At 54.3% G+C, this 142,172-nt stretch overlaps 1 protein-coding gene and 1 long non-coding RNA gene across 8 annotated transcripts; both read right to left on the bottom strand.

Moving 5' to 3' along the window:
- Positions 1-15,553: 15,553 nt before the first annotated feature.
- On the bottom strand, positions 15,554-16,520 carry LOC114110643 (uncharacterized). The gene is made up of 2 exons (XR_003586903.2): positions 16,242-16,520; positions 15,554-15,777 (listed from the first exon to the last, which is right to left on the bottom strand). It is a non-coding gene; the product is annotated as an uncharacterized LOC114110643 (long non-coding RNA).
- Positions 16,521-27,080: 10,560 nt separating this feature from the next.
- CARD11 (caspase recruitment domain family member 11) lies at positions 27,081-131,623 on the bottom strand. 7 transcript variants are annotated; one of them, XM_042240529.1, is made up of 26 exons: positions 130,904-131,083; positions 81,299-81,414; positions 66,169-66,303; positions 57,383-57,595; positions 54,770-54,907; positions 53,361-53,686; positions 50,378-50,557; positions 49,347-49,499; positions 48,768-48,893; positions 47,993-48,190; positions 45,781-45,957; positions 44,884-44,935; positions 43,293-43,375; positions 42,058-42,158; positions 41,049-41,101; positions 38,850-38,982; positions 38,057-38,258; positions 37,509-37,635; positions 34,901-35,141; positions 33,994-34,090; positions 33,539-33,634; positions 31,936-32,071; positions 30,647-30,826; positions 30,013-30,137; positions 28,720-28,835; positions 27,081-27,750 (listed from the first exon to the last, which is right to left on the bottom strand). In XM_042240529.1, the coding sequence occupies exons 3-26, from the start codon at positions 66,173-66,175 to the stop codon at positions 27,546-27,548; spliced, it is 3,465 nt and encodes a 1,154-aa protein (XP_042096463.1). In that variant the 5' UTR covers positions 66,176-66,303; positions 81,299-81,414; positions 130,904-131,083; the 3' UTR covers positions 27,081-27,545. The 7 variants fall into 7 exon arrangements, with proteins under 7 accessions (XP_042096463.1, XP_060262060.1, XP_027817880.2 ...); XM_060406077.1 differs by lacking the exon at positions 81,299-81,414 and having other exon boundaries at positions 57,383-57,673; XM_027962079.2 differs by lacking the exon at positions 81,299-81,414.
- Positions 131,624-142,172: the final 10,549 nt, after the last annotated feature.

The raw sequence follows: 142,172 nt of genomic DNA, 5'->3' as shown, positions 1-142,172 counted from the left end.
AGGAAGCAACAGTTAGAACTGGACATGGAACAACAGACTGGTTCCAAATAGGAAAAGGAGTACGTCAAGGCAGTATATTGTCACTCTGCTTATTTCACTTATATGCAGAGTACATCATGAGAAACGCTGGGCTGGATGAAGCACAAAATTGGAATCAAGATTGCCGGGAGAAATATCAATAACCTCAGATATGCAGATGACACCACCCTTATGGCAGAAAGTGAAGAGGAACTCAAAAGCCTCTTGATGAAAGTGAAAGAGGAGAGTGAAAAAGCTGGCTTAAAGCTCAACATTCAGAAAACGAAGATCATGGCATCAGGTCCCATCACTTCATGGGAAATAGATGGGGAGACAGTGGAAACAGTGTCAGACTTTATTTTGGGGGGCTCCAAAATCACTGCAGATGCTGACTGCAGCCATGAAATTAAAAGACGCTCACTCCTTGGAAGGAAAGTTATGACCAACCTAGATAGCATATTCAAAAGCAGAGACATTACTTTGCCAACAAAGGTCCGTCTAGTCAAGGCTATGGTTTTCCCTGTGGTCATGTATGGATGTGAGAGTTGGACTGTGAAGAAAGCTGAGCGCCAAAGAATTGATGCTTTTGAACTGTGGTGTTGGAGAAGACTCTTGAGAGTCCCTTGGACTGCAAGGAGATCCAATGAGTCCATTCTGAAGGAGATCAGCCCTGGGATTTCTTTGGGGGAATGATGCTGAAGCTGAAGCTCCAATACTTTGGCCACCTCATGCGAAGAGTTGACTCATTGGAAAAGACTCTGATGCTGGGAGGGATTGAGGGCCGGAGGAGAAGGGGATGACAGAGGATGAGATGGCTGGATGGCATCACCGACTCGATGGACGTGAGTCTGAGTGAACTCTGGGAATTGGTGATGGACAGGGAGGCCTGGCGTGCTGCGATTCATGGGGTCCCAAAAGTCGGACACGACTGAGCGACTGAACTGAAGTGAACTAAATAGGCCTCTTTTAGTAATTAGTGGTTGATACAGTTGAAGAATACAGTTGTGGTAATCTGTTGTGTTGTGTGTGTGTGTGTGTGTGTGTGTGTGTGTGTGTGTGTGTGTGTGTGTGTGTGTGTTAGTCGCTCAGTCGTATCCAGCTCTTTGTGACCCATGGACTAGCTTCCCAGGCTCCTCTGTCCATGGGATTCTCTAGGCAAGAATACTAGAGTGGGCTGCCGTTCCTTTCTCCAGGGGATCTTCCCCACCCAGGGATCAGATTCGAGTTCCCTGCATTGCAGGCAGGCCCTTTGCTGTCTGAGCCACCAGGGGAGCCCGGTCTGCCGCATTAGTAGCCCCTAAATGAAGTACTTCTCTTGGTTCTTCTTCTGCTTGAATCTCGTTTGGCAGAGGTGATATTCCGCCAGTTCCAGGTTTAAGTTTCAAGAAAGCCTTCTGCCTTTGTGCTTCTGGAGTCCTGGGCTGCCACTTAAGAAGCCCACCTGCTTTTCCGGTGGCTGCAGAGCCCACTGAAAAAGATAAAGGCCTTGCGACTTGGAAAGAGCCCCTGCCACCCCAGCTGAGCCAAGCCCTCAGTAGCGTGTGGCTGAACCCAGCCACTGGAAGGACAAGGAGGACTGCCCGGCTGAGACCCGCCCAGGCTGCAGAATCACAACCAAATAAAATGCGATAATCCTCTAAGTTTTGAAGTGGCTTGTTATACTCATTAGATCACTGAAGCAACAAGGAACAAGTCTGACCTAAAAAAATTATATGTACACAGATCCACATATGGGCTTCCTAGTGGTGAAGACCCACTTGCCAATGCAGGATACATAAGAGAAGTAGGTTCAATCCCCGGGAGAGAAGATCCCCTGGAGGCGGGCAAGGCAACCCACTCCAGTATTCTTGCCTGGAAAATCCCTTGGACAGAGACACCTGGCAGGCTGCAGTCCATGAGGTCGCAAAGAGTTGGACACGACTGAAGCGACCTAGCATGTATACCTATATCTATGCTGCTGCTGCTGAGTCACTTCAGTCGTGTCTGACTCTTTGCAACCCCATAGACGGCAGCCCACCAGGCTCCCGCGTCCCTGGGATTCCCCAGGCAAGAACACTGGCGTGGGTTGCCATTTCCTTCTCCAATGCATGAAAGTGACAAGTGAAAGTGAAGTGACTCAGTTGTGCCCGACTCCTAGAGACCCCATGGACTGCAGCCCACCAGGCTCCTCTGTCCGTGGGATTTGCCAGGCAAGAGTGCTGGAGCGGGCGCCATTGCCTTCTCTGATCTATATCTATAGATCTATATATAAGTCATCTACCAATAATTAGAGACTATTGTGCTCAAATTCAAGAAACATTTTCACAAACTGATCACATAGTGTGCCACAAAATAAGTTTCAGCGTGTTTCAAAGGCTTGGTGCCACATAGACTATGTGCTCGGATGATAGTGCAGTGAAGACTGGTATCACTAACATAAATACATCTTCTGAAAACTCCAGACTCACGGGCAGGGACCTTCCAGATAAACTCAGCCCAGCGTGTTCAATGTGTTTGCTACTGCATCACAGTAAGAAAGATTCTGGGGTTGCTTGTTACTGCCTCAGGGACCCCCCGAAGGTGCTGTGGGGAGCGGCGGGCAGGGGGCCCCTGGGGCGTGAGGGGTGGGTTCATTCACCGGCTGTGACCTTGGAGGGCGGAGCCGACTCCGGAGGGCTGCCCAGTGTGCAGGGTCCAGTGCAACAGGACAATGCTGGGCCCTTGTTTGCAAAGGCCTCAGAGTCTCCGGAAGGGGACAGTCGAGGTTCAAACCAAGCACTTCCGTGCAGGGGCTCGGGGCGGGGGTGGGGGGGGGTGGGGGAGGCGTCCACGGCCAAGAGCTTCAGGGGATGCCCAGGCCGCGGTGGGGGCGGGGGCGGGGCGGGGCGTGAGCCGGCCTCCGCTGAGACGGGTCGGGCACCAGCTTGCTCCGAGCCCTTCTCCGCCTCGGAAAGGCACAGGAAATGGTTCCGTCTTTCCCGCTGTGATTCACCCTGTCCAGCCCACTCTTTCCAGCCTCTCTTCCTGTCCATTCCTAGGGCAGCCTCCGTCATTCCCCGGTACTTCTGAGCAATGGAAAGGCCCGTTTGGTTGAATCCAGAACGTCAGCCTCAAATCCAGTCGCACACTCATCCTGACCATGCAAAGCAGCCAGTCCTTGCCTTGTGCTTGTGGGGGGGGCTTCTCCTCCTCCCTCTCTGTGGACCAAGGAGGGGGTGGGGTGGAGGGGTGGGGGTGTGGTGGAGGAGTGGAGGGATGGGGGTGGGAGGGGGGGGGGGTGGCGGGAGGGGCCAGATGGAGGGGTGGGGGGTGGCGGGAGGGGCCAGATGGAGGGGTGGGGGGGGTGGCGGGAGGGGGTGGGGGGTGGAGGGAGGGGGTGGGGGGTGGAGGGAGGGGCCAGATGGAGGGGTGGGGGGTGGAGGGAGGGGCCAGATGGAGGGGTGGGGGGGTGGCGGGAGGGGGTGGGGGGGGTGGCGGGAGGGGGTGGGGGGTGGCGGGAGGGGGTGGGGGGTGGCGGGAGGGGGTGGGGGGTGGCGGGAGGGGCCAGATGGAGGGGTGGGGGGCAGGACAGCATTTTGGCCACCTCTTCAGCCCTGAGAAGACTTCTCACCCCCTTTGCTGCTGCTGCTCGGGGGTATCTGCCTCCAGCCTGGAGGTCCAGGCCACAACTAGGGGGTAACAGGTAAAGGCCCCCCTCCAACATAAGATTCAGAGCCTCACAGGGAAGCCAGACAATAAACAGAGGCTTGTCTGGCCTCGGGACGCAATGCCAGTATCAATACCAATACCAACAGCAACAGCAAGATCGATTCCCACTGCAGCTTACATGGTTTTGGGGTGTTAAGCACTTTACTGACATGAAAGAATTAAACGTTTGCGTCCAGGAGATGCGTGCTACTACAAGCCCCGTTTTTCACGGGCGAGGAAACTGAGGGTAGGAAAGTTGCTCAAGGAGGCAGAGTCAGGAAGCAGCAGTCGGGGCCGGACACGAGGCCTCACAAGCTCCAGGTCCAGTGCTCATGCGCACCCGACGCGCTTTCCTTCTGGAAGAGTCCATACAAGGTGCATGAGTAACATGGGGAGGGGCAAGAGGGCCGATTCTGCCCGTGGAGTATCCGGGTAGGCTTCATGGAAGCGGTGACGCTTGAGTTTGGCTGTAAAGGGTCCCTGGGATTTGTCAGGGGGGTGAGGTGGGAAAGACACTGCAGCTGAGGGAACAGCATGTGAAAAGCCCTGACTTCATGCTTCGCTACCTCCCCCAAGGTGGTGTGAGCTCCGTGAAGCCAAGCACACCTCTACCCCAAATGCCCTCCATGGAGAGGACACTGAATATGGGTTTGGGGGTGGTGGTGGATGAATGCCACCTGAGTGGGAGCTGTACCTTGCTGCCTCTGTGCGAAGTCCTCAGGCAGGTGCTCAGGGGTGGTCTCACCGTGGCCCATAGAGGATAGAGTGCGGGCTGCGGGGGTGGTCCCTGGTACCCTGGAGAACAAGACTTGCAGTTCCCACTTGCAACCACCAGGTGTCGCTCACACCACACCAGGAACCCCAGCGCGGGGCTCCAGAACTGCAGTCGCAGAGGGCGGGGGCAATGTCATCGGCGAGCCGGAGACGGGATCTCCAGGCGACCATTCCTGCTCATCAGCGCCCGGAGTCCCTCCTGCAGGACCAGACAGCTGTGCCCAGCGTCGAGGGCTGGGCTGAGAGGCCTCCTCCTCTAGTAGGTGAGGAAGCGGGATGGCCTTGGGGAGTGGGTGCTGGAGCCAGACCGGGGAGGTCTGTGGCCGTCACTTCCAGACACCCAGCAGCCCTGCCACTGCCCGCTGCCCCTGCCACAGCCTTAGCCTTGGCCGTTCAGGGAAGGCTGCTTGTGCAAGGGCTCTCATCAGCCGCCCAACGCCCCCCACCCGGGCCGCCCTCCCTGGACACTCAGCTGGCCCTGAGGAGTGATATCAGCCTTCCTGCACACCTCCGAGGCAGCTGGCCCTGTTCCCTTTGTGAGGGCTTACTTAGCCCGGGGTTCTAAGCCCCAGGGGTCCAGCCGCTCCTGCCTTCAGCCACATGGCTGAGATCTGGAAGCTTCCTGGCCTTGTGGGGAGGAAGTGGTCGCGTGGGCAGCGGGCATGCATTTCCCACTGCTCAGCCTCAGGTGAGGAAAAGCAGGCCTGTGTGTTTCTGTAGCTCAGCCCCGTGGCCACGGAGCCATCATTCTCACTGCCAGCAGATAACGACATCTTGGCCAATTCCAGGTAAACACGGCCATTTGAACTCATACAGTTCGGGGGTGTCCCTTTGCCCTTCCTTCCACCTGAAGTGGCAGCTACATTCCAGGGGTTTGTGGGGACTTGCAGGCTTCCCTGGTGGCTCAGTGGCCAGTGCAGGAGACGGGGGTTGGTCCCTGTGTCAGGAAGATGCCCTGGAGAAGCAAATGCAGCCCGCTCCAGTGCTCTTGCCTGGGAAATCCCATGGACAGAGGAGCTTGTGGGCTGCAGTCCACGGGGTCGCAAAGAGTTGGACAGGGCTTAGTGATTGAACAGCAACGGCGGGGCCTTACTGCACTGGGGGGGCAGCTGGCGCACGTTGCCCCACGCCCACTCCGGTGCCCCTGCAGGGAACTGTGTCACTCCTGATCCGTCTGCTCTCGGTGCCTGGCCCGAGGTGCCCGTCCTCTGGGGGGAGTGTTTCCTTCGCGCTGGTCGGCTCGCGGCATGGTCTAACCTCTGCCCTGCTGCCGGCTTCCTCCCTGTTGGCACCGTGAGCCTCCACATACCAGCTCCCTGGGTTCCATCTCTCCTCAGGTGTCCAGTCTCTCGGGGCTCCTTGTGCCCGTATTGCCCGAGGAGGGTGGGCTGCAGGACTCCTCTCAGAGCCCTGGGCACATCCTCCGCTGGGCCTTGCCTCATCCCCTGCAGAAGGAGCTCCGTCTCATTTGGGAGCGGGGAGAATCAGGGTGTTCTCAGGATCTGATTTTCTTCCCACATCTTTCTAGAACCACATTTTTAAAAAATGGTCAAGATTTTGCCTTCTCTGCCTTGAGGGGACAGCTGCCTGCCCAACAGGGCGGGTCTGAAGGAGGTGTGTGTACATGTGTGTACATATGTGTGCACATGTGTGTACATGTGTGTGTACGTGTGTGTGTACGTGTGTGTATGCGCACCGCGGGTGTTGATGCTCCCAGTCTTTCCACCCGGCCCTCCTGAATGGCTCCTGTTCCACGTGACTGGGCGTGGCCTCCTTCCTGACCTCTGGACGCCCGGGCTGGGGCAGGTGTGTGCCAGGCCGTGAGCACACGCTGTCAGCACTCTGGGCTTCTGACCTTAGACCCAGAGTACCCTAGCGTGAACCGCGTGCGTGCGTGCCCAATTGCTTCAGTCGTGTCTGACTCTTTGCATCTCCATGCGCTGCGGCCCGCCAGGCTCCTCTGTCCATGAGATTCTCCAGGCAAGAATACTGAGGTAGGTTGCCATGCCCTCCTCCAGGGGATCTTCCTGACCCAGGAATTGAACCTGGGTCTCCCACGTTGTGGGCAGATTCTTTACCGTCTGAGCCACCAGGGAAGCCTGTGAACCACGTAGCTAACCCAAAACTGTCTCCTTGCCTCATTAAAACACAGGGGGTAGGAATTTTAAAAATGCATTTCTTTTAACCCAATAGATGCAAAATATCATCATTTCAACATGGAATCCGTCTAAAGTCATGGGTGATATAGCTTAAGTTCTTCCTGTGAAGTCTCTGAAATATGGCGTGTGTTTTTCAATTGCAGCACATCTCAGCCTGAACATTACCCTTTAACCAGCAATATCTGACTTGTGTTTAGACTTCACAAAACAGTTTGAAAAGTAGGTTCGCATGCAAAAGTTGACTAAATACACTTAAGAGGCGCCCAGTAATTGAATCCTGTATCAGTGTTGAAATTAAAATGGAATGAAATAAAGAGCATGGTTCTTCTGCCTCACACGCCACAGGCCGCATGCTCACTGGCCGCCTGGGGCCAGCGACTGCTGCCGTGGACAGAGTGGGCCCGCCGTGGCCTCTCCTCCCGGCACTTTCGTTTCTTTTTCTTCTTAAACTGGATTCATCGGCGCCTCTCAGATGCCCAAGATTCCGCCCTACTGACTCTTCCAGTTTCCCCAGACCTGGCCTCAGTGCTCTGACCACACCACTGAGTGGTCGCCAGTGCAGATTTGTTTTAAAATAAATGACTGTGACTTTGAGGTACCCAGAGACAAACCCTTGGGTCCTGGGCCTTCGTCTGAAAATGTTGCTCAGTTGCTAAGTTGTGTCTGACTCTTTGCGACCCCGTGGATTGCAGCATGCCAGGCTTCCCTGTCCTTCACCATCTCTCGGAGTTTGCTCAAACTCATGTCCATTGAGTCGGTGATGCCATCCAACCATCTCATCCTCTGTCACCCTCTTCTTTTGCCCTCACTCTTTCCCAGCATCAGGGTCTTTTCCAGTGAGTCGGCTCTTTGCATCCGGTGGCCAAAGTATTGGAGCTTCAGCTTTAGCATCAGTCCTTCCAATGAGTATTCAGGATTGATCACCTTTAGGATTGACTGGTTTGATCTTTTTGCAGTCCAGTGGACTCTCAGGAATCTTCTCTAGCACCACAATTCAAAAGCATCAATTTTTTGGCATTCAGCCTTCTTTATGGTCCAACTCACATCCATACATGACTACTAGAAAAACCATCCTCTGGAAATGAGGTTGCAGCCAAACATTTAACTGACAAAGAACTTGTATCCAGAATATACAAAAAGCTCTCAACACTCATGAACAAGAAAACAACCAACCTCATAAAAAGTGGGCAGAAGATTTGAACAGACACTTTCCTAAAAATGACACTTGGAAGTCATGTCAGGACATGAAAAGGCACTCATCGTTATTAGTGAAAGGCAGATGGAGATGCCAGGAGAGACATTCCTGTTAGGATGGTAATGGTGAAACAGTGTGAATGATGCCAGGAGGCAGAGCTACGGGGCTCCCCTACTGCTGGCAGGGGTGCATGGTGGCACAGCTGCTGATGACATCTAAGAACCTTCTCTTCCAGGTGGGGTTTGGAGAGCATCCAGGCAGGAACGGGGGATAACATTGGAGTCCTAAGCTACTCAAAATGCCATCTGTGGTGTAACAGAACCAGCATCACCTGGGCACTGAGGAGAAATGCATAATCTTGGGTCCCATGGTGGAATCAGAATCCTGGAGACAGAGTCCAGGGATCGACATTGTCGGGCTTTCCTGGTGACTGTTACGCCCAGTCAAGCCCGAGAAACATCCCTGACCCAGGGCGTCTGCATCTCACAGGTGTGGGGACTCATGACCACAGGCTTGGTCTGGGTTCACCTTTGGAGGGTGGCTGAGTGGCACCAGAAAGCACATTGGGCCTTTGGGCTGTGGACAGTGCAGTTCAACACCTCTAGGGAGAAACAACTTGTCTGGGGGACCCTACTTACGACTTGTCAAAAACCACCTGGGTGGTTGTCATCACGAAATAGAGCTCAGAGGCTCATTCTTCCAGAAAAGAAGCCCATCCATCTGTTTGCAGTCAGACGAGGGTGTTCAGCACCAGATGCTTCTCTGGGTGCTATGGGAACAGCACGCGTTGGTCAAGACCGTCCTGCCCCGCGTACAATTTCTGAAACAAGCTGAACACTTGCTGTGGAAGTTACTGGCCCTCCCGGGCTTGTCCCCGCTCTCCTGGAAACGTACCCTGCCATCCCCCCTCTCCTGTCCGTCAGGATCCTATTTACCCTTTCATACCCAGCCCAAATGTCCCCTTCTTCCCACTTGAGCCAATGACCGGGTCTTTCCGTGGCTTGCCCTTCTCTGTGTGCCCCGGTTTCTCTCTTGTAAAGATGCCGCTCATGGGACTGGATGAGCCTGTGAATGTGTCTTTACGTGGTGTTGTCCCCTCTGTGTGCCCCGTTTCCCTCCTATGAAGATGCTGGTCATTGGATTCAAGCCCTCCCTATGCCCAAGTGACCTCATCTTAGCTAATTACCATCTGCAAACACCTTATTTCCAAATAAGGTCACAAGCATAGGCTCCAAATATTAGGATGTCAGCCTATCTTTTGGGGGGGACACGATTCAACTCACAGCCGAGCAGCTCACAGCTGTGGGCTCTGGGGGTTCAGTCATGCTGGTGGACCTTCATGAGCCTTTTGGAACATTCCTCAGGATTGTACCCCACCCCCCTCCCACCCAGCGGAGCTAGCTTGGACCAGTCTCTGAGACTCAGTGGGTGTCTCTTCTCAACGTTGCACTCACCAGCAGCATGGTGCAAGCTTGGCCAAGCTTGGAGAGGAGTACTGACCTTACGGAAATTGGGGAACCTTTCAAATCAGGATTCTTATTTTTTTCCCTTCTCTTCCCAACTCACCACACTGCTCACGCTGCTCCTTGTTTGAGGGTCCAAGCCACCTCTGGCCTCTGGCCAGCCCTGGAGTTGGGCGGCTGGTGCTCCTAGGCAGAGGGCTCCGGAAGGTATGTGCCTTCTGGTGATCTGGGCATGGCTGTGGGGGCCAGACTGGGGAGAACACCTGGCTTCCCAGGGGATTAGCCGCCAGGGCCTCCCCACGGACGCAAGGACCCAGCTGTTGCTTTCAGAGTCCTGCTGACAGGTGTGCCGAAGGGCAGAGAGTGCTATTAGAAAAGAGAGACTGTGATTTACACCAGCGGCAGCCTGGGACGGCCGGGCTTGTGGACAGTGGGAAGGTGGAAGCGAGCTGGCAGGATGCTAACGGGATGAGGGATCTGCATTTCATGGAGACGGTGTGTCGGAGTCCGCGCTGGCTGAGATTAAATGACCCGTCCCCTGCATACAGAAAGGCTGGAATAAATCAGGCTTTCCTGCAAGCGGAGTGGCAGGGAGTTAATTAGGAACGAGAAAAATACATTTCAACTCACAAAGAAGCCCTGTGAGCAAGCGAGGAGCATTCCGGACCTCTACCGGGGGTTTTGCTCTCAGGGAGAGGACGAGGTTCGCCCCTCCTTCTGAAGGACACATAGGACCCCGGAGATGTCAGAGAGGAGAGCGGGGGTGGAGGGAGCTGGTGTGGGCAGGAGACCCCTGCTGTGTCCAGCCAGAAGTGATGGTGGCCTGGACTCAGGCGGGTGGAGGCCACGATGGACAGAGAGGGACGGTGCGTGGCACCCCCATTGCAAGACCCTCCTCGAAGCACTCCTGCCCCGAGACACTGATGACTGGGCCTCTGCCCAGGCTGGCATGGGCTTGCCCTGGCATGACCTTCCACCTGCTTGGTTCTGCTTCTCTTCTGAGCCCTGAGTCCCCAGAGGCAGGGATCCTGTCTGGAAATTGAGGTGCTCAGGGATGCACAAGAGGCTTTTGTTAAATACAGGTTCTCCAAACAGAAAAACGGGAAATGGGAAAGGAACCACCTGCTATGGACCCCCAAAGTTGGGCATGCAATGCTCTGAGAACTCCCTGATGTGGTGGGAGCCATCAGCCCACTTTTCAGAGGCTGTAGGTGGAAGCGGAGGCCTGGCGGGGCAGCCGGAGCGGAAATGGTGACGAAGGGCTCCCAGCATCTCTGAAAGAGGTTGGCAGATGCTCCCTCAGGGCCGCACTTGCCTCCTCCCTGCATGGGGCTTCCACCTCTGGACGATCCCCACGTCCTCCTGAGACTCTGCAGTCCCCGAATTGGCGTCCCCTCCCCTCACGAAGCCAGCCGGGGTGGTCAGAGGACAGGGAAGCCGGCTGGGCGCTCCAGTCCTTGTGGGAGGTGCCCAGCGGTTCCAGTGGGGTGTTGTAGGGGCGTGAATTGCTGAGCCCTCCTCCCGTGGATCCGCATGACCACCTGAGGCCCAGATGGGGGTGTGCAAACTTCCAGATGCAGCCAGACGTTCTGTGGGCAAGAATGCAGATCTTGAGGAAAGCTTTATGGTGTTTACCTTACAGAAGTGTTATGTGCTCACGGCGGCACTCAGATTTGTGCCTGGCAGGAGGTGAGCCCCGCCCTGCTCCCTCCGACCCTAGACCCAGAGATGAGCCCTGCTGACGAGTGGCATCCCCAGCCCCGGGTGTGCTGTGTGCACGCAAGCCCGCACATGTGGACGTCTGCGTGCTTTGCCCACGCGTCACACACAGCGTCTTCCACGTGACACTTCATCTTGGCCACCTGCGCACCTCGGACACACAGGGCTACCTTGCTCACTTTACGAGCCTGGCGTTCCGTGGGTTCTCTTAGCGCTCTGTGGCCTGCTGAATTCTTCTTTTGGGGGGCATTTACGAGCAAGGCTGCAGTGGGCACCCATGGACACTGTGCACTGCGGTGGGTGTTTCGGTGGCTGAGGAGTAAGGCCCAGATCTCCTGGGCAGGTGACGTAACTCTGTGCCTCGGTTTGCTGATCTGACAAATGGGATTCCCCGCTCTCCTTCACAGGACGCCACGGGTGAGTGTTCAGCAGCTGTTTGCTCCCACGTGGGTTGGGCTCTCTGATTTCAGGTGTCTACCTGGGCGTGGGTGGCTCGGACCTGGGCCCAGCATCCAGGCCGCCCCCAGCTCTGGGCCGGCCGCAGAACAGTGCCCAGTGCTGGGGGCGCAGCAGGCCGCTCCCCGGCTGTCAGCGCGTGAGGATTAGATGCAGAACGATGCAGTCCCCGGTCAAACCTGCAGCTGTAACTCAGGCCCAGACGCTGCCAGCGCCATAAATTTGGGCAGAAAGTGCAGCTCTAGCAGTTTGCGAACAAGAGCGGGGGAGGCCGGGTGAATTACGGCCACCGAGGAAGCGAGGCCCCCTGCCCGGCATTGTTAGCCGGAGCCAGGGATTGATTACTCACTGGCTTAATGAAATTGAATTTTAATTTATATCCCAGCCCTCGGTGGGGGTGGGGGGGCATGCCTGGCTGAAGTGGGCTCAGCCCCAGAGTGGGGGGGCTCCTTTACAAGGGGTGGTGGGCTGCAGCCAAATCCTCCAGGAGGGGATGATGGGCATCTGTGGTGGCATCTGACCTGCCACCTGGGGCGCTTTGGAAAGTTGTGGGACCTCCCTGAGCTTCCTCCCATCTGGGCATACCTGCCTGGCTCAGGTGCCCACCTCCAGCAAGCTCAGTGATGGAGGGTCCTTCCCGGCCCTCCGTGGGTGCTGGAAGCCGCATGAGGTGCTCAGACCAGGTGGGGATGAGATTTGGGGGGAGAGGAGAGTTCAAGATTCAGGGAGCTCCGTAGGGGTTTCCGACTCACCTGTCCCACATGTCCAAAGATGACACTTTCCAGCCGCTGCTGCTGGTTGCCACGTTGATGCAGTATTTCGGAAGGCCTGCCGAGCGTGGGGCGCCCGCCCCGTGGACACCTGAGTTCTGAGGGTGTTGGCCTCTTTGTGGGGTGCACAGGTCACAGGCGTGCAGTGAGGCTGGCCTGCCTGCACACCCTGTCCTGGGTCATCACGGCCTGTTGAGCGCCTGCCGGCCGCCAGCCCCCATCCTCAGCCTGAAGCGATGAGAACTCCTTCCCCCCCAGGGGCCTCGGGGGCTCCACAGGTCGTGTTCCTAAGTGTCTGGCTCACCGTGGAGGCTGCATCCTCATGGAGACTCCCTAGATGCTGCTCAGGTCTCACTGGGGTGGGGGGCTGGGGCTGGAGGGTGAGTGACCCCAGCACCCACCCCTGTGGCCGAGATGATAAGAGGGTCTTTTTTGGACCCAGTGAAAAGCAGGGCTTCACACAGCAGTGAGGGCCCATGGACATCCTGGGAGCAGGGCTTATCCCCGCCCGGGGCGGGGTCCTTGAGAGCACACAGCAAGGGAGCAGGAGGGTTGGCACCAGCCCGGGCCACCTGGGCATGGACTGAGTGTGGCGTCCTCAGGCCTGTGGACCCCATGGAATGGAGGGGAGGGAAAAAGGTGGGTGGTTCCTGAGTCATCAGGCAGAAAGGAGGCTGAGTGTCCGCTACCCCTTTCTCTTCCAGAGGTCAACTTCCATCCTCACAGCTTTTGGTGCCTGGACGGTTCCTTCAGAGACAGGAAAAGATGCCCATCCTCTGGGTGACCCCGGCCAGTGTGGCCTGGTAAGTGGGCACAGGAATGTCAGCCCCACGTGGACTGGCGGGGGGCAAAGGGTCTTGATCAGCAGAGACACATCATCCCCACCCCAGCTGCATCTTTCTTTCTTTAAAACAAAAATTATTTATTTATTTACTTATTTGGTTGCATCAGCTCTCAGTCGCTGCACGTGGGATCCTTTTGTTTTGTAGGATCTTTCGCTGGGCTCCAGAGCATGTAGGCTCAGGAGTGCTGTGCAGGCTTACTTGCCCCAAGGCATGTGGGATCTTACTTCTCCCACCAGGGATCAAACCTGTGTCCCCTGCATTCCAAGGCAGATTCTTAACCGCTGGACCACCAAGGAAGTCCTTGCATCTTTCTTTAAATCATCTTTTTTTTTTCCAATATACACAAATTGATGAGAAAAGGAAGTCTTGCATTGTCCTGACTTACGGGAAGCCAGCACTGTTTGCTCAAATAGACAATAACACGAAAATAAGTGTCTCCAACACATCTTGTCGTATTATCATGTAGCTCACATATAATGTATACATAAGTGTATATAGATGCTATTTCTATATGCCACATATATGATGTTATAGTATATTTTGTATTATTTTAAAAAAGCCCCATACCTCTCAGATCACATATGTTGCATGTTGAAAACACCCCATTGTCTGAGTGGGTGGCTGAGTTCTTTCAGGCGAGGGTCCGGTCGTTGTGTGTGTTGCTAAAATGTTCACAGCTGGAGAGCAAGCAAAGCCATTCACGAGGATTTGCCGCCCACGCTGGCTCTGCTGGGGCTGGGGAGGAGAGCCCGGCCTGGGTTAGGGCTGGCCAGTGGGGAGGTGTCGGCTGTAAGGGGTGGGGATGGTGTTGGCTGGGCATTGAGTGAGACCCCGGCCCTGGGCTGGGGGCTTCATCCATCCCTCAGCAGCTCTTGGAGGGGTTTTAATACCCCACTTCACTGTACTGTCTTCTCGCGAAGAATTCCAGCATACAGGCCACTGGGAGATGCCACGTGAGCCGGGTGCCCATGAGCCGGGTACCCTGCCCAGCTCCGTGGAGGTCTCCGTTTCCTGTGCAGGCCCTTCCCTGGGGTCTTATGAAAGAGATGGACCCTGATGTGTGTGGCCCCCCAGCCCCATGATCCCTGCCCTAATCCTTTCCCGTCCCCCTCCCAAGAAAGAGCCACGTTCCCCACTGACCGTTTACCTCTCTGCTGCACAAATGTACGTTGTTACTGTGTATGTTGGTGACCGTGTGTGAGACATGCGGTGTGTTTCACACAGATCCGTACCCAGGGCATGGCTGGGAACACGGAGACAGCGCTCAAGCCACACACACACACAACCACACACACACAACCACACCCACACCACACCCACACAGCCACACACACACACAGCCACACACACCACACAACCACGCCCACAGACAACCACACACACACCACACACAATCACACACACATATGAGACAACCACACACTCAACCACACACACACCACACACAACCACACACACACAACCACACCCACACCACACCCACACAGCCACACACACACACAGCCACACACACCACACAACCACACACACAACTACCCACACACAACCACACACACATATGAGACAAGCACACACTCAACCACACACACACCACACACAATCACACACACACAACCACACCCACAACACACCCACACAGCCACACACCCACACAGCCACACACACACCACACAACCACGCCCACAGACAACCACACACACACCACACACAATCACACACACATATGAGACAACCACACACTCAACCACACACACACCACACACAATCACACACACACAACCACACCCACACCACACCCACACAGCCACACACACACAGCCACACACACACCACACAACCACACACACAACTACCCACATACAACCACACACACATATGAGACAAGCACACACTCAACCACACACACACCACACACACAACCACACCCACACCACACCCACACAGCCACACACACAACCACACCCACAACCACACCCACACACAAAACTACACACACAACCACACACACATAACCACACAACCACAAACAACACAACCACACACACACTCAACCATACACACCACACACAGCCATACACACAGAGCCACACACACACAGCCACACACACACAACAACATCCAAACCACACCCAGACCACACCCACACAGCTATACACACACAACCACATACACAGCCACACACGCACACAACCACACGTAAACCACACACATACCACACAATCACACACACCACACAGACAACCACACTCATACAACCATATAGACACACTTGCACGCACATTCTCACCACTAGAGGGTGCTAGAGATCCTCCCCGCCCAGAAACTCATTTGCTGAAACTGATGAATGTGCGAGCGTACACACGCACACACGCACACGCACACACGCACACACGCACACACATGCACACGCACACACGCACACACACGCACACACGCACACACGCACACAGTCAAAAAAAAAGGATAGAAAGAAAAAGAAAAGAAAACGTCTGGAAAAATATAGCAGTTGATGGTAATTCCAGCCGACGATGGCTGTGCATCCTGAGGCTGATAACAGCAAAGCGTGAGCGAGGGCTGGGCCAGATTAGCAGACACGGCCGATGCTTTCCTCCCAGGTCAGTGGCTTCCCTGGGGGCTCAGCAGTAAAGAATCCGCCTGCCACCCCAGGAGACGAAAGAGGTGCGGGTTCAATCCCTGGGTCGGGAAGATCCCCTGGAGAAAGAAGTGCAACCCACTCCAGTGTTCTTGCCTGGGAACCCCGTGGACATAGAAGCCTGACGGGCTACACTCCACGGGGTCGCGAAAGAATCGGGCACGACTGAGCGACTAAAGAACAACCACCCAGGTCAGTAGACCGCACCGAGATGTCTCCCGACGTGCACACCGGCTTCCTCGGCCCCTGCTCCGGGCTTGGGGCATCTGGGCACCTCCTTCCCACGCCCTCCTCAGTTCTCTCTGCACCACTAAGAGCTGTGTGGGGGTGGGCATCAGAAATCGCCTTTCAGACGGCAATACCCCTGGGTTGAGCTGGCCACCCCGCTTCCCGCTCACGACCTGGAAGTGGTTCCTGCAGGTGTGGCCGCGTGGGACTCCCCTGTCCGGGTGAGATGGGCCCGCCCCAGCCCCTCGCCCTCGCTCCGGGAGAACCAGGGGCAGATCGAGCTGCTCTTACTCACCATGCTGGCGGCCTGTCTTTCCCCCTCCCTCTCCTCTGGAGCTTGGGGCCACCGGGGACGTCTGGGGAGTTGTTTGCTTTAAGCGTCAGGGTCTCGGGGCCGGGGGGAGGTGCACTTCCTTGGGGTGAGTTCTGGGCCCAGCCTCCCTGGCTCAGCCTCTGTCCGAAGGTCTGCCTTCCTTCCTGCTTTGGGGCCCAGCTATGCCCAAGGTCAGACACACCCTCAAGGTCAGACGCAGCCTCAGGGCCATCGTAAGGAGGCTGCGGGGCCTCCGCTGCGAGTCTGGCCTACCCCTGCCGGGGCTTGGGGCGCAGGGCCCTGCTCTGTCCTCAGCCCCTCACAGCACAGCAGCCCTGTCTCTCTCTCCTGCACCCTGGGGGCAGGGCTGGCTCCCTGGTCCCTCTCGCCAGCACTCGCTGCATGATCCAGGTCTGGGGACAGAAGGACGACAGAGACCCAGGAAAGGGTCCCGGGGTGTGGAGAGCGTCCGAGCCCCCCGCCGCCCCGACTGCAGACCCAGCAGGGAGGTAGCCGGAGTCCAGGTGGCGGTAGGCGTGAGGCCTGGGGGCCTGCGCCGCCACGGACAAAAGTGCCGCCCCCACCTGGACAGAGGCTGACATCTCCGGGGACGCAGTCAGCCTTTCCGAACACTGAGCGCCAACTGCGTGCCCCATGTGTGACCAGGTGACCGAGAAAGCATCCTGGCTCTGCTGGAGTTTACATCCTGGGTCTGTTTCTTGTGGCTTCTGTAACAAGTGACTTTGAACCGCATGACTTAAAGCAACAGAAACGTCCTCTCTCCTGGTTCTGGAGATCAGAGGTCCGCAATCAAGGTGGCCGCAGGGCTGGTCTCCCTCCAGGACTCCGGGGGAGGGTCCTTCCCGCTTCTTCCGGCTCTGGTGGCCCCCCGGGTTTTCCTTGGCTTGTGGCCACGTCACCCCATCCCCTACCCCTGTCCTCACAGGGCCATGCTCTTTCTGAGTTTCTGTAGCCAACTCTCCTCATTGCTTCTCCTTTGAGGACTCCAGTCACTGGATTAGAGACACCCCTGGTCCACTATGACCTCATCGAGTCTTCGTTGTGTTCAGAGAAGTTCTTTGACATATAAAATTCATAAACATCCAAGTTGTGCCGCTTGGTGTTTTGATGTATGCATTCATAGTGAAAAGATTGCCACCATCAAGCTAACTAACCCACCCCCTCGCGTGGTTGCCAGTGTGTGTGTGCGCGTGTGTGTGGTGAGCGAAAGTGGAAGTGGCTCAGTCGTGTCTGACTCTGCGGCCATGCGGACGACACAGTCCATGGAATTCTCCAGGCCAGCATACTGGAGGGAGTAGCTTTCCTCTTCTCCAGGGGATCCTCCCAACCCAGGGATCGAACCCAGGTCTCCCACATCGCAGGCAGATTCTTTACCAGCTGAGCCACCAGGGAAGCCCAAGAATACTGGAGTGGGTAGCCTGTCCCTTCTCCAGTGGCTCTTCCCGACCCAGGAATCAAACCCGGGTCTCCTGCATTGCAGGTGGATTCTTTACCAACTGAGCTATCAGGGAAGCCCGTGTGTGGTGAGAAGTCTTTTTGTTTTAAAGGCTTCTGTGATGTGGACCATTTTTTAAGTCTGCACTGAATTTGTTACAGTTATCGCTTCTGTTTTATGCTTAGGTGACTCCAACGCGGGGTCGATGGAATCTGCACCCCCTGTACTGGAAGGGTGGCGTTCTAACCGCCGGAGCACGAGGAAGCCCCAGAGCTCTTTATTTAAGGTGTGTCCTCACAGCAAGCTCGCGCGTATGATGCGGTGCTGCTGCCCGGTCTCACTGTGCTTTCGGTTCCCAGGACTCCTGCGCCTCGCGTCCCTGGAGCTTTGTAGCTCATCTTAACCGGATCACATCTGCAGGGCCCATGTTTCCAATCAGGTCACCTGCGTGTGCCTGGGGGTCGGGTCTTCATTGTCTCTGGGCGGGACGAGGAGGGTTAGAGGGCTGAGGGGACCTGCCCCCAGCAGAGGAACAGTAGCCCTGCAGCCCTCAGATGGGAAGAGTTTGGAGGAGGTGCCCCCGAGGGACATGTCCGGCCTGGCTGGATGTGGAGAGCGGGCGGGAGAAGGTTCTGGAAGGGGCCAGACGGCGCTGGCTGCTAAGCCAGGGTTGGTCATTCTCATCTACCTCCTGCGTCTCCAAATGGGAAGGCCTGCAGCAGGGGAGTGAGGTGACCCAGTCGTGTTCCGGGAAGACCTCCCTGCTCCGGGGTTTCTGCCCTTGGGTCCGTGCACAGCATCTGGGGGGCGGGTGGGGCCTGTGAGTTTTGACTGGAAAAATTACACCTTCATGTTCCTGAACCCTGGACTGAAAGTGAGTCTCTCCTTCCGCTGTGAATGGACATGGCGGCCTCAGGGCTGGGGCACAGCCTTTGGGACTTGCTGATGGACAGAAGCCCAGCATCCCCGTGTCCCCTGTGGCTGTCACAGGAGACTTGAGATCCCCTGGGCTCATCCCGACTCTGGGATAATGACAGTGGTCACCCCATCGCTGGGTCTTCTTGTTGAATATTGTTATTTAACACCTTCGCAGCAAAGCACATAAGTTATCAGATTATGGGTTTGCTCTTTAAATATTTTGATAACTGTATTTCAACAAAGACAGCTTCCTTTGCAAACCTATGAGTTTTATTTTATGCATCTAAAAATGTTATTTTGATGTTGGAGAGGGTGTGGAGAAAAGGGAGCCCTCCTACACTGTTGGCGGCAATGTGAGCTGGTGAAGCTACTATGGAAAACAGTATTGGGGCTCCTTGAAAACTAAAAACAGAGTTACCATATGATCCAGCCAGATTACTCCTGGGCGTATATCCAGACAAAACTATAATTCAAAAATATTCGTGCAGTCCTATGTTCATAGAAGCACCGTTCACAATAGCCAAGGTGTGGGAACAACCCGAATGCCCGTTGACAGAGGAATGGATAAGAAGATGTGATTCACATACCACGGAATACTAGTCAGCCGTAAGGAAGGACCAAACACTGCCGCTTGCAGCAACGTGATAGTCTGACCTGCAGATCAGCACACGACGGGGAGCAGGTGAGGCAAAGACAAATATCATGGCATCGCGTATGTGCAGGATCTGGAAGATCACATAACGGAATTATTCACAAAACAGACACAGACTCACAGATGTAGAAAATAAACTTATGGTTATCAAGGATGAAAGGAGGAGAATAAACTAGGAGTTTACCAGATACTGCTACGTATAAACAGAGAAACAATAAGCATTTGCTGTAAGCCCAGGGAGCTATATTCAGTCTCTCACACTAACATTATCTGAGACAGTCGTGAAAGGTAGGAAGCACATCATAAATGTCTCTTAAAACATATCATTGGAGAAGGCAATGGCAACGCACTGCAGGATTCTTGCCCGGAGAATCCCATGGACAGAGGAGCCTGGCGGGCTACGGTCCACGGTGTCCCGAGAGTTGGACACGACTGAGCGACTAAACCGCCAAAACATATCACAAAAGGCACGAAACACAGAAAGATCTGGGATGTCGCGGAGTCGCTCGGCTGCTCAGGAGGCTGACAGCGCGGTAAGTCAGCCGCTTCACCGCGGACGCCGCGGCTCTGAGGACGAGCCTCTGGGTTTCTGGGCATCCAGGGGGTTCGTGGCACAAACAGAGATGAGTCGCTGCAGGTCGGGTCTACCCGCCTGGGACGATCCGATCGATGGGGCTGGCCCTGGGCTGGGCTGGAGAGAGACTGAGGACTGGAAGTTATGAAGCAGGGCTGAAGCTTAGGCTTCCGGCTTGAGTGACTGGTGGGGGGTGATGGCATGTATGGAGAGGGGAAAGGGAAGAGGATCTGGGGGGAAATGGCATGTTTTTGGTTTGAGTATCTAATGTGGGCAAATCCCACTGGAGGAGCCAAGGGGCCCCGGTCTCACTAGACCTGCGATTAACACCAGCTGGGCTGGGGTCGCCAGTCCGGCGGGGCCCCTGTGCGCGCTCGCTGGGGCCTCACGGTGACCCTGTGAGCTTGCCACCCAGGGTTTATAGCTTCATTTCACAGACGACCTTTCCCAGGGAGGTGGGTTACAGAAAGGCACCTTTTTAAAAAATGATTTTGCTTGTTTCTTGTTGACTTTTGGCTGTTCGGGGTCCTTGTTGCTGGCTGGCCTTCTCTCTAGTTGCTGGTTGGGGGGAGGCTCCTCTTCCTGTGGAGCACCGGCTCCGGCTGCAGGCTTCAGGGGCTGCTCTAGAGCAGGCTCGGGGTTGTGGTGCACATGGCTTAGCCGCTCTGAGGCATGGGGGATCTCCCCGGACCAGGGACCGAACCCGTGTCTCCTGCGTAGGCAGGTGCAGTGCCATCCACCCTACCCCCAGGACGCCCCAGAAGGTTATCTTAGCACTCAGGTGTCCCCATGGCGCCCCTGGGAGGCTGCCTGTCCAGCCCACAAGTGCACAAGGACCCCCTTCCTGTGCGGCCCACCCGAGCACACCTGCCCCCGAGATGCCTGGTGCCCGCCCGGCGCTGGACCTCGGCCGGGGGCACCAAGGGGAGGAGCGGCTCTCGTTCTGGAGGAGCTGACGGCCTTCCGGCCTCGGGCTCTGTATCTCCGCCCGTCTCTCTCTCTGCTTCCCACCTCCCCCCGGCGGCCCCCACCCCAGCCCACCCCCACTCTGAGGCACACATGGTTTCGAAGCTTCACACCTACACTCACGTCCAGAGGCACAAAGGCTGGGGGAGACATGCCGCGTCGGTCAAAACAAGCTCAGAACCGAGCACAACATGTGATAGGAAAGAAAGAAATTCCTGTATTACAGATTCATTTCCAGTCACCCCAACCAGCTCGGAAACTTTCAATACAATTTTTAGCCAAGCACCTGGGGTTTCGCAGCAGCCTGGGCTGAGAGCCGGTGTGAGCCCTCAGCCCCCTCACTCGCCAGAGGCTAATTTTAGAATCCAAACAAACCAGAAAGCCCAAACCCTCCTCTCCTCTTTCTCCTGCCTCCCCCCACCCCTACTCACCCCCTTCCTGGGCAGCAGCTGCGCAGTGGTTCCCCCTATGCCTGAGAGACCCAGACTTCCTGCCCGCACAGCAGGCAAGCCAGGACCGGGGAGGGCAAGGCCAGGACCCAGGGACCCAGGCCCCTGGGCGCTCCTGGGGGCGGGGGGCTTTGTTGGCACCAGGGCTAGTGCAGGGGGTGAGGGGCGTGGGGTCAGCATGGGTGGGTGACCGGTGAGGGGACAGGACGGATGGAGGTAAACCCACCTGCATCTTGGCGACCCCGGTAACCTGTGCAGGGGGGAGGGGAGCCCTTTCCCTCTTCGGTGCTCCCCCATGAGCACTCCAGTCTCCCTGACTTTTTCTGACCTTGACCCCGCCCCTAAATTGGAGCCTGATGTCAGCTCCTGGTGAGTCCACAGCTGGAAGCACCCCCCCCCCCCCCCCACCCCCTGCAGCTGAGACTGGCGTCCTGAGGTTTCCCTTTCAAGTCTCAGCTCCGCCCCTTCCCGAGTTGGGGGGATGGCGGCAAGGCCCTTCCCAGCCTCAGGTTCCCCATCTGTTAAACGGGGTGATATTTCCTGTGGGCACAGGTGGGTGCCAGGTTTGGAAATGACGTAGGGGACGGTGCCCAGTACACAGTAGGCGTGCTGGTCCGCGAGAGGCGCTCACTGGCTAGTTTGGAGGGTCTTTTTTTGAGATCGGAGGTCTAGGGCCCCCCAAAGCGGCTATCCCCATGAGGCTCGGAGGTGGGTGCGAGCAGATACCGAAAGGGAGCTGATGGTGAACCGGTGTGAGCGCAGGCAGGCTGGCCGGCATGGCTGCGGCTTCCCAGCCCTGCCGCCGCCACTTCATCCATCAACAGAGCTCTGCTAACAAGAGGCCGGGGAGCTGCTGGGCCGGCCAACCACACCCCCGCCCCAGCCTGCGGGGGTGGGACTTGGCCCTTTAGGAGAAGCCCACTGGGGGGCCCAGCTCCCCGGAGACCCCCATGAGCCTCGAGAGCAAAAGTGACCTCTGCCTTCAGTTTACATTAAAAGAAAAAGATGCATAAAAATTCAACAACACGATTGGATCCAGAGAGGTCAGCCATGAGCCGTGGGAGGGCCACGGAGGGGATCAGCCGTGCGCCGCTTCCTGTCGCCTCTGAGCTGCGTCTGTGAGCTGCCCACGTGGTAAATGATCTCTGGTGTCTTTCTTGGATTTTTGTTTTCTCCTCCAAAGCCTAAGGCCATGAGTAAAGCTGGAATTACAGAGTGGAGATGGTCTTTGAGAGACCCCCACTTACGACCCCTTCTCTCCAAATGGCAAGTCCCCCAACCCTGGCCTGCCAGTACCCATGGCTGGTCAAAGCAGGGGCAGATGCCTGACTCAGGCTGGTCCAGACTCTGCAGGAACTTGGGAGTCACCCCGGTTGAATGATCAGAGGATCTGTCAAGACAGAGCTTGCTTCCTAAGTGGAACCAAGCAATTGGGGCTGAGTTCCAGCGGCCGCTCAGCTGGATTGTGTGTTTCCCAGGTTGCCGTGGTCCCCACCTGTTGCCTGGCTCTGGCCCACATCACTCTTGTACATCCTTGCTTGCGTGCATGCCAAGTCACTTCAGTCGTGTCCGACTCTTTGTGACCCTATGGACTGTAGCCCGCCAGGCTCCTCTGTCCACGGGATTCTCCAGGCCAGAATACTGGAGGGGGTTGCCATTTCCTTCTCCAGGGGCTCTTCCTGACCCAGGGGTTGAACCCAGCTCTCCTACATTGCAGGCAGATTCTTTACTGCTGGCACCACCTGAGAAACCCATCACATCCTTGCTGGACCCTGGAAAACCCTGATGGAATGCAGGGAATTGCTTTCTCGTGTGTCCAATCCTGGCAGGCAGCCAGCACCTGGGCGTTGGAGGCAGGAGTGAATGGGACGTGCGTGCTCCCTACCCTTGAGCAGCTCACAGTCGAGAGGTCAAGACAGACGACAGAGTCATTCCAAAGGCGGGACGAAGAGGCTGACGGGGTGTGGGAGGGAGGTGCCTCTCCCCCAGGTGGTTCGGTGACACCTGATGGATGAGTGGGAGCTGGTCAGGCAGAGGGCAAGGAAGTGCTTCAGAGAAGAGGAGCGGTGTGTGAGGCCCCAGCATCCAGAGGAAACGCCTGAGGGCTGACGCGGCTCGGCGGGGTACGTGCTGCGTCGTCCCAGGAGAGACGAGGTCCACCTGGACAGGGTGGTGGCTGTGGGACATGGGAGAGGCCAACAGATTTGGCAGGGAGTAGAGAGTTTAATCAACAAGATGAAGTGGCTGAGAGCGTGGTGATGTGTGTGTGAGATAGAACGGGAGCCAGGTGTCTGGCTGAGTGACCGAGTCAGGGGGAGGGTGGGGTGAAGGGGTGGATTCAGTTTGGGGCCTGTGTGGACGACTGTCTTGAGAGGATGGGGCGGGGTCAGTGCGTGTCTCGCGGAGGTGGACCTGGGTCCCAGTGCCAAAGGCCGCCCCTGAGCCCCTGGGAGTGGTCACAGCTCACCAAGCACGCGCACCCACCCTTCTGCAGGCAAGAGCAGCGCCAGACGTCAGGGTGTCGGGACTGCGGAGTGTGGCCCCAGCCTGAGGGTGGTGTTGAGAGGGTCCCCCAGATGCCAGCAGCCCCTGCGGGTCGGGGGGCTGGAGTGGAGGGGGTCTGGGAGCAGAGAGCAGGGCTGTCAGCAGCGGAAGCCCCCCTCGGGGAGGCCAGTGCGGCCCCGGGGGAGGGAAGCCGCCCCTGCAAACCCCTCTCTGGGGAGCACGTCTTGCGGGGACTCTGGGTAGCAGGGTGCACAGCTGTTCCTGGGGTCGTCGATGAGGGCAGCCAAGGAAACGACAGGCCCAGACAGGGACACTGGACGGCTGTGAGTGTCCCCAGACACATGCTCCAGTAAAAAGGGGGAAAAAAAAGCGAGCAGAGAACAGTGCGGATAATGTGTTCTGGGTCGTGCAACGGAGCCGGGCTAAGAACAGGTCCTGCCCGTCTGCGCGTGAGGACCGGGGAGGCTCAGACCCAAGAAAGGCGGTTTCCTGTGTGTAGGGGGTGAGGACCGGCAGAGCTGAGAATTTTACAGGATGGCCTCTTACAGCGTGCGGCTTCTGACCTCTGAATGCTTTATTAAAAACAGGTACAAAAATTCCAGACTAGGAATGAGGATGAACTGCACATCTTTCTCGAAGCCTCTCCCTTCTGAGGCTCCCGGTCCCTTCCAGGTGACGGTCCCCGAGACCCACGGCCGCTTTGGGCTGGGCTGGGAGGTGTTCTGCACTTGCGGCCTCCATGAAGCTGCTCACGGCCCCTTGAGGATGATGGGGTTTTTCCTGGGCTCTCTCTCCCCAGGAACACACAGCCTGGCGACTCCAGAAGGGTTGGGCCTAGGTGAGGGATTGGGAGCCGAAATGGTGGGGGCGGGGCTGGGGGGCACTTCCCGTTGCTTTCGGTTTGGGTTCCTGGCATTTGAAATTGAAACGAAAAGCTGGGGTTCAGTCTCAGCTGGAGTGGGGAACTCTGGTTTCTCTGGGGCCAGGCTTTCTGGAAGTTGCTGGAACCTCTGCAGAAGATTCTGGGTGAAAGAGGGGGCAGGGGCAGGGTGCCGGGAGCTGGGCCATCCCATCAGTCAAGCAGCCACAGCATCCTGGTTGACTTGGCGGGGCTGCTGGAGACAGACCCCGGGCAGGGAGGGAACCGGGGACACATGTCCTGGAGGAGTGAGGCCCTCGGCGTTCAGCGCGACGACATCGGAGCCAGACACTCCCCTCCCGCGCTCCCCACTCTTGTCCCCAGATGGGGCCAGCCCAGGTGGCACCGCTGGGCAGAAGGCTGCCTCGGTCCATGAGAGGAAGCCCAAGTCTTCTTGATCCGACTGCTGGGCAGCCTGGCCCCAGGCCAGACACTGCCCTGGATGCCCACCACTTCCCCAGTCACTGGAGGAACAGAGCAGAAGCTCACCGAGGCCACCAGGGCCCCAGACGGGACCTCTGAACTGGGAGGTCCAGCCAGTAGGGCCTGCAGGTGGCCAATTAGCCAGGCTTGGGCAGGGTTCCGGCTGTCAGCCGTGTGACCTTGGTCAAGGGACTTCACCTCTCTGAACCTCAATATTCTTCTGTATAACAGGGAGAAGAGTTTGGGGACAGTGAGCAACAGAACGTTTATAAAGTGCAGGAGCTCATTTGCCCAACTCAAGAGCGATGGTTCTTAATTTGGCGAGGGGGTGGGGGGGAAGGGATTACAGGAGCCCTTAGGAATCTGAAGAAGCCTGGAATTCTCCCTAGAAAAGCGTGGGTGTACACAGGATACACGCTTTCCGGGGCTCTGAGCTGCACGGCTGGTGCCCTTGGAGGTGGACCGAGCACTCGCACTGGTGTCACCTGCCTAGCACAGGGCCCCTCCCAGAGCCCAGGGCGCGGGCTCGCCGTCAGGCAGCAAGCCCCTGTGTGCGGTTCTGTGCGGTTCAGGGCAGCCTTCCTGAGTCCTGGGATGGCTCCAAAGGGAACACTGTTTGCGGGCCCCGCCCTGACGATTTGAGCTGCAGCCAGGCTTCACAGAGAGCTCAGGGCAGCACCCCCACTGCCCAGACCCCCAGACCCCTCTCTCCTTCCCAGGCAGTTAGCGGGGCTGCCCACTGCTGAGCTGTTGGCAGCTGACAAATGGGAGCCCGGAGCTTGAGCAGATGATGTCAGGGGTCTCCTTGGAAATCCTCACGGGGCCCATTTCCCCAGGGGACCAAACCTCGGCTTCGTCCGCTTTCACCCGGGGAGTGACCACAGAGCTCACCCTTCTCTCCTCTCCTCCTAGCTCATTAACATACACACAACCCTGCAGCCGGCACCCCGTGAAGATCACTTGGGAGAAAAACCCACTACAGATTCTCTCAAGGTATTTCACGCATGACCTGTCTTCACCCACTTTGTCCACGCGCCCACACTATCCCCAATTATATGCAAGCTGCCGCTTTGATTATTCTGCACAAACCTGAGAATTCTGTAGTTAAATAATATAAATAAAGCCGCAGGCCTTTTACTCCGGGACTCTTTTCCAGTCACGTCTGTCCCCGTTGGCTCTAAGTACTTAAGAGGAGGCAATGGTTTCCAAGTGGAAACACGACTGCCCGGGCTTGGGGAAAGTTTACTGTTTCGCGTAGAGCTCTAACAAGATAGAAAGGGAAAACCCTCCAGCTCTCCGTCTCCTTGTGCGGCAGCTTATCTGGCCCTAGATAAGCTTGGCGGGACCACTGGAATCATGGCCTTTCCAGACCCGGCACATCCAACTTGGTTCTGGGGCTTGTTCTGGAGGAAGCATTGCCTGCTGGCTCTTGCCGTGTGTGTGTGTCTGTGTGTGTGTGCGTGCCTGCTCAGTCATGTCCGACTTAGGGGTGTAGACAGTGAGACCTTCTAGGCAGCCCTCGAAAGAGGGGCCCATCCCAGGTATAATGCATCGGCCAAATCAGGACACGTCTTAGTCAGAGGGTGCTATTAGTTATTAACCCCAAACCCAGGTGTAGATCAGGTGTCCTGGGAAAACTGGAGTGCACCGTCACCCCACCTGCAGGGTGCACATGACCCGGAGCCTGAACTGAGCTTGCTGGGTGGTTTGCAGCTAGGAAGGCTGCAAGAGCTGAAAGTCCCTCGAAGTGGACGTGAAAGTCACTCAGTTGTGTCCGACTCTTTGCGACCCCACACACTATACAGTCCATGGAATTCTCCAGGCCAGAACACTGGAGTGGGTAGACGGTCCCTTCTCCAGGGGCTCTTCCCAACCCAGGGATGGAACCCAGGCCCCCCACATTGCGGATGGATTTCTTACCAGCAGAGCCGCCAGGGAAGCAAACTATCAAACAAATGGTTGAAAATACGGAAATGGAGACATTTTAATGCAAGAAAAATAACAGCATGGCACACTCCCCTTCTGCCTGGGATTGCGCCTCTCCTGTGTCCCGAGGGCTGGGGGACGCCTGGCATTCGGGCCCCTGCCCAACTGGCAGCCAGCCCTCCGGTTCCACGCGTTACATTCAATTGCTGTCCTGGCTTCCAGGGGCTGCCAGCCTCCCGCCTTGTCCTTCCTAGGGGTCCTGTCTCCCTGCTCAGGCCAGCACAGGCTGGCCGACTCAGCAGGTCAGCGCCAGGTGGAGGAGATGGCTCTCTGCTCCCTTCAGAGACACGCCTGCCCCGGGGCTCCCTGGAGGGGCTCCCTAACCTGGAGGACGGAGCACCTACCGCCCCAGGCCGTCAAGGCGGCAGGGTGCCCCTCGCCCCTGGGGATCCGGACACCCCGCCCCGAGTCCCGCTCAGACTCGGCGGTGGCCCTGCCTCACAGCTGGTCCTCGTCCACCCAGACGGTCTTGCGCTGCTCCTCGGCGATCTTGTCTTTGATGACGCGCAGCAGCTCCTCCACGCTGCCCCACATGTCGGCCTCCACTGTGGCGTACAGGCAGGGCAGCGCCTCCAGCTCCCTCTCCTTCAGCCGGCACAGGCGCAGGAACTCGTCCTCCGTCTCAGGCCGGGGCAGCATCTTCCTGCAGACGGGAGGGCAGGGCGGGGAGAGATGCTCGTGGCATGGGCCGGGCCGGGGGCGTGGCTTGGCCGCGCCCGCCCCCTGTGCCATTTCTGTTCCGTGTCCTGGGCCCTTTATTCTCTTCATTAGGGAATTCTAAGAGGGGAGGACTTGTTTCTTAAAAAAAATAGGTCCAATTTTGGTGGTTCAGATGGTAAAAGCATCTGCTTACAATGCGGGAAACCTGGGTTCGATCCCTGGGTTGGGAAGATCCACTGGAGAAGGAAATGGCAACCCACTCCAGTACTCTTGCCTGGAGAAGCCCATGGGCAGAGGAGCCTGGTGGGCTACAGTACCACAGGGTCGCAAAGAGTCGGACACGACTAAGCGACTTCACTTCACTTCTTCACTTCATTTTAATTTTTAATTGTGATCAAGTTCATTGAAAACAAAATCTCTCATCTTGACTATTTTTAAGGGTACGGTTCAGCAGTGGTTAAGCGATTCATATGGATGTGCCTCCATCTCTGTAACTTTTTCATGTAAAGCTGAAACTCTGTGCATTAAGCCATCACTCCCCACCCTCCCTCTCAGGCCCTGGCACCCACCCTTCTATTTTGTCTGCGTCTGACCTCCTGAGGGCCTTTGGACAAGTGAAATCATGCAGCAGTTGCCTTTCTGTGGCTTATTTCACCGAACACCATGTCCCACACGGCCTGTGTGGTCCGGGCCTGGCCTGGATGTGGCGCACCTGCTCCGGAGGTGCTGGCTTCCCAGACCACCTGGGGCCCCTGGAGCTCCCCGTCCCGGGAATGCGTGTGTGTGTTACTGTCTTCATTGCTGGGGCGAGGGCCACGTCCCCCGGACTGGGGACAGACACTAAAGGGACGTTTGGGGGGTGACGGTGTGCTGGACACAGCCAGCTGCTCTTCCTGGACACACCAGGGCTTGGGGAGTGGGGGACCAGGGGTGGGGGGTCCCAGGGCCCTACCGGAACTTCTTGATGTTCTTCTCCGACACGCGGACGAAGAGCACGATGGGGTAGATCCGGGCCTTGATCAGGTCTCTGGTGCAGCTGATCCCGGCCTCCAGCAGACAATGCTTGTTCTGCAGGTACAGCGGCCGGCGGTCACCGGGGGCCCTCCGTGCTGCCAGCCCCCCCGGGCCCTGGCGCAGGGCCAGGCTCCATGGGGCAGAGCTGGGGCGAGCTCAGAGGACTGCCACAAACAGCGTGCTGGTGGAACCAGCCCCCAGGTCCAGCGGCAGAGATGGCCATCCCCCGGCCCCCACGCCCTTCCGGTCATCGCTCCCCTGTCCCGCTCCTGGGCCCCTAACAGCACAGACTCTTGAACGCAATCTCCTTTGCAGCTGAACCGACCTCAGTCCCAACCCTGCCCACTGTTTCCCATCCACTCCGGAACTTTAATACCCAACAAACTGTCCAAGGCTGCCTGACAGCTCTGCTTGAGCTCTCATCAGTGTGACAAGGCGGCAGGGCCTGGGAGTGACCGTCGGCTGGACGGCATGATTCAGACTTCCCAGCTGGATGCCTGCTCCTGCCGCCCCCAGTCACTGCCCCAGAAGGCCGAGAGCCCCGCCTTTGTTCAGACCCAGATGGAGGAAGAACTCTGTGCTCAGGGCCTGCCAGGGTCATGAAGCCCAGGTCCAGAAGATTCCAAACTGCCTGTAGACAGCTTTCCTGCACCCCTGCCAACAGCACTCCTGATGGTCCATCTCCCCGGTTTGGAGAACAGGGTCCCTGTTGCCCGCTCGCTCGCTACCTCTGGCCCCTGTTATCAGAGCCAGGCGCACACACATCCCAGAACAACGTGGACCAGAGGACCAGCACCAGGAAGCCACCAGAAGAAAGGGGAGGGTCAGTGCAGAAGAAGGGGTTCGATCCCGGATCCGGGAGGATGCCGCCTGAGCCTGCGCTCTAGAGCCTGGGAGCCGGAACCACGGAAGCCAGGTGCCCTGGGGCCCGCGCTCTGAGAGAAGAGAGGCCGTCGCAGCGACAAGTCGGAGCACTGCAGCTAGAGAGGAGCCCGCACAGGCAGGAAGGCCCAGCACAGCCAACAAGTGGTCGAAAATACAGACAGAGAATCACGGAGAAAAGAGAGAAAGAGAAGGGGTCCCAAACGGAAGTGCCTCTCAGAGCCGGGAGCAGGGCTTGGAGAAGCTGGCACGCGGCAGAGGCAGCGAGGACGAGGTTCGCCCGCTGGGGCGGGCGGGAGGGGAGCAGGTCTGCGCACCCCCAGCCCCGCCGGCCTCCAGCCCGACTCACCTTGGCCGCCACGGCCTCGATGTGGGCAGGGACCACGCACTCAAAGGTGTTGGGGTTCTTCTCCCGCGAGTGGATGATGGTTTCCGTCCTCTGCTTCCTGAGGAACTCGTCTCTCGTAACGACATCTGCGGGAGCAGGGGCCAGTCCTGAGGGCAGCTCGGGGGTGTCGGGCCCACTGTCCCCTCCGGGCTCTGCCCTGCTTCCTGGCTCCACGGAGCTGCCTGTTGGGTCCCTTCCTGCCACATTGAGACCCTGAAGCTTCTCAACTGAGGGCAGGGTCAGGAATGTACTTTACACTCTCCACGGCAACTTACTGTCCGCACCCTTCCAGCTGCTCTGGAGCCCTTGATGGAGGAGGAGGGGGAGAGGGGAGGAGGGGAGGAGGGACGAGGGTGGGCAGGAGGGGAGGAGGGACGAGGGTGGGGAGGAGGGACAGGAGGGACGAGGGCGGGCAGGAGGGGAGAAGGGACGAGGGTGGGGAGGAGGGGCAGGAGGGATGAGGGTGGGGAGGAGGGACAGGAGGGACGAGGGTGGGCAGGAGGGGAGGAGGGACGAGGGTGGGGAGGAGGGATGAGGGTGGGGAGGAGGGACGAGGGCGGGCAGGAGGCGGGGCGGGGCTGCCTGCGGGGCTCACCCGGCTTGCACATGGTGAACTCCATCGCGCCCCCAGAGTTGAGCAGCTTCTGGACCAGCGCCTTGGCCAGCATGGTGGGCGTGAAGAGAACCGGCCGGCGGCACTCGCAGCGGAAGGCGCGTACCAGGCTGTAGGGGATCAGGCTGAGGTTCTTGCCCAGCTCGCTCTCTGGGTCCAGCTCTGGGAGGGAGCAGGCAAGGGCTGGTTATGGCTGGGCCGGGGCACCTGGGGGCCCTCCTGGCCCCACAGAGCCTTGAAAACCATTTGGGGGATGGCCCTCCACCACCAGGAGAGTTTAGGCCTGACCTGGGGGCCGGGCCCTGTTTTGGGAGCTGGGGTGATAGCACGGGGCCAGGCAGACAAATGGCCCAGCCCATGGACCAGGAAGGGTGGTGGTGGCAGGAGGCAGACAGCAAGCCTGGAACCCACTGCTGCTGCTCAGCTCTCCAGGGAGGGCCTTGGACTGAGGCTGCACTGCAGAGGTGCCCTGGCCGTTGGGAGCACCAGTGCCACGGCCAGCCTGGCCCCAGGAGGCGGGTGGGGGGCCTGGGCCCCACCAGCAGGGCCTGTCCTGGGGGACTGTGCACCGAGCGGCCTCTCGCCAGCTTTAGGATAAATGGCAGGAGGCGCTCAGACAGGAATCAGTCAGTAAAGCAAACAGCTCCAGTCAACATGGGTGTCTGGGCTATGGTTTTTCAGTAGTCATAACATGTACAGATGCTGGACCATAAAGACGGCAGAGCGCCAAAGAATTGATGCTTTCGAACTGTGGTTCTGGAGAAGACTCTTGAGAGTCCCTTGCACTGCAAGGAGATCAAACCAGTCAATTCTAAAGGAGATCAGTCCTGAATATTCATTGGAAGCTGAAACTGAAACTCCAATACTTGGGCCACCTGATTCGAAGAACTGACTCACTGGAAAAGACCCTGATGCTGGGAAAGATTGAGGGCAGGAGGAGAAGGGGACGACAGAGGACGAGATGGTTGGATGGCATCACCGACTCAACGGACATGAGTTTGAGCAAAGTCTGGGAGGCGGTGAAGAACAGGGAAGGCTGGCGTGCTGCAGTCCCTGGGGTCACAAAGAGTCAGGACTCCGTGACTCAACAACAACGACTGGGCTCCAGCCAACTGCAGGGGCATAGTGGTGGGGGAGCTCGGCAGGACGCCGCCCAGGAGGCTGTTGGTCCTCCCGGCCACGTCAGGGCGGCTCCTCCCCGGGCGGCACAGCCCCGCTCTCGGGGACCCACTTGACCCACCCAGACCCCGAGGCTGCCGGGCGCGCAGCACCTTCCTGCTTCTCGGCCAGCAGCTTCGTGGCATCCAGCGAGGACCGGGCCAGGCTGCCCCGAGGGCTCCCCGAGACGATCCGCACCCGCTCGTGGCTGTTCATCCGCTTGTACTTGTTCTCGGACCTGCTAACGAACTGGGGACAGAAGGGAGGGCGTGGGGGCGGCCTGACCCGGCTCGGGAGGCCTCCGCTGGGATCCCAGCTCTGCCCCGGGGCCTGGGCCCCACCCCCTCCGAAGACAGGGGACGCCTAGCAGGCGGCACAAGTTCTTCAGCGGTCTGGGACGCTGTGAGCGGGCAAGTAAGTGGACACACGCCCACGCCTCTTTCCTGGCTGGACGAGACCTGCCGGGGCGCTGGTCCCAGGCAGGGTCTCGCTGGAGCCCCCCACAATCCCAACCACACCTGGGGGGTCTGCAGGCACTGCGGGGCCTGGCGTGCTCTGGCTGCCCAAGGCCCGTGTCCGGGAGCCCCCCCGGCAGGACCGCCCACAGATGGCCCACCTGGAGGGCAGGTGCAGGTCACATCACCTTCCTCCCCGGGGTCCCCGAGTCTTCTCGGGGGTGCCTGTGCCTGGCTACAACTCAGAATGGAGTCCCGGAGGGCGGGAAGGGACGCCCCGCGGCGGGCACTGCTCTGAATCCCTTCATGCCCTCCTTCTGGAGGGAGGAAGGGCTAGGGTGCTGGGCTGTCAGCCCCGCTTGGTTGTTAACCAGCCTTTGAGCAAGTCACCCCAAAGCTCAGGGTTGTGGACTCGTGTGACGTGCGGGCACAATAACGCGTGGTCTCACGTGGTCCTGCCTCCCGGGGTGACTCTGACCTCACCTCCATAAGCGTCTTTCTGCTACCTGTCCGCCTCTACCTGGGCTTCGGGGTCACACTGCCAACCATTTCTCTGAGTTTCCTACGTTCTAACACGAGGACGGAGCGGTGCAGGGACACGCTGGCTCCACTGGGGCCTAACTAGCACAGCGCCCACTCAGGAACGTCCTTGCGGGACGACGTCTTAACAGAACTCTTGGCTTCTGCCGACTGGCAGTAGAGAAAAAGGCTGCACAGATGCTTACGTTCGTGTGACATCATTTCTGAATATGCCACCCGTAGGCTGTTCACTGTTCCTCGTATAATGATCCATGCTCCTCCCCCCAAGAAAAAGACCTTTTGGAATCAAGTATGAGGGAAAAATTCTTTCCGGTCACAAACAGCTAAAATGCTTTGGCGTCAGATAAGAGTTAAAGAATCTGCTGGAAATCCCCTTTCTCCTGGGCTACTGGGATGCTCAGAGATCAGTTTAATGCTGAACCTGATGGAGTAAACTGACCGGGACCTCTGGAAGGTCTCTCTCCTGCTGACTTTTCTATGAATATCTGAACAGCTAAGACGTTCAAGCTTCTTTTAGCCCTAGGTGCACTCCATCTTTTATGGACGCGGGGTCTGCTTCCTACAGGCACAGAGCAGTCCCCCGACCCCGTCACGGTGAGGATGAAGTGGGGCAGGAGACGTGAGGCGCGGTGGACACGCAGCCTCCGCTTCTCCGCAGGAGAGGGCAGGGCCGCGGCAAGCGGTGCAGGTGCCGAGAGGCCTGCAAGTGTGAGCGCTTTACCTGAAGGAGCTGGCCGAACAGGAAGCTTGCTCGGGAGAGGCGGGGACTGACCCGGGGGTCCGTGGTGGGGAGTGGTTCTTCGGGCTGCAGGGTGTTCTGAAACCAGGTGATCAACCGGTCAGAGCTGCTCGCGGGCTGGTGAGGGCAGGAGACGGTCCCTCCTCCCGCCCAGCCCCACCCTGGGCAGACGTGGGAAGGCGCTTGGCGTGGATCAAAGTGTCCTGGACGCGGGAGCGAGCTCCGGGGGTGAGAGGGGCCTGAGGACTTGTTCCAGCAGAGACTGCGGCTGGGCGAGGGCACAGACGTGGGGCTCCTTCTGGGGGGGGGCCCCTTTTCCTGAGGAGCCCGGTCCCCTGTGGTCCATTATCCCAGCCAGACTGGTGGCTCCTGCCTGGGATCCCTTCCAGAAAGGCCCCGGGAGGCGGGGTGATGCTGGCAGGGCACAGGTGACCTACCCGGAGGGCCCGCAGTGTGTGGTGGGCCGTGTCGGCCTCCTCCCGGCTGCCCCGGTGCATCAGGCGCTGCAGCTTGACCAGGAGGAGCTGCTGGGCCCTGGGGAGGTGAGGGGAGGGCAGAGCCTCAGGGGCTGGACCCGGGGAAGCCAGTGGGGGCCTGGCCAGGGCAGGGGGCTCTCTGCAGGCTCTGAGCTCTGAGCCCCATGGATGATTGGGCACTGAACATCTGGGTCTGAACCCTCTCAGGCACTGACTCATGCTGGTGCCAGGGTAAAGGCGCTTAACTTCTCTGAGCCTCAGTTTCCTCATCTGTAAACTGGGTCTACTCTTGCTGGCCTTGCCGGGCTAGCCTGGGCAACAGAGCTGGAGTCTCTTGATAATTCACAGGTGCCTGGGACGTCTGACCAGGGGGAAGGTGATGCTCAGCCCTTTGCGGCTACTGCTGTATAATCACAGAATGAAGTGGGGGAGGTGGGAGATGGAGGAGCATAGACTCAGGCTCTAAGTGTCCAGCAAGGATGGAAAGAGAGTGTTCTGGGAACTGGTGAAGCAGCAGGATTAAGAAAACAGCATCCAGGGAGGCAGCTGCTGTTTAGTTGCTAAGTCGTGCCTGACTCTGTGGCTCTATAGACTGCAGCCCGCCAGGCTCCTCTGTCCATGGGATTCTCCAGCCAAGAATACTGGAGTGGGTTGCCATTGCCTTCTCCAGGGGATCTTCCCGAGCCAGGGATTGAACCCACGTCTCCTCCACTGGCAGGAGGATTCTGGGTCACTGGGCCACTAGGGAAGCCCTTCCAGAGACACCGAGGGCTCCACAGAGGAAGGGGCATCGCGGCGGCGGGGGGTCGCCGTCAGCAGGCAAAGGCGCCCCTGCAAGCCCCCTCGGCCCAGCCGGTTCTGGCCTCACCGGCTGTAGCTGGGGATGGTCCCCATGTCCAGGTCGTGGTCCGTGAAGGGGTCGACCCGCGCACACAGCCACTCGTGCTTGTCCTGGTACATGGTGTCGCAGACGTGCACGACGTCGTCGCACTTGAGGGACATGGAGCAGGCGTCCAGCTGGCTGGAGATGTTCAGGTTCAGCCGGATGTAGAAGGAGTCCCCTGAGGTGATCAGGCCCTCCTCCATTTCCTTAAGCAGCTTCCGGTACCCTGTGCGAGGAGGAGGGGGTTCAAGCTGTTGGCGGAGGGCCTCCTGCTGCGAGGCCACCCCCCCCGTCCAGAAGACACCCCCGGCGCAGGCCTCCTAGGGTTCACGGTCAGGGAAACGTCTGTCCTCCCCGAGGCGTGAGCAGCTGAGTCACTGGAGGCTTCCCTCTTTGCCTCGGCTGCCAAGAAGCTCAGAGCGAAATTTTGTGCCCAAGTTGTAACAAACCTAGGAAGATGGTGGGGCGCTGGCTGGCCTACCCGGAGGGCCCTCAGATGTGCTATGATCTCTATGTCCCTCACCAGCCATACACCGGGTTTGCGTGTTATCATATTTTCTTTAATTGAAGTGTAACTTATATGCAGAAAACCCCATCGTCCTTAAGTACTGGGCATGACGGATTTTCACAGATGTCTACGCCTGGGTAGCCACCACTCAGACGCCTGTGGGGGGTAACCACCACGCCGCCTGCCAGCACACGGACCAGCTCCGCCTCACGCCACAGAAGCAGAAGCAGGCGCGCTCCTCCGTGTCTGGCGTTCTCTGTGCGTGTCACGCCTGCGGGATGCTCTTTTTCGCCGCTGTAGAGCATTCCGTGGGCTGCTGCCTCCTCCCTTTTCTGGCGTGCACGGCTGTGCTGTTCCCAGCGTTTGGCTATCATGGACAACTCTGTGATGAGTGCTCTGATACCTCTGTGGGTGGATGTCCTCATTTCCCTTGACCGTATACACAGAAGCGGAATCACTAGCTTGCTGACTGTACATCCAGCCTCAGTGCACGTGTGCGGCTCAGTTACGGGCTCAGTTACGTCCGACTCTTTGCGACCCCATGGACTGCAGCCCACCAGGCTCCTCTGTCCATGGGATTTTCCAGGCAAGGATACTGGAGTGGGTTGTCATGCCCTCCTCCAGGGGAATCTTCTCAGCCCAGGGACTGAACCTACATCTCTTCCATCTCCTGCACTGCAGGTGGATTTTTTTATCGCTAGGCCGCTGGGGAAGCCCACGTTTAGCCTGAGTAGATACTGCCAAATGGTCTTCCAAAGTGGTAAGACCACGGCACGTGTTTTAAACCTTAGTTAACACCTTTGTCCTTGAGTGTAAAATTTTATGAATGCTTTGGAAGGAAGCAGGGCATGACGCCATGAATACAATAAATGCAGCAAGCCTCCAGCGAATGTCCAAGGCATAAATCCACAATATAAATCCTGAAGTCGGCCCCACACACAGAGAGCTGGGACACAGCAGAAGCTAAACCAGTCCTAACAGCCAGGCCCCAGAGGAGCTCGCCAAATGCCCGCACCTCACCTGCCAGGGAGACTCAGGCCAGGAGGCCTTATCTGATCGCGTCTCTCGGGGAGCTGGGGGTCCCCACTCGGGCCATTCGCACCGCCCTGGTAAGAGGTTACCCCAGCTCCACCTGGGAGGACAGGCTCTCTGAACGGGATCCTGCCAGAGGGAATGCTTTCACTGCAGGGCTCTGCTGCTGCACAAAGCCGGGGCGCGCCTCACCCGGCATCCTGTGACCCTGGGGCTGGCAGGCAGGGCCGTGCCCGGAGACTTGCTGTTGGGCCGGGATGCCAGGCCTGGCAGAGCAGAGGAGCCCGCCCGCCTGCCCGCGGGAGCAGGAGGCTGGCACCGTGTTTGGGGACAGAGCATCATCACCATCTTCCGAATGGACCCAGCGCTGCCGGGAAGCAGCGCGGGCAGGCAGGCGGCAGTGGGGAGCGGCTAGAGCGCCTATTTATGCTCTGTTGAAACATTCATGAGCCCTGGCGGTTAAAAATAAGATCCAGCTGCAGAGATAATCACGCAGGATAAAAAACCCAGAGGTGAGAACGGGAACTCAGAGTTTGGGAGAGAGAAGGCACTGCCCAGGAGGGCCGCGGGCCGCACGACAGGCGGGGTGGCCACCCCAGAGTCAGCGTCCACGTCAAGGCCCGGGAGAAGCAAACCTCAGCCTGAGAGGGAAGGGGGGCCGGCCAGGCAGCGACGCGGTCGTCAGCCAGCAGTCTGCTTGGGGCTGGGCATGCTGTCTTCCACTGAGAGCGGGTCAGCGGCCCAGGGAGGTCAGGGCAGGTGTTCGCACGCGGGTCTCCACGTCCGCCCTTCCCCGCCTCCTGCCCCGCAGCTGCCCTGCTCAGTCCTCCCGAGCTCTCGCAGAACTCCCACAGAGCAGACAGCCCCGGCTCCGCCCGGCCCGGCCCCCAGTCCCACCCCGCCAGGCCCCCAGTCCCGCCCCATCCGACTCCAGCCCCAAGTCCCGCCCCGTCTGACCCCGGCCCTGCCCCACCCGGCCCCCGGCCCAGTGCCGCCCCGCACCCCCCAGTCTCGCCCCGTCCGACCCTGGCCCCGCCCCGTCCAGGACCTCACCTTCCTGGTTGACCTTGTAGTGCAGTGTGACGGGACCGCTGCACCGCTGGATGGTCCAGTGCGCCTCCTCCTTCGTGCACGCCTCTAGGGGGACGCTCTGCCTCTCGCCTCTGATGCAGCCTTCTAGCTGGATGTCAGAGACACACCGTCTGGCTGGGGCTCTGCGGCGAGGCGGGCAGAGCTGCGAGCGCAAGGCTGCCCCACCCACCCGAGAGCTGAAGCCCCCTCCCCAGCGAAGACCAGCTCAGTGCTGCCGAGGGCAGGAAGCCCCCCACTGAAAGGGGGTTCACGTGCCTCCCGTCCACCGCCTGGAGCGTGCGTGTGTGTGCACACAGGCTATAGAAACATTCGAGCCAAGAGTGGAGGAGAGACGGGCCCAGAGAGGGGCCTTCCGGCGGGGAGCTGACGGGCCTGCCCCATCCCCACCCCCTGCTCCAGGCCAGGCATTCTCGGCTCAGTGCAGATGTGGGCTGGGGTCCCTGCGCCGTCAGCAACAGGCGTGCAGAGGAAACAGAGCTGCCGCCTCCCCAGGACCCCAGCCCCCTCACCAGCAGCAGCTGGTGGCCCTCGCGGAGGCCGGCCTTCTCAGCCAGGGAGCCCGGCTTGACGGAGTGGACAAAGCTCCCGCTGGCGTTGCCCCCAAGCAGACTGAGCTGGGAGATGAGGCTGTCGCCGCTGAGCGTGGTGTGCTGAACCGACAGCCCAGGACCCCGCACGTGCCCCACGGACGTGACCGATGGCCGGAAGGGTCTGGGGCAGGAGAGAAGACAGCGGGGAGAGGTTGGGGGTGCTGGCGGCGGGAGGCAGCTGTGGTCAGAACCCCTGCCGGGACACTCAGTGGGGGCCCAGGTTGGAGGAGCAGACACCTTAGCAGAAACTGGAGAGCGGCTCCCACCGGGACGGCACAGACCAGAAGCAAGGGCCCTGGGGACACTGCCGCCGTGAGCCTGGCGCCACACGCGCCCTGCTGCGTGCACATCGGGTGTGACGGCTGGCCGCCCCTCCTCGCACCCCGGCAGGCCCAAGGCACAGCTCACCGGGTTTCAGGGAGTCACCCCAGGGCCTGGGCCCAGTGGGACATCGGAGTCCTGTTCCTGGTCTCTACCAGGCTGTGTGACCCCCGGCAAGCCCCTTCCTCTCTGGGTCTGAGGAGGGGTCAGGGGAAGTGATTTCCAACCCTGGGACCCTGTGATCCCTGGACCAATTCTAGAGTCCAGTCTAGGAACGCGCACGATCCCCTTTGCAGGGATCCAGGGGCAAGTGGCCTTCACCTCCTCCCTGCCCCTCCTCAGCCCCCAAGCCCCGCCCCTTGCAGCCTCCCCTGTTCCACGACCCCAGTACCTTTCTAGAGAGAACTTCCTAAACATGAAGTTGACCTGTTCCAGGTCATAGGTGTCCAGGCCCTCGGACTGGTGAGAGGAGGAGGAGGAGTGGATGGAGGGGGGTCCGAAGGAGCACCGCTCGTGACTGTCGTCTGCGAAGGACAGATGGACCCTCAGGCCCCAAGTGGACCCCGGGGCGGGGGGATGGCCCCTGGGCTTGCTGGGATGGCCGCGGGGGTCAGGCCGGGCACTCCTGCCCCTGCTCCCCACTGCCTGCCTGCCTCCTGGGAAATCTCCCCACCCCCCACACCGATGAGGGAGCTTGGGGAGGGGGCAGCCTCAGTCAGCTGGTGCCTGAGGCTCTGGGGCATCGAGGGTCCAGTCCTGGTAGCCCCTCCGGCACAGCCATTCTCCTGCCTCTAGGCGGAGACTCTGGAAGGGGTCTCTATCAGCAGGCGCTTGTTTGACTTTTGTTATCGGTGTGCGTGCGTACGTGCTAACTCGCTTCAGTCGTGCCCGACTCTTTTGAGACTCCATGGACCATAACTCGCCAGGCTCCTCTGTCCATGGATCCTCCAGGCAAGAATACTGGAGTGGGTGGCCATTTTTGCCTCCAGGGGATCTTCCTGACCCAGGGATTGAACTGGCATCTCTCATGTCTCCTGCATCGGCCAGTGGGTTCTTTATCGCTAGTGCCACCTGGGAAGCCCTTCCAACTGGGGCCCATGTTTTCATTTGGGGTCCTCAGGTCTCACCACCACCTACAGCCTCAATGGGGTTAGGGTGGGGCTGCAAGAGCATTGTCTGGGGTAGGAAGCCCCCTCTCCTCCAAGCTCAGTGGGACCCCAACCCCTGGAGGCGGGGGTGGGGGGAAGACACCCACCCCGCACAGCTCAGGCTGCCTGGATGGGAGAGCCGCAAGCCTTGCCCTGCTCCTGGGCGACAACAAAGGCTGCTCTGCACAAGGAATTTGTCCGGACGCTGCAGAATGCTTTGGACTGCTGCCCGGAACTCTCTCCCCAGCTCTCCCCTCTACAAACTCCTCGAGTTCTTCCCGTTACCCCGCCTCGATTAGGTGCTGACCTCTCTTTAACACTTGATAGCTTTTGATGGTCCCCAATTAAGGACAGCCACTAATCTTTCACTTTATCTGCTGGCAGCCGGAGCTGGTAAGGGGGTGGAGGCAGGCTGGGGGAGCCCTGGAACCGAGGGGGCTGGTGGGCCACACCTGGAGGATTCTGCGCCAGGCTCCAGGCTGCCAGCTCCAGAGGGGCCGGGGAACGTGGCTGGCAGCCGAAGGCCACAGCCCGAGACGCTGGACCCTGCCTGCTCCTCTCGGCCCTGTCCCTCCGGTCAGAAGCTCAGGTTCTGCAAACCAGCCTTGGTCTCCCCATGGGTCACAGCTGTGGCACCGCGGTCTGGGCCATGGCAAGAGCTCAGGGACACTCGGAACAGGGCCTGGGCGTGTGCTGGGCCTCCCTGCTACACAGGGCGCAGGCTGGAGCCACGAGCAACTCATCACTCTGGGTGACGACGCCCTCATGCCTGGCTCTGCGTGGCACGTGCTGGGCCACGGCAACACCACCCCCACCGCCGCCCCCCGCCATCACACAGCTCTGCCCGGGCACTGGTTCAGGGCGACTGCACCCCCAGGCTCCCCGGCGCTCGCCTGCCCCACACGTCCAATTCAGGGGGTGAAGACCAGCCTTCACAGCCGCCCCACCTCCATCCCAGGGCCCTGGACCCCAGACCTGCCACTCGTCTTGCTGAGGTGGGTTAACGGCTTAATTTACACCCGGACTCTTTAAGAGGCCCCCCACCTCCAGTCCACCCTCTAGTGTGCTGCTCCTGGGTGCCCCTGAGACTCTGCTTCTCCAATTGTACCATGAGGACAAAAGCAGGTGGACACACATCTGCTGACAGGCACCGGGATGGACCACGGTGCCTGGCTACAATCGCAGGAGCTGTGCTTTCTTAAAAACACAGACCTCACTGATTCCGCCCTCAGCACTGGCATGCTTTCCCCCTCCACAAAACAGAGGCCGGGCTCCCGGGGCGCATCCCGGCTCAGGGGCCTGTCCTCCGTGTGCACTCTCGGAACCTGCTCTGCGCACATCTTCTAAGGCCCTCCCGTGTGTGAGGCCTTGCCCCAGGCATCAGGAGAAGGCCGAGGTGGCCTCCGCGCTTGGAACGCCTCTCAGATCCGCTGGGCACCTACCATCGAGGTCTAAGGCGTCGAAGCCACCGCTGTCGTTGTCTTCCTCAACTGTGCTGCAAGACACAATGGGCAGGGGGAGCGGGTGGGCTCTCTCGATTGTGTGTAGGTGGTCAAGGGAGAGGGAAGCTTCTGGAATGTTCCGGCGGTGCGAGAGGCTCTGGTTCTGAGAGGGCAAGGTGGGCAGGAGAGGGGGCTCGGTGGGTGCGTGGAGGGTTCTGTGCCACGCGAGGCCTGCACGTGGCTGGGTGCACGGCCGGGAGGGCAGGGCGGCCCTGGAGCCCGCAGAGGCCTTGTTAGTGGGGATGAGGGCGACTCTGAAGGGCTGGGGAGTGCAGTGCCCGGCGGCTCCATCTGCCACACCCCACTCACTTCTCTGCCTGGACGCAGAGGGCTCAGTACCATTTATACGCGGAGGGGGCTGCCTGGTGTGACGGGCCCAGAATAGCGGAGCCTGTCAGACGGGATTGGCGGGCGTGAGGTGTGTGTTCCGGGACCCCTCACTTGCTCCCCTGGGGTTCCTGCAATGGACTAATGAGGCCCAGGCCAGGTCACCGGCCCGAGCCAAGATGGAGACACGGTCCGGCCGGCCACGCCTTGCTCTGGCCCTTCCGGGCACCACCACCAGCCTCTGACTCGGAATGTAGAACACTAAATACCCGGCTGACGAGGCACATCTGGATGCCCAGGACACAGTCAGGAAGGAGGAGAGGGTGGGGGAACGGAGGGGGCGTCCCCAGGGTCTCTCCCTCTCTGAGCAGAAAAAGCCACGCTCTGGAACCACAGGATGGAGACAGCTGATTTCTGGGTAGCAGGGGGCAAAGCAGCGTAGGTCTCATCATTTGCTGGCTGCAAGGGTGACCCTGGGGAAGCCATCTCCCTTCCTGGGGCCTCAGGTTGCTCATCTGTAAAATGGGTACCCTCCCGCCCTGGTTTCTAGCTTCCCTGGAGGGCTGCTGAGTCAGCCAGCGCCGGGAAAAAGCCCCACCAGCTCCCTCGGCCTGTCGCCCACCTCCGATGAGGCGCATCTTCTTTGTACCGTCTGACGATGGAGTCATTTCCTGGGGGCTCAGCCGTGATTGACATGATGCTGGAACGGCTCCGATGGGGCTGCTTCAAACACACACATGCCAACGCGTTACGGATGAGCTGGGTATTCATAGGCTGTGCCTCGGCAGGCATAAATATGTACACGGGGACTAAATCTAGCTCAGAGGCTACGCAGGCAGTGTGGGCCGGCAAGCCGGGTCTCAGCGGCGACCTTGGCTGCAGAAGGCTTGTGCTCAGCCTGGGGCAGGCAGAGCCACGGGGCCTGGTGTCCATCTGCGTGTCCATCTGCTCGCCGGGGGAGTGGGACAGGGGAGGCGGTAGGAATCCGATGGCGGTGCCCTGTGTGCGCCTGGCACACGCTCTGCCCCCAGGGCTGCCCGGCCGTGGGCACCTGCGCGTGCCCAGGGAGACCTCTGGGCCCAGTGGGGTGGGGGTGGGGGCCCCGGATGCCCTTGCAGACAGCGCGGCTGCTGCTGCAGGGTGACCCTGTGGGACGAGGCCCGCCGGCTCCTGGCAAGGGATGCCTGAAATAAGAGCCTTGGATTTCACCTCCCGGAGCCGCACTCAGACAGGAGTCATTCATTATCAAATCTCTGCCTCCCCTAGGGCCTGATTTTGGAAGCTGAGCTGACAAGCTTCCCAGGGCTTCCCCTCGGGGTTAGAATTTCTAATGGCAGGCCTTCTGCTGCCTGGCCCTGGGTGGGGGGCAGGGGGGCGGGGCGGGGGGTGGTGGTGACACTGCCTGGTGCGGGGACCCTGCCTGCCTCTCCCAGGTGGGCTGGAAGGAGGTGGGGGGGTGCCTGGCTGGCCCTGCCCTGCCGTGGGCGGCTCCAGCTGCTGCAGCCCCGCCGGCCACCCCACTCCGGCTGCCGGAGTCGCCAGGGGCTGAAGGGCGGTGGCGGGGTCTTCAGCTGCCTGTGCAATGCGCCACAGCCCCGTGGAGGCCCGTCTCTTCCTCCTACCGAGTGTTAAATTGGGAAAGGAAGCAGCAAGAAGCTGTAAATACATCGTGAGGCCGGGAAATGTCTTTAAATAAACACAAGGAGGCCTGGGCCGCAGGCCCGGGAGAGGCAAAGAGGCAGGGCTGGACCCACGGAGCAGTGAGGCCAGCTGGGGGCCAGGGTGGCGGGGGCTGGGGGGGCTTGGGCCATGTCCTGGGCCGGAAGGGGGGCTGCGGTGGGTGGAGCCCTCACTTACCATCTTGGGGAAGGAGTTGGTGATGGGCAGGGAGCGGGAGGAGCTGGGGCTGGCGTCCATAAGGTCCTCTTCTTGTCCCCTCCCTGTCCTCAGCGGGCCGGGCAGGGGGTGCGGGGGGAAGGTGGGGAGGAAGGAGAGGTGAGGCTCTGAGAGCTCTGCGCCCTGGGGCCGGCCCATCTGGGGGGCACGTCTTCCAGTGGGGGGTGGTAGGAGGTGGCCTCCTCACCCCTCCCCCTGGAGGAAGAGCCCGCAGCTAGGTCTGGGGTGGCCTCGTTGAGGCAGGACAACGCCCTTTGTCCTGGGGACCAAGGTGGGCATCCCCTTGGGCGCTCAGCGTGAATCAGCAGGACCTGGGGCGGAAACTTGCCTGCCCGGACACCCCGACACCAGCACAGGCCCGACTGTCCCCCTAACCAGGCCCACGGGAGCCAGGCTGTTGGGAGTCGGGGGCCGCCTTCAGCGAGGCCCCCGGGCCCCGCCCTCCTTTGGGGCTCTCCGAGGTCTTCCGCACACCCCGTCTGGCCCCCGTCTCACAGCAGGGGTGGCCCCACGCCCTGGTGTGTGTGTGTGCACGTGTGTGTACAGTCACCGCACACATGCAGCCCCATCAGTGTTCCTGCCCAGACCCCACCCCAGGCAGCTGGCAGGGCTCCGTCCCTCCTGCACCCCTTTCCTGCTTCTTGGCATGAGCACCCTGTCTGGTTCCTGCAGGCTCCTCCTGGATGGGGTCCCTACCACAGCTGGCACGACCCCCAGCTCGGGGCTCCCCTTCCCCAGCTTCCGCCAGGCCTGACCCAGCTCCACACCCCCCGGCTCCCCTCCTCTCCTCAGGGGGATGAAGTCCGTGAACCTGGGCCTGGCCACGAGCCTCTGCGGGCCCCTGGGCTCCTGGCACCGTCGGCTCTGCCCCTGGGAGGCAGGGGGTGTCTGCCTCCGGCTCCGACCCGGGGGCCGTGCCCAGCGGCCTCTGTCTCCCCCTCCCCAGCCCCTCTGTCTACACTCCCCCTCCTAGACGAGTCCTCCTCTGACTCTCCTGTAACAACTCTCGCAGCTGTCAGAGCGGCAGTCCACCTCCTCACGGACGGCCCTGCCCGAGGCCTTGAGCTCTGGAAGAGTCTACGCGGACCGCCAGCACCTGGCTCACAGTGGGTACCCGCCTCACCCGGCACGAAACCTCGCTGGCCAACCGTCACTCCAGAGTCACGCCGAGGGTGTGTGAGGGGGGAGTCTAAGGACGGTGTGTCTCAGAAAACCAGGGGCTTACAGGAGAGCTGGGGGCCTCCCACGCCTGGGACTGTGTGGGCAGGAGCAATCCTCTGGCTGACCAGCCAGCAGCACTAGGTGCCAAGTTCAGGGGCTCCAGGCGGACCCGTGGGAGGGGGCCTCAGACGTGATGTTTCCGTGGTGGGGGCTCCGGCCCCCTCCACCGACAGCGAACAGTAATGACCATCTGGACACCCCGCCACCCCGGGCCCCGGGGACCCCGAGCCTCTCGCGGGTTAACCTCGCAGGACTGATGCCCACGATGGGGAGACAGATGGACCGAGAGTCCGCGTGACAGTCAGGACAGGGATCCAGGCGTCTCGCTAACCTTGAAAGTCTGAAGCTCGCTTCAGGCTGATGGGGGACTTGGCTCTCTGCAGCTGAAAGAGACGGAGCAGAGGGAAAGGCAGACGATGCGAATCAAACCAGGCATGCGCGTCACCCGCGTGAGCGAAGACATAAACTGAGGCGAGGCCACGTCGCCCTCGTCACGCGGCCGCCAGGACCACGGGAGGCGCGGGACGCCCGTGTTCCCGGCCCCGGCTCCCCGGCCCCGAGCAGACAGCTGCTGGTTCACACACCGCCCAGGCGGGAAGCGGTGCCATGTGGCTAGGACCCTCCCACAGCCGGGAGTGCAGTGGACTGGGCGGCGCTGCGAAGCGGGCCAGAACCCGGCGCTCGGCTCGGGGGGCTTCTCAGGGAAGGGCAAGGTGCCAGCAGTGCCAGGCTGCCTTGGAGGTGCTGCTCGAGCCGCCCTGCTCCCTGGGTGTGAACTGGGCAGGGCGGAGCACAGGCGGGCCACGTGGAGATGCTCTCACTCCCTTGCTCACTCAGTCACTCCCTTGCTCGCTCACTCACTCGCTCACTCGCTCGCATTCCTTCCTTCCTCAGCTGACGGGCTGCACCGCACACAGAGCAAGGCAGGGAAGACGTGTGCTCTGCCACCAGCTGCCATCACCAGCCAGTCACGTCAATAAACTCGCGACAGGCACTCGATACCCACTTGTTGAATAAACAAGTGAATTTGGAGAGCGTGCTTATTTCACTCTCTCCCTTCTCTCTCTCAACTTCCACCACAATCGTAAGAGGAGGGAATTGGTAAAAAACAGGCAAAAAGCACAAGCTGGTGCGACTTTGGTTCCCAGGTCTGGGTGCGTCGGGGGTCTGAGACCCGCCCGCCTGCAGAGGGCCCCGGCTCCCCGCCCGCCGCGCTGTGTGCAGGCACCTGGATGCCCTTCAGGTTCATCCGGCGCTTGGGCGGGTGGTAGGGCAGGAAGTAGCGGTTGTCCTCGGGAGAGTCCTCCGAGGTGGAAGAGTCATCGGCCTCCTGACCATTGGTCCTGGGGCTGGTGTCCCCGAAGTTCTGAGAGATGATGGTCACCGGCAGGTTCCTGGGCAGACTCTGGAGACGAGGAGAGGCCGCACCCGTCACGAGCGCCCAGAGCGGCCACCGCACGGGGAGACGGCTCTGCTAACGGCGCCATCGCTCACCTCCCCCGGCGCCAGGCTTGGAGCTCCGGGCGGAGGGCGGGGGCCGCCCCTCCTTCCTGAACCTTGGGTCCACTCGAGGCCAAGCTCTGTCATCCTCGCTCCTCTCTCCTCCTCTCAAGCCCCGCCCACCTCATCACCCACCCACCAGGCCCTGGCCTTCTTTACAGCAGTGAAGGGATCGCCTCCTTGCTGGTCGCGGCCGCTGGCCCCTCGGCCACCACCAGATCCTACTCCTGTGCCTCAGCTGCAAGCGCAGGAAGTACCGATGAGTGACTGAACCACGATAAGAGGGCTACTGTCCTCAGAGAGTCGCATCCGTGATCCGAGGCTGAGCTGCCGAGTATTAAGTACCTTGAGGTTGATCCCCCAAAAGCCACGTAACACACTCAAGCCACGCTGCTCCCAAACCCAAAGCTCCTGGCCTTTCCTCCCGGCCCCAGATCCTTCACGGTCCAGGAAAAACTCCTAACCGAGCTCCTTAGCAGACAGGCCCACCCTGCTCCCTGCTGCTCCCCGCTCCTGCCCACCTCCTGCCTGTCCCTGCCGGCCACTCGAGGACGACGGAATTGCTCACTGTGGCCTGCCAACCGCAAGGCATGGGTGTCACACACCCAGGCCTCTGCTCGTGGTGTCCCTGTGGCCTGGAATACCGCCCCATCTTCCCTCATCTAGCCTGGTGACATCACAGTTGGTTCATAAATGTTTCCCAAAGGGTGCAGCCATGCCTGGCACTGTGCCACGTTTTGGACACAGAGAGGGGCCTACACAGAACTTCTCCATAATTATAAACTGTGAGAAATGCTCAAAAAGGAGACATTAACCCGGAGGCTCCTGGTTTCCACGATGGGGGCCCCCGATTGCCTAGCCGAGGAATTGACGTTTCCACCCCAGAAGGGGGACGGAACTTGGCCAGTGAAGTTCAGGGACAACATCCCCAGTGGAGGCCCCAGGCCCGCTCCTCCTGTAGGGAGTCTTTCCTGGAACCCTGACGGAATGGGGGCCTCCCCCCCTGGGCACTCACAGCACCCCTTCAACTCATCATTTACAGCATTTGTACTGAAAAGTCATGTTCCTGAATTTGCCTCCAGCATTAGACCTGAGTCCTCTGGGCAAAGGGTGAGGGGTGGAGGGTCTTATCCTGGTTCCCCGGGTCATTGGCTAGTGATGCCCTTGGGCAAGTTAGCTGCTTGTGTCCAGTTCTACCCTTGGGGAAGGGAGACAGTGATCTCACCATCCTGGAAGGGCGGTCCTGTGGGTTAAAGGAGATGCGGCACGGAAGGCAGCGGCTCAGGACCTGCAGAGCCCACAGCCCTGAGGGACAGCTCCGCCTGCGTGCATGGGCATCACTCACTTCTGAGCGCCCGGGGCCCTGCTGTGTCATGCACTTAAACTTCCCACCGAGATAAGTGATGCTTTCTTTATGGGCCCTAGTGACTAATGGGAGCCAGGCGTCTTAAACCCAATGCCCGCCCACGTGGGTTTAAGGAAACCCAGTGGGAGGCGAACCGAGAGGCAGGTGCAGTTCTAACTTGGAAGTGACTGGCCCGAGACCCCCGGCCAGCCGGCAGGTGGCCAGGCCAGGCGCCCGTCCTGCCTCGTCTAGCTTTCACACGAGCATTCACGCTCCCGTGTGCACGTGGGACTCCGCTCAGTGTCACGAGGCAGTGGGACGGGAGGGGAGTTTTGTGGGGAGAAGGGACTCATGGATACGTATGGCTGAGTCCCTTCACTGTTTACCGGAAACGATCACAGCATTGCTAACTGGCTAAACTCCAACACAAAATAAGCTAAAAAAAAAAGTGAGCGGTCTGGTCTGTTCATCACAATACAGACACCCAAGGGTTCACGGGCTCGGGCGGGCGCTCGGTGGTCGGGACGGCTGTGCTCTGCGGGGGTGGGGGGCGCGCGGGGGGGGGGGCGCGCAGGGGGGCCCGCCCCCAGCCCACCTGCTCGAGGGTGCCGCTGTCCTTGGAGAGGCGCCGCAGCTTGCTCTCCAGGTTGACGATGCAGGCCTCCCGCCGCACCAGCTCGATGCGCATCTCGTCATTCTTCTCCTCCAGCTCCCGGATCTGCTTCCGGTACTTGTCCTTTTCGATCAGGCACTGGGAGTACTGGGTCTGCGCTTCGTCCCGGGAGTGGAAGGCCTGCCCGGGAGGCGGAGGACAAGGTCGCTGGGTTCTTCCCCACCCCGCCCCCCCGATCCCCCCAAAATCAGACCCAGGACGCCTGCCCTCCCCAGCCCACGTGTCAGCCACAGCGTCTCCGGCCCTCTCCCTGAATCTGACGCTTGGGCGTTTCCACTGCTACCGTCCTCTGCACGTGTTACAGCCCCTCGTGAGTTCACCCCAGCTGTGCGCCCACTGCTGGGCTAAGAGGTCCAAGGCAGAGCCCACCCGCTACCCTACGAGGTGGTGCGGCTGTTCTATTCCCACTCCACAGACGGGAGCACTGAGGCTTCCAGGCAGGGGCAGCGTGCAGCCACACGTCTGAAGAGGGACAGGGCCTGGACCTGGCCATCCGGCTTCGAGGCCCAGGACACTGGCGTCCCATTCAGGCCCCAGCCCTGCTTTTTAAACACCAGTGACACAGCCGGGACGGGATTCATTTTTGGAAGGAAAGCAGGAAGGTGGGGTCCTAGGTGGTTCCCGCAGAGCTGACGGCGTTACCCCGACAACACCCCGCCGCCCCCATGGCCTGGAGCCTGGGCCAGCCGCCGGGTACCTGGTCCCGCTCCCGCTCCACCTCCTCGAGCTGCAGCATGACAGTGTTCATGCGGTGCTTGAACATCTCACAGTCCTTCCCCAGCGTGGAGCACTTCAGCTCCAGGTCCTCCTTCTCCTCCAGGTACTGCGAGCACAGGAGAGAGAATGCTCGCATCAAGCCAGCGACCAACCAGGCCCGACAGCTGGCTGCCAGCCGCGGCTTCCCAGGGCCGGCCTGCCCCTCCCCATGGCGCCTGGCCTTCTGAGAGTCAGCGCTCTGACGCGAAGGGACTGTGGTAAAAGGCCAGCCACCAGCTGCGACCTGAGGCAGGCCTACTATGTGCGGGGGGAGTGGGGTCAGGGTGGACACTGAGTGTGCCCTCCCGTGGCCGCAGCGGTCAGCCAGGGGGCAAGGCCAGTGCCACGCGGACACTTAGAACGGTCCACCAGTGACGGCAGGGTGCTGACACACAGGGACTCACACCAGGACGCAGACTTGGTCCTGGGAGAGAGTGGGGGCCCAGAGGCTCCACAGACAGCCCCGGACACCTAGCCCCGGGCCCCCGCCGGGCGGCAGCCCCGGCCGTCCGAGGCCCACCTTGTCCCTCAGCTCCTCCGCCTGGCGGACCTCCTCCTGCAGGTTGTAGATCTTGTTGACGAGCTCCTGCCGGTCCTCCAGGGCCTCCTTGCGGTCGTGCTCCAGGATGTCCAGGATGGCCTTGTCGGAGTCTGGCAGGCTGCGCTTCCCAGCCTGGGCGGGTGGGGGGGTGGTGTGTGTGTGGGGAAAAGTTTAACGGGGCTGGGGGTGCGGGGCAGGGAGCAAGGAGGCCCAGGAAGGCGGCAGACAGAAGCGCCAGCGACAGACATGCAGTGAGCGGAAGGCTTTGTGCCAGAGAAGCAGGGGCAAGAGTCGCTGTCTCTTGGGGCCCTTAAGCGGCTTATTACTTATGAATTTTATCACCTGGAAAGAAGCATAAAACCCACTTCTGCTCAGAAACATCCCGATGCCTACTGTTCTGCCCTGGCTCTTATCAGAGCCCAGAGAGGCAGCTGTGCAGCTTCTCCGCACATTTCACAGGTGACAACAAAGACGGGGCTGAGCTGCCTTGCAGATGCCTCCCCTGAAACATCAATTAATCTGCTCTGATTAAACCGGGACCCAGTCTCTGCTCTGAACCAGGGCCTTCCACACCAGGCGGCAATGATCCTGGGGGGCACCATTCTTTCTGGGGGAGGGCGCGGGTGCCCTCCTTCCTCCCCTGCACATGGATCTGCGGATGTTTTGCCTCTGTACCCACAGATGACTCTGTGATGATAAAGAAGGGGAGGCCCTCGAAGCTTTAACAAATCCCTCACAGCTGAGAGCTGAGTTTCTTGGAATCTTTAAGGCAAGAAGCTTTTCCCCGAAGTACTTTCCTCATAGTGCCCAGTACACTGATTTTCGTGAAATGGTTCAACCAAGGAAACAACGTCACAAGCGTTACCTCACGTGATGTCTGAGAAGTGGGTGGTGCGGTCACCCCTGCCGACAGAGGAGGAACCAAGGTGCCCAAGGATGATGACGTGAGCTCCCTGTGGTCCCGCGGCCGGCAAGGGGCGCCCTGGCAGGCGTGCGGCCCCCGCCCTCACCTGGATGATGGACTGCAGCTCCTGGATCTTGGTCTTCAGCATCTCGTTCTCCCGCTCCAGCTCCAGGACCTGCTCCTTCTTGGGCCGGTTCTCAATGTCGTTCTTCAGTTTCAGCGACTGGTTCCTCTCCAGCTTGCATTCCTCCTCCATCTTGTTCAGCCGATGCTTTAGCTGGTCTATCTGAAACATCCCCGGGGGGCCAAGGGGAGAGCGAGGTTGCAGGGGAACATTCAGAGAAGGGACTGCCTCCCCACAGCTTGCTGGACTTCTGGCAGGAGCCGTGTTCTGCCCCTCTCTCCTCCTCCAGCTGGTGGCCAGAAGATCTGAAAGGTTCTCCTTCAGTGAAACGACCACTCCCTCCTTGCTGAGGAAGAGGTCCTGGTCTGTTAGTTCAGAACAGTGCTTGGGCAGCTTTGGTCCTCAGAAAACCTCCTCGGGCAATCTTCATGCAGGTGGAACAGGTTACAGGTTAGGATGAGAGGTTCCCAAGCTGGTGTTTCCCTGAGGCACCCTTTCCATTTTAAAGGTCTTTTCTGATAGGTTTCTAACTCTGATCCTCAAAAGACAAGATTCCTGAAGAACCCTAGTGTTTCAGAAGGGGGCAGAGATGGAGGGGAGGGGAATTCGGGCTCTATCTTGACTTCACGCCCCAGCACAGCTCTGCCTGCATGTGATTTGGCCTCGTGGGTTTCATCCAAGATTTTATTTGAAAAAATGGCACCACTGTAAAAGAACAGCTTGAGACTCATTGGACTGCAGGTTGGCAGGATGTTTGGCCTAAAGGACCTGCCCAGACTTAGTGTAAGAAAGACAGCCTTCCTGGAGGAGGCAGTTACTATTCTTGGGACTTTGACAACTGGCGATGTGCTGAGCTTCACCCTCAAGAAGTGCGTGTCAGGAACTGGGGCCAGGAGAAGACTTAAACCCCTGTGACTGTGTTTGTTTGCTTCCCCAAAGGGATCATCGTTGGCCGAACACCTAGTAAGAAGACTGCTTTTACATGCAACAAGGAAGAGATCTCCAAGGGGCGAGTGTCCTTTCTCAGTTCTAGGCTTTTGGGGAGAACACCTCTAGAAATCCAGCAGGTAGAGGGTGGTGGCTTTAGCCAGGAGGGGACCCCAGCTGCACCCCTGTGGCCTGAGAAATGGCCTAGGACTCAGCAGGCCAGATATTCTTTCAACCAAAGAGAAAAGTTCTTTTAAGTTCTGAGATGCTTTCTCGCCATTCCTCTATAATCAGGAAAACATAAAAACAGTCCTAAGAGAGAGCAAGTTTTAAATCTCGACCACATCCTCAAATCCTAGATAAAAACAACATGGAAACCTTTCCTCCTGGTCATGCAAAAAATAAAATAAAAAATCCTCACCATCTTGGAAGATGAACCTAAGTGGCCCTGTTCTAGGTCCATTCGAGTAGACACGAAGTGGGTACTACTGGGTCAGCCATTTTGACAAAGACTTATATTTCAGTACTGAGCAATCCTAGGGCGTAGGTTTTATCTTCATTTTCATGAAACTGCCATGTACAAATGCGGAAACTAAGGCGAAGAACCAATCAAGCGGTAAAGCCAGAAGCAGGTCTGGCACTCGAATCCGAAGGACCCACATGCCGATGCTCTTTGCCTGCTATGCCGCTGACTCAGTTACCCTGAACTCCAGTGGACTCTTTACTGATCTGTCTGCTTCAACTAAACTGTAAGGGACCTGGGCAGAAATCAGGTTATTTATCCCTATGTCCCTCACAGTGCTTAGCACCGTGCCTTACACACGGCAGGTGCTTAATAAATATGCCAAGAGTCTATTTTCCGCCCAGCAGACAGAGCGATCCTTCTAGATATAAATCAGTTGTCACTCCCAGCTCTCAATCCTTCAGTGGCTTCCATCACCCCTGGAATAAATTCTAAAGTTCTTACCAAGCGCCCATGGTCTGGACCCTTGCCATCTCTTCAAGCTGCTTGCTCATCTGGCTCGAGCCTTGCGGCTCTCCTGCTGTTTCTCAAAAATACCAAGCATGCACCTACCTGGGGTCTTTGCACTCACTCTCTACTCCCCGCTCCCCAGACTTTCATGACTGATTCCCTCCCTTTCCTCAGATCTCTGCTCCTGTGTCCCCTTCTCAGGTACGTGTCCTGACCATCCTATTTAAAATAGGATTCCCTCACTTACTATCCCCAAATTCTTCTCTCCTTCTTTTTAATAGCACTGATTACTACCAGGTATTGATGTATTTGTTTTCTGATTAGAATGTGAGCTCCCTGACAGCAGGGCTTTGGTCCTGAGTTATGTATTCCTGGAAAAGAGCCTGGTAGCAAGGCAGTGCACAATAAATTAAAGGAATGAATGAGTTAAGCCAATTCCCTTCTCCGTCTCCCTTTTGGAGGTAAACTTATTAACAACGTCCATCACTTGGCTACTGGGTCGTTCACTGATATTCCACTGTGTCACGCCTAGCTATGCAGAGATACAGCTGTGAAGGGGAGAGCCCTCGCCTCAAGGACCTCGCGACTCCAGAGGACAGGTGCTGTGCTCGTTTCCTTGATGATTTCCTCAGGGCCACTGAGGTGGGCAGATCCCTGGGTCCGCCACCTTCCCCCCAGTGTGATTCAGGGCACGTGCGCAGCATGTCTGGTACACGCACCTGGTGGGTCCGGGTTCTGGAGCAAGAGGGAAGCCCCACCGGACCCAGGCGTGCACGTCTGCACACGTGCATGCTTGCGCATGCGCACAGTGGCTCCACGGGCTCTGGAGCAGGAAGTCCCAGCCAGCAGGTCCGCCTGGGAATGTGCAGACACGCGCGTGGACGCGGGGCGCGGCTAAACTGTCCGCGCTGAGCCTCGCTGGGTAGGCACGCGCACGCCCACAGCGGCCTTCGGGCTCCCTCGCCCGGGCAGGCGTTACGCCGTGCACTGGCCAGCCTGGTGGTCTTCGCGGAGGGCTTCACCTGCGCTCAGTGGGCCCCGGGGGTCCCGCCGCGCGCCCCTCACCTCGAGCTGCAGGTCTCGGCTCCGCATGACCGCCATGTTTTTCTCCTCGCTGAGCTGGGCGTAGCGCATGGCCAGGTTGTAGTTGTCGTCCTTGACCTTGACCAGCTCGTCGTTGTAGCTGTCCCGCTCCTCCTTCATCTTGTAGTACCGCTCCTGGAAGGTCAGCAGCTCCACCCGCGTCAGCGTCAGCTGCTTCTTCTCGTCCTCCAGCTGCCGCGACTTGGCCAGCAGCTCGCACCGCTGCAGGTCCTTGGCCTTCATCTGCTGCTGCAGCTTGATGACCTCGTTCATGAGGAAATGCGTGAGGCCCTCGTGGCCCTCCTCCACTGTGGAGAGGGGCACTCAGTCAGGCCTGAGGACTGGGGAGGGCGAGAAGGGGTTCCAGGTGTGGGGCCGCGGTCATAAGTACACCCATTTACTCCCTAATGTTCTGCTGAGCGTTTACTACCCACTGGGCACTGGGGATTCAGGGTGAGTCAGACAGCCTTGGTCCCGGGAGAGCTTATGTCTGGTAAGGGAGATAGATGTTAAAAAAAAGCAAATGATCACAAACAAATATAACTACAGATTGAGAGGGTTTCACAAAGTATAGGGGTCCATGAGAGTGTGTAACAGGGGGACCAGACCAGTGGAATGGACCGAAGTGTTAGAGAACGCTCTTGATGGACCAGCTGAAGTCTTGAGGAGAGAAAGCACATTCTGGGAAGGCTGGACAACATTGCCAAGGTCCTAAGGGAAGGCAGGAGGGGCCTGGTACATTTCAGAAACTGAAGGAAGACCCCAGTGGCTGGAGCTTAGAGACAGAAAGGCAGAAAAGTTGAGACTGGGCGTATCATCAGGGGCTGGGCCATGCAGGGTCCTTGTGGGCTGCACCTGGGTCTTTAAATGGAAACACTGGAAAGCCACTGAACAGTTTTAAGTGGGGGAGGGCAACATGGGGAGTAGAGAAATCACTGGAGCAGCGCAGGAATGGATATAAAGGGTTGATAAGGTTTGTAAGGGTCTTGACTAGGGTAGTGGTGTATATGGAGAAAAGGCTGACTCGAGAATATTTGGGAAGGAGAATTAAGACAAGAAGAGCATGGGCTCTGGTCCACGCGATGCTGGCAAGAAAGCAGACCAGGTAAGGGCAAGATCCAGAGGGGAGTGTTAGTTTCTCTCCACCCACCAACATTCCTGGGGGGAAGCTCAGCGAACACCCACTCCTCTGGGCTCCTGATTCAGTTTGTCCCGCTGTCACCTACCTTTCATCATCGGGCAGAAATAAGTGGTTGACAGTTCACAAGTGCCACCAGGGCACCATCCTGATATCACAGCGTCATAACCTGCCAACTGTCCCACCACTGGACACACACACACACACACACCCCTCCTACCACAGGTGGGATGCTGATGGCAAAGCCACTTACCCACAATGGTGGAGAACCTCCGAGTAGGTTCTTTCCCAGTCACCAGTTTGTATAATTCTGGGTAGTAAAATTCCAAGCTCTCCAAGAAAACCACATAGCCCCTTTGCCCCTTGGTATGTAGAATGTCCAACAGTCGACCTAGAGTAAAGATCAGATCACTTAGAGGGAAGAGTACATGTCTGATTGGGTGCAAGTCTCCAGACCCAGTCTTAAACTGGCTCATATCCATCAGTACACTCTTAAGAAGATGCTCTCCACCTCCCGTCACTTCGAGTTATATCTTACAGTCCAGACAACGTAAAGCAAAAGTGTGAGGCCCTCAGCAGGGGTTCAAGGTTAGTTTCCTTTCTCCAGAGCTTTCCAGGCACCAGTGGTAAAGAATCCAACCTGCCAATGCAGGAGACATAAGAGACGCGAGTGTGAAACCTGGGTCGGGAAGATCCCCTGGAGGAGGAAATGGCAACCCACTCCAGTGTTCTCTGGAGAATCTCATGGATAGGCGAGCCTGGTGGGCTATGTTCCACGGGATCCCAAAGAGTCAGACATGACTGGAGCAACTTAGCATGCAAGTAAGCAGGTGCAGTGTGCAAAGCAGCTAATTCTGAGCCCCCTGGTGGTTCAGACAGTAAAGAATCCGCCTGCAACGCAAGATACCCAGGTTGAATCCCTGGGTGGGGAAGATCCCCTGGAGAAGGGAATGGCAACCCACTCCAGGATTCTTGCCTGGAGAATTCCATGGAGCCTGGTGGGCTACAGTCCATGGGGTCACAAAGAGTCGGACATGACTGAGCGACTAACACTTACCTTTCTACAAGGAGTCAGTAGAACCAGAATAAATGGGATTGCAGCCATAGGAACCAGCGGTTTTAAAGAGCTTCCCAACTGACTGGGGCTAAAATCAACCACACAGGTAACAGCTCATCTATGGCAGGAGGAGGATGGACGTGCAGCAGCAATTACAGAGTAATCTATGGCTCTCTGGGATTCAGACCTGGAAGACCAGTATTTGGATGGGGACCCAGGAAAAGTCATAGAGAGCAGGGCAGCTCCATGTTCTTCAACGGGATTATCACGTAGTCTGGAAACATCTTTAAGTGTAATTTCCTTGCCAGTTTTCACTGTTTATCCTACTGGTTCCACTTTCTGTTTCCATTTCTTGACCCTTCCTTAGACATTTTATTTTCAGTTATTTCTTCCTCTGAGGTCCTAAAACTCTACACTTCCCGTAGGATAGACTCAATATATAAACTTCATCTTGTGTCAACTGACTGTTCGTCAGACTCCGGTACTCTTGCCTGGAAAATCCCATGGACGGAGGAGCCTGGTGGGCTGCAGTCCATGGGGTCACTAAGAGTCGGACACGACTGAGCGACTTCACTTTTACTTTTCACTTTCATGCCCTGGAGAAGGAAATGGCAACCCACTCCAGTGTTCTTGCCTGGAGAATCCCAGGGACAGAGGAGCCTGGTGGAAGGCTGTCTATGGGGTCGCACAGAGTCGGACACGACTGAAGTGACTCAGCAGCAGCAGCAGGGCTACCTGGAGCACTGTGTTGAGAGGGGTTCTCAAGTCACATCCAAGCTCAGCAGGAAAGCACGCTGTAATTAGTGATGTCTGTCATATAAGCAAAAGAGAATCACAGCCTACAAGCTACTCACTGCCCATCATACTGTGGGCAAGTGAGTTTCAAGCCCCTTAAACTGGGAACCACAGAAAAAAATGTATTTTACATTGTGACTACATGCTTATACACAAAGACGTATTTTGTTACAAACAGATATGTGTATACACACACGTATGTATATAAAGCAGAACAATGTTTACAAACCGCACTTATTTTACCTTTAATGAATGTGATAAAGTGTCATGGACCCCTAGGCAGTCTGGAAAAGCCTATGGACTCTTTATCAAAATACTATTTTTAAACTGATAAAATATATTGGATTACAAAGGGAATCAATTATAAGAAGATACAGTTAACAAATATTAAATTTGCAGTTAAATAACCCAATGTCTCGGAAGGTCTAATAACTGCAATAATTTCAAGGGAGAGATGAGTATAAATGGTATTTTGGAATATCTCTAATAGCTGAAATGTGATAAGCTATGTGGAATGCTTACTGTTGACAAGGTCACCAGTATTGCTGATCACGGTGGTCTATTGCTGGGCTATGCTCATAACTGGAGGGAATGCTAAGTCTTGGCGTGAAAGTGAAAGTGAAGTCGCTCAGTCGTCTCCGACTCTTTGCGACCCCATGGACTGTAGCCTACCAGGCTCCTCCCTCCATGGGATTCTCCAGGCAAGAGTACTGGAGTGGGTTGCTATTTTCCTTCTCCAGGGGATCTTCCCCACCCAGGGATCGAACCCAGGTCTCCCGCATTCCAGGCGGATGCTTTAACTTCTAAGCCACCAGGGAAGCCTTGGCATAGGTTAGCAAAATAAGGAGGCACCATCTCCATACCCCTATCCAAGTTCAAAGATCCGCTCTGCACACGGACAGCTGGGTGGGGGACCAGGGGTGGCCAGAAGTGTGTGGACTCCAGTTAAGAAACCCCTGAGTGAGGGAAACTTCACGTTGCTGCTGCTCGCTGGAGAGAGCCTGCCAGGGTTACCTGCCCGGTTGATCTTGGACGGCAGCATGGGCGCGTTGAGCACCTCGTCCTCGTCTTGCTCGTCGATGACCTTGCACTGGCGCAGGTAGGGCGTGAGCTTGGCGGGGTTGATGTAGCGGCTGAGCATGTGCCGGTTGCACTCCACATTTTCCCACAGGGCGTCCTCCTCGTCCTTCAGCGTCTCCACGTAGTCGTCCATCTCGGGCGCTCCTCCTTCCAGACACAAACCCCAACACGGTTAATCAAAGAGCCTCACCGGGCGAGCTCGGTCACCTCTGGGGAGATCGGGATCTACCGTCAAAGAAGGCAGAGAAAAGTATATACAGAATTTTACCTTTGATCGAAGAAAGAAAGGCCTGTGAATACAGACAGTATAATTCTTTATGTGCTAAACATAAACAATGGATGAATAAGTCATAAAATAAAAAATTATAGAAAGGGAAACTTTTGCAGTTGGTGTATATCCTTTCCATCCAAGTTTTTATATCTTACTAAGAATTTATCTTTCGGAAAACAATATACGCTATACTTTTTGTTTTACAGTTTCACATAAACGGTGTCATACTCTATGCTTTCCTGTTTCCTTTTTTCGACTTGCCTTTTTCCTTTATGCATTTATTGAGATTTACCTAGGTTGACACGTACAGACCTAATTCATTCATTTTTAAAAACAGCTTTGTTGAGATACAATTCATGTACCATATAATTCACCTTTTAAAAGTGTACAATTCAATGCTTTTTAGTATATTCCCAGAACACAATTCATTTTAGAAAATATTTATCACCCCCGAAAGAAACTTCCTACCAAGGGTAGCAGTCACTCTCCACTTCCCTCCAAGACCACCCCTCCCCAGCCTTAGGCACTCACTCAGCTGCTGTCTCTGCAAACTTGCTTCTTCTGGCCAATTCACTTGAACGGGATCATACACTATATGGTCTTTTCTGACTGGCTCCTTTTCAAGGTTCATTCATGCTGTATGTAGCAGGCTTCAGTACTGCTTTTTACTGAGGAATACTTTTTCATTGTTTGGCCACATCGCACCTTGTTTATCCACCCGTTGATGAGTACTCGGGCTGTCTGGTTATCATGAATTGTGCTACTGTGAAGACTCACACTCAAGTCTTTTTTGTAGATGTGTTTTTATTTCCCTTGGGCAGATAGGCAGAAGTAGAATTGATGAGCCATATGGTAACTCTATTTTAACATTTTGAGGAACTGCTAAACGGATTCTCAAAGTGGCTGCACCATATTATATTCCTGCTCGCAATGTATACAGTTCACATTTATCCACATTCTTGTCAACACTTGTTACTGTCCATCTTTTTTTTTTTTTTTTTTTACGATAGCCGTCTGAACAGGCGGGAAGTGGTGTTTCATTGTGGCTTTGATTTCTCTAAAGACTAACGGCTGAACATCTTATGTGCATATCAGTCACTTGTGGATCAAGAAATGTCTGTTCAAATTCTTTGCCCATTTTTGAACAGCATTGTTTTTATTATGGAACTTCTTTATGTGTTCTGGATACAAGTCAGATATGATTTGCAGATATTTCCTCCTATCCTGTCAGTTATCCTTTCATTTTCTTAAAGGTATTATTTGTAGCATAAAAGCTTTTAATTCTGATGTAGTCCGACTTCTTTTTTCACTTCTGGTTTTGGTGTGTATCTAGGAAACCACTGCTTACTTAATTCAAAATTATAAAGACTTACTTCTATTTACTTTTCTAACAGTTTTATACTTTTAACTCACATTTAGGCTTATGATGCACTTTTAAATTAATTTTTTGGGTATGGTGTGAGGTATGGGTCCAACTGTTTTTCACATGTGGATATTCAGTTGTCCTGGGGCTTCCTTGATGGCTCAATGGGTAAAGAATCTACCGGCCAATGCAGGAGACACAGGAGACATGGGTTTGATCCCTGGGTCAGGAAGATTCCTTGGAGGAGGAAATGGCAGCCCACTCTTGCCTGGAAAATCCCATGGACAGAGGAGCCTGGCAGGCTACAGTCCAAAGGGTCACAAAGATTCGGACATGACTGAGTGACTGACCCGAGCTTGCACTCGCGCGTGCACACACACACACACACATTCAGTTGTTTCAACATAGTTTGTTGAAAAGATTCTTCTTTCCCCATTGACTGGTCCTAGCACCTTTGTCAAAAATCAATTAACCATAAAAGTTTAAGTGTTTATTTCTGGACTGTCAATTCTATTCCACTGATCTGTCTCCATGACTGTAGATGGATAGCGAAGTTTTAAAACTGGGAAGTGTGAGTCTTCCAATCTTGTTCTTCCCATTTCAGACTGTTTTGTCTATTCAGGGCCCTTGGCAATTCCATGTGAATTTCAGGACTCAGCTTGCCAATACTTGCAAAACAAACAAAAAATCTGGGATTTTGACAGTGAATCCACTGAATATGTAGATGAATTTGAACAGCAATACTATCTAACAGTTACATGCTATGCTTCGAGAATATGGCTTCCCAGGTGGTGCTAGTGGTAAAGAACCCAGCTGCTAGTGCTGGGGAGGTAAGAGACGCCGGTTCAGTCCCAGGTCAGGAAGATCCCCTAGAGAAGGGAATGGCGACTCACTCCAGTATCCTTGCCTGGAGAACACCATGGACAGAGGAGCCTGGTGGGCTACAGTCCATGGGGTCGCAAAGAGAGTATGGACTGTGTTTCCACGAATTCAGGCCTCAAACTTCTCTCAGCAATGCACTGTAGCTTCCAGTGTGCACTTTTGCTAAATTTATTCCTGTGTTTTATGGATGCCTTTGCTTTTCTGCACCCCCCACCCCTGCCAATTTCCCAGGCTAGAACTTCTAACACAGTGTTACATGGAAGTGGCAAGAATGGACATCCTTGTCTTGTTCTTGGCCACAGGGGAAAAGCATCCAGTCTCTCACCATTAAGTACAATGTCACCGGGTTCAGTGCGGGTGTGTTTCAGACATACTTGATCAGGCTGAGGAAACTCCCTGAATATTTCTGTTGCAAAAAGGATGCTTGATTTGGTCAAATGCTTTCTCTGCATCCATTGAGATTACCATATAGTTTTTAGTTTTGATTCTATTAATATATTACATTAACTGATTTTCAGGCATTAAACAGACCTTGCATTCTTGCTGTAAATCCCAGGTAGTTACAGATTTGTTGGATTTGGTTTGCTAGTATGTTTTTGAGCCTTCTGGTGTCCATAGCTATGAGAGATTCGTTGGTACTGTTCTTTCCTCAAGATGTCCAGCTGGTTTTGCCATCAGGATAATGTTTACCTCATGGAGCAAACTGGCAAGTGTTCCTTCCTCTTCTACTGTTTGGGAAGGTTAATGAAGAACAGGCATACTTTTGTCTTTGTTTGGTGGAGGCTTTTCTTGGTGGGTAGGTTTTCGATTACTATTTCTTTACTTGCTGTAGGTTTGCTCATATTTCCTGTTTTTCTTGAGTCAGTTTCAATAGCTTGTGTCTTTCTAGGAATCTGTCCATCTCATGTAAGGAACCAAATTTATTGGAAACAACGTTCATATTTTTCTTTTATTTTTATTTTGCCTCATTTCTTTAACCAGGTTAGTAGCAGTGTCCTTTCTCTTATTCCTGATCTAGTAATTTGGATCATCTCTCTTTTTCTCTTGGTCAGTCTAGCTCAGGGTTTGTTGATATTTCAAAGAAGAGCTTTTGGTTTCACTGATTTTCTCTATTGCTTTTCCGTTCTCTAGCTCATTTATTTTTGTCCTGATATGTGTGACTTCCTTCCTTCTGTTTGCTTCAGGTTCACTTCGCTCTTCTTTTTCTAGTTTCACAAAGTGGAAGGCCAGGTTACTGATTTGAGATCTTTAGAAAATACTAACATGTATAGCTATAAATTTCCCTCTGATGCTGCTTTAGTGACACCAGTTAAGTTGCCATATGCTCCATTTCCATTTGCCTCCAAGTAAAATGGGAAAACCCAAACGAACCTTGTGGCCAGCCCAGTGCCTTTGGATGTAAGGTTTTTCTCCTGCAGATGGTATATAAGAGATCTTATTGTTTTAATCTAATCTGACAATCCCTTAATTTCTATTGGTTTATTCATTTTAACTGCTGTATATATTATTCCATTGCCAGAATATACCACAATTTATGTCTTCATTTCTCTAAAATGGATGTTTAATTCCCCCCCCCAATTTTTTACTTGAATATTTAACATTATTTGTAGTTGGAAAAAATGCAAGCAATCCAGACATTCTTCAGTAGATATTCTATGATCCTTTTGCATTATGGAATGACATTTGAACATATGTGGTAACATAAAAAGATTCCAAGACATTGTTTTTTAAAAAGTAAATACATGCATATACTCATACATGTGGTATAATTTAAAATGGATTTGGGGACTTCCTTGGTAGTCCAGTGGTTAAGAATCTGCCTGCCAATGCAGGAGATGTAGGTTTGATCCCTGGTCTGGGAAGATTCCACATGCCAAAGGACAACTAAGCCTGTGCCCCACACTCCTGAGGACCACAGCCTAGAGCCCGTGCTCTACAACAAGAGCAGTCACCGCGATGAGACGCCTGCGCGCTGAGACCAGAGAGGAGGCCCTGCTGGCCGCAGCTAGAGAAAGCCCGCACAGAGCAGGGAAGACCCAGTGCAGCCGAAATTAATAAGTAAATAAAATTGAAAACAAACATATATATATATATTTGGTCTTTGTCCCTGGTTCTGGGCAAGGAGCTCCAGGATTCTCAGAGGGATATCCCTCGGAGGAATAGAGTATTTTTTGGATGGTAATAAGATGACTCTTGGGTAAGGGGACCCAGGAGCTTCAGGATGGGAACTGAAAAACCAAGCGATTATAAGGTTATAACTTTCCAGGGAGAGAGGCTAGAGACTGAGTCCAGTCACCATTCCGAGAATGAGTTAATCAATCATAGTTACATAATAACACTTGATAAAAATCCCTGCACAAGGGACACAAAGAGCTTCCAAGTTTCTGAACTCAAGCCCCTGCTGGCACGGGCGCCATCTCAACGCCAGGGAACAGACGCCTCTGCGTCCAGGGGCTCCTCGCGGGTGCTTTCATTTGTGTTCTTGACAATAAACTGTCGTAATAAGTACAGTGTTTTCCCGGGTTCTGTGGGTCATGCCAGCAAACACAGCACCTGGCCAGGAGCCTCCGGAGACCCTGACTCTGGTCTTCGGAGCCAGAGTGCAGGCGGCCCGGGGCGGGGCCGGTGTCCGAGGTGGGGCAGGCGTGGGGGCCGAGCCTTGGGCCTGTGGCGGCCTGGCTGCCTCTGGGCAGTCAAGTGTTGGAACTGAACTGAACTTGTGGAAAATATGACACGTGCTTGGTGTCGGGAAAACCCCACACATTTGGTGTCAGGAAAATAACACAATGCAGTGTAAAGTCACTCATGTAAGGCTGTTCCTGCTGCTACTAAGTCACTTCAGTCGTGTCCGACTCTGTGTGACCCCATAGACGGCAGCCCACCAGGCTCCCCCTGGGATTCTCCAGGCAAGAACTGGAGTGGGTTGCCATTTCCTTCTCCAATGTATGAAAGTGAAAAGCAAAAGGGAAGTCGCTCAGTCGTGTCTGACTCTTCGCGACCTCATGGACTGCAGCCTACCAGGCTCCTCCATCCATGGGATTTTCCAGGCAAGAATATTGGAGTGGGGTGCCATCGCCTCATGTAAGGCAACACCTGTAATTACACAGGTAGGGCTGTGTGTGTGTGTGTGTGTGTGTGTGTGTGTGTGAAAGAGGAGAAGGCCAGAGAGAAACAGGGGGACGGGCGGGGAGCAGAAGGGGAAGGAGGGAGGGGGAGGTTTGAGAGGCTCTGATTACAATGATCCTGCCTAAGAAGCGGGATGAATTCTGAGGTCACTGGGCAGGACAACTTGGATGTTATCAGTACTATTTACAACACACACGTTTCATCGAATTACTTGTATAGTTTGTAAAAAGAAAAAAAGAATCAATAACAGAGATGATAGCGAGTCTAGGGCAACAGAGACAGCACTATCTAACGTATTCCTTCCCGCTCCCGTCCTCAGACGGCCACAGAGCTGATGTCTGTGCGTGTGTGCTAAGTCGTGTCCGACTCTTGCGACCCCACGGACTGTAGCCCACCAGGCTCCTCTGTCCATGGGATTCTCCAGGCAAGAACACGAGTGGGTTGCCATTTCCTTCTCCAGGGGACCCTTATGACCCAGGGATCGAACCCTCACCTCTTATGTCTCCTGCATTGACAGGTGGGTTCTTTATCACTGAGTCACCTGTTTGTCAGCTGTTTGTTAGAATCAGACATGGAACAATGGACTGGTTCCAAATTGGGAAAGGAGTACGTCAAGGCTGTATACTGTCACCCTGCTTATTTAACTTATATGCAGAGTAATCATGCAAAATGCCGGACTGGATGAAGCACAAGCTGGAATCAAGATTGCTGGGAGAAATACAATAACCCTCGGATATGTAGATGACACCACCCTTATGGCAGAAAGTGAAGAAGAACTAAAGAGCCTCTTGATGAAAGTAAAAGAGGAGAGTGAAAACGCTGGCATAAAGCTCAACATTCAGAAAACGAAGATCACGGCATCTGGTTCCATCACTTCATGGCAAATAGATGGGGAAACAATGGAAGCAGTGAGAGACTTTATTTTTTTGGGGCTCCAAAATCACTGTAGATGGTGACTGCAGCCGTGAAATTAAAAGATGCTTGCTCCTTGGAAGAAAAGCTATGACCAACCTAGATAGTGTATTAAAAAGCAGAGACATCCCTTTGCTGACAAAGGTCCATCTAGTCAAAGCAATGCTTTTTCCAGTAGTTACGTATGGATGTGAGAGTTGGACTACAAAGAAAGCTGAGCACCAAAGAATTGATGCTTTTGAACTGTGGTGTTGGAGAAGACTCTTGAGAGTCCCTTGGACAAGAAGGAGATCCAACCAGTTCATCCTGAACGAAGTCAGTCCTGAATATTCAATAAGGACTGATGCCGAAGCTGAAACTCCGATACTTTGGCCAATAGATGCAAAGAGCTGACTCACTGGAAAAGACCCTGATGCTGGGAAAGATTGAAGGCAGGAGGAGAAGGGGACGACAGAGGATGAGGTGGCTGGATGGCATTACTGACTTGATGGACGTGAATTTGAGCAAGCTCCGGGAGTTGGTGATGGACAGGGAAGCTTGGTGTGCCACAGCACATGGGGCTGCAAAGAGTGAGACACGACTGAGCGACTGAACTGACTGAGAGAGAGAGCGGGGCGAGGGAGCGTGCTGGGGGCGATTAGCTGAAGGTGCACTGGAGTGGCTGGGGGCCGCGCTTGGCTGCAGTGAGGCGCCCAGGCGGGTCGGGGCTGCAGAGGCAGAGACGGTGTAAGGGAGGCGGGGGAGGTAGGTCTGCTGGCGGAGCTGCAGTGAGAGGCCCCGAGGACCCTCGAGGAGCGGCCGGTGTCCTCTCTCTGAGCGTACCACTCCACTTTCCAGTCCCGGCTTCTTGCTCCGTCAAGAACCTCCCCACTAATCTGAGCTGTTCTAAGTGCGCTTTTGCTACAAACAACCCAAGCACCTTGAGTAAAAATATCTATGTGCTATTATGAACAACAGCTGGTTTACAGAGGTTACAAATAGGGACATTCCATCCAATGACCTTTGCCCTTTTGCTCATATCCTAAGCACTGGCCACCTGGGTCACGTGGGGGAGAGTTCGTGGTTCAGTGCAACACAAATACGTCTCCTACAAGCGCTCGCTCTGACGGTGCGTCAGCATGATAGTTTTCCATTCACAAGGGAAAATATACTCACCTGCGCTATTTTTAAAGAGGCAACATCCTAAGAAGTTGACTCAACAAGTCATTAGGCGGGTAAACACCGCATCGTTCATCCCCTTTTCCTGCTTACAGAATCCCTATTGTCTTCAGGAACCAGGTGGCCTCATGTTTCAGGGAGGCTGGGCAACTCCTGAGCGGCAAGAGGCAGATCTTTTTTTTATCTCTACCTAACAAGGTGGTCTTGTTTGAAGTCAGACTAAGTATGTGACGTCTTTATGGCCTGTAGAACCTGCAGGGAAGTCTGCTGGGGGGCAGCTCTGGTGCTCTTCCCTGACCTTTGGTAGGAACACAAGGACAGGGTACAGTCCTTGAGCACCGAGATGCCGGTGTGTGAATGAGTGTGTGATGCTGGGGTTGCTGCAGCCATCCTGTGGCCTGAGGACTCCTCTAGAGGGAACCTGGGTCTCTGGTGGTGTCGCCCCCTGGGTGCTCACCCACAGGCACCTGTCTGAAAAAGGCTGAAGGCTCCCAGGCCACGTTCTCCAGGAAGGGCCATTTTGCGCACCTATGTTTTTTACAGTTCTTTATTATGCTTTGATCACAGAATGTGGGATCTTAGTCGTCTCATCAGGAATTGAATCCACACCCTGTGCGGCAGAAGGGTGGAGCCTTAGCCGCTGGGCTACTCGGGAAGGCCTTTGCTCACCTTTTTACAGGCCAAGGAGACTGCCGGTCAGTGGACAAACTCTGTGGCAGCTGCTGGCCTCACGGCCCTTCCTCATTCACTGGAAACATGGATCGTGTGGACCCCTCTCTACTATAATACGGCTTGGCATCTTTGTCTCGACCTCCAAGCTGAGGCCTCCGGCCAGCCCCTACGGTCGCGTCCTGGCTGACTGACTTTGATTCTCCACCAGATCCCCGCTTGCTCAGCGCCTGCTTCCTGTGCCTGCCTCTGCCTGGAACCTGCCCCTCTCTGCTCCCCTGGCGAGTCTCAGGAAACCCTCGCTTTACATTTATTTTACTGGGAGATGATGTGACGTACCTGGCATAGGGTCGGCGCCCGGCAGACGGGATGTGCCCGCCCGTCCCTGAGGTCTGACTTCTTTCTACTCCTCCTGGCCGGGGCTGGCCCTGCCCTCAGCCAATCTCCTGGGTGTGGAGTCTTGCGGGCCGGGATCTGTGAGGGGGAAGATGGTCTGACTGAGCACAGAGAACCACTCAAACAGCGACGAGGGGAAAGAACGAAATGATCCCAGAGCCCACGTCTCTGCAGGGGACGGACACGCCGTGGACCGGGGCCTGGAGCTGCTGCAGGACAAGGGCTTTGGTTCGCACCCACAGACAGCGGGAAGGCCACCGACCCCGGGTCCTGACACTCGGGCATGGAGAGAAGGCCGGATGGTAACCATGGGGCTGCTCGTGGCCAAGTGCAAGCCCGTCAGAAGCCTCTGACTGAAGCATCTGCAGAGCAGAGCGGTTCTCATCAGCTGCTAACTCATCAGGTCAAAAGTAGCAAACCACGCTCCCGAGTCCAGAGGGTTCCCTTCACTGAGAATCACGTCTCAGGCACCTCCCCCTGCGGGTTTGGGCAGCAACACGCCGGTGCTTCCCGGTTCCTTGTGGTGACCGGCAAGGTCATCTTGTCCATCAGCCCCAGGGGCCCAGCTGGGGCTGTGGGTTTGGGGCGAAGGGCGGCTGGGGAGGGGGAGGAGGGGCAGACGCTTGTCCTGACAGCTGCTGGGGTCCCCTGGCGGCGGCTCCCACAGCTCCACTTGGAGCTGACGGGGACCCAGGACACCATCGTTTAATCAGAAACTTGCTGGGTTTTGGCTTTGAGGATTAATCACAGGTGACACCAGATCTCCCAGGGCTGACAGAAGCTCTTCCTGTCGGGTGTCAGCTTGGATAGGAGTGAGCCGTCACAGACCCTCAGCCCCAGGGGTGGGGGGCGGGGGGACGGGCTTCTCTGGAGGTCACCGTCTCCTTGGTCTGCTCAGCACCGTCCTCAGGGCAGGGCTGGCCTTACCCAACCCCCGCCCAGGGAAATGAGGCTTCTCTGTATTTGCATTAAAAAAGAAGAATGCTCTTGCGTTTTTCCTCTCTTATAATCTGAAGAAAAAGCTTTAAGAAAATTAATTGTAAGAGAGGTTTGAATTGCAGGGAAGGGAAAGCAGGTTTGTGTAGGGAATGGCAGCCCACTCCAGCACTCTTGCCTGGGAAATCCCACGGACAGAGGAGCCTGGCGCGCTACAGTCCGCAGGGTCGCAGAGTAGGACGCAACCAAGCACACACCCACACAGCTACCAACTTGGTCCTAAGGTCGGAGAGAGGATACGTTTGCTGGGAGACTGACTCATCGTTTAACATTCAGCTGGTGGAAACATCATCCCTGTGCTTACAGACTGTTCACTCTGCCAGGCACTTAGCTAAGCCTAACTGCTGGAGAACCCTCTGAGACAGGTGGTTTCATCACCATCACCAGCACCAGCACCACCGTGACCATCAGAACCACCATCATCACTACAGTACAGCCAAGAACAATCAAAAAATGACAGGTTCAGAGTCATAATTAGCATGGAAGGCAGGATGTGGACTTCCTTTAAATCACAAGGCATTGGCACCCCACTCCAGTACTCTTGCCTGGAAAATCCCATGGATGGAGGAGCCTGGAAAGCTGCAGTCCACGGGGTCGCTGAGGGTTGGACACGACTGAGCTACTTCACTTTCACTTTTCACTTTCATGCATTGGAGAAGGAAATGGCAACCCACTGCAGTGTTCTTGCCTGGAGAATCTCAAGGGGGAGATTTGTGGGGGAGCCTGATGGGCTGCCATCTATGGGGTTGCACAGAGTCGGACACGACTGAAGCGACTTAGCAGCAGCAGCAGCAGCTCCTAGAATTGCCTTAAAACAAAAGAGAGTTCACCTTTTAAACGACACTAACCAGTAGGTATGGGGCTTCCTTGATAGCTCAGTTGGTAAAGAATCCGCCTGCAAAGCAGGAGACCCCAGTTCGATTCCTAGGTCGGAAAGATCCCCAGGAGAAGGGATAGGCTGCCCACCCCAGTATCCTTGGGCTTCCCTGGTAGCTCAGCTGGTAAAGAATCCACCTGCAATGCGGGAGACCTGGGTTCGATCCTTGGGTTGGGAAGATCCCCTGGAGAAGGGAAAGGCTACCCATTCCAGTGTTCTGGCCTGGAGAATCCATGGGTTTGCAGAGAGTCAGACATGACTGAGCGACTTCCATTTTCACTTTAAACCAGTAGGCGTATGTACAAAACGTCCCTGAAATATCACTTTAACAAGCGTTAAGACAGAATTAAAACCAAGCTCTTAAGATAGCAGAGCAGATACTGGCTCAGGATTCAAAACAGCTCTTGCTTCTCGAAGGAGCAATCAATTGCTTGGTGAGTTATGCGCTTCCTGTCATCGGTATTATCCAAGCACAATCGGCCAGTGACTATTTGCCCTCCAGCAAAGCCCACTGTGCGAGCAGAGCTCGCAAGAACAGTTTGTGTTGCCTCTTACGTAAGAATAAACCGACAGCCAAGGACCTCTCGATGTTCGATGTTCGAGAAAAGTCTCCGTATGAAAGGACGAGATCGAAAGAGACAAACTGCCACAAGGAAGCTGCAGGAAGCTGACAATGCACAGAGCAAGGGAAAACTGAAACAAAAAAATCCAATAATCAAAATCCGTGAAGAGATCAGGTAAGATACTGCAACCACAGAACAATGCAGGGAGCTTTGACAAGGGAACAATCAAAGAACAAGAAAAAGCTCTCAAGAGATTAGAATAAAGTTAAGTGGAAGCTTAAAATCAATAGAAAATTTAGAAGATAAAGTTGAGGAAATATCCCCAAAAGTTAACAAAAAGTTAAAGAGAATGAAAATAAGAAAGGAGGAGGGGGAGCGATGTCAATTTAGGAAGTCTAATATCCAATAAAGTGAAATCTTAGAAAGAGGTTACAGAAGCAAGTTTCCTTTCTTGTATGTCTTGTGGGGATACAGTATCAATTATGGGATGAAATTATCAGGGACGCTAGTATTAGAGGATTCTTCACATGCAAAAACAAGAGCATTTAGTTTTGAAGGGTCCTTTGAGTGCTTAGTACAAATCAGTGGAAAAGAACCTTCTCGGAGTATCGTTCTGAAATTTTAGGGCACCGGGGAATAAGCGAAGACCCTGAAATCGTCCTGGGAGGAAACATCAGGCCGCGTGCAAAGGACCAGAAGTAAGTTTGGCATCAGATGTTTCAAGAGTGATGCTGGAAAGTGGGGGACAGTGAGGTGACGCCTTCACGTTTCCAGTGGAAAATACTCCTAAACCTAGGATTCTATACTTACCCGAACTATTGTGTATGAAAGCAGAATGATGCTGTTTTCAGAAAGGCAAGGACTCTAAACATCTAGCTTCCATGCATCCTTTCTTAGGAAGCTACTGCAGGATATACTCCAGCAAAATGAGGGAATAAAACAAAAATATGAAGGCCAGGAAACAGAGCAGCAAGGAGTGTTCCAGGATGACAGGGACGCAGCACGGAGAAGCTGGCCAAGACTGCAGCAGGACCATGGAGGGTCAGGGGAAGTAATGGATGGTTAGCTGATATCCTTGATAACTTAGGAAATAACATCATTAGGCAAATGACAGGTGTGAGAGTCAGACAGAAAAAAAATTGAGGACAGGTATGATTAAAAAAGCCCCAGCAAATGAAGAGAGGCAATATGAACTTTGGACAAAATAAAAAGATAAGAAGGAAATGTAATCCCCGCATACAACTTGCCTCAACTCGAACAGTATTTACCTGGTCATGATAAAGTAACAGGTGAACTGATCAGAATGTTCCAAGACGATGGATGGCGGGCGAAGTGCATGGAGCAGGCAACTAAAGTTATCATCTACCTGAAGGCATGGCGATAAATGTCTTAAAACTGGCACATCATTAAATAGCAATGTAAGCACATTACTTAGAAATAAGGAGGTAAGGAGAAGAAAGCAAAATGGAGAAGGGTTAGAAGTGGCTGCCCCTGGGGATCAGCGTATGACAAGCCTATTTCACTTTCTCCCCTTCATGGATCACAGTCACGGTGAAGGGCCTTGCTGAACTCAATGAAGCTATGAGCCATGCCGTGCAGGGCTACCCAAGATGGACGGGTCATAGTGAAAAAATCTGACAAAACGTGGTCCACTGGAGGAGGAAATGGCAAGCCACTCCAGTATTCTTGCCAGGAGAATCCCACGAACAGTATGAAAGGGCAAAAAGATTTGACACTGGAAGATGAGCCGCTGGGGCTGGAAGGTGTCCTGGGGAAGAGCAGAGGGCAGCTCCAGAAAGAATGAAGTGGCTGGGCCAAAGCGGAAATGCTGCTCAGCTGTGGATGTGTCTGGTGGTGAAAGAGAGTTGGACCACAAAGAAGGCTGAGCACCAGAGAATTGATGCTTTCGAACTGAGGTGCTATAGAAGACTCTTGGGAGTCCCCTGGACTGCAAGGAGATCGAACCACTCGATCTTAAAGGAAATCAACCCTGAATGTTCATTGGAAGGACTGACGCCGAAAGCTCCAATACTTTGGCCCCTGATGCAAAGAGCTGACTTATCAGAAAAGACCCTGACGCCGGGAAAGACTGAAAGCAGAAGGAGAAGGGGGCGGTACAGGATGAGACGGTCAGATAGCGCCACCGACTCAACGGACGTGAATTTGAGCAAACTCTGGGAGAGAGTGAAGGCCGAGGACCATGGGGTCACAAAGAATTGGACGCGACTTAGTGACTGAACAACAATTGCTACTTTAGTCTTGAACTCTGCTTGACGTATGTATTACCATGGCTGAAAAAAAAATAAAAAATAACATTATGTCAACAGTTGGAAGTATGGGTCAGGCATTTAGGTATAAAGAATCAGTTACTCCATTCTCTGCACACTTACTATATTTCACTTTTTGTAAAACTTGTCGGACAGCTCACCCGTTCATAAATCAGATGTACTGAGTGTGTGCAGGGCACTTCACAGATGCCACCTGGCTTTATCTTTGCAGGAGCTTGCTAAGATGAGTTTTATTATCCCCATTTTATGATGAGGAAGTCGGATCAGAGTTAAATAACCCGGTGAGACCTCATACCACTAAGATTCCAAAGCAGCTCTCACCAACTGAGCATCATCTGGTCTTAATTAAACCAGCCACGATCACAGCTAACACTTACAAAGCATAGCATCCAATCTAACCACTCAGACTCCTCGCTTCCTAGGCTCTACATCCTAGTCCCTCATTTTGCTGGAGCATATCCTCCGATACCTTCTAGGAAAAGGCACACGGCCGTTGCCATAGGCAGACATTGCCTAAATTCGCGTGTGGACTTCCCGGGTGGTCCACTGGTTATGACTTTGCGTTTCAGTGCAGGCGGTGCAAGTTTAAAGCCTGCTCAGGAAGCTAAGATCCCAAATGCTTCATGGCCCAAAAAGCCCGCACATAAAACAGAAGCAGTATTGTAATAAATTCAATAAAGATTTTTAAATGGTCCACATTAAAAGAAAAAGAAAAAAACACCTAAACTTAAAAAAAATGCTCTGGATAGCTAAGACATGGAAGCAACCTAGATGTCCACCAAAAGCTGAGTGGATAAAGAAGCTGTGGTATATATACACAATGGAATACTACTCAGCCATAAAAAGAATGCATCGGAGTCAGTTCTAACCCATCATACAGAGTGAAGTGAGTCAGAAAGAGAAAAATGAACAATGTGTATTAATGCAGATATGGAATCTAGGAAGACGGTGGTGACGAATGTATCTGCAGGGCAGCTATGGAGATGCAGGCAACTGAACAGACTTGTGGACACAGTGAGGGAAGGGGGGGGGCGAATGGAGGGAGCAGCGTGGAAACACATACACGCCGTGCGTGAAACAGCCAGCCAGCGGGATTTGCTATATGACACAGGGCGCTCAGGCCTGGGTGCTCTGCGACAGCCTTGAGGGAGGCGGGAGGGAGGGGACATACGTATACCTGTGGCTGACTCACGCGGATGTATGGCAGAGACCCAGACAGCATTGTAAAGCAATTAGCCTCCAATTATAATTAAGTTAGAGAACTGGACATGGAACAACAGACTGGTTCCAAGTAGGAAAAGGACTACGTCAAGGCTGTGTATTGTCACCCTGCTTACTTAACGTGTATGCAGAGGACATCATGAGAAATGCTGGGCTGGAAGAAGCACAAACTGGAATCCAGATTGCCGGGAGAAATATCAATCACCTCAGATATGCAGATGACACCACCCTATGGCAGAAAGTGAAGAAGAACTAAAGAGCCTCTTGATGGAAGTGAAAGAGGAGAGTGAAAACACTGGCTTAAAGCTCAACATTCAGAAAACGAAGATCATGGTATCTGGTCCCATTCACTTCATGGCAAATAGGTGGGGAAACAAATAGGTGGAAATAGGTGGAAACAGTGGCTGACTTTATGTTTTTAGGCTCCAAAATCACTGCAGATGGTGACTGCAGCCATGAAATTAAAAGACGCTTACTCCTGAGAAGGAAAGTTATGACCAACCTAGACAGCATACTGAAAAGCAGAGACATTAATTTGCCGACAAAGGTCCGTCTAGTCAAGGCTATGGTTTTTCCAGTGGTCATGTGTGGACGTGAGAGTTGGACTGTGAAGAAAGCTGAGCACTGAAGAATTGCTGCTTTTGAACTGTGGTGTTGGAGAAGACTCTTGAGAGTCCCTTGGACTGCAAGGAGATCCAACCAGTCCATCCTAAAGGAGATCAGCCCTGGGTGTTCATTGGAAGGAGTGATGCTGAAGCTGAAACTCCAATACTCTGGCCACCTGATGCGAAGAGCTGACTCATTGGAAAAGACCCTGATGCTGGGAAAGATTGAAGGCAGGAGGAGAAGGGGGTGACAGAGGATCAGACGGTTGGATGGCATGACCGACTCGATGGACATGAGTTTGGGTGGACTCTGAGTTGGTGATGGACAGGGAGGCCCGGTGTGCTTGCAGCTCATGGGGTCACAGAGACTCGGACACGACTGAGCGACTGAACTGAACTGAACTGAAGTTAAGAGAAAAATGGTGGATGTGGATGATGTCATTTAATACAAGCAGCCTGTGAGGCAGCTGCTACTACTGGCCCCAGTTTACAGAAGAGGAAACAGGTTCAGGGGGTTCAGCCACCTGGACTGTGTCTGCCTCGCCTTTGTACCCCCCACCACAGCCCCACCTCCCTTATTCAGCACGGGGCCTGATTCTTCAGAGGTGCTCAATATATATCTGTTGGGTGAAAAAAATACAAATCAGATCCTGAATAAAATAAACAACGAGGCTGCTACCACATCAAACGTCAAGCCCTGTGGAAAGAGGGACAGATGCCTCTCCCTCTCTGCGAGCCGCCCCAGTGCAAAAGCTCTGCAATGAGAAGGGGTCAACCGTCAGCTAGATAAATGCGCCTCTGGTTAATTGATCTGCCTGGATGATTGGAACGAGAGGCTTGAGATGGAAGGTTTAATTATTCCAATGAAACCTCCACTTCATTGAAACGACTTCTGGCAAAAAAAAAAAAAAAAGGAAAAAAAGCTGGTGGGGGGAGATTATTGAGAAGGGTAATCTCCTGCCTGGAGACGCGGGGACACACCACACTGTCTGCTGCGTCCCCAGCCTTGAAACGGAAGCTTAATGGAAAGGAACCAGAAGCAGCCCTCCCTGGGTCTCCTGCCCCGCAAGTCCTTTCATTCCTGCGAAAAAGGGCACTGAGAGACGCAGCTAGAAAACTCCTCCTCAGGATTCTTCTCTGGCGTCCCAGTTAACTCTCAACCTCTGTCTGTCTCAGCTCGTTCAACTGAAATATTGGGATGATAACACTTCCCATGAATTAACGTGTGTACAGCAATCAGGAGACCTTTGCTGACACATATTGTGAAAGCAGCAATTATTTTTTTAAATTCCCAGCGCGGCGGCAGACACTGCCAGCAGCCAACCCGATATCCATCCTCTCCCTCTCTTTTTCGTAATAAAGGGCCCTTCAAACACATGTGTGTGTGATACACAGGCTTCCCTGGTGGCTAGCAGGTGAAGAACCCACCCACAATGCTGGAGACACAGGAGACGCAAGCTCAGTCCCTGGGTCAGGAAGATCCCCTGAGGAGGAAATGACAACCCGTTCCAGTATTCTTGCCTGAAAAATTCCATGGAGAGAGGAGCCTGGCCGGTTACAAAGTCTGGGGTCGCAAAGACATGACTGAGTGACTGATGTACACACACACACACACACACACACACACACACACACATACACACACATACACAGACACAGACACACACATATACACACACACAGACACACAGACACACACACAGATACACAGACAGACACACAGACACACATATACACATACATATACACACATATATGCACACAGACACATACACAGACATACACAGACACATACACACATATACACACAGACACACACACATACATATACACACACATACACACAGACACACACAGACACACAGACACACAGACACACCGAGACAGACACACAGATACACACACACACACACACATATACACACACATACACAGACACACACATATACACACACACAGACACACAGACACACACACAGATACATAGACAGACACACAGACACACCGAGACAGACACACAGATACACACACACACACATACACACACATACACACACATATATACACATACATACACAGACATACAGACATACACACACATATACACAGACACACACACATACATATACACACATACACACATACACACAGACACACACACAGATACAGACACACAGACACACACACAGACACCGACATACACACACAGACACACACTCACATATATATACACACACAGACACACAGACACACACAGATAGACACACAGACACACAGACACACCGAGAGAGACACACAGATACACACACACACACACACACATATACACACACATACACAGACACACACATATACACACACACAGACACACAGACACACACACAGATACACAGACACACAGACACACAGACACACATATACACACACACATATATACACACATATATGCACACAGACACATACACAGACATACACAGACACATACACACACATATATACACAGACACACACACATACATATACACACACATACACACAGACACACACAGATAGACACACAGACACACAGACACACCGAGACAGACACACAGATACACACACACACACATACACACACACACACACACACATACACATACATACACAGACATACAGACATACACACACATATACACAGACACACACACATACATATACACACATACACACATACACACAGACACACACACAGATACAGACACACAGACACACACACAGACACCGACATACACACACAGACACACACTCACATATATATACACACACAGACACACATTTATACACACATATACACATATATACACACACATACATATACACACACAGACACACAGACACACACACACACACGGTTGTGCCTGATTTTGGTTGTGGCACGTGGGATCCAGTTCCCTGACCAGGGATCGAACCCGGGCCGCCGGCCATTGAGAGCATGGAGTCTCAGCCACTGCGCCCCCAGGAAGCCTCTCCACCCTCTCGCTGACTAACAGAGCCCCAGCTCTGTCTGGGGCGTCACTGTGCCCACCTTTAAAACCTGCGTTTCTAGCCCCCCTTGCAGCTGGCATTGCGGGTGTGTGACACGGTTCTGGCCAATGAGCTGCGCGTGGAAGTTCCTGGATGACACGTCTAGGAAGGGTCCGGAGAGGGGATGGAATCAGGCGAGAAGCACTTTCTGTTTGTCCCCGTCCTCCTCCCTGGAATGCAGGTGTGATGCAAGGGAGCAGAGCAGCAATCTTGTGAGCGGGAAGCTCACACTCGAACGTGGCGGCACAGGGAGCTAGAAGGACTTTGGGGCCACGCTAACCTTTGAGTTCTTTGTTCATGAGAAGAATAAAATCCCTAGGACGTATAAAACCCTGATTTTGTTTCTGTTAAAACTTGCAGTCAGCAATTGGTGCAGGCAACAATCGTCCTAGCAGATACATTCAACAAACAAGATCCAAGCCTTCTGAGAAAATCGCGTAGCTTCCAGCCAGCCAGACTTCTAAGTCCTACAGTCTGAGAACTTCCTTATCTGTTTGCTCCTGTCCCTTTTTCCCCCTAAATACAAAACCAGAGTAAGCACGAAATCAATCAGGACTCAGCGCTGCCCACGGACAAAGGCCTGCAGAGGACGGAAACAAACGGCGCGACTCGGAGGGGGACCTCCTGGGAGATGGGGCACAGCCTGGGAGGCGGCAAGCAACACCGCACCGCTGCGGCGCACAGGCAGGACGGCTGATTCATCCTGCCCTCGGGTCCTGCCTCCAGTCCCGAGCCGTGCCCTCACCTTTCAGCCAGTCTCTGCTCACGTCTCCAGGCTCCGTCACACCCACTGGAGTCGTCTCTTTACTCCACTTGAGTTCATATGCAATCCTCCCCGCCTCGAGTTACAGCCAAACTTCTCAGCCGTCACCCGAGGTTCGCCCTGCCCCGCAGCCCAGGGCCCTGCTCACCACCACCCGGCCCTCCGGCTCTGTTTCCGCCGGACGCTCAGCGGGGTTCTCTACCCAGGTGACCTGGGCAAAGGGCTCATGGCCTCTACAGAACGAGAAGGTCTCAGCTTGATAGCTTTGGGGAGAGCGGGGATCATCTGTGGGTAGCCAGGATTTGGGGGTGGTGGGGGGACACGGCAAGCACGGCCTCCCCCCGCAGGCCCTGCCTCACATCCAGACTTCTGCAGTGGCGTCTGACTGGCAGCCAGCAGGGCAGAGCACTTGGGAAGGGCACACACCTCCTGCATGACCAGAGGGTACGCTTTGCCCTCGCAGCCCGCCCGCTCTCATTTTTCTCCCACCGCTGCAGAGAAGCTTTTGTGAAAAGCACAATTAGGAATGGCAGACTTGAATTGTTCTGAAATGCGTATCAATTCATCACGTTGGCTCTCTATGAGCATTCGCCCTGTCTGGATTCCAGAGCTTTGCACACACACGGCACAGTGTGGGCTCCGAGGGCCTCCGCGAGCCGCAGCTGGACACCCCTCTGCCAAAGCCTAATGGCAGCATGCGGTCGGGCCCCTCTCTCACTCCTGGGAGGCACGGCCTTGCTCTGGGGCGGCCCCGACGGTGACGGAACAGTGTTCCCTCCTGCGGGCACCTTCCGGGCCTGGTCAGCAAGCCCGCCTCGGCCGCAGGGGGCTGTCAAGTCAACCACCGGCTGGTTCCAATTCTGGAGCCCTCTGTGAGACCCCGAGCACCATCTAAGCTAAATTCTAGCACAGGAGAGGTGGGGGGAAACCATGAGCTCCTGTCCGGCCTGGGGTCTCGGGGAGGCCTTCTGGAAGGGACAGAACTGGACCTGGGGCAGGCCCAGTCCTCAATGCGAGTTCTGGCCCGCGGAGGCCTGCTGCCGCGAGTCTCCCGGGCGGGCGGATGAGTGCGGAATGAGCCCAGAGGCCCTGAGAACCTTCTAAGCGAAAACACTGGGTCCTTGCCTTTCGCAGGAAAGGTCACCAGCATCGTCAAGCAAGAGCCCCACTTGGAGAGCAGCCAAGAATGAGAATCGGAAGGTTCTATGGGAGCCACGTGCAGGTGTGAATCTTCCCCTTTCTCTTCTGCTCGCCTTGCCTGGCTGCACGGGAATCCCACGGGAGCCCGGGACAAGGTGACAAGAGGAGGCCAGGTGGGGCCTGAGGCCTCTGGACGCCCACGGTAGGGAGTAGGGAGCGGGGTAAGGTCTGCAGAGTTTGGTAACGAGAATACGTCAGCGTCGATCTGTGGAGCCCGTCACTCAGCCACCCATCCATCTAGTGGATTCAACCGCATTAAGAGCCTTGGACGACAGAAGACCAAGAAAAGAGACTCTGAGAAGGTTCAGGAGAAAAGAAGACAAGGGCAAGTGAGGATAACACACGAGCGACACATTTAGGGACGTGCATGACTTAGCAGCATCAGAGCAGAGCAAAGGAGGCGGAGAAAGAAACTTGAAGGAACGAAGGTAAGAAAATCTTGCAGATTCGTTGGAAGGAGGGGGTGAGAGAAAGACGGGAGCAGAGGCTGCTGAAAGAGGAGAAGGAGGACGGGCCTGGACCGCAGCCGCCCGGCCCTCATCACAGAGCCGGGCTTCAGCTCCGAGAAGGCACGCCAGCCAGGCATGGGGCGGGGGAGTGCAGGTTGCCGGAGCTGCTCAGAGCCACGTCCTCTGAGGCCTCGGGCGGGCAGGCTGCACGCAGAGCGAGCACGGGTCTCCCTGCTGTGTTTGTCAGACACCCTGAACACCTACTTAGGATCGATGCAGCAATCAATTTAAAATGCATTTCTGGTTGTGGGGCCGGCTGTTTCTTGAAATGTCATGGGGGACAGGTAAAGGCATATTTCCCTAAACATATTTCCCTGTGTTTGAAAATAAGCCTGCCAACGGCTTCCATCAACCAGGTTAGTATCCAGAAAGACACACATCAGGTTTTCCTATAGGACAGAGGGCGGTGATGTCGGGAGTGGTGGTGGGGTGTTTTCGCCTCCAGCTCTCTTAAATCCCCCATCATCACCCAGGGAGAGCGCCCACTGCTGAAATCAGGGAGGCTGGCCCGGCCGCGGCAGGGAGGCCGGCGGGAGGCTCGAGGCTCTGGTTTTCCCCAGCTGCACTGGGCTCCCAGAGGCTCTTTCTAGAAAGGCCTCCGGGGCTGGTCAAAAATGCCGGTGCAGGAAGCAGGAGACCAGGCTTTCATGTAGACCTCAGACTTCCGTGAACACCCCGAGGTGTGCGAGGCTTGAGGTCAGAACTGTACTTTCTCAGACCTCAGTCCCCTGGGCAGATTTCCGAGCAGCAGAGGAAAGCAAAGTGGGAGGAGGTTTGAGGGCTGGGAGAGAGTGACTCCTTCCACTCTCGGCTCAGGGAGCTGGGGGGCCGGGGTTCCATGGACAGGCCCCCAACAAAGAGGTGGCTCCTGCCCTCCAGAGCTGAAAATACATCGTGCTTGAGGGTAGGAAGTGCCACGGACCTCCTCCTCTCAAAGACGGGGGCTGTGGGGCGAAGGCTTGCAGGAATTCTACTCGAGTCAAACAAAAGGAGAGTCAAGCCAAGTAATCCTAGCACCCAGAGACAAAACCAGCAACTTCTGCTTCCCTGTGTTCTAAAGCCGGGCCCCCAACTCCAGGATCTAATAACGCCTGATGAGCTGAGGTGGAGCTGATATAACAACAACAAAGAGAAAAACACACGATAAATGTAATGCACTTGAATCACCCTCCCCTCCCGGGTCTGTGGAAAAATTGTCTTCCACAAATCCAGTCCCTGGTGCCAGAAAGTTTGGGGAGTGCTATTCCAGAGGAGAGGATACGGTCCTGGATTCTGCCATTTTCCGCTGTGTGGCCTCAGGCACACTGCTTAACGTCTCTGAGCCCCCATTTACCGTTCTGAAAAACCGGTGGCTCAGCGGTAAAGAACCCGCCTGCCTATGCAGGAGATGCAGGTTCCATCCCTGGGTCAGGATGATCCCCTGGAGAAGGAAACGGCAACCCACTCCAGTATTCTTGCCTGGGAAATCCCACGGACAGAGGAGCCTGGCGGGCTGCAGTCCACGGGGTCACAAAGAGTCGGACACGACCGAGCGACAAAACAGCAGCAACAGAATTGGCCGCAGCGGCCGCGTCTTAGGGTGGCTGCAGCGCACACGGGAGGCATCCTCGTCATTAGCTTCACCGGGCAGCACGCGGGATCTTAGCTCCTGGACCAGGGATCGAACCTGCACCCCCGGCATTTGAAGCGCAGTCTTAACCAGTGGCCCGCCAGGGAAGTCCCACATACGAGGCACTTCATCTCATCAGTCCTCACCTTCGGAAGTCCTCGGCAGAGTCCAGGTGGAGCGCGACCTCTACCCTGGTGTCCTGAATAATGACCTCCACACCAGACAGATCTTAGAGGAAACTTTAAAGACCCGAGCAAATCAGAAACCCAGAGGGAAGGACGAGGACAGGTCTTTAAAGCGTGCCCCGCTGCTCATAACCCTCTGGGCAGGGCCATCTCCCGCTTCCATGTGCGCCCCCGAGGGCTAGCAGGGCTCTTTCACAAACAGGCGCTTCATATTAATCGAGTGGTCGATTTCCGACGGATAAGCGCTGGCTCTCTGGTTATCCTTTCCTCCTTTCAGCAGAAAAGACCTTTCTTCCCTCACGGGGGTGGGGAGCTTTGCACATGGCAGCCGGCTGACGGGCTCACTCAGGTTTCGCTGGGCCTGCATTTCAGATCTAAGCGCCAGTCTATCTTCCAGTCCCAATCAGTCGTGGACTGGAAGTCTAGAATATACCTCCCTCCAGCTTCTGACTTTGGGGTCAGAGCCGTCTTGTCACAAACCATGAAAATGCAGAAAAGCCATAGGTCCCCCAACCTGCTCTGAGAACCCTTCGGCTGCCTCCACTCCCCTCAACTCGTCACATCAGTGTGATGGCAACCCCCGCTTTTTTGCAATGGGCTGCTTCCCTGGGGCCCTCCCGGAGTCTGAAGGACACGCTGCATTTTCAAGGATAGCCCATTCCAGCCACTGGGGCGGGGGCTTCCCTAGTGGTCCAGTGGCTAAGACTCCATGCTCCCAACGCAGGGTGCCCGGGTTCGATCCCTGGTCAGGGAACTAGATCCCACAGGCCACAACTAAGAGTTCGCAGGCCCCACCACCCTCAATAAATAAATACCAAGAACAAACCATAGCAAAACACAAGTTAGCCACTGGGTTGCGGGGGTTCCAGTGGCGGAATCCTAACACTTTGAAAATGGACAACCCACCAGGAGCCGGCATTTGGGTGGGGGGTCAGCCTAACATGTCACGTTCTCAGTGGTAACAGGAGGTTTACGGAGACCTCCCCCGGCTGACTCTCAGAAGGCGTGTTGCTGGACCAGCTGCATGACGCAGGCTGAGCCGCAGCGGGCTCCCGACACCCAGTGGGTTAGAGGTGGCGTCCAGATCCCAGGAGGGTGCAAAATGACTCAGTAACGAAACCCACAGAGAACAGCGAGGGTGGAGCAGGCAGGGCTAAGAAGAGACCGCCGTTGGGCACAGAGCTGGGGACTCACCTCCGTGAGTCCCAAGTGGTGGATCCGTAAGTAATTTAGACGACTCCAGACCCACTCCAGACCAAGGTCCTGCCTCCCGGCGGGAAAGGAATTTTCAAGGTACCAGCGCTGGAAAACTGCAGGACACAGCGGTGAGTTTTAGTTTTTAACTGTGCAGGAAAAACAAAAGACGCGCCTCACTCTTCAGCACGTCTGAACAGGACTGAAGCCACGAAAGGCAACCACCACCATCTCCTAATCCTTCTGGGACCAACGACCCAGGCTGGGGTGGCTCCAGACGCTGGATCTGTCCAAGTTCCCCCTCCTCCCCGGGTCTCGCGGCAGCAACCCGATTTACTGGAGACATTTTTAGAAGAATACAGAGCGCTAGTCGCCACCATTATTACAACAATGGCGCTTCCATGCGAAGGAAGTGAAATTCGAGCCAGATTTTCTGTCCCGAGATGTTCTGCCGAAGAGATGGCGTGTGAGTAAGTTAGTTGCAATGCCTGCATGGAGCATCCACCACGTTGGGAGTGAAATAGGCTTGTGTGTTCCATCAAGCGTCAGGCTTTCGAGAGAGAGAGATGCTTAGAAAGGGTCTCTCGACTCTGAATGAACCCCCCAAAAAACAGCTCTCTCATGGAACGGGGCCCCCCTCCCTGCCTCCCACCTCCCTGCCGCCTCATTTCCAGTAGCTTTCTGTTATTCCAGCTTCCTTTCCCTTTGGATCATCAAGGCTGGCTGCACTGACTGCTAGAACATCAGGAGCAAACGGCAGACTTCTCCCACCTGGCCCTCAAAGGGGTGGCAAGGAGTTGTCACGGCCATGGGACAGAACTGCCCTGGGAGTGGGCAGGGCCACGGGCCACGTTCCCGTGTCTCCCACTTCCTTCTCCAGTCCTGGCAGCCTCGAACCCCCACCACCAGTGACCCTTCAAAGGCAGACATCTTATACACACAGTGGACTACTATTCAGCTGTAAAAAGGAACAAAGGACCGATCCTTACACAGACAAAATCATCGAACGCATCGAACTGAGCAAAGAAACCACACTCCAAAGGCCACACGCTGTGTTAGGCAGTTGATACAAGAAGTGCAGAACAGGGTGATCCACGCAGACAGAAAGCAGGTTGGCGGCGGCCAGGGGCTGGGGCGGGGGGCAGAAGGGGTGGCTGCTGATGGGCACGGGGCTTTACCTGGGAGCGACGAGAACGGTTTGGAACTAGACAGAAGTGGCAGTGGCCAGACACTGCAGAACTGGTCACATTAAAACGGTGGGCATCGTGATGCCCACGTCACCTCGAATCAAAGCAAATCAGTGAAAACAGCGACAACTTCCTGAGCACACTCAAGGTACCAGGTCGACAGCCAAGATTAACCGGAACCCATTAACTGATGAAGAGATAAGGAAGCCGAGGCGGGGGTGGGGGCACCTGGGCGGGCAGGGGTGTCAGACAGCCACGCGCTCTACTCCCCGGGCGTTCCAAACCTTAGGCTCTGGAAGCCTGGGGGTCGGAGGAGCAGACGATGAGAACCTCTGTGCCCAGGACACGGAGACAGAGGCAGAGGGAGGCGGGCGAGGGTATGAAGAAGAGATGGGGACAGAGAAGAGGGGACAGGAGCTTGGAGTTTTATTTAGTAGCCGCAGGTGCGGGGTGAGAACAGGACACGGAAACGAAGCAAGACAGCCGTCAAGGGAGGAGAGTGGGTGGCGGGGGCACCGGGCCGCAGGGCGGGCTGGGCGGGGCACGCCAGCCTGACCGGGAAGCACGCCTGGCTCCCGACTCGGCCTCCTGGTCATCACGCGCCTGCTCTGAAACCTCCCGAGACCGTGGGCACCTGGCACCCGAACCTGGGCGATTCCCTGTAATCAGGCTCACCTGTTTTAAAGCCACCCGCCAGTTCGAAACATACAAACGCCGAAGACTCACATTTTCCACGACGGGGGAGTCGGGAAGACAAGGTCGCAAAATACCTCCAAATGCGCGGACTTTCCTCCCCAGGAGCTGAAGCCTGCCTCTCAAGGGACTGCCGTGTCAAGGTGTCTCTGATTGAAGTTGGCAGGGCTGGAGACTGGAGGGTGTTTCTTTTTCACTTTCTCTGCCACCAGGCACCGGCAAATATGAGCCTGTGTTTTTTTTTTTTTTTTTTCTGACGTCTCATCCTTCCCACACGGTTGTGCTGGAAATAACTTGACCGAGTGTTTGAGAGAACCAGTGATGGGAATTTGGGAATCTTAATGTTCAGAGATCATCTCCAGCTTCTCACCATGTAAGTGAAAGCTTATGAATCAGGTGCAAACCAGAAAGATTTTTTTTTTTTTTTTTTGCCTGTGCCACATGACATAATCAACAATAATTAAGGCAGCCATCAAATCTGCACCCAGACACTGTACATGGGTATGGACTTGAGAGACAAGTTTTTGTTTTAAATTAATCTATTTGCTGGGGCTTCCCAGGCAGCACTAGTGCTAAAGAACCTGCCCACCAATGCAGGAAATGTAAGAGATATGGGTTCGATCCCTGCGTTGAGAAGGTCCCTTGGAAGAGGGCATAGCAACCAACTCCAGCATTCTTGCCCAGAGAATCCCAGACAGAAGAGCCTTGCGGGCTACAGTCCGAAAGGTCACAAAGAGTCAGACACGACTGAAGAGACTCAGCACGCGCGCACGCGAGCGCCTGTTTGGTTTTGGCTGGGTTTTCGCTGTGTGCACGGGCTTTCTCCAGTTGCTGCAAGCGAGGGCTACTCTGCAGTTGCGGAGTTTGGGCTTCTCACTGCAGAGGCTTCCCCTGCTGGAGAGCTCGGGCTCCTGGGGTGCGTGGGCTTCGGCAGCTGTGGCTTATGGGCTTGGCTGCCCTGCAGACGTGGAACTTCCTGGACCAGGGATCGAACTTGTGTTCCTGGCACTGGAAGGTGGATTCTTAACCACTGGACCACTCACTGGTGGGACAAGTCATCAGCACAGCACTGCTGCCTCTGTGATCACTGAACCAGCCCAGCCTTGCAAGCCAGCTGGGTTTCATCCGACAGGCGGTGACATTTCAGCATCTCAGGACGTTATCTGCTGTGTGGCGGACACATCCTTCTTTCTCATTTGAAAGGACGCCTCCATGATCCAGTTGACTCCCTCAAACCAGTGTGACCCCCAAAAATAGATTCCAATCTCTGATAAGCCAAAGACCCCCAGGGGCTGCTGCAAAGCTCTCTTCTACTCCCCCAGGACTCAATGGATTCCTGAAGCTCTGCATGAGGAAATGGGGAACCTTCTGAGTTGCATCTGGGAAGTTCCGTGAGGGCGACACCCCCCGGAGGCCCCGTCCTCCGACTCCCCTGGGGCACCATTCACCACACACCACGCTCTTCCTCCCCGGGTTCTGGATCCCGCCCACTCAGCTCTGCAGTCTCCCCTCACTCCATTCTGCTTGCGGGCAGGAGCTGGGCCTGGTGAGCAGTTGGCCAACGTTCACCAACAGGCTAGCTTCTCGGCGCACGGAATCTTCACACATCTCGGAGGAACTGATTGAAAGGTGCTCCCTGGGGAGTGCGGGAACCCCAGGGAGGGCAAGGCGGTGGGGCTGTGAGCCGCAGATAAAGGCGAGGCCCCAGATTCTGGGGACAGATGTTTGCACACTTCCTCTCCACCAGCTGGGCTGCAGGCATCTCCCTCCTTCACCCACTCCCATGCCTTGGCCCTCCTCGCAGTACTCCCTCGATGACCCAGAGAGATGGTATGGGGAGGGAAGTGGGAGGGGGGTTCAAGATTGGGAACTCATGTACACCCGTGGCGGATTGATGTTGATGTATGGCAAAACCAATACAGTATTGTAAAGTAAAATAGAAAATAATAAAGAAAGTGAAAAAAAAAAAAAAAAACCACACACACACACACACCAGCACGTAAAAATGAGCGCGTTCTGGTCCAAACTGATCATCAGGCGTTTATTGAAAGCCTTCCCTGGGCTCTAGTCCATGCTCTGTGCATTCAAAGCCTAAAACAGCGGCCAGGCACCCGCTGTCGAGTCTCCTGTGTTGTTTAGGAAATTAAGATGAAGCCGTGCGAGCTCACGGTTTGGACGGATCGGTGAGGGGGTTAGGGACTCCACAGCGGCCCCTGCCTGCTCCAGAGGATGCTCCCTGACCAAGGATATGGGCTCATGAGCTGGGCGCACACCCGTTGGAGTAAGAGGACTGGCGGTTGGAAATATACTCACAGGTTTGCAAACCAGCTCAGCCCCAGGAGTGGCCGGCGGGGCGGCGGGAGTGTCTCTCCAATCCCCTCTCCTCCAGCGCCGTGACTGCCAGGCCCCCAGGAAATGCTGAGGCTGCAGAGAGCACTGCACCCCCCCTCCCCCGGAAGCCCACACTCAGCACCCCCCTCAGAGGCTGCCTCTATTTTTAGCAGGGGCAGAGATGGGGGCTGGGGGGCTGCCACACTTCCCTTTTTATTTTTGTTCTGAGCAGCAGCTGTGGGTGACTTTCCGCAGAGGGGGAGGCTGGGAGAGGAGGAGCCTGAGGCTCCTGGGGTGGGCGGGGTGCTGAGGGGCAGGAGGGCTGTGTCTGCCATGGGCGGGGGCAGCAGGGATGGGGGGCAGGAGGGGAGGGGAAGGGGCAGCAGCTCAGCCCACCCTTCCTGGGGCCCCTGCAGCTGTGCGGACCTCGCCCGGGAGGCCTCGGTCCTGACTGTCAGCTGCGTAGAGGAGGGAGGCTGGCTGATGGGAAGCTTGGGGCCCAGAACCTTCCCGGATGGACGATGCTTCCGGGGGGGCCCCATGGGGGGCTGTCCAGAGCCAAGTGCCCCACCACACTCTCTTCTCCTTCCAACGTCCTCCTTGGACGCTGACTCAGCTCCTCTGACCATGGTGCCCACCCCTCTCTGCCCAGTCCCGCTGGACCGTCCCCTGAGGGCTGCAGCGGGGCTGGGGACCACCCAACCCCCTTGGGAAGCCCTAGAAGTGGACGGGTCAGCAGACTCTCAGGGAGACTGTGAGCGAGACTGAGGGGACATGTGACGGCCTGGCCTGCAGGCCTAGGAGGATACGAAAGGCTGGCCCGCCGCTTTCCGGGAAGCCGGGATGCCACCAGACAGGAGCTTCTCAAGCCAGGCTCCTTAGCCCCATGCCACACAGAGCCCAGACCTCTGGCTCAGCTCAGTTCCTCTCTTTGCCAGCCTTTCTCTCCCTTTCCTTGTCTACACAACTGCAGGATGACCAGTCGGCTGCGTGCGTCTCAAACGAACGGTCTGCAAACAAAGCACCTGGCCACCGAGAGCCCAACCAAGAAGCAGGGCCCAGCGGCCACCCGAGCAAGGGCGCTCACGGCCCTTCCCGAGCTCCTCCCCGCGCCCACCCCAGAGGCGAGCATGGCTGTGCTCCCTGTCTCGCCTTTTTTCTGGACCTCAGGAAAATGCAGCAGCCTGGCCAGCTCTCCAGGGTCTGGCTTGTCCCTCCATGTCCACTGACGTGTGGGCCATGGTTTCTGCGTCTACCTGCTGCCGGACACCTGGGTCGTGGCCCAGTTCGGCCCCAGGGGCATTCCTGTACAAACCTTCGCGAGGGTGTGTGTTGTCATGTTTTTTGAGTAAAGACTGCAGGTCACGGGGCAGGTGATGCTGAACTCTGCAAGGAGACCCCACTCCATTTCCCAGAGCGGCCCCGTCACCCGGCCCCCAACCCCCGCCAGCGCCGGGCCTTAGATTTACTCCCGACTGGCTGAGTAAAGACCCGGTTCTCTCGCTCTGCACAGCCCACTCCTCCCACCTCACATTCCCTCCCGGTCTCCCTCTATCGGGACCATTCATTCTTCTATGTCTCCCAGGTGGACGGGGCTGAATGGTGATCCCAAACCCATGTCTAACTGGAAGCTCAAAATGTGACCTTTTAGGAAGCAGGGTCTTTGCAGATGTAGCTAAATGAAGACGAGGTCTGCGTGGATTAGGGACGACGCACGCACACAGAGACACAGAGGGAAGACGGCCACGTGACGGTGGGATGCAGAGATAGAGCGATGGGGCCATGAGCCACGAACACCTGGAGTCGCCAGAAACTCCAAGGAAAGAAGGGTCCTCCCTAGAGGGAGCACGGCCCTGCCTTGATTTCACACTCCTGGCCTCTACGATTGAGTAAGAACGTTGCTTTTGTTTGAAGCCATCCCGACTGTGGGAATCTGTTACGGCAGCTTCAGGACGCAGACACGCCCGGAAGCTTCTCAAAGCGTGTCTCCCAGTCAAACTGCTATCTGACCTCAAGGCCCTCCCTCATCAATGCCTCGTCCTACAGGAAGCTCTCCCTGATTACCCTCAACTCATGTATCTCCTCCCTGCTAGGCACCTCCAGACAGGACCCCCACAGTGGCTACAGGCCACAGTGCTGTGGCCACCACTGACCAGCTGGGTGACCCTGGGCAGGTCAGGGGCCAGCAGGACACAGATGTGGTAAAGCTGGGTCTGGGCAGAGTGTGGTTAACAGATAATCTGCAAAGCTGTGGAGGTCAGTGGAAGACTGACCGGGAAGAGGGCAGTCTCCTGGGCTGCACCACCACAGTTCCCACGGGCCTGAAGGGGCGGGTGCGTGGGAGTAGTGGGTTCTGCAAACCCCAAAGCGGCCCCCAGGGAGGGGCCAGATGACAAATCGCCTGACCTTTGCTCTCCCTGTGTTCTCCCACTGGTCAGACGGGAGAGGCCAAAGGTCAGGGAGCCATGGATGGGCTTCTCGGGGTCAGCCTCTGGGCACAGCAGTGGGGGGTGAGTCTGCAGGGCAGACGGGGGCCTTCCGGCCTCTTTCCCAAGTCCTGGGTGCCTCCTCTGTACGTGGGACAGCGACCGTGCTGAGCTCACAGGGGAGCACGTGGGCGCAGAGACACTTGGATGCTGGGAGGCCAGCCGGTGGGGGCCGGGGCCTGGTAGCTGCGTGGTCTGTGGGTGTCTGCGCACGTGCCAGGCGCCGATGGCCTAACTGCTGCTTGAACTGAGGACGAGGAAGCAGGCCCTCCTCTGTCTGGGCAGGCACCACCTTCAGGAGGCTTTCTTGGAGATGCTGAGTGCTTAATCCCCCGTTCCTGGCCCTGCTGCAGGAGCACGCGGAGGGAAGCCTTGCTTCCACGCACCGCCTCCTGGCTGTCCTGACGCTGTTCTTCCAGGAAACCGAGGCTCAGAGAAGCCACAGGCTTTGCCTGAGGTCACGTGGGGTCTCGGTCTGCTTAGAGGCTGAGTGCCGAAATACCACTGTCCAGGCGGCTCAAACGACCAGCGCCGATGCCCCCAGCTCTGCTCGCTGGACGCCGCGATCAGGGTGCTGGTGGCTGGGTGTCTGGTGCGGGCCTCCCCTGGCTCACAGGCACCGCCCTCTCGCTCTGTCCTCAGGCTCTTCAGTGTGAGCTCGTGGGGGCTGGGGGCTCTGCTGTCTCTGCTTCCTCCAAGACCACTAAGCCCATCACGAGGCCCCCACCCAGGACCCCGTCTAACCCGCATCTCACCGGAAGGCCGTGCCTCCCGCCCTGGGTTCAGCCCGCAGCTCTGAGAAGCGCTGGGCCGTGCTGGTGGTTTGGTTCCTCCTGGGGTCGGGGGCTCCGTGTGCCTCCCACAGGGTCGGGGGGCCCCCTCATCACCTGCTGCGCCGGGAGCATCGCCACGACGCTGTCAGCGGAGGGACGACTCCCCGAGCCAATCGATGGCAGGGCAGTGCAGCGTGAAGATGCAATCTTCACGGTCAGAGCGCACCGTAATGGCGTTTCGGGGCTGGCAGGGGGCCTGGGTGCCATTTCAGCCACGGGCGCGGCCACGCACCGTCGAGGGAGCACAGGGGCTGCGGTGAGCTGAGGCACTCACTGAACCCGGACCCTGCTGGGCCCTCCTTCTGAGTTTCCTCCCGCCCTTCTCAGCAGGCATCCCGGAGACCAGCGCCCGCGGCCCTCCGTGTTGCGGAAGAGGCTCTGTTGCAGGAGAGGGTGTTGAACGCTGGGCCCAGGAGCCCCCACAGGGGTGGGGGCGAGCAGGGGCTGACCCTGGTCTTCCGCTCCCTGCACACGGACCTCTCATCACCCCCCGCCCTCCCCTCCCCTCGGAGAAGCGGATGCTCCCAGTTTCAGGCAACAAGCGGCAAGGACGACGCTGCCTGAAGCTGCCCCGTCGTGGGGGCGTTTCAGGGCAGAGGACGTCCGCCCACGTTCCAGGGTGGGAAGCCCTCAAGTCCCTTCTGAATTCTGAAACACGCCCTGCTGGAGAGACCAAACACAGATCGCAGAAGTTTTTTTTCTTTCTCCCCACGGCTGGGTGAGGAGATCCCCACGGGCCTTGTCAAGGGTCCACAAGAGGGATGAAGCCAGCACCCCAGGAGCCGAGGAGCTGACTGTCCTGGGAGGTGCGGCTGCTCGAGGCTGCGGGGGACGGGGCCCTGGGAGCCCCCGGGTGGAGCAGCATCCCGTGAGAGGAGGCGGCATCGAGAGCCTCCTGCGCCTCCCGGGAGGCGTGCGTCTAAGCCTGCAGGGAGGACCGCTCCAGTACAGCGAGGAGGAGACGAGCAAAAACCGCTGGTTCTGCGACGGGAACAGCCCCACGGGCGCTCGGTGACCCCGGAGACAAAACACAGCCCGCAGCCGGGGGAGGGGGGTGACTGGTGGCTTCAGTGTAGGAACCCCGGCCCAGAGTCCCGTCTGTCCCGCCGGCCGACCCGCCGAGGTCAGGTTCCGCCCAAGGACTTGGGGTGGGCCTCCTCCCCACGCCGTCTGCTTATTTATCTGCCTTGAAACCACAACTCTCGACAGCACAGGCCCTTCACTGCTGACTCAGTTGTCAGAGTCAAGACTCATAAAATCCTATTTCAAAAAGGTCCAATGATTTTATTTTCTGATCATAAATATGAAGTTCAGTTAGCAGTTTGCTGCTGATGAAGTTGCCGTGGAAGCAGAGAGGGGAAGAGAGCAGCCCGAGGACAACAGAACCGGCTCCTGCTCCCTCTTGCCTCCTCCCTCGTCCACGCGGGGTCGGAGCAGAGAGGACGCCTCCGCCCGGAAAGGCCGGGACGGGGGCCAGGCACTCTCTCGGGCAGAGGCCTGGACGCGGCTCTGGCTGGGATGCCCCTCCTGGGTGGCGGGAAGCTCCCGGGCATGCTGGCCCCGTCAGAGCCCTGGTTCTGTCTCCCGGCAGAGGGAAGGGGCTGGGAAGAAACGGGGCCTCTGTCCAGAAGCAGAAGGAGACGCCACGAGAGCCTGGGAGCCCAGCTCCTCTCGACTCTGGACACTGGCGGGTGAGCGCCTTTGTGGGACCCACGTTTCGCAAAACACACCAGAACCAACACCCACCCCATTCCTCCAACTACCCCATCTCAGTTCCTCTATAAATAGGAGCCCATAAATAATCTATAAACAGCTTCATCTATAAAATAGGAATCGTAATGCCCACAGCTGGCAGAGCTTTTAGTGATGACTAAACACATTTCTAAAGAGCCTGCCTAGAGCAGAGCAGATGCTCACTTAACGGGAGCTTTCTTCATCACCCTCCGTGTATGGGCTTAGTAGTTAAACCCAAGTCCAGAACTTACTGACGTCTTAAGTCCTATTAATCAGAAATGGACTATTCCACGCGTTATCTGAGAAGCCGAGGTTAAAATGTGATTGCTAATTTCCTAAACTTGACGGGGAAACAAGACCCAGTCCATATGGTCGCTGGTGAAATAAAGCCAACACCACCTTACGTGTGCTCTGCATCCGTGTCTAAATCCAAGCGTGCGTGGAAGGTGTGACATGTGTCCCCTACACGTGGAGAGCCCCCCTGCCATGCACACACCCCACGTGTATACAGGGGAGCAGGCGCACAGACTCCCCAAATACGAGTACCCGTTAGACGTGAGAAAGGGCCGCAGTCTGTCCTGACGGAGCCCGCAGCATCCAGCTTCAGACAGTCTGTGCTCCAGGCACACGCGATCATACTCAAGAAAAATGTTTATGGCAGAAGGTAAGAGAGGCTGAGGGTTGCTTTCTTGCTAACTTAAAAAAACCCAACCATTTATTTCTGGCTGTGCTGGGCCTTTGTTGCTGCGCGAGCTTCTCCTCCAGTTGCAGAGAGTGGGGCCTGTGTGCTGGTTTGGGGTGGGGGGCTTCTCACTGCGGGGGCTTCTCTTGTTGGGGAGCACAGGTTCTAGGATGTGCCGGCTTTAGTAATTCCAGCTCCTGGGCTCACACCATAAAGCATCTGCCTGCAGTGCAAGAGACCGGGGTTTGACTCCTGGGTCGGGAAGGTCCCCTGGAGAAGGAACTGGCAACCCACTCCAGTATTCTTGCCTGGAGAATCCCACGAACAGAGGAGCCTGGTGGGCTACAGTCCCCAGGGTCGCAGAGTTGGACACGACTGAGTGACGAACACTTGCAACGTGGGCTCCAGAGGACAGGCTCAATAGTCGTAGTACAGGCGTCCAGTCACCACGCAACACGTGGAATCATCCCAGATCTGGGATCGAGCCCATGTCTCCTGCATCGGCAGGCGGGATTCTTTACCACTGAGCCACCAGGAAAGCCCTTCCCTTTTTTTTTTTTTTTTTTCAAATTAAAGATTATTGCCATCCTGCTGGCCTTTGGGCTCCTGGACAAGAAGGAAGATCAAGAGTGTGGCTCCTTGTGGCTCTCCAGGGAGTTCTCCTGGGGTCACGGCTGAGATTTCTGGTCTGCTGGAGCCTGGCGTCCCTCAGGTATAACTGCCAGCCCCAACAGGTACAGGAAGCATCAGGCTGAAACAGTACAGGTAAGCAGTGTTCATGTAAGGCAGATCCTCTTCTCTCCATCTACTAGTCCAGCTCTGAGGTCTCCCCTGGGCCACAAGCAGCAGCTGACTCCCCAGAAGGAGCCGCTCTGGCCCACAAAGTCCTCACCAGCCAGAGGGTTGTCTGTGGCCCTCAGCCTCAGCACCATCTGGAGCTGGATGGACCGGCAGCATTTCAGGCCTCACCTTGGACCTCCTCAGGCAGAGCTTGCGTTTGAACAGGCTCTCCACACACGGAGAAGTACAGCTCTAGTTCTTCTCAAGACACTGGTTGTTGACCTACCTGTCCATCCCATCTAAACTCCCAGAAGCTTCTAGACACATGCTGGACTCTCTGGCTCACACCCTGCCTGGCGTTTTTGGCTCCAGACACTGAAGATCCTTTGGGGTAACCGAGCCCCAAGTGGGACCAGGGCTTCATACGACAGCCCTCAGTGGCCTTCACCTGGCTGCTGCGTCCCGGGTGCCGGACACGCCGACACGTCAGTGGTGCACTGAGTCCGCCTCTGACTGGCGGCTCCACCTGGAAGCAACTGCCGGGACTGGCGGCTCAGAGGCTCTGCTGACCATCAGCTAGCTCTGCTTACAGTGGTCATCTTCCAGTCTCTTAAACAGGCTAAGGAAGAGCACTGTTTACCTGCAGTTAGGCCTGTTTATAAAATGAAGGCTTCTGCAAAGTAAAAATTAGGCCCCACAACTATTTCCTATAAAAACCTAATATTTCATACAACAAGAATTCAGGGTGTGCTCGAAGTCTTATCTGGGGACAGAATGCCCAATGGACCCTAATTATAACAACGGATCCTTCATTGCCAGCCTTTCACGATAGCCTCTTATCTGGCCTGGTGAATTCAGCTCAGTTGTGAGATTTGTGGAAAGTAATATGGTATGAAAAACAGTGAAAATAGTGAGCAACTATAAAATAGAGAGTGTGTTTGAAACAACTGTTTGTAGGCACTGAACATCAGGAGGCTCAGTATAACCCTGTGGAAGGCAGACTGACTGGGTAAGCCTCCGCTGACTGAGCTCCGAAGAATGGACGCTTTCCAGCTGTGGCACAGCAGAAGACTCTTGAGAATCCCTTGTTTTGCAAGGAGATCAAACCAGTCAATCCTAGAGGAAATCAACCCTGAATATTCCTTGGAAGGACTGATGTTGAAGCTGAAGCACCAATACTTTGGCCACCTGACGCAAAGAGCTGACTCAGTGGAAAAGACCCCGATGCTGAGCAGGATTGAAGGCGGAAGAAGGGGAAGAGAGAGGATGAGATGGTTGGATGACATCACCGACTCGATGGACACGAGTTTCAGCAAGCTCTGGGAGATAGCGGAGCACAGAGCTGTCTGGCGTGCTGCAGTCCATGGGGCCGCAGAGTCGGACGCGACTGAGCGACTGAACAACACGCCTCAGGATCGCCGGCTTTTGGTCTGGAAGCACTTTACACACCATGGGGCAGAGACGTGGAGCCCAGGCTGAGGTGACGGACAGGTACAGGGCTGCCGGGGTGTGCAGTCTGGGAGGAAGGGCACCAAGGGGAGGGAAGCCCGAGAGGACGAGTCGGCTCAGGACTAAACCGCGCAGGCATACATGGGAGGCCACGAGTGAGCAGGGCTCGAGTGTTAAGGGGCTGTGAACCGAGCGATTCAGGGGCCACAAGGCAGACGGATGCAGGGGCTCCAGGCAGCCAGACCGGGAGGGCCTCACGGAGTCCCCCGAGGGTTCAGAGACCGAGACAGCCGCACTTGACGAGCAGGGCTGCTCCAGGCCCAGAGCGAGGGCCAGTCTACACGCAACTGACAAAGAAGCATTCAGTACCGTGTGCAGGACAGAGGGCCGGCGGGGACTCACTGTGTGACCACGGAGGCCAAAGCCAGCGCTCCGCCAAAACCCAGAGGCGTGGGGCTGGGTGGGGCGCGGGGAGGAGGGCTGGCGGTGGGACTGCGTGCGGCGTGTATTCCTGCTGCTGATTCGCACTGCGGTACGGCAGAAACCAAGACACCGTCCTAAAGCAGTCACCCTCCAAGTAAAAACAAGTAAGTGTTAAAAAGTACAGTTCAAAAGAATCAAACCTATCACACATCAATTAACTGTCTGCCAGATAAACACTCATCACAACTTACAAACAACAAAACCCAGAAACTTGGCATCCACAGTGACCAGAACTCAATAAAAAATGTTTACTAGACACGTACATACGCCGACATGGAGAAAAACCAGTCAACAGAAACAGACCCAGAAATTACAGAAATGCTGGAAGTTTTATAAGTATGCCAAAGACTTAAAGGAAATATGAGCAGGAGAAGGGAAAAGATACAAAACAAGAAACAACCAGAAGAAAATCCTAGACTAAAAATTTCAAATATACAAATTACAAATTCAGCACATGGGCGTAACAACCATTTGGACAGAAATAAAAAATCAGTGAGCTTGAAGAAAGGGCAATAGAAACAGCTAAGGCTTGGAGACGAAAAAAGGTGGAAAAGGCTGAACAAAAAATTGGTGAATTGTGGAAAGTGGTCTAGCGTTCGTGTGATTAGAGCCCTAGAAGGAGAGGAGAAAGAGAATATGTGGGAGAAAATTCACCTTAATTCCCTCCCCCCAGATTTAATACAAAAAATCAACCCAGAGATCTAAGCAACTCCATGAACTCCAAGCAAAAGAAACATAAAAACATACATAGGTGGACCTTAAACTGGTGAAAATCAAATACAAAAAGAAACCTTAAAAGCACACAGCAAAAACAAGGGAATACACTACATAAAATGAAGTGATGAAAATAACGGTCACTCAATAACAATGCGAAGGAGACACGGAGCCACAGCTTTTAAGCCGTGAAACAAAAGGGCAACTTGGGATTCTTGGCCCAGCGGATAGCTTTCAAAAGTAAGATGACACAAAGGCTCTCTCTTCGAGCAGATCTGCAGTGTAAGGAATGTTAAATGATATTTTTCAGACTGAAGAAATATGATGCCAGCCAGAAACTAGGATTTGCACGAAGGGCTGAAAAGCGCCAACACGGAAAATGTGTGAGTTAAGACAAAATTTCTTCCATTCGCAATTTCTTTAAAAAATAATGAGTGGCTTCACAGAGAAAGGACTTGTGGACACAGCGGGGGAAGGAGAGGGGAGAGCTGAGAGGGCAGCTTTGGCGAAAAACAGGGTGCCCGTAGGGAGCGATGCAAAGCACAGAGAGCCAGCCTGCGCTCTGCGAACAGCTAGAGGGGAAGGGTGCTGGGTGGAGGGAGGCTCGGAGGGAGGGGCAGGAGATCGCATCCTGTTACATTATATTTATATTATATATCGTGTAGATATAATTATGACTGACTCATGTTGTTGTACAGCAGAAACCAACAAAACACTGTCAAGCAATTATCCTCCAACTGAAAAAATTTTAAAAAACACAGGCAAACAGGAGGGAAAGCCTTCAAAAGATAATCAGTGGCTTAGAGCAAAACTCACACTATTCTATTGTGCAATTTATAACGTGCGTGTGTGTGATGAGTCGCTTCAGCGGTATCCAATTCTGCAATGCTATGGACTGTAGCCCACCAGGCTCCTCTGTCCATGGGATTCTTCAGGCAAGAATACTGGAGTGGGGGATTTCCTCCTCCAGGGGATCTTTCTGGCCCAGGGATTGAACCCTCATCGCTTATGTCTCCTGCACCGATAGTGAAGCGAAATTGCTCGGTTGTGTCCGACTGTGATCCCATGGATTGTAGCCCACCAGGCTCCTCTGTGGAATTTTCCAGGCAAGAGTACTAGAATTTTCCAAATCAGGAAAAGAGTACATCAAGGCTGTATATTGTCACCCTGCTTATTTAACCTATATGCAGAGTTCATCATGTGAAATGCCAGGCTGGATGAAGCACAAGATGGAATCAAGATTGCCAGGAGAAACATCAGTAACTTCTGATACACAGATGACACCACCCTTATGGCAGAAAGTGAAGAAGAACTAAAGAGCCTCTTGAGGAAAGTGAAAGAGGAAAGTGAAAAAGTTGGCTTAAAACTCAAACATTCAGGAAACTAAGATCATGGCATCCGGTCCCATCATTTCATGGCAAACAGATGGGGAAACAATGGAAACAGTGAGAGACTTTATTTTTGGGGCTCCAAAATCACTGCAGATGCTGACTGCAGCCATGAAATTAAAAGACGCTTGCTCCTTGGAAGAAAAACTATAATCAATCTAGACAGCATATTAAAAAGCAGAGACATTACTTTGCTGACAAAGGTCCATATAGTCAAAGCTATGGTTTTTCCAGTAGTCATGTGTGGATATGAGAGTTGGACCATAAAGAAAGCTGAGTGCAGAAGAATTGATGCTTTTGAACTGTGGTGTTGGAGAAGACTCTTGAGAGTCCCCTGGACTGCAAGGAGATCCAACCAGTCCATCCTAAAGGAAATCAGTCCTGAGTGTTCACTGGAAGGACTGATGTTGAAGCTGAAACTCCAATAGTTTGGCCACCTCATGCGAAGAGCTGACTCATCTGAAAAGACCCTGATGTTGGGAAAGATTGAAGGCGGGAAGGAGAAGGGGACGACAGAGGATGAGATGGTTGGATGGCATCACTGACTCAATGGAGATGAGTTTGAGTAAACTCCGGGAGTTGGTGACGGACAGGGAGGCCTGGTGTGCTGCAGTCCATGGGGTCGCAAAGAGTTGGGCACGACTGAGCGACTGAACTGAACTGAAGGCTCCTACGTCCGTGGAATTTTCGAGGCAAGAGTACTAGAGTGGGTTGCCAGTGGGTTCTTTCCCATTAGTGCCACCTGGGATACTCACTCTGACCACCCAGCCGCCACGCTGTGAGGGGCGGAAGCAGCCAGGAAGCCAGGAGAGGCCCTCACGCCCAGGAAGGGAGGGTCCCAGCTGCCAGACTCAGATCCCCGCCCATGGCCCTGGGGTGAGCCTTCTTGGTCCCCTAAGCTGATGGCACATGGGGCAGCCCCATGAGGTCAGCATCCAGCTAAGCTCAGCCCAACATGCAGACTCGTGAGCGAGTGGTTTAAAGCCAGTCTGTTTTGGAGTGGTTTTTATGCAACAACACTTAACCAGAACACCAACTCTGTGGCCTCGGGCAGACGCTTCACTTCTCCAGACCTCAAGACCTCAGAGTCCTCAGTGCCAAAGACAGCAGGATTCAAAGCCTTCCAACGTACCTTTCAGCTCAAACAGTCAACGCATTCTTTGAACGTAAACAATCTCTTTCTTGGTTGCACCATAAAACAGGACATCTTTTTCTCCAGTTCACTAAAAGCTCCCTTGTGTTAATATGTATCAGAACACCGTGTCAGGGCTTCTCAATCGTTAATGTCCAACCGTCTCGCCTGGGGATCTTATCGGAGGCACAGCCTAAAGCAGGAGGCCAGAGGAGTGCCCTGGGAATCTGCATTTTTCATGCCGTGCTGGACCACTGACAGAGATCTGAGTGGCAAGGCCCTTGTCCCTCTGCCACCAGCAGCTGCCATCAGCCACAGTCTTAAGCATGCAAAGGTAGTGTCTGATTTAATCCCCAGGACAGCACTATGAGGAAGGTTTTAGAATCATTTGCACCTGACAGGCTGGAGGCCCGGCGTCTGGAGAGGTCAGGTGACTTGTCTGAGGTCACAGTTAGCGAGCAGCGTGGCCAGGGTCTGAGTCTAGATCAGCCCACAGACGCACGTTCCCCAGGCCGCCCTCTTTTAACCACGGGGTGACGTGAGATTCACCATTTTTCGGGGGGGTTAATCTCCCCGCTTTGTGCCTGCAGCTAGCCAGCTGGGATGAAACTCTCTCACGGAAGGGCAGGCGTGGGGACGTGGGAACACATGAAGAATAACAAAGCAGAGTTAACAAAGATAGAGGTGACTTTTCAGGCTTCCTATCCCCGGCCGTGATTAATTTACAGCTTTTTACATGCTAATGTTTTCCTGCCTTCTGCCAGTAATAAATAACCAATATGCTTTAATACCTAGTTATTATTCATCCCTTTCAGATATTTGGATTTTGATTCTTCACTGCAGTTCAATCACATTGAATTTCTTTAACCAGGACAGCTCCATTAAGAATCCTCTCCAAGGACATCCCGGCAGGGCGCTGACAGTAATGGATAATGGGTGACAAGGGAGAGTGGGGAGCAGAGACAGGAAGTATTAGCAGCTGTGGGGAGGAGAGGGGGAACCGCAATAGAAAAATACCACCAAACTACGTCCAAGTAACATTAGGGTTATGACACAGGCCGATAAAACCAAGACACTAACGGTGAGCGGCCGACGTGCCATCCGTAACGTGCCTGCCTCTGACTGGTTCTGCAACAGAAATGTGGGTTCTTTGCAGCACCGTCCTGACACGGAGACGCCCCGCTTACACTGGAGTGAGGTGTCAAGGGCTCCCCACCCCTCACTGGGGGTATTTCAGGAAGCTCCTTGGAGATATATCCGTCTACGCGGCCTCAAAGCGTTTTTCAAGCAAGAGAGACCAAACTCGAGGAGCCACGGCGGGCTAAAAGAATCGTTTCCTGCTGAAGGAGCTGTGCTTTGTCCGAGGACGCCAGAGCCCTCCGGCCAGCCCGTCCTCTGGCCACACACGGCAGCTCAGGCCCTTCTGGGCTGGCTCTGCCCTGGGGCCGCTTTCGGGAGGCGAGCATCCCCCTCGGGTCGCTGGTGCAGCCACCTCAGCCCTCAGCTGCCATTCCTCTGCGTTTTCAGGCCTGCCTCCTCCCTTCATTACAGGAACCACCGGGACCTTTGCTGAACAAGGGGCCGGTCCCCCAGGGGCTGCGGCTCGTAACTTTCTGGGGTCCATATGGTATCTGGAGCCACTTCCAGAATAATGTTTTTAAACGCATGAAATAACATACAGAGAATTACAAGCTATAGTGAGACAGAATTATCAAATATTTTAAAAACTGTGATTTTCTAACGTGTGCCTGCTTATTGATGCCCTGAGTTTCAGATAGGGAGAGGCCAATGATATTCTGTTCAGTTAAGTTCAGTCGCTCAGTCGTGTCCGACTCTTTGCGACCCCATGAACTGCAGCAAGCCAGGCCTCCATCGAGTCAGTGATGCCATCCAGCCATCTCATCCTCTGTCGTCCCCTTCTCCTCCTGCCCCCAATCCCTCCCAGCATCAGAGTCTTTTCCAATGAGTCAACTCTTCGCATGAGGTGGCCAAAGTACTGATATTCTGAGGCATCTGCAAAAACCATAAAGGGATATGAAAATATCAGGTGGGCCAAAAAGATCATTTGAGTTACTGATAACGTGTGATGGAAACACCCGAATAAACTTTTTGGCCAATCCAGTAATTGTGATTTCTGTTGGTGACAAGGTTAAAAGTGCTGTCTCTGATAGTGCGATGGCTTGTCCCCTGAATTCATCATTGAAGGAAATGGCAGATTTCCATTAGAGAGAACACTGGTGTAAACTTGCTGGGGGGGGGGTGGTGGTCCCACTCCTCCCATTGCCTTTTAAGCACCCACAGAACCCCCTGACTTCCCTGGAGGAGCCCAAAGGTCAGGAACCCCGCCTGTCTTACTCAAGGCAGCAACATGGTGCCTGGCAAAGTGCCCAGCATATTTGCAGATGCAGGAGAAATACGGGATGATCAAGTGACTCGGGTGCAACTCTGCACCTGCCAACAGACTCCTGGATGGCCCTGCGAGAAAGGTGGTGAATCTGGCTTTCCCCGTGTGCTCTGTGAGGAGTCATGTGCTCAACGTAAAATCCGTCTGTTTATACTAATTGAGTTCTCATTCATACATCATCAGTTGAGTTCAGGCGCTCAGTTGTGTCTGACTCTTTGCGACCCCATGGACTGCAGCACACCAGGCTTCCCTGTCCATCACCAACTCCCAGAGTTTGCTCACACTCATGTCCGTTGAGTCAGTGATGCCATCCAACCATCTCACCCTCTGTCGTCCCCTTACACCATAAGAGTCACCATTTCAAGTGTACAATTCAGTGCGTTTCCACATATTCACGAGACTGTGTGACCGTCACTGTCATGATGCAGAGCACCTGCATCACCCCCAAAGGAAATCCCACACCTATTAGCCGTCACCCCCCACCCCTCTCTCCCCCAGCCCCTGGCAACTACTGATTTGCTTTTTGTCGCTATGGATTCCTTCTGTGGACATTTCACATCAGCGCAGCCCAACAGTACGCGGCCTTCATTTGCTGTGATGTTTTCAGACCCATCCCCGCTGCAGCTCGCATCAGCCCTGCATCCTTGTTGGCTGAGCAGCAGGCCCTCGTGTGAACGGACCACGTCTCGCTTGTCCCTCCATCTGTCGATGAACAACAAGCAAATACTTACTTGGCACCAACACGTGCCAGATGGGAACTCAAGGCAAGCGAGGTCCCTGGCCTCACTGGGTCAGAAGAGCAGGCTCTGAAGCCAGGTCTTTGGGTTGGGAATCCCTCTGTTTTCCCATCTGTAAAATGGGAAACTTCTTTCTCTGAGGGCAGTGGTGAGGCTGTAGCAAGTGGACACACCTGAAAGCTGAGAACAGAGCTCGGCACACAGCGCGCGTGGGGAACAGACGATGAACAGCAGCAGCTGCACGGCGCGACTAACACCAGGAGGAAACAGGCGGGCGCCGACAGGGTTGCCCAGAGGCGCAGGCTCTTAGGTGAGGCCAGGGAGGCCCGTGTCAGTCTCGATTCAAGACCCAGATGATGATGAGGAACCAAGTAAGCGGAGCATCAGGGGAGCAGGGATCCTGGCGCAAAGACGTGGCATAAACAGGCCTCCAGAGGTCCAGGACGGGGACCCCTGACAGGAGGACGCTGGCCGGGACCGCGGGCCACAGACGTCCCCTGAAATTTCCTACCAGCCACGTTACAAAGAAAGTCTAAAGAAACAGGTGAAATTAATGTTAACAATATATTTTGAAACCTTTCACCTAATATATCCAAAATATGATCTGGACATCTGATTAGTGTAAAAAAAGTGTTGATGAGATCTCCCGCATCCTTTTTCTTTTCATCCTAAGACTCTGAAACCCAGCGAGTACTCACACGTCCAGCACATCTTGGTTTGTTTGGATCGAGTATATTCACGTGCCCGACAGCCTCGCCGCGGGGGCGGGGGGCGGCCCCATGCTGGACGGCGCGGAGGAAGGGCCTGTGAGTGGGTGAGTGGGGCTGGAGTGTTGGGACCACAGGGAGAGGAGGCGTGATATGACATTAAAGACTGGGGGGGTCCTGAGGGTCTTGGGAAGGACCCTGGAGACGCTGCAGGAGGGTTTGGGGTGAGAATGACAGGATGTGGTCTGCAGTGGAACAGACAGAAGAGGCTCGGATGGAGAACAGACTCTGGGAGGCAAGAGCGAAGGCCAGGGGACACCCTGGGAGGTGGAAGATGGTGGTGGCCTTGGGCGTCGGGGGCTGCCCGTGGACACAGGAGGGCTGCCCGCCTCCACGGAGGAGGAGGGACCTCGTAAGGTACGGGCTGGCGTGTGCACACTCGGTGTGACTGCTGCTGATACTGGGGACCACGTCAGTCGCACTCACGCCTCTGTCCCTAGTGCCTGGCCCAGACCCCAGTGAACAGTCACCGAGGGCTGACGGAGCCCCACCCGGTTCCGAGCCCCCGCCCAGTCACTAGGAGGCCGTGCGCACTGAGGCAGATTGCTCGCGCTTCCCCAGGTGGCCTGCTGTTCTCGGGCCTCACTAATCATCACAGCCTGGCCGATTAATAATGAATCTCTGCCTGAAGGGGCCTCTCAGTAGCCTCAATCCGCTGTCACATCAGTTCAGTGATGTGCCTTCGGTGAGAACCCAGAGTGAGGAGGGGCACAGGAATGGTTGCCTCCGTCTACATTTGGCCCCAGAAGGTGCTGGGACCGCCTCTTGCCCATCCCCCATCATTTCCCCACCGGGGGTCCCTGTGGGGAGAGGCCACATCCGAAGGCTCCAGGTCCCAGGGCATCCCGAGGTTTCTGCAGGTTACCATGGAGATGGGATGTCGAGTCCCCATGGGGACAGGACATTCAGAGTTCCCGGGCAAAGGACAGTTACGGGATGAGGGGCTGAAAGACCCAGGAACCAGCCAGGGTGGGGATATCAGTGCTCCAAACGGGCTGGGAAAGAAACTGCAAGAGAGGCCGCAAGAGAAGACGCAGCGGGGGTCACCGGCTGGGAGGGTGCAGGCCCAGGGCAGCCCGGGCGTTTCAAGGATGACCGAGAGCCAGCCTCCAGCAAGCCAGAGAAATCAGACTCCAGCTGTGCAGCACAGCCATGGGCTGGGAGGGAGGCGAGCAGCTCCCCTGAAGCTCTCAGCCTGGCCTGGAGACCCCACAGGCCTTTCCAGGTAACGCCTCCTTGTCAGCTGATCTCAACGGTTGCTTCCGCAGCTGTCTATGGCGTGCCCGAGCAGGCCTAGCACCAGGCTGGGTCTATTTTGGCAGGAGAGTTTGACCACAGGGAGGGTAAGTGAAATCTCCACAGAGAGACCAGGAAGCTGGTGACGATTTCATGGGATGATCCTCCACTTGGGACGTGCAGCTGTTTTGTAAACTCGAGGAATTTCATATTTTCCCTTTCATTCTGGGTCATTTGGGCCACTGGGTTCTTATGGGGCTGATTCATAAACCAGGGAAATCAACCCTGAATATTCATTGGAAGAACTGATGCTGAAGCTCCAACACTCTGGCCACCTGACGCGAAGAGCCAACTCACTGGAGCAGACCCTGATGCCGGGAGTGACTGAAGGCATAAGGAGAAGGGCCGGCAGAGGATGAGATGGTTGGATGGCATCACCGACTCCATGGACATGAATCTGAGCAAACTCCAGGAGATAGTGGAGGAGAGAGGAGCCTGATGTGCTACAGTCCATGTGGTCGCAAAGAGGTGGCCACGATTTAGCACCTGAACAACAACAAGCCTGAACACCCATGAGTGTGTTTAGCCAACAAGAGACAGGTGAGGAGTCCAGCACGGATACGGGCAAGCTGACTGGAAACCTGGGTCGCAGCAGGACTCTTCAGAGCCTTTGCGTGTGTATCTCAAGGGAGATGCAGCGTTCAGCCTTCCCCACGCCATCTGAGAATCTTTGTTTCATGAATCAACTCACAGGGCTAGTCTTCTGCCGCACACATTTTGACAACCACCATCTCAGGACATGTGTCCACCAACCTGGGGAAGCCTGATGAACTCATGTCCACTCTAGGACTTTCTGCATCTGTTCAGGAGACGGGAACGTGTGAGTGGCCACAAGCGACCGCCTGCCCAGGGCAGCTCAGGTAGAAAGCATGTGGCCAGTTCTTACTCTTAGATGAGAACACCCCACTTCTGTTGTGGGGCCATACATTCCCTTGCGTTCGGTTACACCTTGGCGTGGTGTTTGCTGACGAGGTGAGCGAAGGAACCAGCCAGCGAATGAGTCACTCCAGCAACCCAGTTCAATTCCCCCTTTAGTGGGTGAGCCTCTGCTGGGGGGACACCCCATTCATTTCACCTCAATTCTTGTCGGGTGGGATTTCCGAGGGGGGCACTCTCTGAACCGCGTCCCAAATTGTGGAATGGGCAACGAAGGTGAGGCCATGCTTGGCAAGGATGTGTGTGCAAAGCAGAGGCCCAGGCTTGGAGACAGAGTCAAAGTCCGCCATGACCAGCGGGGTAACGTGCAAAAGGTATTTCCCCACCGCGTGCATCTGTAAGACCGAAATCACAGCATCTCCCGACCCTGGCGCGGCGTATTAGTATTCATGCAGCACTGACTGCAGCGGCTTCCAGGCCAGAAGGCCTGTGTGTGCCTAACGGTACCCCCAACCCCTGCCAAGGAGACGACATCAACATCCCCCTCCCCCGACACGAGAAACTCACTCTCCGGCTGGGGAGGCAAACGGATACACCAGAGCGACTAGGAAACAGCAAGACAATTACGCGCTAATCTGCTCGGATTAACAACCAGCACATCCTGGTGGCAGCTTCTGACTAATTTTTCATGATAACCTTGAAGGTAAGATAACAGGATTTGGATCAACTGTTTTTCCTGATAGGTGAACTCACAAATTGTTAAGCCATTACATGAAGGGTACTGACAACCACTCGACTTTATAAAGGTCTGTTGGATAAATAAATAAGCCCTGGGTGAGGTCTCAGGTCTCAAGCGGTGACACCAAAGAGCTCACTTCTGGCTGTGCTGTGTGCAACGCTTTTGGCAACGAGGTGAGTGGAGACACAAAGGAGAATCTCATCGGGTCCCAAGGTCACACAGAGTTGGAAGAGATCGTTAATATGATAAACGTGCTCATCAATATTCAGAGATTTGACAGGCAAGACTATATGGCCCAAATCACAAGATGGAATTCAACAGACTTACATGCAAAGTGTTGAATTTTGCCTCAAAAATGTGTGTAAGGGAGAACTAGCATGGCAGAGGCTTGTGGGGAAACACACACACACACACACACACACACACAAAAGTGGGCTTTTTTGATTAACTGAATGTTCAAAGTGACATAATGATATAAAACAGGAACCTAAAAGCTGCAAGACTAGGGGCTCCCCTGGCGGCTCAGTGGCAAAGAGTCCACCCGCCAAGGCAGGGGACATGGGTTTGATTCCTGGGTTGGGAAGATCCCCTGGAGAAGGAAATGGTAACCCACTGCAGTGTTCTTACCTGGGAAATCCCACGGGCAGAGGAGCTTGATGGGCTACAGTCCACGGGGTAGCAAAGAGTCAGACATGACTTAGAGACTAGATAACAAAAAGTGTAAGCCTGCACGAAGAAAGAAAATTCCGTGTGCGATGCAATTTCTCCCTTTCCTCCCATGCTGAACCTAGTGGATGAGAAACTGTGAAGGATCTTTTGATAATAGAGGCTGAAAGGGGCTTCCCAGGTGGCGCTGGCGGTGAAGGATCCGCCTGCCAGTGCGGGAGACCCGGGTTCCATCGCTGGGTTGAGAAGATCCCCTGGAGCAGGAAATGGCAACCCACTCCAGTATTCCTGCCTGGGAGATCTCATGGACAGAGGAGCCTGGAAGGCGACAGTCCACGGGGTCACAGGGAGTCAGACGCGACTGAGTGACCAAGCACAGCAGAGACTGACGGAGAAAAGGTGAGCCCAAATGGCAGCAGAGAAGGGTCACGTCCGAGCTGGGGAGGGCCGGACGCAGGAGCGACCCAGCGTGCCGCGTCAGAGCCCAGCCCAGGGTGGGTGTAGCCAGGCTGGCCGACCCCCTGCAAACCCCCTCCGCCTCCCACTGCCAGGCTGCAAACTCTGGGGACGTCTTCCGACAGGTGAGAGCTGCGACTCTGGGCTTGGTGGGCAGAGAGGCGGGAGAGTGCCTGGGAGAAGGGGTGGGTTTGCAGGTGAGACCCAGGAGGAACAGGCAGCCTCAGAGCCGAGAAAAGCATCTTTCCCCACAGCACACCTGGGCTCATCCCTCTCACACAAAAAGGCTGCCGTGGACAGATGCAGCCGTGGCAGACAGGTCACGGAGAGGAACCGCTGTTGCCTCGGGAAGGCGTGTCCCGCTCTTTGCAGCCCCACGGACTGCAGCTTGCCAGGCTTCCGTCTCCTCCACTATTTCCCAGAGTTTGCTCAAACTCACGTTTGAGTCAGTGACACACATCCAGCCATCTCATCCTCTGCCGTCCCCTTCTCCTCCTGCCCTCAGCCCTTCCCAGCATCAGGGTCTTTCTTTTCCAATGAGTCAGCTCTTCCCATCAGGTGGCCAAAGTATTGGAGCTTCAGCTTCAGCATCAGTCCTTCCAATGAGTATTCAGGGTTGATTTCCTTTAGGATCTCCTTGCAGTCCAAGGGACGCTCTGAACAATGTCCAATGTCAGTACAGCCCCCACCCCAAGAAACACCAGACCTTCAAGGAAAGCCAGCACCACTACAGAGAAACAACCGTACGTAACAAACAGAAGCCGCACCCGGGAAGCGGCCCACAGAGCCAGCAGCACAAATCTCTAGACCAGGCGTGCGGGACGTCCCCAGAAAGATGCCCGCAACATGGGCTCAGCCAGTGGAGATCCAAAAGATCACTGGAGCGGGAGTCAGCAGGGGCACTGTATTTGCAGACAGAATCACTGGGCTGGAAGGTGGAATTGAGAAATTCTCCCAGGATCCAGGGCCGGGGGGAGGGCGCGGGGGGGAGAGGCCGGAGAGAATGAAAGAAAAGTGGAGAGAATGGAAGATGGATCCAGACATTCCAATATTTCTCCTAGCGGTGATTCAGAAGGGGGAACGAAAAGAATACAGAAGACAAACTCAAAGAAGTTCTAAGGAAATAATTTCCAGAACTGGAAAAGGACACACGTCCTCAGCTTAAAAGGACACACAGGAGTGCCGGGAAGATGCGAGAAAAAAGACCACATCTATTCACAATGTGATGAAGCCTCAGAACTCAAGGCTCACAGGAAAAGTCCTAAAAGACGGACGAGATATACTGCCTACAAGAAACAGAATCAGACTGACTAACTGGCAACACCCAATACAGATACCAGCATGGGGGTGTTATCTTTCAAGTTCCAAGGAAACATTATTTTTAAACTAGAATCTATATTTAGCTAAAGAGTGACTCAAGTGTAAACTAGGCAAAAGCTTTTCACACATGCAAGGACTCAAAATATTTACCATCCACAGAGCTTTAATTAAACAATCACCAAATGAAATTCCAAAGGGAAAAATTAGGATATAAGAAACAATAGTGGAATTTCCCTGGTAGTCCAGTGGTTAAGAATTCACCCACCAACGCAGGGAACAAGGGATCGATCCCTGGACCGGGGAATCAAGATTCCACATGCTGCGAAGCAACGGAGCCCACGTGCTCTGCAGGCCACAGGCCACGTGCCACGACTAGAGAGTCCTCGCTCTGCAAGGAAAGATCCCACGCCACGCCCGAAGATCCCGCGTGCCACAGCTAAGACTCGATGCAGCCAAACACGCAAACACGTACCTAAGTACATAAATATTTTTAATTTAGAAAAAAGAAACAATGATACACACCTGATATGACCTGAACTGCGTTCCCCAAACTTACAGGTTGGCAGCCAAATGCCCTGTACCTTAGGAGTATCTTATTTGAATACAAGGTCTTTAAAGAGGTGACTAAGTTAAAAAGAGGTCATTAGGGTGGGGTCCTAATAAGGATCGCAAAAGACATTCCAACCCAAATAGTGACCCAAGAGAGCTGGGGTAACTGTGCTACTATCAGACAAAATAGATTCTAAGTTAAAAAATATCTCAAGAGCCGAAGGATTTTATATGTTGATAAAAGGGTCAATCTATCGATTCAAATAACAATTACGCAAATATACGCCTCTTACAACAGAGCCCCCGAAATATACGAAGAAAATTTGACAGAATTAAGGGGAGAAATCTCAGTTCTACAGTAATACTTGGAGACTTCAACAGCCCACTTTTAATAATGGATAGAACAACCAGACAGATGGTCAGTAGAAAAACAATCAGCAAACCACAACAGGAAAAAAACAGAACAGAGAGATCGTGATGGATTCCGCAAAAAGGAAGATTGCAATAAACCTTTGGAAAATAAAAATACAGATTAAGGCACTAAGAGTAAGTCCCACGTGTCATAAACTTCCCTTCTCCAGGGGATCTTCCCAACGCAGGGACTGAACCCAGGTCTTCCGCGTTGTAGGCGGATTCTTTACCAGCTGAGCCACCAGGGGACCCCATGATAAATCACAACAGATATAAAAGGGTAACAAGAAAATATAAATATAAAAGGTAACAAGAAAAGATAAGAGAGGAAAGGCATTAAAAGGGACAAAGGGGACTGTACGTCGTTAAGAGGAGCTGTCAGCCACCGTGAACGTTTCTGGGCCTCACAATACAGCTTTGAAGCACATAAGGCAAAGCGGAGAGAAACTCGAAGAAGCTGGCAAAGTCGCCGCCACAGCCAGAGACACCGTGAGGCCCCAAGAAGGGGACCAGGAGGCTTGGTTACCGCGGATTCAGAACAATTCACATGTTTCTGCTAATGGCTCTACAGAACTCTGTGGATAGGTTAGAAAAACTTTTCAAATACAGGTGGAAATTTTGCAAAAACTCACCATGAGCCACAAGAAATTCAAGCAATAATGAAAAGGAGAAATAACATATGGCATATTGGCTGATGGAAATATAAATTTTTTAAAAAAAATTGCAAAAGAACACCATCTTCAATCTATACACCAAAGAAATATAAAAACATAAATTAAAAGTTATTTTTAAAGCAACAATAATGAGATGATAAACCGGCAGAATATGAGTTCAGCAAGGTGGCTACAGAAGTCACCAGATATTAAAACTCTCCAGATAGTAAAACATTGAGAAACAATAGGCTGCAGGATACAGCAAGAGACATTCAGAACAATGAACAAAAGCCCAGTAAACTCACCTATGTGCAGAAAATTAATGCCTGATTAGGGCTTTGTTTCAAATCAACACAGAGATAAAAGGAGTATTCAATAACTGTTGGGATAATCTGCTAACAATTTGGAGAGAACGATATTCCCACTTTGCTCCTCTGCACAGATAATTTGCAGATAGATGAATGACTTAAAAATGAAACAATGAATTCCAAAAGTTTTAGAGGAAACAAAGTCTAAAATATGCTTATAACCTTGGGATAAGACAGGCCTTCTTAAACAAGCCATAATATGCTAATGTCATTTGGGAAAAGATTGATGAATGTGAGTACATCATAATTTAAAACTTCTGTGTGATGGAAAATAGTGCCACAAAGTTAAAGCGTAAGCTATGTTCTAGGAAAACATCTGTAATACGTGAAATAAAGATTAATGTGCAGAACGACAATAAGAAAAAGGCAAGGAATACGGTAGGAGAGGAAATTAGGAAAATGAACCCGCAAGTCATAGAATTTTATGTGATCAATAAACATGGAGCAATACTTCAGCTCAGGAATAATCAAGGGAAAACCTGAAACCGTGAGATTTTGTTCTGCACCTGAGTTTTGTCAGCTATAAAACAGGAACAGTAAAGGACCGCACCTCAGAAGATTGTTATGGGATTAAATGAGTCAGTGCACGCAAGTAAAGTTCCTGGGGCAGTGCCTGGAACGTAACCAAGAATCTATAGGCATTAGCTACGATTAGCTTTAGCGCGCTGCAGTAATCTGGGCAGCAAAAAAATCTCAGTCTTGGTAAAGACAAAGTTTTGGCAAGGGTATGAGGAAAAAAACACTCTCACATTGTCTTGGTGAGAATATAAACTAGTCCGGGCAATTGCTGTGGGCAATTTGGCAACATCCGTGACCACACACAGCGTATGTACCCTACACCTGGCCATCACCGACTCAGTGGACGTGAGTTTGAGCAAACTCCAGGAGACGGTGAAGGACAGGGAAGCCTGACGTGCTGCCGTCCAAGGGGCCGCAACGACTTGGCGCCTGAGCAACAAATACCTGGCAATTCCACGTTGGCACCTAAGCTAGAGAAACATTCCCCTCTCTGCAAAGGAGGTGTGTGCAGACCAGGAAGACCAAAGATCGGGGGGGAAACCCCTAAATGCTCAAGTAAGGACTGATTGCATTAAACATGGTGCTTTTAGACACTGAAGACCCTGCGGGTGTCGATAAAAATGAACCGGAGCGTACGCTAGCATGGAAGGACCTCTAAGACATATTTTTAAGGGAAGAAGCCAAGTTGCAGAACAGTTAGGTACTGTACGATGCTACTTAGGAAGGCAACAACCACAAAACCCAAACACGCTTCTGTACTACCTATACGTGCCCAGAGAGAGGTCTGGGAGGTGACATACCAGACCAGCAGCCGCAAGAGTGGAGCAGTATTGATCTGCTTGTCAATGAAAGCTTAGGAGCTTTGTCTACATTTGTCTTCCCTGTGGCTCAGCTGGTGAAGAATCCGCCTGCAGGGCGGGAGACCTGGGTTCGATCCCTGGGTTGGGAAGATCCCCTGGAGAAGGGAAAGGCTACCCACTCCAGTATTCTGGCCTGGAGAATTCCTGGACTGTCTAGTCCATGGGGTCACAAAGAGTCGGCCATGATTGAGTGACTTTCACTTCACTACATTACTTGAAAGATTTAAAAGAAATTATTTCATGCATGAATTTTTAGAAATAAAAAAAAATAAGATATAACCCTAACCCTACAGAGTCTTCCTGGGGCTTCCCAGGTGGCGAAGTGGTGAAGAATCTGCCTGCTGTGGCAGGAGACATAGAGATGCAGGGTCAGTCCCTGGGTTGGGAAGATGCCCTGGAGGAGCAAATGGAAATGCCCTCCACTATTCTCGCCTGGAAAATTCCATGGACAGAGGAGCCTGACGGGCTCTAGTTCATAGATTTGCAAAGAGCTGAACACGACTCAGCAACTGAGCATGCCCACAGACACACACACGCAGCAGTACAGATTTCCTGGCATCCCTACAAGCTCGGACCGCATCAAAGTTCCTTCCAGCTCCAAGAATCCGCGATCTCATCCTTCTTACAGGAGGTCAGATTCATATAACATAACACTGACCATTTTCAGTGTACAGCTTAGTGGCATTTAACACACTGCACAAGGCCGTGCAACCGTTCTGAACCTGTACATCGTCCCTAAAGGAGACTCCAACCCAATCAGCAGTCAAGTCCCGCCCCCCCCCCACCCCGCCCAGCCTGTGCCAACCACTTGTCTGCTGTCTCGCGGTCTCTCTGCAGCTGTCCATTCTGGACATTTCATATCAGTGGGATCCTCCGGCAAGGGGCCTAACGTGTCAGGCTTCTTTCACGGAGCGTGATGGTTTCTGCTCACGGTAGCTCTTGTCATCACGACACCCCCTCCGTGGCTGAGTGGTGGTCTGTCGCATGGCTTTGCCACACTTGGGTTGTCCCCTCACCTGCTAACGTGTATGTGGGTTCTTTCCGCCTGTGGGCCACTCTGCTATTTGGTGAGTGGTGTTGCTGTGATCCTCTGTGTGCAGGACCTGTTTGCATGCCTGTTTCCAGTTCTTTTCGGTACCGACCTAGGAGCGGAATTGCTGGGTCACATGGCTGTTCGGTTGCCCAGCTGTGGCCGGGTCCTCAGCACTCCATGGACTGTAGCACTCCAGGCTTGCCTGTCCTTCACCATCTCTTGGAGTTTGCTCAGACTCATGTCCTTTGAGCTGACGATGGTCACAGGGTGATCCTGTCTTCAGCCATTTGAGGAACTGTCAAGGCTTTTTCACATCATGCGCACCATCTTACATTCCCAGCATGATTCATTTTTAAGATTCTTTTTTTATGTGGACCATTTTTAAAGCCTTTATTGAATTTGTTACAATACTGGTTCTGTTGTATGTTTTGATATTTTGGCCGTAAAGTATGTGGGATCTTAGTTTCCTGACCGGGGATCGAACCTGCACACCCTTCATTGGAAGGCGAAGTCTTAACCACTAGACCCCCAGGGAAGTCCCCAAGATTTAGAAATCAGAGAAGGCAGGCAGCAGTGCGGAGGAAAAGGCAGAACAGGTTTCCTGGGCTTGAGCAGATGCAGGACGAGGCGGGTGTGCTCGGGCTGACCATGGAGCAGGCAAGGGGCACGGGGGGTGGGGGGGGGGGGGGGCAGGGGGCCCTCTGGCTGGGTGGGCACATCGAGTCTGGGAAGCTCACCTGACCAGTGCTCTGAGCGTACACTAGCAGAGGCAGCCTCGGGCGTGTGGCACGGTGCCCCTTTGCCTCTGGGTGGATAATGAAAGAGCGGCAGTAAGAGGCAGAGCGGCCTTGGGGGGGAGCGGTGAGCCTCGTAATGTCATCCTTTGGTCCTGACCCCTCAGTGCAGAGGCAGGGCACTCAGAGCTCTCATCTGCCGGTTTCCAACTGTCATAAAAGAGATGTGCCAAGCGGGGAAGGTACCAAACTGGAGGCAGTGTCAACTGAACCAGGGAATTAGCCAGCTCCTGCTTCTCCTCTCTCCGACTTTAAAATGAACTCCCAGAAACTCCCACAGAGGGTCAGGCGAGCCAATTAAAAAAAAAAAAAATTAGCTGAGCTCCACGCCCACCGAGGTGCCCCGTAGCACGGGGGAATGCCAGTGGCGGGGGTGGGGCGGGGAACAGCAGGAACCTTCACTGCTTCTCCCGCAGTTAAGCCTCTGGCTCTGCTCCGGGACCTAAGGGCTCTGCAGGTGAGAAAGGGCGCTCCTGAGCCCAGGAGTCTGCTAGGCAGCCTGGCGCAGTGTTTAATGTTGTACTGTGATTTCTGGGCTCGTGGAGGACAGGGAAGCCTGGTGTGCTGCAGTCCACGGGGTCGTAAAGAGTCAGACACGACTGAGCGACTCAACAAGAACAACGTGGTCTCTGGCGCCCGGGGGAGCTCCTGGGTCCCGCCTTGGGTTGGCACAAAGCCTTGGGGAGGGCGGAGGGAGTCACGGCAGAGAAGGGTCGGCCTCCTGGATGAGTTTGCAGGGGCTGCCGTGACCACAGACTGGGGGCTTCCATAGCAGGGATTTGCTGGCTCACAGCTGGAAGTCCAAATCAAGGGGTCAGCAAGGTGGGCTCATTCTGGGACCTCTCTCCTTGGCTGACCAGGTCACTCAGCCTGGACACCAGTTCCAGACTCGGATTCCAGAATGCGTCTACGGAAGTCAGGCAGGGCATCGAGACCCTGCAGCTTAAAACAGCAAGAGCAGGTGCTGACTCACCACAGGCTGCAACCGGGAGTGTCAAGCCACCCTCACAGCACCGGTAATTAGAACTCACAGCCGGCTAGGTGTGACTCATCCGCTTGGCCGATGAGAAAGCACAGTCCGTGCTCTGCGCGCACGGCTTCCACTTAGCAACGTACGGACACGTCGAGGGCTGTTTCTTAGAAACAAGTCAAACCAAGATGCAGTGGGAGAAGGAGATGAAATGTCAGGCAGCCAGAGTCTCGTTTCACCCAACTCACTTCACCTGGGACGGAAGGGTGGACCCCCCCTCCACCTCTGAGATCAAACGCGGCTTCGGAGGACAAGACTCGAGTGTCTAGGGAGAAAGATCGGGGGCGTGGAATTCACGGCGTCTCCTCCTGTCAGTCCAGGGTCCCCCTGAGCTCCTGGACCAGGGGATGGAGTTGAGTGTGATGATGTTGTCCCCTGAGGCCTAAGCCAGGCCAGCAAAACACTGGGAGCTTCACCTGAATCCAGGATACCAAGAAGACAAAGTCCCAGGCTTTTTCAACAAGTCCAGGCATCTGACTGTGAAGCAACACAGCGCTAGGTAACACCATGTCATTGGCATTAAACGTCCAGAAATCTGCTCTTTACCCCTCAGGACCGTTCCTGAGTCTCCAGGATGTCCTCTCAGACCCAGGCTAAGAGCCTCTCAAGGTCAAGGGCTGTCTCTCGCCATCTCCTGGGTTCACCTTCATGCCTCCTGTGAAGGTTTTACGATCCCAAGCTCAGAGCCCTGCCCCAAATAAGGATGTAATTAGCGGTGGTGTGGCTCAGGTGTTCTTCCTAAGCTGACCCACTAACTTCCAGGCTGAGGACTTCTGTGCCTAAGATCCTGGCTTGACTATCAGGGACCCAGGTGGAGAAGGGCAGAGCGGCAGGATGAGAGGAGGGACAGAAAGTGGGAGGGGCCCCGGTGAGGCCCAAGGCGCCAGCCAGTGCCCTTCGGCATTCACTGCGTGCAGGAGCCGTCTGGTGGTGCTTGCTCCTTGGAAGGAAAGCTATGACAAACCTAGACAGCGAATTAAAAAGCAGAGACGCCACTCTGCCGACAAAAGTCTGTATAGTCACAGCTACGGCTTTTCCAACAGTCACGCATGGATATGAGAGCTGGACCATAAAGAAGGCTGAGCTTCAAAGAATTGATGCTTTCAAACTGGTGCTGGAGAAGACTCTTGAGAGTCTCTTGGACAGCAAAGAGATCCAACCAGACCATCCAAAAGGAAATCAACCCTGAGTATTCATTGGAAAGACTGATGTTGAAGCTGAAGCTCCAATACTTTGGCCACCTGATGGGAAGAGCTGACTCACTGGAAAAGACCCTGATGCTGGGAAAGATTGAGGGCAGGAGAAATGGGTGACAGGGGATGAGATGGTTGGGTGGCATCACTGAGTCAATGGACATGAGTTTGAACAAGCTCTGGGAGATAGAGAAGGACAGGGAAGCCTGGCGTGCTGCAGCCCATGGGGTTGAGGACAGTCGGACATGACCGAGCGACTAACACTTTCACTTTGCTTTTTTAGACATGATGGTCTTGCACACTAAACAGGCTACAGTATAGTGTAAACATAACTTTTATATTCACTGGGAAATGAAAAAATTCATATGACTTGCTTACTGAGATGGTTTGGAACTGAACCTTCAGTACGTCTAAGGTGCGCCTGTATAGCCATTTCTGTTTAAAAAAAACGTGTAGAAAAAGCACTTGATAAAATCCGACATGTATTCCTGACAAAATATATTGGAATGGAAAGAAAATAAACATTCTTAACCTAGTTAAGTATATCCACAAAAATCCTCTAGCAAACACAATAGTTAAAGGTGAAGCTTTGAAAGCTTTTTCTTCAAGACTGAGGCTGAAACATAGATGCTCAAGATTACTGCTATTATTCAATGCTTTATTGGAGATGCTAGCCAGCACAGTGAAAAAAATAAATGAGGAAAAGAAAAAGAAATAAAAAGATCTAAAAAGTGGAAAGGAAGAAAAAACATTGTCATAATTTAGAAATGATACTATCTACATAGAAAAACCAAAAAAACCTAGATATTATTATTTAAAAGTTTAGTATAGTTATGAATCCAAGGTTAAATATAAAAAGATCAACTGTGTTTCTCCACATTAGTAACAAACATAAATGCAGAGTTTTAAAAGATATCCTTTATAACAGCAGTAAAAAACAAAAAGGTATTAGGAATAAGCTAAACAAAAACCGAGCAAGACTTTTATAGAGAAGATGTTAAAACTTTATTGAAAGACATTATAAAAGACCTTTAAAAATGAGGAGATAAACCAAGCTTGCAGGTGAAAAAACTTATCATAAAGATGCCGGTCTCCCCCAAAATTGATCTACAGATTCAATACGATTGAAATTCTAACAGAGTGTTTAAGATCTGAAGCAAAGCCTTAAGCGGCAAGGATGGGAGCTGTTCCTGAAATTCTGGGCACAAGGTCTGAGCTCTCAGTGCGCTGTGAACAGAAGCACTGTGCTCTGCTGCTGGGCTCGGTCTGTAATGAACCTCCCAGTGTGCAACCTTCTGTCCTGCTGCTGCCTGGATGGATGCAACACCGTACTCCAGGCTCAGAGGGACACACACGGGAGAGGCTGGGTCCCCGAAGGGCAGCCTGAAGAGAGCCATCCTGTTGACCCGCGCCCCACCCTGTTCTTACATGAGAAAAAAAAGGTATCACCTGCTCTTTAAGACCTTGACAGCTGAGAGTCTGTTACACAGGGTAGCTGACCCTAACTCATATCACTGAGCTGGAGTATAGGTCACTACAACTTCGAAGCTGAAATGTAAACAGAAAAAGGAATGAAAGGGAAATGACAGAATAAGCAAGTTACTGGATGATACCAAAAGCGTTGCTGTAGTTGCTCAATCGTGCCCAACTCTTTGTGACTCCATGGACCGTAGCCCACCAGGCTCCTCTGTCCATGAGATTTCCCTGAGAATCCTGGAGTGGTTGGCCATTTCCTTCTCCAGGGGATCTTCCTGGCTCAGGGATCGAACCTTCATCTCCTGCTCTGGCAGGCGGATTCTTTACCACTAAGCCGCCTGGGAAGCCCCTCGAAAGTGTAGGATATTCATAATCGGATGAGCAGGGGGAGAAGAAAGCAAAATAAATGGCTGAATTAATAATGGCCAAGAATGTTTTCCCTGGTGGTTCAGATGGTAAAGAATCTGCTGCAATGCAGGAGACTCGGGTTCGACCCCTGGGTTGGGATGATCCCCTGGAGAAGGAAACGGCAACCCACTCCAGCATTCTTGCCTGGAGGAGAATTCCAAGGACTGAGGAGCCTGGCGGCTATAGTCCCTGAGAGTCACAAAAGCGTTGGAAGTGACTGAGCAACTAACACTTCCACTTGTTCAAGAATGTCGGTAATAGTTGAATTAATAGCGGAACGGTGACCAAACCCCACAGATCCAGGAAGTTCAGAGAATACCCAGCAGGGCAAATAACAAGGAAAAGACACCTGGGAACATCAGATCCAAACTGCAGGAATCCAAAACCAAACAGAGGATCCTGAGAGAAGCCAGAGAGGGGAAGGCACCCGTCCTCTGCAGAAATAAGAAGAATTACCACAGACACACAGGAAAGAAGGGAGTGGGCTGAGACACTGCCCGGATTAAGAAAGCAAAGACCACCAGCTCAGACGTCAATTTCCAGCCAAACTGTCCTCAAATGTGAAGGAGAAATGAAGACTTTCTCAGAGTAAAGAAAACGGGGGGGGGGATTTATGGCCAGCAGGCAAGATACGCTGTCAATAAAAGAGGCTCTTCAGGCAGAAGAAAAACAGCATACAGAAAGCAAGGGCACTGGAAAAGGAATACTTAAATAAGATTTTTTCCCCCCTTTTCTGTGGGATCTTAGTTCCCCCGACCAGAGACTGAGCCTGGGCCCTCGGCAGGGAGGGCATCGAGCCCTAACCACTGGACCACCCGGGATCTCCCTAATTTTCTTATTCCTAATTGACCTGCATGGTCCTCATAGTAACAGTGTCTGGGGTAGCTGCAGTGCATGGGTAAGTGAGATGATGGGCAGGAATCTCAGAAGGTTGGGAGGGATGGATGGGCATCATTCGGTCATGAGGTGTCCGCCACGTGGAGTCATTTCACTGGAGACTCGGATTAGTTAAAAATGTGCATTCTAAACTAAAAACAACTTAAACACTCGCTATGCTGAGAGAGGAGGTAAAAATGGGACCATGAAATGCTCTGTTAAAACCTGAGAATGCAGAAGACAAAGAGGGAAGAGGTAGCCTGGTATTTCTTTTGGCAAAAGACAGACAGATCTAAGGGACAGAACAGTGAGCTCAGCTTCAGTGCCGGGAATATAAGGAAATAATACGCGAGAAACCCGCCCCTGCAGCTCAGAGGGAAAGCGATGGGACGGCCCTTCGGGAGGAAATTCAATTTAACTTGACGTATTTAATTGGATTTCAAACCATTCACAACAATAAATTCCATAGACTGAAATATGAAGCCTTTTTGTTAGTATTCTTTTTAATATATGTGTACATTCTTTTGATGTTTAAAGGAAATAACATATAATTTTAAAATGTCTAATGAAGTGGAGTGCATGCATGCCTGCTAAGTTGCTTCAGTCGTGTCCGACTCTGTGTGACCCTACGGACCACAGCCCACCAGGCTCCTCTGTCCAAGGGATTCTCCAGGCAAGAATACTGGAGTGGGCTGCCATGCCCTTCTCCAGGGGATCTTCCCGACCCAGGGAACCTCCATCTCTTATGCCTCCTGCACTGGCAGGCGGGCTTATTCACCAGCAGTGGCACCTGGGAAGCCCAATGAATTGGAGTAGGAAAGGATAAAACCTAAGTGCTTAATGATAGAAGAGCTGGAAAGAACAAAGCTGATTTGCTCTGTCGAATCCCAGAAACGCCCAGAAAACAGAGGCGTCTTGGACCACAAAGGTTGGATGTGCAGGGTAGGTTCACACCAGAAGAATCAGTTGCAGATGAAGTTCAACCCCCAGACTCTCTCCCAGTCTTGGCAGAAGAAAGGTTTACTCACTGGAAAACTGAATTCTAGGTGCGAAGGGTGAGGGGCCGTCTGAAAAGTAGGTGATTGAAATATCAGAAGAGTGGGGAGGGTGGGCTGGAGAACCGATGTGTGTGTGTTTTTATTATAGGCCCCGTGGAAGTATTTGCCTTTTTAAAGCAATACAAATATAAAAAGCGGTGACAGCACTTTGCCAACAAAGATCAGTCTAGTCAAAGCTATGTTTTTTTTCCAGTAGTCACGTATGCACGTGAAAGTTGGACCATAAAGAAGGCTGAGTGTTGAAGAATTGATGCTTTCAAACAATGGTGCTGGAGAAAACTCTTGAGGGTCCCTTGGACTGCAAGGAGATCCAACCAATCAAACCTAAAGGAAATCAACCCTGAATACTCATTGGAAAGATTGATGCTGAGGCTGAAGCTCCAACATTTTGGCCACCTGATGCGAACAGCTGACTCATTGGAAAAGACCCTGATGCTGGGAAAGACGGAAGGCAGGAGAAGGGGAAGACAGAGGATGAGATGGTAGGATGGCATCACTGACTCAATGGACATGAGTCTCAGCCAACTTCTGGAGACAGTGAAGGACAGGGAAGCCTGGCATGCTGCAGTCCATGGGTCACAGAGTTGGATATGACTTAGCGACTAAATAACAGCAAAAAATTAAGGTGTCTGTGGACTTGGTCATGAGGATTTCTTCATGCTGATCCAGGGCACAGACCAGCAAGCAGCTGGCCCAGGAACCCACAGCCCCACAGCAGCAAATCTTATCTCTTAGCTTCACAGGACATTTGCGGGTCAGGTCTCCAGAAGAGGAAGCAGTCCAGGGAATAGAGGGCGCTTCCACAATGACTTCAAAATCCCCCCTCAACCCTTTCTCTTTCATTTCCCCCCCTGCGAACTCAATAATCTATCATTTATCTTGCTTTGCTTCAGGCTATGCCATTAATAACAATAGAAACAGCATTTTTTGCTTGTCACCTTTCTTCAAAGGAACTCAGATTGTCTCTGAACCTCTACTGTGCATACAAAGTAGCTGAGAATTTTGATAAAATGCAGATTCTAATTCAGTCGGCCTGGGGTGGGGCCTGAGAGTGTGTGTTCCTAACCGGATCTCCGGTGAGGCAGACGCTGCTGGTCCATGGACCACACTCTAGAGAAGCAAGAGGACATGAGGCAACTTTATGGGGTGACGGAAACCTTTTCTATTTTGATGGTGGTTGTGGTTACATGGACATACACTTTTATCAAAATTCACTGGTCTGTGTATTTAAAATAGGTGTGTTTTACTGTACATAAATGATCCTTTATTAAAGGAAAAATCCATTCTAGCTGTACTATAGATTTAAATGTGAAAGATGAAACAGCAAAGCTTTTAGGAGTAAAAACACACACCCTGGGGTAAGCATATCTCTCTCTTTTTGAACTATACATATAACTTTAATTTTTAAGCTGTTGTTAGGTTGCTAAATCACGTCTGACTCTTTTGCGACCCCATGGACTGCAATAGCCTAGGCTTCCGTGTCCTTCCCCATCTCCCAGAGCTTGTTCGAATTCATGTCCATTGAGTCGGTGATGCCATCCAATCATCTCATCCTCTGTCATTCCCTTCTCTTGCCCTCAATCTTTCCCAGCATCAGGGTCTTTTCCAATGTGTCGGCTCTTCACATCAGGTGGCCAAAGTATTGGAGTTTCAGCTTCAGCATCAGTCCTTCCAATCAATATTCAGAGTTGCTTTCCTTTTGGATTGACTGGTTTGATCTCCTCGCAGTAGCCATGTTAAGAAATGTAGTAAGACTGGATAAACTACTAAGGCACGTCTCCAACAGGACTCAAAAGAGAGGGAAACACAGGGAAGAAGCCCACATGAATTGGACGGTAGTAAAATTAAAAGCCTGCGTTCATCAGCAGACCCATAATAAGAGTGGAAGGGCAAGCTGTAAACTGAGGGAAGCTCGCTGCAAGACACACATCTGTCAGAGGACACCTACCAGTCGTATATAAAGAACCACTCCAGCTCAATAAGAAAAAGACACGCCGATAGGAAAACAGGCAAAACACTAGACCAGACAGTCCACGGAGGAGGACAGCCAAACGGCTGATCAACACGTGAAACAGCATTCGACTCAGACATAAATGAAACGCAAATTAAAACCACACCAACGATAGGTTTTGACTGCACACTGGTCGGAACTGCTAAAATGAAGAGGCAGGCAACGCTGTGTCTGTGAGACACTGTGAGAAGGGATGTGCACCCACTGGAACCCCCATCCGTTACCGAGGTGGGGTGCAGTCTACAACAACATTCGGGGGAAACGGTTTGGCGGTATTTACTAGAGCTCGACATGAACAGAGTCTAAGACCCAGGAGGTCCACTCTTGGGTGGAAATAAAAGCACACGTCTCCAAAAGGTCAGTACAAGAATGCTCGGAGTAGCCTTATTCCTGGCGGCCCCAAGCTGGAAGCCACCCAGGTATCCATCAGTGGTGGTCTTAACACGTGAAACAGTCATCAAACAGACTCTTACTGGCAATACAAACATGTTGCGAACTGCCGCTTGCAACAACGTGGATGAAGCCAGGGTTGTCAGATAAAATACAGGGCGCCCAGCTCGACTTGTATCTTGAATAAATAAACATTTTGAAGAACATGAATGTCCCATGTAGTACTGGGGATATACGCCTACTAATAAAACCCATTACTAGTTTCCATTAAAATACTGATTTTCAACTGGCCACACTGTTTTTTGGTCTGGGCGCTGGAGACAGTGCGTTCACGTTGTGAAAACCGGTTGTGCATTTGGGATCTGTGCGTGCCTCTTGTGTGAATGTTATGCTTCCATGCAAAGTTTATTTACAATAAAGATACAGCTCATCCTGGCCTGCGTCCCAGCAGAGGGGCCCTCCCTGCCTCTTGCCCCGAGTCTCCCATCTGTTCTCAGCACCGCTGTTTGTGATCTTTCGAACGTGCGCATCCATCCTGGCTGCCGGCCACGGCCCCATCGCCCCAGCAGCTGGCCCGCGCCCACAGGACAGCATCTGCCTCCTTGGCACAGCTTCCGGGGCTCTCGGGGGCCCCTCCTCCCCAACCCCACGCCTTCCCGTCTTTTTGCCAACGCCGACACTCATCCCACCTCTATTTCTCTGCGCGGAGGGCCCTCCACGCTTCTCTGCCTGCAAAAAGCCTTGCGGTTTCCCAAGTCTCATTTCGGCTTCGGTCGGCCCTGGAGGTCACTCTGTCTCCCTCGGGCAGAGCCGGGTGTCCAGCTCTCTCCCACCTGTCCTCAAGGAGGGCCTCTTTTATCTCCCAGGTGACTGCCTCCTCATCAGACCACAGGCTTGAGGGGAGGGGAGCCCCACCTTTACACCTTTTTATCCCTGGCACCTTGTGGGCTGCCTGAGAGTGGTGGGTGCTGGCTACCTCTTAAGGTGCATACTGGATAACGGTAGTAGTGAGTATTAACGCACAGGGGCCAGGCAAGGAATGAGAGTAAATGGCTCATGCCAGATTTTAGGTTTCCCGGGGGCCCTTCGGAGCCTGCTCCAGGGCGCCCAGCCTACGAGCAGGGCGCGCCTGGATCGTGAACGCACACCTGTCCCGACCGAGCCTGCCTGGACGTTGTGCCCGCCCCACGGCGTCTGGTAGATGCTACGTCGTCTGCCTTCTTGTGGGAAGTGTGCTGTCTTACTTCCATTTCCCCGATGGCTTCAGTGACTTGTCCAAGGTCGCCTGCTGGGAGAGGCAGAGTTCACACTCAACTGCACCCGTGAGTCTGTGAATAACGCCAGGCATTGAATCACAAAGGCCTCACGGAGCACAACAGGCGAGGGAGGAAGTGCCCACTCGGCCCGGGGCAGCTGTGACTCAGGCAGCCCTTCTGGCCCGTCTCAAGTCAGCCTCCGTGGGTGGCCACCCCCTCTCCCGAGAAATGGCCCGTGGGGAAGGGACGTCAGCCTAAACCCCGAAACACAGCATTCAGCTCCATCCAGTGACTCTCAACCCCTGCCTGAGGTTCTCAAGTTTTAAACAAAACAAAAATCTGATTCACCGTTTCCAGGCCTACCGGAAACGCGAGTCCTTTATTTTTCTGCCACTGAAAAAAAAAAAAAAAAAAGAATCAAACCAGAAAAAAAAAAATCAAAACTTTATGGCTCAGAAAGAGTTCTGAATGCTTTTCATTTCACACCGCACCAAACACTGTTCACAACAAAAGGTGCAGGAGGAAGCCCAAAGTAAAAGACAGAAGGAAATGAAACGCATTCCAATAAAACACGCTCGCCAATAAATAAGAGCCTGCGTAGTGAATCCGACTCGGGATACACCACTGGCAAGAAGATATGCCCTGAAGCTTTGCTTAAACCAAATAATGTAAGAACAGATGGCTCCCCTGGGTCTCCGGGAAGCTGCAAACAGAGACTCTGTTTGGGATTCTGGCAGAAAATATGGGGCATTAACAACATTCAAGGTGAAAGAGGGGAGGCTTGTGGATTGAGGTGAGGGATGCGGTTTTCACCAGGGAACAGAAAGAGATATATCTGGATCCTCCACTGGATCCCCACAGGCCGCAGGCCACGTGCCTCCTCCAGAAATGAAGCAGAGCCACCCTCGGTGGCACTCTGGGGAGACCCCCCCGCTCCCGACTGCCCAACCGGAGAATTAATTTAACTCCAGAGATTTGGATAATAAGGATGAACCCTCGAGGGAGACAAAAATTTACTCAGGGAAGGTTTTTCCATGCCCGTCCTGCAGAAGCGTCACAGCGTGGTGGGGCGCTAAGATGCAGGCACCAAGCCGCTGAAAGGTTCCAGAGGAGGCCTCTTGGTTTCACCCGCAGGGAGGCTGTGAAAGATGCATTGGTCTCCCAGGCACAGCAAGAGCACACCCCCACACCCAGTGTTCATATTAATCCCCTTTCTCAGCATCACCAGGAAAATCCAAACGGCGCTCTCTTGCCCAAGGGGGAGCAAAAATGAAAGCAAAGGCTTTTCGCCCAGCCCGGGAAGATGGTGCTGGGGGAGGTCAATTAATAACAATGAAACCTTGCATTTATATAGCGGTCTGTTATTTTCCAAGCCATTTTTCACCGACTATCTCATCCACTCCTCAGAGCGATTTTGTGCGGTAGGAAGGCAGGGGTTATTTGTCTCCATCTTGCTAGTGAAGAAACAAAGTCTTGGGACAGGGAAGTGATTTGTTCAAGGTCACGCCCGGCGTGATCACAGGTTTTTAAAGCTGGCGGTTCCTGGTCTAGGGGAGCAGGGGCAGGAGTGACTAATGGGGGCACCCCTGGCTCCAATCGGCAGTTTCACACCCACAGCAGACACGGGCAGTCGATCACAGAGCTGCTCTCTTCCGCAGAGCTGGGGGGTGGTGGTGGGGGGAGCGCTTTCTCAAGCAAGCCAGTATTAGTTGCCCGGAGCTCGCCCTCAAGGTGAAACCCATTGGTTGTCCTAGGCCCTGTCTCCTCTCTCACAGGTGAGGAAACTGAGCCCGGAGGGGAGAAAGGACTTGGCCAAGATGGCCCAGGGGGTTGGTGGCCCAGGACCCAAGTCTCGCCTCCCTCTTCCGAGCCCAGGGGTGTCCCCAGCACATCACAGTGTGGCCCCACTGGCTGGGGGAACAAGTCGCCCCTGAGAGGTGCAGCAGGAAGGCCTGGGAATGACCTTCTCGGGGACCCAGCCAGAGCACCTGGGTCCTCTGTGCTGAGCAAGTGGACACGCTCCTAGTCCCAATGGGGGAACCGAGGACCACCCCCAGGTTTTCAGGCCTGAGCACTCGGCCGCACGGCAGAGAGGACTCAGGGATGGAAGGCTCCGAAGCTCAGCTGTGGGTCGACTCCACGTCTGGGCAGTCAGGACCGCTGGCTACCAAAGTCCAGCGTTCAGCGGGGGAGGCCCGGCGGGAGGGATAAACCTGGGATGTGAGCAGAGATGGCTCTCAAGCCCTGAGTCTGCCTGAGACCACCAGGGAGGAGCCCCGAGGGAGAGGCTGAGCCCTTTGACCTCAGAGGTCAGGGGACACGGAGGCTTTCGGAGAGACTGGGGAAGAGCGGCCAGGAAGGCAGGGGAAAGCCGAGGCAGGGAACTGACGCCGCGCTCCCAGGAGGGACGCAGCGGCCGAGCCGGCAGCCAGCCTGGGCGAGGTCTTCAGGCCCCACGAGGACGACAAGCAGGCCTGGGCTTGCGAGAGCTTGGTCAGGGCTCCTTAAACTCAGGGCTGCGGGCAAAAGCCTGACAGAAGCGGGTCCAGGACAGAACAAGGGGTCGGGAACTGGGGACAGACAGTGCAGACAACACTCTCAAAGACACCTTCGGCAAAGGTGTGCAAGGCTGAGTCATGTCCCTGCACATTCGTATGGTGAAACCCCAACCCCACCACCTGCAGTTGGAGACTCAGCCCTTGAAGAGTAAGTTAAAATGAGGCCGTTGGGGTGAAGCCAGCGGGGCTGGCGTCCTGTGAGAAGAGGAGAGGGGACACAGAGATACACCCGGGGGCACGCACACAGCGGGGGCCAGGCAAGGACACAGCGAGGATGGGGCCACCTGCACGCCCAGGAGAGGCCTCGGGAGGCGCCAGCCCTGCCCACGACTTGATCGTGGACCGTCTCAACACAAAATTGAGGGGAAAGAGGCTGGCCCATTCCTCAGGAGCAGCCCTCCGCTTGGCACAGTTGTGGGGGGGCTCTCCCCCACTTGGAGCGGCTGGAGGAAACCGCCCTCTCCCTGCCAGGCCCCTTTCCTTCATAACCGCAAACCTCCCCAGGCCCGGAACCCACGTGACTCCAGGACCCGTGAGAAAACCTCCCCGGAGAGAACGGAACGCAGGACTGTGGAGGCTGCAGAACACTCCCCGAGGAATCGGGAATCTCCGCGCGCCTCTGCTGCCTGCTACCCTCTGCTACACGGCACCCCCAGGCGCCATGCAGATTCACAAGCTGGTTTTGAAAAGCATCTGAGAACCAAAGCCAGGGGACTCAGAGAGACGGGCAAAGTATCGCTATTATTCAACCGCCCGCTCAGCCCGCCCTCCAACCAACTCCACTGGAATCCCTTTTTTAAAGGCCATTTCTTCTTAGAAAACTTCCGTGAAAGACCGAATCCTTACTCAGAGGCATGGAACAAAGCAGCAATGTCAATAAAACACGGTTTTACTTCACATCAGCACTCATCTACCGACATGACAACTTGCTGCGCCTCCAGTAACGCCAGCTCAAGGGCTCTGTCTGCCTTCAGATGAAAAGAAAAAAAGTGGGTCATCACCACCAAGACTTCTCCAAGAGTGCTCACAGGACCTCTCACCGTAGCCCAGAGCTGCACACAACAGACAAGCTCGTCCACGGCAGGAGGGACGCACAATTGTGGTGAACACTCACAGTGTAATACCACGCAGGGAGGAAAACCCAAGGACTGCTACACACGGGGGCGAATCAAGCTGAGACACCAGAGCTCTCTGCGTGAGGCCACGCGTGTGGCAGTCAAGGACAGGCAAGGGGCTGGGGGCTTAGCAACGGGGAAGGAGAATCAGGAGGCCCCCGCCACCCCCCAGGCCTGGAAAGAACCCGAGTCTTGATCTGGGTAACCAGCTACGTGGGTGTGTGTGCAGCACCATCCACAGGGGCTATGTGCGTGCTATGCCTTAATGGAAAACGAATCCTTTTTTTTTAAACCGATCAATTTTGCCTTTCAACAGGGCCGGGGAGGCCCTCTGATTTCCCTTCCCGTGACACGACAGAAATGAGAATTCTGAGGCAGTTTCTCCCTGAAGCCCATCCAGGTGGGAACCAGGAGGGTTAGATCAGCTGGACAGAGCAGGGCGGGACACCAACCCTTCCTGTCTCTTCCAAACACGGCTTGTCCTTCTTATTTCCTTAGTCAGAAGGATAACAGTTGCTAAGGTAAAAACAAACCAAGAAAAGGACACAAAATGAAAACTAGAATTTTCCCCTCCATCCCCCCAACCCCCATCCCCCAGACGTCCCACCAGAGCAGTTTCTTTCTCTCTTTTTCTTATGTTCTTTTTGTTTTGGTTTTTAGTCTAATAGTTTGACTTTCCAAAACCAATTCCCTGAAGTCACTGCCTCTCTGCCTTCAGCAGTGCTGACACAAAACAGATTTTACTTTAGCTTTTATAGGTGACCTACTCCTTACTCTTTATAAAGTCTTTGGGGATTTTCTTCTTATCCTTGGAGTTCTGAAATCTCACCAAGATGCGTCTAGGTGTAATTAACGAAAAAAAAAAATTTTTGTCCCATGCAGTTTCTTCTATGTGCTATTGTTTCATTTTTTTTGTTTTTTTTTTTTTCTAGAAAAACCCCTTATGCCCCCATCTCATTCCTGGCCTCACAGAATTCCACTGTATGGATGGACTTTGCTTTTGAAGAGCATCTGTGCGGTTTCAAACTTTTCCCCGTTACAAACGATGGTACAATTAACACCTGCATGCAAGAAAAAGATGGACACGTCTATGTGTGAGATCATGTTTTAGAAGCGGAATTTTTGGGTTTATTCACTTGCCATGCTAGTAAACACTGTCTAATCCACAGTGCGTTAGACTCGCTTGCTTCCCCTTTCAAGCTTTTTCATCTTTGCCAGTCTGACAGTGAAAAAGGTGTATCTCTGTTGTATTAGTTTGCATTTATTCATTGTAAATTGACTGGTCTGTTCACGTTCCGTTTGTTCACACCCTTCAAGCATTTTTCTCTTGGGTCCAGTTCCCTAATTCTGAAGTCAGCAAACTACGATGGAGTGCCCCGCCCCGTGCCGGACTGTCCACCCCGCCCCACTGGCCACAGGACAAGGACAGCGCTGAGCCATTTCCACGGGGCCCTTCTGGCTGTCAGAGACTCAGATATTTACTACCTGGGCCTTTACAGAAGAAGTCTGCTGATTCCTGCACCTCCCTGATTTTTTCTGAGCGTTCTCTGTAGATTAAGGGAACAGATCTGTCCGACGAGAGTTCAGTTCTGGGTTAAATTCTTCGCTCTGCTGTACCGCCCACCCGCGACTCTGTCAGAAACAGCCAAGTCACAGGTGAGCCTTTAAAAGCAGAAGCACTCTTATTCGGAAACACTCTGGTCTATGTTAATTTTGGGGTGGTACTTCCACCCCCAGTCTACACACACGGCAGCTGAGGCTCAGAGACGCTCAGTGACTTCCCTGAGGTCACGCAGCTAGTGTGCGGCAGACCCGGAACGGACGCCCTTTCTGCCGGCTCCACGTCCCTAGATCTTTCCCCTGGAGGGTCCGGCCTCTCGCTGGAGGCCGGACCAGCACCCGGGAAGGCGCTGCCTGTACACAGCCGTCCGGTGGGTGCTGCAGGGGCACCTGCCGGCTGGGAGCTTCGTGAACAGAGCTCGGGGCCCCGCCTCGCCCCTGGCGCTCCAGAGCGCGAGGACGCACGGTCCAGAGGTGGGTGTGGGATGAGAAGGAAGGTCACGGCCTCGACAAAGAAACCCCCCGGGGAGAACGGAGGCCTCGCTCTGGCTCATCTGTCAGCAGGGACTGGGGGGGACCAGAGGACCGCGACGGAAGAGATGAGCTTGCGGAGCTGGACCGCAGGGCTGGACCGGCAAAGAGCGCGCACCAGAGAAGGCAGGAACAGAGAACCTTCACCAGCCCTCGGCGCTCGACCATCACAGCAACGTGGCAGCAGTTATTAGAACCTCGGGGCCGGCACAAATCGCAACCGAGGGGCTGCCCTGCTGAAGACAGCCACCCCAGTAAAACCACTGACCCACAGGCAGGAGCTGCTCAAGGGGGCTTCGGGGGACGCTGCTCGCACGTGTTCTTTGCATGCAATGCCCACAAGCCCTGTTCTTCCCGAGCACAGTGGCTGAGAATCCACTGATGCAACTTTTCTTGAGCAGAAAAGCATTTCAAGGGGCTTCCTTGACAGCTGTCGTTTCTTTTTCTTTCTGCTTCCATATTTAAATCCATTCAAAATGTTCTAGGGCTTCTCCTGGTGGCTCAGACAGTAAAGAATCTGCCTGCAACCCAGGAGACCCAGGTTTGCTCCCTGGGTCAGGAAGGTGCCCCTGGAGAAGGGAAAGGCTACCCTCTCAGTATTCTTGCCTGGAGAATTCCACGGACAGAATGTTCTACACTTACTGGATAACGCAGTGTGTCTACAGGGTAGATCTCCTTCCATGCTCATGGCTGTCCTGCAAGATGGGGACTGCGGACCAGGAGATCAAGGAAGGGGGTCCACCCAGCACGGGCGGGGGAAGCCACACTCCACCCCCAGGTCCTGACCTCAGCACCCATCCTCTCATCCCCCTTGGATCTCAGGAATAACAACGGCAAAGCTAGTCGTATGTACATCTCGTGCTTCCTCATTTTATGCTTGGTGTAGCTGACAGGCCTGAAAATAATCACTATTAATACCCTGATTTCATCGGGAAGAAATGATTCCCAGATTGCTGAAGTGATGGCCGGCTGGCACAGGTGGGCAGTCATGACTGGGAGCCACGTCTGGGCCGCAGCCCGAGGCTCCTTCCCACCTGCCACTAGGCCCCCGACACAGAAGGTGGACCATGGACCTCCTGTTGCCTCCCCACTCTATCTGATTCTTTCAGAAATTTTTGAACTTTTAAATTCTTGGCCGCAGGGCACGTGGGATCTCAGTTTCCTCATCAGGTATCTAACCTGAACCAATGCCCTACGGTGGAAGTGCAGGGTCTTAACCACTGGACCGCCAGCGTAGTCACTGACCTGACTTCTTTCTAACACACGTCTCACAGATCTGGTCACACTCAGTGCTGGGGTGGTCATCTGGGCATCTGACCCCTGTAGGACCTCACCATCATCCTGACTGCCAGGGGGCACTGTCTTCAAGGCCAAGGGTAGGGCAAAGCAAGAGGGGCCGGACAGCAGCTTTAAACTGGCAGGAGGAGCTCCGTTTACTAGCCTTGGGCCCCTTTTCATCATAATCATCTGAACACTGGACTCGATGTGGTTTTTCATGCATGAAGCGCCATGATCACCGAGCCAGAAACAGCCTCCAGTCCCACAAAGCAAGGCTTCCATCGGGAGGGTGGAGAAACTCATGTCGGAAGGTGGACAAGGGAGTCGGGACCCACCAGTGCTGTCTCAGCCTGAACCTTCCACTGATCCTCGGGGGGCCCCACGCTCGACCTCCACCACCCACCACCCTCTAGTCTGAGTCTCCACCAGCCCCTGGGCACGGCAACACAACCATATGGCCTGAACTACTTAGAGAGGGACATCTGGGTTCCACCTTGCTTCTGCTGTGTCCCGAAAGGTGCCCACTGACTGATTCAATCCAGGGCCATCACCTTGAGAACAAGAGTTAGGTTTACAAGTCGTTTTAAAAGATCACGTAAAGGATTCATGGAGAAACAACACGGGGTCCATCCCTACTATGGAGTATTATTCAGCCTTAAGAAGGAAAGACGGAGAAGGTACTGGCAACCCACTCCAGTACTGTTGCCTGGAAACTTCCATGGACTGAAGAGCCTGGTGGGCTGCAGTCCGTGGGGTCGCTAAGAGTCGGACATGACTAAGCGACTTCCCTTTCACTTTATACTTCCATGCATTGGAGAAGGAAATGGCAACCAACTCTAGTGTTCTTGCCTGGAGAATTCCAGGGACAGAGGAGCCTGATGGGCTGCCGTCTATGGGATCACACAGAGTCGGACACAACTGAAGCGGCTTAGCAGCAAGAAGGAAAGAAACTCTGACACCTGCTACCACATGGAGGAACCTTGGGGAATGATGCTCAGTGAACTAAAGGACAAACACTGTGGGACTCCACTTACATGGAGCCCCCAGCCCCCCAGGAGTCAGATTCAGAGAGGCTGGAAGTAGAAGGGTGGGTACCTGGGGCTGGAGAGGGCGATGGGGGATTCGTGTTTAAAGGGACCAGAGTCTCAGTTTGGGAAGATGGAAAGTTCTGGACATGATGGTGGTGATGGCTGTACCACAGTGTGAAGGCACTTATTACCCTTGAACTGTACTTAAAAGTGGTTAAGACTGCAAAGTTCCTGTCATGTGTATTTTACCACAATTAAAAAAAAATCACACAAAGGAACTGGCTCAGGGCTGGGGGGCCACCAGACTTCCTTTTTGATCCGGGTGCTAATTAAAATGCACAGACATCCAAACCATTTTGCCCGGGATGGGGGAGGCTGAGTCCCAGGCTCCCTTTGCCCGCTGGTCAGCCAGGCCCACAGCCCAAACTGCGACCGTCGCTTCTTTACCTGGCCTTGGGGGTGAAGGGAAGTGCAGACTCGGGGCAAAGACAGAGGGCAGCATTTTAGCTAAATTCCTGCCCCAGCATTAACCCAGGGCTTGAGATTTCGGGTGCTCATTAACCACAGGGGAGGCGCCCACTAACTGTCTGGGGCTGGACCAGTGTGTCTTTCCTTCCTGGGCAGGGGCAGCAGCCTTACACCTTCAGGAGAGGCGGCAAACGTTAGGAGGGGTCTTTTCCTACTACAGATCAGAGGCTGGGCAGAGATGGGTTTGGTCCAAGACCAGGTCTGAGCCAACCGCCCCCTGCTCACACTTCGCCCAGCAGGTGTCAGGAAGCTGGGAGCCCAGACGCACGCAAGCAGGCTCCGCTCCCTGCGCCAAAACTGTCTCCCCCAGAGAACCCTTCTCCCCACCAGGGAGGGTTCAGAACACTCTGGCGGGCGGGGATCTGGGGGGTGATGCGCGGCGGCTTTCCAGCCCGTTCAGCGCCCTGGGGCGGTCGGTGACCGGGAGGCGGGTACTCCAGGCGCGAGGCCTCCAGGGACCCATCCTGGCTCTGCGGGGGCGCCTGGGCCCCACCTCGCTCCCCGCGCTCCCCTCCCCGGGGCCCCACCTTCTCAGGAGCCTGCGAGTCAGGCCTGGCTGTGGTCTGGAGACTTCCTGTCCTTTAAGGCCTTAGAAAAGGCTTTGCCTCCCTCTGGGGCGCCCGGCCAGCCCCATTCCCCCGACCACTTTCATCCCTCTGTTCTCGGAGGGGCGGGGGCCGGGGTGGGGGGTTGGGGGGACGTCGCCAGTTGGGGCCAGTCAGAGACCGACGGTCCAGAGAAACCCAGAGGCCAGATAAAGTGGAAGAAAGAAAAGTTTTCGGAGGGCGGAGGGAGGTGGAGATGGAGCAGAGGGGTGAGAAGGCGAGCCACTCCGGACCCCCGCGGCGCCCCCCCCACCTCGACAGCGCCCCCGACCTGGACCGGCCGCCGCCCCAGGGTGGCTCCCGGCCCCCCCCCCCCCGCCCCGTCCCCAACGCCGGTCCCCACCCCCGCGTCCGCCGCGCCTACCTGGGCCGCTCATGCTCTGCCAGCCGCGGCACCTCCTCCGCGCAGGCCGCCGGCTTCCTCCCGGGGCCCGGGCCCCGCCGCCCGGACCGTCCGAGGGGCGCAGCCGGCCCAGGGGCTGCAGGGCCAAGGGGGTGCTGCGCGCCACCCAGGCAGGAGTTCGGAGGCCAAGGGACGCAAAAGGGAGAAAAAAGGAGAGAAAGTGTGTCATAGGCTGGAAGGGGGAGGGAAATGCAAAACCCGACAGGAAATGAGACTAAAAAAAATGCAAAAGGTTAGAAAAGAGATAAGGAAGAGGGGGAGGGGCGGGGCCTGGGTGCCGCCGGGGTAGGAGGGCGCGAGGGGGTGCGCAGGGTGGGCCCCGGGCCCCGGGGGCTGCCAGGAGACCCCCGCACCCGCCCCACCGCAGGTCTGGGGCGGCCCTGTCCCCTCCACCCCGGTCGGAGAGGCTGGACCGCCGCCTGGGCCTCAGCCCCCACACAGCCGCGACCCCAAGGCTGCCGAGCCCGGCCCGGAGCCCAGGAGCGGCCGTGGGAAGGGACGCCCCGTGGAGGATGTCGGGGCTCAAGGCGGGCGGTCCAGGCGACAGGCCCCTTCCGAAGACCTCCCAGAGGCATCGCTGCGATTTGGGGTGGAGAAGGGAGGGCTGGTCCCACGGAAGAGTGGGGAGCAGGGCACCGCCGGGGTCCTTCCTCCCTCAGCCGGAGTTCTGGAAGCTTCCTGGGGCCGGCCGGCCGGTCGGCACACACCCACCCCGCCTGGACACTGGCTGGTGGCGGAGTCCGCCCTCCGCCCGCCCATCCCCCACTCTTGCTCGCACACCCAACACCTGGAGGGGAAACTGTGACTTCTGGATGTCACCGGTTTAATCATTTACCCCCAGAGCTGTGACACAGGCCCCCTGGGTCTGCTGCTCTCCCACCCAAGGGTGTTTCTGAATCGTGAACTTAAGAATCTGGGCACACCCGGCACAGTCCGGAGAGCTCTGGGTTCTAGTCTGCCCACGGCGGATGCTGCAGTTTCCCCAGCTCTCCCTCCGCTGCCTCAGTTTACCCCTCCCTTCTCTCCCTCCCCGCACCATCTGATTCCCCGCGGATACAGCTGGAGAACTTTCTGTCCTGTTCTAAGCGTTTTAAGTTCTCTGAGTAAAGTTCCTGGAGTCCTGGAGGGAAGGGCACTCAAGAAATGAAGCAACTAAGTAGAAAGAAAGAATGCCGCGGTGGTCCAAACACAGGAGAACGCAGAGTCGTGGTCTAAGCACAGGAGAAGGAGGAGTCGTGGGCCAAGCCCGGGAGAAAGCGGAGTCGTGGCGGGCTTGAGGAATGCAGCTGACGGATGCGCGTGGACCGGGCAGGAAGGCAGACATAAGTTTGCTTTCTGCACGGCATGTTACAAAGTCATCAGGAACCGCAGAGAGAAAGTTCCTAAAATAGAGAACAGTGCTGCCAGCATCCTGGTCCTTGGTCCCCAGTGACCCACCGGAGACCAGGGTAGAATCTCTCTTGCTCTTGGTGAACCTTTAAATCAGGGTGTGTGGTTTTAAAGAGGAACATTGGTTTTCCTCACGCAGGATATCAAGAGCAGGTGGGCCTTAAATCAACAAAAACTGCAAAAATTGTGCAAAAAGCATGATGAATTTTCACGAAGTGAACACACTCAAGTTAACAAAAGATAGAACTTTGTCTGCACCCTGGAAGCCCTCCTTACACACCTCCCAGTTGTTAGCCCCCTTCTACCAAGAATAAACTACATTCTGACCTCAAGCAAATCCTTTGCCTCTGAAGTCCAAAAATTTCATACAGTATCAGCCATTCATAGATTCTCTTCCGAATCTGGCTTCTTTTTGTCAATATCATGCGTTTCAGATTCAGTGATGGGATTACACGTAGGTATGGCTTGTTGAAGACATGTTGTGTCTTTCTGTCTCCCAACACTTCATTAGACTTTTTAAACACTCATAAAAGTTAGAAGAGTTGTCCAGTGAACCCCATTTGTCCCGCCACCGGACTCTGTCATGACCGTTTTGCTATGTTTGCTTTTCCTTGCCTTTGACTGTGTGGATCACAATAAACTGTGGAAAATTCTGAAAGAGATGGGAATACCAGACCACCTGACCTGCCTCTTGAGAAATCTGTATGCAGGTCAGGGAGCAACAGTTAGAACTGGACATGGAACAACAGACTGGTTCCAAATAGGAAAAGGAGTACGTCAAGGCTGTATATTGTCACCCTGCTTATTTAACTTATATGCAGAGGACATCATGAGACCCGCTGGGCTGGAGGAAACACAAGCTGGAATCAAAATTGCCGGGAGAAATAATAACCTCAGATATGCAGATGACACCACCCTTATGGCAGAAAGTGAAGAGGAACTAAAAACCTCTTGATGAAAGTGAAAGAGGAGATCGAAAAAGTTGGCTTAAAGCCAGAAGAAGATCATGGCATCTGGTCCCATCACTTCATGGGAAATAGATGGGGAAACAGTGGAAACAGTGTCAGACTTTATTTTTGGGGGGCTCCAAAATCACTGCAGATGGTGACTGCAGCTATGAAATTAAAAGATGCTTACTCCTTGGAAGAAAAGTTATGATCAACCTAGATAGTATATTCAAAAGCAGAGACATTACTTTGCTGACTAAGGTCCATTTAATCAAGGCTATAGTTTTTCCTGTGGTCATGTATGGATGTGACAGTTGGACTGTGAAGGCTAAGCACCGAAGAATTGATGCTTTTGAACTGTGGTGTTGGAGAAGACTCTTGAGAGTCCCTTGGACTGCAAGGAGATCCAACGAGTCCATTCTACAGTAGATCAGCCCTGGGATTTCTTTGGAAGGAATGATGGTAAAGCTGAAGCTCCAGTACTTTGGCCACCTCATGCAAAGAGTTGACTCATTGGAAAAGACTGATGCTGGGAGGGATTGGGGGCAGGAGGAGAAGGGGACGACCTAGGATGAGATGGCTGGATGGCATCACGGACTCAATGGATGTGAGTCTGAGTGAACTCCGGGAGTTGGCGATGGACAGGGAGGCCTGGTGTGCTGCGATTCATGGGGTCGCAAAGAGTCGGACACGACTGAGCGACTGAACTGAACTGAACCCATCTATTCCTCTAGGCATCAGTCATTTTTCTTAATGCATTTCAAAATTTGATGACATCAACATATTTCACCTTTAAATATTTCATCAGGCATATCATTAGCCGGATAGTTTTTAGGTAAAATTTACATACAGGCTTTAACAGCGTCATGTGGTGAGTTTTGACAAATGTGTACACTATGGAGGGCTTCCCTGGTGGCTCAGCTGTAAAGAACCCGCCTGTAGCACGGGAGACGTGGGAGATGCGGGAGACCTGGGTTCAGTCCCTGGGTGGGGAAGGTCCCCTGGAGGAGGGCACGGCAACCCACTCCAGTATTCTTGCCTGGAGAATCCCATGGACAGAGGAGCCTGGTGGGCTGCAGTCCGCGGGGTCGCATGACGGGAGTGACAAAGCAGCAGCCTACACATGTGACCCAGCATGGCGGCCACCACCCACACTGGGCCGGTGACATGGGCTTGACATGGGCTTGACATGTGGCTGCTGTGAATAAGGAACCAGATTTTAAGTTCCATTGACTTTTAATTAAAATCTAAGAGAAGACTGTATACATGGACATCACCAGATGGTCAACACCGAAATCAGATTGATTATATTCTTTGCAGCCAAAGATGGAGAAGCTCTATACAGTCAGAAAAAACAAGACCAGGAGCTGACTGTGGCTCAGATCATGAACTCCTTATTGCCAAATTCACACTTAAATTGAAGAAAGTAGGGAAAACCATTAGACCATTCAGGTATGACCTAAATCAAATCCCCTATGATTATACGGTGGAAGTGAAAAATAGATTTAAGGGCCTAAATCTGATAGATAGAGTGCCTGATGAACTATGGAATGAGGTTCGTGACATTGTACAGGAGGCAGGGATCAAGACCATCCCCATGGAAAAGAAATGCAAAAAAGCAAAATGGCTTTTTGGGGAGGCCTTAAAATAGGTGTGAAAAGAAGAGAAGCGAAAAGCAAAGGAGAAAAGGAAAGATATAAGCATCTGAATGCAAAGTTCCAAAGAATAGCAAGGATAAGAAAGCCTTTCCCAGCAATCAATGCAAAGAAATAGAGGAAAACAACAGAATGGGAAAGACTAGAGATCTCTTCAAGAAAATTAGAGATACCAAGGGAACATTTCATGCAAAGATGGGCTCGATAAAGGACAGAAATGGTCTGGACCTAACAGAAGCAGAAGATATTAAGAAGAGGTGGCAAGAATACACAGAAGAACTGTACAAAAAAGATCTTCATGACCCAGATAATCACGATGGTGTGATCACTCACCTAGAGCCAGACATCCTGGAATGTGAAGTCAAGTGGGCCTTAGAAAGCATCACTACGAACAAAGCTAGTGGAAGTGATGGAATTCCAGTGGAGCTATTTCAAATCCTGAAAGATGATGCTGTGAAAGTGCTGCCTTCAATGTCAGCAAATTTGGAAAACTCAGCAGTGGCCACAGGACTGGAAAAGGTCAGTTTACATTCCAATCCCAAAGAAAGGCAATGCCAGAGAATGCTCAAACTACCGCACAATTGCACTCATCTCACATGCTAGTAAAGTCATGCTCAAAATTCTCCAAGCCAGGTTTCAGCAATACGTGAACCATGAACTTCCTGATGTTCAAGCTGGTTTTAGAAAAGGCAGAGGAACCATAGATCAAATTGCCAACATCTGCTGGATCATGGGAAAAGCAAGAGAGTTCCAGAAAAATATCAATTTCTGCTTTATTGACTATGCCAAAGCCTTTGACTGTGTGGATCACAATAAGCTGTGGAAAATTCTGAAAGAGATGGGAATACCAGACCACCTGACCTGCCTCTTGAGAAACCTATATGCAGGTCAGGAAGCAACAGTTAGAACTGGACATGGAACAACAGACTGGTTCCAAATAGGAAAAGGAGTACGTCAAGGCTATATATTGTCACCCTGCTTATTTAACTTATATGCAGAGTACATCATGAGAAACGCTGGGCTGGATGAAGCACAAGCTGGAATCTAGATTGCGGGGAGAAATATCAATAATCTCAGACATGCAGATAACACCACCCTTATGACAGAAAGTGAAGAGGAACTAAAAGCCTCTTGATGAAAGTGAAAGTGGAGAGTGAAAAAGTTGGCTTAAAACTCAACATTCAGAAAACAAAGATCACGGCATCTGGTCCCATCACTTCATGGGAAATAGATGGGGAAACAGTGGAAACAGTGTCAGACTTTATTTTGGGGGGGCTCCAAAATCACTGCAGATGGTGACTGCAGCCATGAAATTAAAAGACACTCACTCCTTGAAAGGAAAGTTATGACCAGCCTAGATAGCATATTGAAAAGCAGAGACATTACTTTGCCAACAAAGGTCCATCTAGTCAAGGCTATGGTTTTCCAGTGGTCATGTATGGATGTGAGAGTTGGACTGTGAAGAAAGCTGAGCGCCGAAGAATTGATGCTTTTGAACTGTGGTGCTGGAGAAGACTCTTGAGAGTCCCTTGGACAGCAAGGAGATCCAATGAGTCCATTCTAAAGGAGATCAGTCCTGGGATTTCTTTGGAAGGAATGATGCTAAAGCTGAAACTCCAGTACTGTGGCCACCTCATGCGAAGAGCTGACTCATTGGAAAAGACTCTGATGCTGGGAGGGATTGGGGGCAGGAGGAGAAGGGGACGACCTAGGATGAGATGGCTGGATGGCATCACCGACTTGATGGAAATGAGTCTGAGTGAACTCCGGGAGATGGACAGGGAGGCCTGGCGTGCTGCGATTCATGGGGTCGCAGAGTCGGACACGACTGAGCGACTGAACTGAACTGAACTGAACAAACAGATACTTGATTCTGTCACTGGAAAACTTGTAAGCGTTTTGGGAGCAACTTGAGAATATTCATCTACTTTTCCAACTGCAAATTTTACAAAAGCTAAATACATGCGAAGTATTTTCCAGGAAAACTTGGTGCCCTAAGTGTAAACCTGCACCAGCCTGAAGACATGGTGTGTGAAAACGAATGCCGGACATCTCACTCCTAATTTCGATACTGATTGCCTGTTGAAATGATGATATTCTGGACAAGCTGGGCTTAATAAAATACATTATTAAAATGAATTTCACATTTCTTTTTAAGGTTGCTACTAGAAATTTAAAATATCGCATTCCTTTTTTTATGGGACAGCATAGGTATAAGGTATACCACTAGCATCACCCAGAAAGTTCCCTCCTGCCCAGTCATGCCATTGAAAAACCTGAGTCCTCTGTGACCCCAGGATGAAGGCAATTCAAACGTCTTTGAAGGACTCTGGTTCAAGACTAAATGCAAACTAAATGCCAACACTCACCTCCTCTTTTGCAAACCTGCAGGAATGACAGCAAAGACCCACAGGCGATGGCCTTATAGAGGTGCCAGGACTGGTGAGTAGAAGGCAGGTGAACAGAAGCCCCAGCTCGGAGTGTGCAGGGGGAAGGAGGCAGCAAAGATGGGAGCGGTCCTCTCACGGGAGCCCTTCAGATCCGGCAGGCTTGAGGGTAGGGGGGTGGATGGAGGTGCAGACACTGCGTGATGTTGGATGAACTGCTGAATGAGGAGTTCCCTGCTCACTCCGCCTCTGGCCTCCCCCTGTTCACCTTTAGCTTCTCCCCCAGGTGAAGCCAGAGGAATATGTCCAAGGAAACTTGCTCAGAGGGTCAAGGGCTCTTGGAATGGGGGCAGTGGCCCAAGGAGACCCCCCCCGCCCCCGCCATGGGACGTGTAGCCGAGGGGCAGCCTGCCTGGACTTCTCCCTGCCTGGGCCCCCTGCATGGGCGCGTGCTAAGTTGCTTCAGGCGTGTTTGGCTCTTTGTGATCCTATGGGCTGTAGCCCACCAGGCTCCTCTGTCCATGGGATTTCCCAGGCAACAGTACTGGAGTGGGTCGCCATGCCTTCCTCCAGGGGATCTTCCCAACCCAGGGATCCAACCCCTGTCTCTTATGTCCTGCACTGGCAGGAGGGTCCCTTAGCACCACCTGGGAAGCCCCCCAGGGTAGTGCCTTCTGAACTGTCTGCAGTGAAAGACATCCCACCCCCCAGCCTTAAACAAAGTTTCTGATCCGTTACACACTGATACTTCTGTGTAATATGACAATAATGAATTTAGAGAATGGATTGAAAAAAAAAAAAAGATGCTCAAGATACAGGCCCGCTGATCACACTTGGTCATAGTAGAAATGTTAAAAAGCTGTAAAGGTTTCTAAGTGCTCAGCCTTGATTTCTGTTCTTATCTTGCTTGTCAAGGACCGGTGCATGGGAGGACACGGGTCCGTGGGCCAGACTTTCCGAGGCGCTGACCCGGAGGGAGGGCAGTCTGCTGGGCACCGCGTCTGCCCTGAGAGCCCAGCCAGGCTCTCGATGGGGAGGTTGGGAAACAGCAGTCACCCTGGGCCTTCGAAGACACAGGCAGAAATCAGCAGCTCGAGAGTGAGGGACCTCGCTGAACAAATAGGACAACTGTCTACCGTGGGCGGAGAAGTGGGGAGAGCCAGGGAGGAATCAGCATAGTGACCCAAGAAACCCTGAATGAGTTTCCTCAGAGACAGGCGAGCAGAAATCACACCCGTGAAATAGGATCAGATTGCTATGAAATGGGCTGCCTGAAGAAAGGACAGGTCATGGAAATTAAAAATACAATTGCCAAAAGGATAAATGAATGAAATCTAATCGAAGAGCTGAAAGAAGGTGTCTCCTAGGTTGGAGGCCAAAACGAAGGAAGCCCATCGTGACGGGAAAAGGGAATCAGAAGAGCTGAGACATAAATGAGCAACTCGAGAAGATCCTTGTCCACTTGGAGAGCGCTGCAGGCAGGAAAAGAGAAGCTGGAGGGAGGAGCTGGCCATGGAATGCTGCTGCTGCTGGCCGGAGCTGAAGAGTGACCTCCTTCTGCACGATGAGAGTCCAGCGAGAACCAATGTGATGAGTAAAAACATCCGCGTACAGATACAGCCTCATGAAATTTCAGGAAGGAAAAGGAAAGGATGGATAATGAGAAGATTCTGAAGTCCACGAGAGAGGGGGGAAAAAGCACGCTGATGCTGAGGATCAGATGGGGCTCAGGGTTCTCATCAGCAACCTTCCAGCGAGGAGATAATGAAGGGATGCTTCAATGTTCTCAGAGAAACTTCCTTTAAATGTAGAGTCTTGTATCCAACCAAATCATCGCTCAAATGTGAGAGCAAAATAAACACATTCTTAGACATGCAGGGGCTTTGGAAAACTGCCTCCCAAGCACTTCTCCAGAAACACTTTCTCTTTTTTTTTTTTTTAGTATTAAAAAATTGTTTTCTATAGGAAGTCTCAAAAATAAACAGAGAACATGATATAATGAAGTCTCATGTAACCTAAGACGGTTTTAATTATCAGCTCATGACAGATCTTATCTCTGCTCCACCATCCTTTTCTCCAGCCCCAGACTGTTTTGTGTTACATCCCCAATATCATATAGTTTTACTTGTAAATATATAGGTATATAGATGAAGAGGAAAGAAAACTTAAAAATCAACACACTCACCCACGGAGTGCACACTGCCAGGAGGGAACAGGGATGTGCACCGTGGGCCCTGGGTGATTACGCTGTGCTGAAGCAGGTTCATGTACCACTGTGATGGGGGTGGTTGATGGTGAGCGCGGCTATGCGTGTGGGGGTGGGGGCAGGGGGAGAAAAAGCAGTTACTTGAGAAGGTACTATTAATACCACGAAATGAAAAAGAAATCTAAGAAAGAGGAAGACATGGGATCCAGGAAAGAGTGAAATAAACCCATAAAACCAATGAAAAGGAAGAGTAACACCTAAGTGTGTGTGTTAGTCGCTCAGTCGTGTCCGACTCTCTTTCGACCCCGTGGACTGTAGCCCCCCAGGCTCCTCTGTCCGTGGGATTCTCCAGGCAAGAATGCTTGCGTGGGTAGCAACTCCCTTCTCCAGGGGATCTTCCTGACCCAGGGATCGAACTCAGGTGTCCTGCATTGCAGACAGATTCTTTACCGCTGAGCCACCGGGAGACCTAAAAAAAAAGTGTCAGGATGTATCTGAATTTTCGGTCAGATCTTTGCTCTCCAAAGAACTGGAAAGCACTGTGCAATTACTGGATTGGAGACAGCATGACATCAGATGGATCTGTGTGTGTATGTCTCTGTGTGTGAGTGTGTCTGTGTGTGTGTGTCTGTGTGTGTATGTCTCTGTGTGTGTGTCTGTGTGTGTCTCTGTGTGTATGTCTCTGTATGTGTGTGTCTGTGTGTGTCTCTCTGTGTGTGTGTCTGTGTGTCTCTCTCTGTGTCTGTGTGTGTGTCTGTGTGTGTGTGACTGTGTGTGTGTGTCTGTGTGTGTCTGTGTGTGTGTCTCTCTCTGTGTGTATGTCTCTGTATGTGTGTGTCTGTGTGTGTCTCTCTGTGTGTGAGTGTGTCTGTGTGTGTCTCTCTCTGTGTGTATGTCTCTGTGTATAAGTGTGTCTCTGTGTGTGTGTCTCTGCGTGTCTGTGTGTGTGTGTGGTAGCAGGCTCTCAATCACCATCTGCTGCACCCATGAGCTTGGGGAAGCCCGGGCTTCAGCCCCTGTCCCGGGGACAGGCTGCGGCACTCAGGTTTGCGGGGCAGCCCCGGCGCCGCATCTGGTCCTCTCAGCGTCCCCCCTGCACCCTCTTTGTGCTGAACAAGAAGGTGGTCCCGGCTGGAGTCCAGCCTGATCCCACCGGGAGCTCTGGAGCGGGGGTTGGTTAACTGCTGCCTGTGGGCTGCCAAGGGGAGGTGTGAGGCTTCTCTCTAGAGGGGCTCACCCTGAACCAGCCTCTTCAACACGGCAAGGCCGCGACCAGCAGGGACCCGTGTCAGAGCTGCGTGGTCAGAAGCAGGCCGAGGAATTCCTTCTGTTCCCGGAAGGCCTGCCGGCTGTGTGCTGGGCCCCTCCCGCAGCCCTGTCTCCTGCAGCAGGTCTCACTGTGTCTGCCAGCGGTCGCATCTCCAACTCTCAGCTCCTGCCTGAAAAGCTGTAGCTGCACGAGGCAGCTTCAGGGTTTTCTGAGCCCCAAGAGGAGGTCAGAAACGGGAAAAATTAGAGAAGGGCTTTACCTGGAGCCAGATCTCGGCTCTGGCCACCGCGCTGTGTTTGAGACACTTTTGTGTTGTGCTGAGAGCAAAATGGACTAAGAAAGGGAACCCAGGGGAGGATGGGACCCTAGCTCTTAAATGGCCTCTCCTTTGCTGTTGTCGCCCCCCCACCCCACCCCTCCCCTCCAGAGAGCAGTCTCCTCCAGTGAAACCTGCCTTCGCCTCCCGGAGAATCATTCCTTATCAGGGAAACTGTCACACTCTTGGGACAGCAGAAAGGAATTTCACAAACTATTGATCTGAGAATTAATATATTGCTTTTTTCCCAGACGCCATACCTCACTGCCACTGTATGTACACAAACCCTCCAAAGTAGCGTCGGGAGCAAACCACAACCTCCCAGGCTTTTAATTATGCGTCACATACTTCATACTTTAATGCTGGTATTGTTCTCGCTGCCCCTTCAAGCTCACTCCTCTTAATTCCAGGTTGATTTTTGCCATCTCCCTTAGAGAGATGATTCCAGAAAGGCATCAGTTGTATCCATTATCCCTCATTAAAAAAAAACAAAAACAAAAAAATACCCCCTGAAAGTTTCATTTACTTTCTTGTATTCTGAGCACCTTAAATGACCCTTGACTTTTTTTTTTTTTTCCAATTCTTTCAGAAAGCATGGCTTCAGTCCAGGAGGAAAACCGCCCCACCTGTAGGCTGGTAATGTACGTTCAATAGTTTCCAATTGCTTGCATTATGAAATATGATGAAAGCCATCTATGTATCTCATGGGAGGAAAAGATACACCTTGAATTTCGCTCTGAAAACAGGACTGGTGGAGAGAGATTTCTGCATGAAATGTGCAAAATGATGGTGGGCCCACTGCTGCAGTGAGCTGAGGGCTTTTTGGTCCGCGCCTGGGAGGGCAGGTTCGATGGGCCGTGGAGGCTCCATCTTGCGCAGGAGGCACGTGTTGAGAAAACGTGGGCTCGTTCCATCGCTGCACGGGCCGTGTGCTGTCCATTCTTCCTCTCCAAGGGGACAGACGACAGTCCCTGAAACCTGACCGCCATTTCCTTCTCAGTTAATCAGCATTAGGGTGATGGGCAGGTTACACCCATTTTACAGTGCGGCGTATGCGCTG

The sequence above is a fragment of the Ovis aries genome, chromosome 24 (genome assembly GCF_016772045.2).
Source record: "Ovis aries strain OAR_USU_Benz2616 breed Rambouillet chromosome 24, ARS-UI_Ramb_v3.0, whole genome shotgun sequence".
NCBI lineage: Eukaryota > Metazoa > Chordata > Mammalia > Artiodactyla > Bovidae > Ovis > Ovis aries.
This window is presented reverse-complemented; position numbering and strand designations above follow the sequence as displayed.

Coding starts and splice junctions, on each gene's coding strand:
- CARD11 (XM_042240527.2), bottom strand. CDS start 131,111: ATGACACACTTTCTCTCCTTTTTTCTCCCTTTTGCGTCCCTTGGCCTC. Junction 49,500..50,377: donor AGCTGCAGTCCATCATCCAG/GTGAGGGCGGGG, acceptor CCACCCGCCCAG/GCTGGGAAGCGCAGCCTGCC. Junction 38,259..38,849: donor AGGAAGTTCTCTCTAGAAAG/GTACTGGGGTCG, acceptor CTCCTGCCCCAG/ACCCTTCCGGCCATCGGTCA.